Source organism: Tiliqua scincoides, chromosome 1 (assembly GCF_035046505.1).
Source record: "Tiliqua scincoides isolate rTilSci1 chromosome 1, rTilSci1.hap2, whole genome shotgun sequence".
Lineage (NCBI taxonomy): Eukaryota > Metazoa > Chordata > Lepidosauria > Squamata > Scincidae > Tiliqua > Tiliqua scincoides.
In genome coordinates, this window is record NC_089821.1 from 140,318,206 (window position 1) to 140,425,495 (window position 107,290).

Below are 107,290 nucleotides of genomic sequence, written 5' to 3' on the forward strand. Positions count from 1 at the left end.
GCTTCTAAAATCAGGAGGTTGCAAAAACCCATCACCGCTTGTAACCTGTGATGGACTTTTACTCCAGAAATTTGTCCAATCCCCTTTTAAAGCCACCCAGGCCAGATGCCAGCATCAACATAGCCTGTGGAACTCCTTGCCACAGGTTAACTACACACAGGGTAGAGAGATATTTTTTCATCTGTCCTAACTCTCTCAGCACTAAATTTTAGTGGCTGTCCCCTGGTTCTGGTGTGGTATGAAAAGGAAAAGAGCACCCCCCTATCCACTGCCACATCCTGTGACAAGGAGTTTCACAGGCGCTCAATTTTATTGGCTGTCCCGTTTCTAGTGTTGTGCGAGAGGGAAAAGAGCATTCACTCTATCCATTGCCACATCTTGTGGCAGGGAATTCCACAGACACTCAATTTTAGTGGCTGTCCTGTTTCTAGCATTGTGCGAGGGAAAAGAGCATCCCCCTATCTACCGCCACATCCTGGGGCAGGGAGTTCCACAGGCACTCAGTTTTAGTGGCCGTCCCCTGGTTCTGGTGTGGTGTGAGAGGGAAAAGAGCAGCCCCCTACCCACTTTATCCAAACCCTGGCATAACTCTGTGTGTCTCAATCCTGCCCCCCAGCCCCAGGTGCCCTTCTTCTAGACTGAAGAGGAAGGAACCCTTCTCCTGGATGGTGAGAATCCTCTCTCGACGTGCATATTCTGGAGACGAAGATGGAGGCGGGCTCCTCCCTAGGCGCATGATCTTGGCCAATCCACGTGAAACACGGAGCTGCAACGCGGGGATACAGGCCGGGTCCTCCTAGTTCGCGCCCCATAGGCGAAGCAATCATTTCTTGGGGGGGGGCGCGCGCATTCCCTGCTAGCCCTTCATCTGAAGACGCTGGCCGTGCAGGGAAAGCGAGCAGCCGTCTGCTCAGCAGCAAGAATGGAACCCCGCGCCCCCCTCCTCCCCCCCCTGCTGCCGCTGCAGGCTCCCCGCCTCTCTCGGCACGTGACGAGCGGCAGGCAATCCCGGCGCGCGCAGCTGCAGAGAGCGTCCCGGGCTCGGGCCGCCAGTCAGAGCGCGCGTCAGCACTTCCGCTGGGGAGGCTAGCCTGCTACGGCGTCACCTCCCTGGGGGGGTGGGAGGAGAGTGAGGCTCCTCTTGTGAAACACACCGTAAAAGCAGTCTCGCCCCTCCCCCGCCCCCTCAGCCCTCCCCACTGCCTGAGGATATAATAGGTGGGTAATAGCTGCTGGCTTTGCAAAGGCGGGTGAGTGGTGGCTTCTGCAGCACGCGCGCCTCTGTGCTTGCAGCTCTGGAAGCCCAGCGAGGCTTTTGCACGCGTGGTGTGTGTGTGTGGGGAGGGGGTTGCAAAAGCAGGAGGCGGGGGACGTGTTGCAGTAGCACTCTGCCCCGAAGCCCGCCCGCCCCCCTGCCAGTGGCGCTTCATGCTCTTGTGCTGTTATTTTTGCTTGCAGCTCAGCGGTTTTCCCCTGGGTGACCTCCCCGCAGCGTCCCGCCTTCCCCTCCCCCCTCATTGCCGACGCCTGCCTGGAGGAGGTGGAGTTGAAAAAGCAAAAGAAACTCCTGCTCCGGGGAAGGAGGGAGGGCTGGGGCCACATAACCTGGCAGGGAGGTGCAAAGAAAGAGCCACCCAACGCTGGCTTTCCTCCTGCCTGGGCAATCCCCGTTGGTGGGAGCGGGTGCAACGCCTTCTTTTCCTTTCCCCCTTGCTTAACTCTGGGGTAGGGAAAGAAAGACGTCATTCTGTGTTTCCTCACCCAAGCCAGCTGGTGTGTTTGTGTAGCAACTCAATGGAGATCCACACGTTTCCTCCCCACCGCTCTCCCAGGCTCTTTTGTGAGCCCCTCAATGACTGCACCATCCTAGACATGTCTACTCAGAAGTAAGTCCTGTTGTATTCGATGGGGCTTACTCTCAGGAAAGTGTGGAAAGGATTGCAACCCACTCCTAGGCATGTCTACTCCTAGGCATGTCTAACAACCCACTCCTAGGCATGTCTACAGAGAAGCAAGTCCCATTATAATCAATGGGGCTTACTCCCAGGAAAGTGGATAGGATTGGGTTTTAAGTGACCCTAGTGAGTGCCCAATCCTATCCAACAGGGCTGATGCAGCTACAATGCAGTCCCGAGGTGAGGGAACAAACATTCCCTTACCTTGAGGAGACCTCCATGGCTACCCCCCCATTGCAGGATGCAGTGCATCCGCTGTTGGCACAGCTGTGTTGGCACTGGAAAGTTGGATAGGATTGGACCCTGAGCTATTGGACTTCTCACCTCTCTCTCCTCTGGCTGTGGAAGGCTGTGCATTTTCTGTATCCAAGAAAATGGGACCTGCTATTTGACCTGCTGGGAGCTGTTGTGAGGAAAGGAGCATATGAGGACTGTCCAAGACATGCACAGTAGATGCAGGAACTGTGTGGAATAGTCCCCTCTTTCCCCCAGCAACTAGCAAAACCCACCTTTATGTTGCCTTGGTAGAGGAGTCTGGCTTTAAAACTGCAGCACACAAGTAACCCCAATGGGAATCTTGGTCAGCTCTTACTCCAAACCTCCAAACCACCAAAATTTTTTCCTAATCTCTTTGTTGTACCCCCCTCTCCTCCCTTTCTGCCCTATCGTCAGTCTTGGGCGCCTGAGGAGAGGTGCCTAATATAAGGGGAAAATCCTGCTACAGCCCCCCTTTAGTGACAAGGAGACTTGCAAGTAAGCGCGCATAGGATTAGGGGCAGATTGAACCCACCACCACCACCAACTCGTCTGTACTGTATTCTGTTCCACCCAGCCCTTGCAAGGCAAGTTTGCTCAGGAGTGGCTTGCCCATGCCTACTTAGAAGCAAGTCCCATTATAGGCATTGGAGCATACCCCCAGGTAAGTAGGATTGCAACCATACGATTGCAACCGCAGTTTCTGCGGAACCCACTTCCCGGGTGAGTAAGCGTCGAACTGCAGCGCGAATGGCGCAAGAGTAGCTACTACCAGGAAAACAGCAGCCAGCCCCCCCCCCCCGGCACTGAGCTCACTGTTCTGCCTGATTTCCCTTCCCTGAAACGAGGGGTGGGAAGGAGTTCGAAGCATCCACGCCTATGCGCCCTCCTTCCCCCAGCTGGCACATGGGGAAGGGAGCCGAGTCCGTGCAATCCAAGCAGTCTTCTGAGAAGCGAACTGCTTTGGGGAGAGGGGTGGTCGGGAGAGACCGAGAGCACAGTTCCTTGGCTGGCGGAGAGCAGCAGCCCACCCGCCCGCTGGGGGGTTTCCTGGGGAACCTGCCATTGCAACGAGGCTGCAGTGAATGGTCGGGAAGGAAGAGGATTGGGAAAGCGGCGCGAGCCACCCCCGCCTGTGCTGCTGCAACCCGGCACTGGAGGGAGAGGAGGGGACCCAATCTCAGACCCGCCTCTTTCATTGATGGAATACATTCTTGTGGTTTTTATCTCCTGTAACTCCTTTGCCCCAGACATTGATTTCCCAGGGCAGATGCAGAGAGGAGCAGGGAAGCATCGAATCCTGTAGACTTCCTTCTGTTGGCTTTTTTTTTTGGGGGGGGGTAGTCTATTTTTGAGATTTTATATTTTTTAAGGAAACCGTTTGGATTGTTGATACTTTATAAGTTTAACCACAACTAGTGAAACTGCTGATACAAGGAAGCGGGTGGCAAGAAAACGATTTCGTTTTTCCAAGCTTGCGTAATTTTTTGGGGGGGTGGGGGGTGGCTAGAGGGCCTTAAATTTTCTATATTTATAAGCAAGAGTATTTATTTTCATAAAGATACAAAATGTCGTCATTTGCAAAAGGTAACTAATGTTTCATTTCTTAAAATGTCTTTAAAGCTGCATGCCTATATATATGTGTGTGTGTGTGTGTGTTTTAATAGTGTTTTGCTTCCCCAGGCAGTGGTTGCAGATATACAGTGACGATAGAAGGAGGGGGCATTGAAAGGGGGTATCAGTTGAAATATCCTTCCCTAGTTGTTCTGTGGGGTTGCTCAGGTGATAGCCTTTCCAGCTTGCTCCCTCAGCCTGTGTGTGAGGGGGCCTTTTCTTTTCCTTAAATACATAGAAACTGTGAAACCAGACTGAGGCAGTTGTAGCAGCTGGTTCTGAAACCTGCAAATTACAGAACTGTTCTGTATTTTAGTAGAGCGACTGTCCGAATTTGTTACCTGACCTTTCTGTTATTAAATAGGGTAATGGATGGGCTTTCGACCCATTGCCTGGCTGTCTAATGGTTCAGGTAAATTTTGCCATGAGATTCTTCTGGTAGGTTATGGCTGTCTCCTTTCACTGTGTCTGTGTACGTGGTCTGACTTTCAGAATCATCTATTGCGAAACAGAATAGCCTGTAAGAGGTCACTTTCAGAAAGCCTGAGGCTTTGATGCATTACTGTGGCATTTTTTTTTAAGGAAATGATTCTTTCAGCATTGTGTTTATTTTTTACATGGAACTTGATTGTATACTACAGGATGCCAAAGAAGCTTGTTAATAGAAGTACTGTACTGTACAGTACTTATCTAGTTTTATAGATTAGATTTTCAGCACCAGTATATAAATTGTGCTAAACACTTTAACTTTGTATTCTTGATGCTGTTTACAGTTGTGCAGGGTGATTATATGTGCTGCTTGTAGAAACAGTCTAACACCCCCCCCCCCCCCCCCCCCCGCAGGAGAGCTATCAGCAGAGGTGAAGCAATTATCTTGAACTGTGCAGCCTGAAAGTGATCTAGCTAATCAACTCTGCAACAGCAGAGAGATTATAAACACTTCTTTTTAAGTGTACAATATGTTGTAATTTTAAAGCCTAATACCAGAGAAGGCCATTTTGCATAAAAATGGTTTCACTTATGTTTCTCAGACTGTTAGTTTTAATAAGAGAACAAGCAAGTTTGATAACTCTTAGAACTGGGTTGGAATCTAAATATATATTACAATTATAATTGCTTAAGAACTTGGAAACGCCCCTTTCTGTTCTTCCAGAGGGGTAGCTACTTCAGTTTGTTGCAACAAAAACAAGTGTTCTGAAGCTCCTTAAAGATTAGCAAGTTTATTTCAGCATAACCTTTTGTGGGTTACACCATGAGTTGCATCAAAAAGCTTATGCTGAATAAATTGGTTGGTTTTTAAGGTGCTGCAAGACTCTTCGTTGTTATCCCTTCTATTTTGCCAGCTTTGCATAGTGTTTCCCTGTTTACTGATAATTTCCAGGATGATAATGAGGTATGCATACATCACAAACTTACTTTTTGCGAATGTCCAAACTGTTAACTTCAACAAAAAATTGCTTCAGACAGTCTCATGATTAGTCAGATTTTAACTTCCTTAAATGCAGTTTATTATCATAAAAACAAAATAGATCTCTAGCTGAATACATAGTAGCTCACAGGATTCTATAGGCTAAAATGTAGACCATACCCAAAATATAGCTTTATCAACCAAACTTGTGGAGAAGTATATCGAATCTTAATATGTTTGGAACAAAGTATCCTTCTCTCCCAGTAGATTTTAGGCTTTAAAAAATGTACTGCTGTTTAAAGTTCAGTAACTGTAGTGCATTCTTTGAAATCAGTGTTCTTAACAAATAAACAGTGGTTTAATAAGCCACTGTTAACGTGCTAGATAGCCATTATCATTAACAGCACTTATAGCATGGTAGCACATGGCCCATATGTGCACTTTCAGTTCCTTAACAAGCTTAAAATATGCTTAAAACCTATGTGTTTTTCTATGCAGGACTGTATCTTGTATATCTGTAAAAAATTGGTTTAGTTTTTACTTTTTTTCTATGTACTTTTGAGGAAATTTTTGTAACTTCTATAACATTTTTAAAACTTGCACCATGACTCCCTCCTGTGCTGAGCCCTTGTAAATCACATTTTCACATACATATTTTTTTTTATGAGTAAGTTCGAACCAAATTCAAATATATTCAGGGTATTCACCTCTCTGTTTTTTTATAGGTTAATTTTTTTTTCCTAGAATGACAATTTATTTCAGATTTCATATTTATCTATTTCTTTCTGCTAAAGCATTTTAGGATAATTAACTTGATGGAGAGTTAACTAGCATTGGACTTGGATGCATGTATCAGGGTGACTTGGATTTGGTAGTCGGATAGTGCATTGGACAGTGAAGTGGTTTTATTGGGTGAAAAGTATTGGTAGTTTATCCCTTATTTATTGCTTATCTTTATGTGCTAAACCAGTAGCCAGCAAACTGCAGCCTGCAGGCTGGATCCTGTGTGTTGGAAGAGCCCCCCTGGGCACAGAGCTATCTGCTCTGTGCTGCAACCTCCAATCTTTGCAGCTGATCTCAGAAACATAAACTGGGACGCTGCAGCCCATTGCCCCAGCAGGCTCTGCACCCTAATGGATGGATGTGGCTGCCCATCGTGAGTTTCTGAGATTGGCTGGAAAGATAGGAGGCAGTGGCACGGAACAGAAAGCACTGCACCTGGACAGCTTTTCCAGCACACAGCGGTTCACGGTTTGGATATGTCTGTGCTAAACAATAAGAGGACTGTCATGGCTGAATTCAAAAAAATGGCAAAAATCTGTTCAATTCCAGAACTTTTGGCTTTCAGTCCAAAGACATTTGGAATTAGGATTTACCTTGTAACTTACAGTATTAACAAATTTCTGGATATGATTCTTTATAGATTAGTCCCATTCTGTTGGATGGAAACTAATGTGGCCAAAGCAGTAGTAAAGCTGCAGTTGGAAATAATATAAGTAGTATTGGACACTCGTCTCTATTTCAGTGGGACAGAGTTAGACACCTGCTTAATTCTTTTACAAAATCAATACAACATAAAACTGCTTAATTTGGGATAGATAATGCCCAAAGTTCTTTTCAAATTCCTTATTCACAGTCAGATTACATCAATATTTTCTACATGGACAAAATGTCCTCTTGGACAGATAATCAAGTCTGAGATCACACAAGTACGACGTCAAACTGTTTGCCCAACCTAAAGTGTTTACTCAAGCCATGACTAAATGGGTTCCTATGTAAAGGAATATCTGCTAATGTGTCATACTGCTGGAAGAGAGGAATAACCATCTTTCTTCTTTCGCTGAACACTTTTAAAGGCATATGCAAGAAAGAGCACATTCTTGATAGAATGCAATGACAATCAACAACTGGCTGTGCATAGCATTTCATTTGAGAGTAGCAACACTACTACGTTCCCTTATAGTACTCGTGAATACTTCACCTGAGGGAAATAGGTGCTTCTAGTTGGGAAAGATTCCTTTATCTTCTCTGTTATAATGATGGATTTTAAAAGGTGTGATAATGTGGATTATGCAATATGGCAGGGGTCTCTAAACTTTTTGGCCAGAGGGCCACATCAAATATCTGGTGTGGTATGGAAGGCCGGAAAAAAAAATTTAAATTTAAAATTTAAATAAATAAATTAGAAATTGAACTTAGGTGAGTGAATAAATGAATAAATGTGCTCATTCATTCAACCTCTCTGGCCCTCAGAACACCCTCCAGACACAATCAGAGCACAGTTCTGGTCATGTTCAGTTGAGTGGGCCAGAGGCTTTCAGGGGACAAGAGGTTGGCTGCGGGCCAGAAGGAGGCTTGCTACGGGCTGCATTTGGCCCCCGGGCTGGGGTTTGGAGACCCCTGCAATATGGATAGGTGAAGTGAAATTCCAATTTGTATATAGAATTTGGGGATGCTTGTAGATGCAGAAGTTCACATTATTACTAGGTACTTGTTTTATTAAAAAAAAATTATCAAGGTAGACCTGGATGTACTGCTGAAAATAGACACATTGCCTATCTTAATTTTAGATATTGCCACTCTATCATCATGGCAGTAAGACATAACAATATGGAGGAAGGGCATAAATTTCATTTTATACATAGGACAGTGGTTCTCAAACGTTTAGCACTAGGACCCACTTTTGAGAATGACAGTCTGTTCGGGACCCACCGGAAGTGATGTCATTAACCTGGAAGTTATGTCATAGCTGAAAGTGACATCATCAAGCAGGAAGTGCTTTCCTGAAAATGCAACAAGCACTGAAATTGCCTGTGGCAAGCACTGAAATTGTGCCATTTTCCCTAGTTAGGCAGGCTACAAATACATTAAAATGAATAATTAAAGATAATTAAACAAATAATTAAATAAGAGGTTATGGGGAAACCAGCCCTGTTCCACCATGTGAATTCTCTCTGTAGCCTAGCTGCAAACACCTCAACCTCCCCCCCCAAAAAAACCATAAGATTTTTCAGCCCTACCCACTGTCCAGTTAAATTTAATTTCTTATATTTAAGCCAGTTCAGTGCAATTTGGAACAAAATCAATTTTAAATCCAACATGTTTTTTGTTTGGGTTGGATTGAGATTCAAAGCTTTCCTCTAAACAGCATTTAAAACTCAGAATGATGAGGAGAGGAAATGAGACTCCACTGTGTGGGGTGGGGGGCAAATCTGGAAAAGACAACAACCCTTTCCGATCAAGTGGTGGTTTCAAACCTATTAGCACTGGAACCCCCTTTTTAAAATTACACACCATTAGGACCCACCTAACATTACAAGACTAAAAAAGAAAAAAGTCTTACCAGCTCAAGCCTCTTTTTACTGTACTGCAGAGGGGCTGCTTTCTGGAGCACTTGTTGAGCTCCATGTGCATAGGATTGAGACCATTCTGGTAGCCTTGCATTCCCCTTTGCCTGACCTTCTACGTGAGCCAAAGCATGTTTGCTTACTTGTGAGTAAATGTGTGGCTTAGTTTTGCTTTCCATAGGGCTTAATACATTTGTCAGCTTGGAGGGAGAGGCTTCCTTCTCTGGTGTCTTTTGGGGGCTGGTTCATCGAATTGAGACCGTTCTGGTGGCATTGGATTCCTCTTGGCCTGTCCTTTGCAATGGACCGGCACGCTCGTCTATTTGTGAATGTGCAGTATTGCTAAGTTTCACTTTCCATAGGGTTCAATGCATTTTGCTCCTCTGTTATCAGCTTGTCAGTTGCAGCTTCACTACCCACCCACAGTCAGGTTGTGACCCACCAAATGGGTCACGACCCACAGTTTGAGAAACTCTGATGTAGGGAATTGGGAGAGAAAGCTTCCACCTTAATATAGTGCAATATTCTTTGCTCAGTGAAACCTACTTCCAAAAAAGTGTGCATATGGCTGCAACCTTAATGAGTGCGTAATAGAAAGTGTGTATAGGGCTGCAACCTTAATGAGTGCATAATTGAACAACTATAGTCAGGTTTGGAGGCTTACAGGTGGCATGCACACCCTGTGGGTACTGAACCTGCAGATATTGCAGGCCACCTATATTCTGATTTCCAGTCATTTAGTACAGGGGTCTCCAAACCCCAACCTGGGGGCCAGATTGCGGCCCACGGTGAGCCTCTATCAGTCCCGCGGCAAGCCTCTGATCCCCTGAGAGCCTCTGGCCCAGTTGACCAAACGCAACCAGAGTTGTGCTTGTGGGATGGGGAAGTAGGTGTACATTTAAGTGTGTGCTTTATTTCTTGGACTGTGTTCGTGCTTGAAGAAGTCCTGGACATTTCAGCCCATTCATTTATTCATTCATCTAAGTTCCATCTCTAATGTATTTATTTAAATTTTATATTTAATTTTTTTCCCGGCTCTCGACACTGTGCCAGATATTTGATGCGGCCCTTCAGCCGAAAAATTTAGAGACCCCTGATTTAGTGCAAGCAATCATTTACATACTGAATAAGGGCCTAGTTTTACCCAACTTTCCAGTGATACAGTCACAATTCATTCCCAAGGTAAGGAAATAAATGTTCCCTTACCTTGAGGAGGCTTCCATGACTGCCCCCCATCATAGGAAGCAATGCATGCCCCATTGTCACAGGTGCATCAGTGCTGGAAAGTTAGATAGGATTGGGCCCTAATGCACCTTGTAAACAGATTAGAATGACTATCATACACAGTAAATCAGCTTACATTTAATTGGAGAAAGCTAGTGGTGGTGGTTTCTAGTAAGGTTGTTAGATAAAACAATTTGTGTTGGAAGGAACATGTGTTCAGATACATTTCTCCTAAGTTTAAGTTACACACGCATGTAGAAATTCATAGCTGTTTTTTCTGGTATTCACATATAGATGCGATATTGTGTAGGGTCATACATAGTAATATGAATTCATGGTAACAGTGTAATGCAGATACAGTTTTGCTTGAAAATGCTGGCAAAAGAAACAATGCAAATTAAATGAAGGAGTTCAGTAATGAGGAGTAAGACCATGATTCCATGTAACTATTTAGTTAGACACTTTCATCTGAGCAGATGGTGAACGAATTTCGTTATTTTCTGATAAAGGTTGCTTCATATAAATAGTGAAGGTTTCATCACTTCTGTTTTGGGCATCCTTCAGCTGCAGACAAATTCTGTGCCTTCAGGGCATCCTGGTATGGCAAAATTTGTGCAGTATTCTTCAAGCTTTTTATTTTATTATTACAGCTTTCATAAATAGGCTATGAGACTATATTTGAATTTAGAAGGAGTGTCTAACCACAGTTTGGTGCTTGTGTGAATGAGAACCCCTACACACTGCAATTCCCTCCTTTCTTAGTCTGCTTACCTTTGCATCCAAACCAGCAAACTATCATATGTTTGACCCCCCAAACCAAGATTATAAACCAGTTCAAGACAAGAGATTGAGGTGGGCAGGAATTTTGGAGAAAACAATTGTTCATGTTATGCATTGTTTGCCTTTAGCAGTCTAGGGAAATTCAGAATTTCTGTGACTTAACTCAGGGGTGTCCAAACTTTTTGGCAAGAGGGCCACATTATCCCTCTGACACTGTGTCGGGGGACCGGGGGGAAAAAAGAATTAATTTACATTTCAAATTTGAATAAATTTACAAAAATGAATATATAAAAGATGGAACTTATATGACTGAATGAAGGTCTTGCAATAGCTCAGAACCTATAAAAGACCTTGCATAAAGCAAGGCCAGCCTTTTCTTTGCTGCCGCTGCTGTATCAAAGATGTGAAACAGCAAGTAGTGGAGGGAGCCCTCGTCCCACAGCTCACATGAGAGGTTGAACAGTTGGCTCTCATGCTGAGAGCAGTTGCAGCAGACCAGACCAAACTTTTTGGCCAGAGGGCTGCATCAAATATCTGGTGACCTGAAGACAGGGTTGAGCAGTGAAGTGGCTAAGTTTGCAGACGACACCAAACATTTCCGAGGGGTGAAGACCAGAAGTGATTGTGAGGAGCTCCAGAAGGATCTCTCCAGACTGGCAGAATGGGCAGCAAAATGGCAGATGCGCTTCAATGTCTGTAAGTGTAAAGTCATGCACATTGGGGCAAAAAATCAAAACTTCACATATAGGCTGATGGGTTCTGAGCTGTCTGTGACAGATCAGGAGAGAGATCTTGGGGTGGTGGTGGACAGGTCGATGAAAGTGTCGACCCAATGTGCGGCGGCAGTGAAGAAGGCCAATTCTATGCTTGGGATCATTAGGAAGGGTATTGAGAACTAGTATTATAGTATTATAATGCCGTTGTACAAATCTATGGTAAGGCCACACCTGGAGTATTGTGTCCAGTTCTGGTTGCCGCATCTCAAAAAAGACATAGTGGAAATGGAAAAGGTGCAAAAGAGAGCGACTAAGATGATTACGGGGCTAGGGCACCTTCCTTATGAGTTTGGGCCTCTTCAGCCTAGAAAAGAGACGCCTGAGGGGGGACATGATTGGGACATACAAAATGATGCAGGGGATGGACAGAGTGGATAGGGAGATGCTCTTTACACTCTCACATAATACCAGAACCAGGGGACATCCACTAAAATTGAGTGTTGGGCGGGTTAGGACAGACAAAAGAAAATATTTCTTTACTCAGCGTGTGGTCGGTCTGTGGAACTCCTTGCCACAGGATGTGGTGCTGGCGTCTAGCCTAGACGCCTTTAAAAGGGGATTGGACAAGTTTCTGGAGGAAAAATCCATGATGGGGTACAAGCCATGATGTGTATGTGCAACCTCCTGATTTTAGAGATGGGTTATGTCAGAATGCCAGATGCAAGGGAGGGCACCAGGATGAGGTCTCTTGTTACCTGGTGTGCTCCCTGGGGCATTTGGTGGGCCGCTGTGAGATACAGGAAGCTGGACTAGATGGGCCTATGGCCTGATCCAGTGGGGCTGTTCTTATGTTCTTATGGTGTGGTGTGGAGGCTGGAAGAAAAATTTAAATATAAAATTTAAATAAATAAATTAGAGATGGAACTTAGATGAGTGAATAAATAAATGAATAAATGAATGGGCTCATTCATTCAACCTCTCTGGCCCTCAGAACACCTTCCAGGCACAGTTCTGGTCATGTTCAGTTGAGTGGGCCAGAGGCTTTCAGGGAACAAGAGGTTGGCCGCGGGCTGGAAAGAGGCTTGCTGCGGGCCGCATCTGGCCCCCAGGCCAGGGTTTGGAGACCCCTGCTCTAGTTAACTAAGATTGGTCCTTTATTAGGACTAACGAAAATATCAAACAGTAGCTAGAACATCTTCTTTAACCTAGATCAGCGATTTTCAACCAATGTGCTGTGACACACTGCTGTGCCGCAAATGGTCTTCAGGTGTACTGTGGAAATTTGGGGGAGGGTCATTAGGGCCATTGGGGAATGTTAGGCCCCCACTAGCAGAATGGTGTGCCTTTCCAATTATCAAAAAGCTGATGGTGTGCTTTGACAATTTTAGCACCTTGTCAGTGTGCTCTGAGATGAAAAAGCAGCAATTGAAAATTGCTGGCCTAGATAGTAATCAAAAATGGGGAGGTGAAATAGGCAAAGCGGGACATGATGAAAAATTTATGCCCCACTTTGTCTATTTTCCCTCCCCTCTCCTTATTTTGATTAATGCCCAAACTGATGAAAAGTTCTGGAGAACTGGAAATTGTGCGGAAGTTTGTATTCACATTAGAGTGGAAATTACTGGTGTAAGGAGAAACTTCTTCAGTAAGAGTACCACTTTTTAAGGACAGATCTCTCTCTCTCTCTCTCTCTCTCTCTCTCTCTCTCTCTCTCTCTCTCTCTCTCTCTCTCGTGTGTGTGTGTGTGTGTGTGTGTGTGTGTGTGTGTGTGTGTGTGTGTGTGTGTGTGTGTGTGTGTGTGTGTGAAAGGCGGAATGTGGGTGGTTTTCTGTGCTCATGAAATTCTTGCTTCCTTTAAATCTAAGCACTTTAAAGTTTACGAATGTCCTAATAGCTCTTCCCTCCCCTGCTATAATAGGGAACATACATTGCAACACTCCTGGCTACCTACAGGACTGCAGTCAGGAAAATGCTTCAGGCTTCAAAGAGTACTTCAAATGGGAAAATGCTACATGCATTCCGCTATAATGAAAGTCATTTAATAAGTTAAAACTATTTACACATAAAATGAAAATGCTCTGGGCAGTTATTACAAAACTTGAGATGCCCTTTTAAGGAATGAGGAATGTTGTAAAATTGAAAAACAAAGTTCGCATGTTGAAACAGTAAACTTTCCTCACTGGGTAATTTCTTTCTGTTACAAAACGATATTGAATATTTCAAAATATTATGCTTGGCATTTCAGTTTTCTAGCTTTGTCATCCCCAAATAACCATTTTTCCCCTAATATATTCAAGATAATCATCCATTTCTTTACTAATTATCAAAGCAAGCTGGCATTCATGATTCTCACGAAGATATGGTGTTGATCAGCTTTCCCAGGTGTTGAAAATCCAGTATTTAGTTTCTACATATAGGAAATAAATGGCTTTAAAACACCAGAGTTAAATACAGATGAGAGTGATAGAGCAGTTTATTCTTCATGTTGCCTAGTAATGGCTGAATACCTGGGTAGTCTTGAGGGGGAGAGATGAGTGAGACAGATAAATTACTGGAACTCGCTGAGGATAGCATATTAGTCCATGGGCAAGTTCCTCTGTTTGACCTAGTGTAGATAGATGAGTAATACACTTGAGGTTCTGAGCTGTTTGGACTTTGAATTGTAGAACAGTGTGCCTTTTTTTTTTTTTTCCTTTCAAGTTTGTTCTTGAAGCTATATTCCTAGGATTTTTTTGTTCTTCATATTCACAATCAGTTGGGCAAAATTGCTCCATTAAAATGGAGTACATCCACTCGATGAGGGAACATATTGCAAAACAGAAGCATAGCGTAGCTTTGGAAAAAGTGGCAAAAGAAACTTGAAAGGCAAAATAACATCATGGTTTATAATGCATTTTAAAAAGTGTTCTGTAGTTTCTGCATGAAGCGTTTTACTTTCCTCTCTAATATAAAAATTTTCTTTTTTCTTTTGAAAAGATTTTAGCAAAGCCATGTCTCAAGCTGGCACTTCCCCTTTCCAGGAGGCAATTAGACAAGAATTGGAATATTCCATGAAAGTGGAATTGGACAAAATACTTGCAACTGCACCCCAGAATGAGCTAGAGGTAGGAACTGAAGAGAAATGGTGTTCATTTTAGGAATATTTTTATCTAATTCCTTAGAATTTTGAAGCATGTATGCCACGTGGTCTAATTAATTCCTTCATGTTCCAATCTGACCACACAGTGTTGGCTGCAGAACAAATAATGGATGTGTGGTAGAATTTAAAGCTGGGCTCATTTGGGAATGATACCCTAAAACGTTGTACAGCCCATGAGATTGCATGCATTGTAAAGTACAGTTTGAATGGGATGGAAATATCTATTGTGTTCCTTCCCTGTTGGCCATCAGTGACAGTTTAGGGCTGAATTGGATGACATACTTGATCCATTGTGAGGGGGTACAAGAGTGCCCCTTTTTTCCCTGCCCACCTAGCACGCCTCCTCTGATGCCCCAGATACCCTTAGGATATAACAATTCAACAGGATATACAGTATGTACATAAAATCCAGCACATGCATTCCCAAATTGTGCGACTCTTCTTCAGATTTAATCAAGGATATCTATCACTAAGTTCAAGACTATGCATGTTGGAATTTACATGCTGTCAGGGAAAAGAGGGAACGCCCAAGAGAATGCAGACTGACCCAGGGATGTAGCACTTAGTATTTAGTTCTCAGACTTCTGGAAAGGAACTACCACAGATACCATGTGCTGGAGTTTTTACATTTGCTGGAGTGGCACTCTTTGGCTGGAGGCACTCCCTGGCTGGAGGAGTGGAACAAACCAGACTGTGAGTGAGTCATGTGAGTCAATTGGCAGGCACATTCCAATTTTTGGAGGGAATAATCTGAGAAGCGCTGAAATTAACTGGGAAGCCCAGGGGATTTATTACACACCCATGCTCTGTATTCAGCATTATGCATGTGTATGGATGCATGGATGGGTGTTAGAGATGGGATAGGTATACCAGGTGGGCAGAGAGAGAAGGTGTGCTTTTATGCCACAAGGATCAATCACATAAATAGTACACTCTGGCATTTACAAGTGCTACACAGGTATCTGTTCTTTATTTCCAATGTGAAATTGCCTAGCTCAGTTTCCCAGCATTCCCAACACACAGTCAAGTACTCTACCGAATAATTACTGTTTTGTAACTTTCCCATTATTTAATAATGCCTGAAGGATTGGGGTTTTCCAGTGGCCTGTATTGAGGGTGGTGGAAAATTCCTTGAAGCTCTACAAGTATCTGTAATAATTAACTAGATGAGTAATTAAATGGCAACTGAGATTCTGTACAAGTGCAAAAGTGGTGTACTCTAGGAAAAAATTCCTAACTGTGCATATACACTGAAGAACTGTAAGTACCCTGGCTGGAACTACCCTAATAATGTCAATGAAAATGTCAAGTGAAAAAGTAACATCAATGTTAGGAGTTGAAATTAACATGGCAAGTATGATGTCATGCAAATCTGAGAGTCCACCACATTTGGAATATTATGTGCAGTTCAGGTTGCCTCTTCTGAAACAGGATGATGTTGAGCTATAGTTGGAGCGCATGTAAGGAATTCCATCATGTGTCCTCTTGTTGGTTAAACATATAGGCTGCTTTTTCACAAGGGGTTGTTGAAGTTAATGGGAATTGTAGAAGATTTCATTTTCAGTGGGGCTTATGCAGAAGTTACTTGTAATTTGTACCCTTGTACTTTTTAAAAAAATCTACCCTTACCTTTCTTTTTCAGCATACTAAAAAAGACTTGGAAGGGTTTAAAAAACTATTTCACAGATTCCTACAAGAAAAGGGACCCTCTGTGGATTGGGGGAAGATCCAGAGACCTCCCGAAGATTCTGTAAGTTGAAACCTAATGGGAATAAATAACCCTCAAAAAAATAAGATTTCTTTGAAATATTGTCAACAGTATTTGAATATGTACTAGGACAAAGCTTTAAAGAACTATCCTTGCTTAAAGTTTTGATGCCATCTATTTATAAATGTTCTACATGGTTTGTGCCTTTCTAACATCAGATTGCTCAAGTATTATTTAGCTTACATGTGAAAACTGTGTTAGCAGAGTTTGAAGGTTAGCATGGGAATCTCTAGCAATTTTCATTGTCTGCACTTTGTTAGGTGGACATAAAATCACCTATCTCAGTTCTGATATACAGTAAACTGCTACTGTAGAGCAGGAATTCTTCGCTACAGTCTTGCTTTAATCATATAACTGGTTTCAAGTTTAGGAGCATCTTAGTTGTGTTTGATTTTATTACACATTAATTTAGCAATTGGAGAGCCATGTGTGATACTTTAATTACATCTGGGCATGCTGGTAGCTTATCAGTGTTAAAAATCTAGCAGAGCCTCTCATTCCCATGTCACAGGAAAAAGAACTTTTGTCCTAAGCTAAGTGCTGTAGCTTAGAATTGTAGTATCGCCACCTTTAAATGAAGAACTAATAAAGCGAGCATAAGTAAATCTTATGAGCATAAACAATGTTTTTAAAAATATGCATCTGTTTTCCATTTTTGTGCGCAGTCAACAGATTAAAGTAGTACTTTTAGAGAAGAGACATCACAAGTTTGAGCACTCAGAGTGTAGTATTCTATAGTTTGAGAAATGCTTCCCACAGATAGAAAATGATTATAACCTGCATATGCAATAAGCAGCAGTGAGGTCATATATGCAAATTAGGGTTAGATCACACAAGTCAGCAACTGCTTTGTGATTGCTTCAGCGTACACAAATGGTCACAACTGGACTTGAACTAGTTTGCATGAATGAATACCTGTACATGCATGTATGTGTGCACACACTTTTAAATTTCTTGTATACAGGGCAGCTCCTTGGAAGAAACTAGGTTTTGTTCTTTTAAAAAGTGACTTTAAATAATTGCAAGCAATTGAATGCATTGCATGTAATCTCATTGTTGGGGTCTGTCAGTCAGTGTCTGCTCTAAATTGCACTTAGCTCAAATTAGAGCCCTGTGCACCTTCCTCTGCGGTGCTCGGAAGCTTGATGGTGATGTCATTGGTGATGGTGATGGCATGCACTTTTGCAAACGTGCAGTAAAGCATGTTTGTGAGTCCCTAGCACCAGGAGCACTGGTGCTAGCTGGGCTAGCACTGGTGGATCACCGATGTTCCATCGCTCAGTGGTCGTGCAGACCGCTGGGTGGCAGTGGGGTAGGTGGAGGTGGGGGAGGAGGAGGCGTTCTAGGATGGGGGGAGGCAGAGAGAAGTTAGGGAGGAGGCATGCCAGGGGAGAGAGCAGGGCGGGAAGGAGGCAGGACCGGTGGAGCTCTACTCCACCAGATCTTGAGCTTCGCTGTTGGATCTGCCACCCAACTTGGAGGCTCTTGATTCTACGGCGACCCAAGGGTTGCCATAGAAATGAGTAGCCGTATTGCAGGGCTGCTCACCTTATCAGGTGACAAAAGTCCCCTTCTCCCGAGGTGCCACTGGCATTAGTTCTTAGGATGCTGCGGCAGCCATTTTTGGCTCTGTAGCAGCCTCATGCTCCAGGCAGCATAGGATTGGGCTGTCAGTCCCAACACTCTCTTTGGTCGGCACAAGTCCCTTGTGCCTCTGGAAGAGTTGGCAGGGCCAACTCGAAGATGTGTGCTGGCCTGCAGAGGCCACAGCCAACCTCCATGTCACCCAGACCAGGTGAGTTCATGCTGTCGGAAGGTGGCCAGCGTGGGGGGAGGGTATTTTGGGGGCAGCACCCAGACCCAGTCTCATTGTTGAGGTCTGTCAGTGTTCCCTCTAAATTGCACAGGCACACAGCTCAAACTTGAGCCCTGTGCAACTTCCTTTGCAGTGCTCAGAAGCTTGACAGTGAGTTTGCACCAGCTGAGGGCAGCCGGTGTGGGGGAGAGTTGCGGAGGGTGGGGAGAGGCGTTTTGGGGATGTTTTGGCTCTTAGGCTGGATCCTAACCCCCACCCCCCAAGCAGATCTGAGTAGTTTCATTGCAGTGACTGGGACATTACTCAGGGTAAGGTTATATCCCCTTATTCTGTAATTGCGCTCCTTCCACCTCCTGACCTATGCTGAATATGTCATAGGCCAGTTGGCCTGCCTGTTCCAGCGCCAGTTTATAGCAGTGTCCTCCAATTTGCAGGATCCCAAATGTAAGGTTTTAAACTCACTTCTTATGTAAGAACATTGACATCTGTTTTAAGATACATTTCAACTAGCAGTTCCCAGTTTAAAACTTTTTAAATGCTGACTTTGTTTTATTCAAGCTCTTTCAGTAAGCATTTTTGTTCCTGGCTAACTACTGATAGAAGGTAATAGTGGAAGGAAATGCGTAGCACTGTGGTGCTCCTCCTTGGGAAAATTTTCCCTGTTTTATGGCCCAGTAACAAGTTAGATCACAACGATAAACTCAGTTTATGGAAAAAGTCCTAGTAAGTTACTTCCTGCCTGAGTCATGGCATGCAGTAACATTGAATTTAATGTTTGCAGTTAGTCAAGCATCTGATACCTCCACTCTAGAAATTGTTACCTTAATATGCTCCCAAGAAATGGGAATTAAGCAATGTATTGTTGCTGTACTCAACTGGAACTATAGCTTACATGTTCTTGTAAAAAAATTTTCTAGTCATTTCTTTAAATTATTTATTTCTAAATTTATATCCTGCTTTATCTCCCAAATGGCCATTTAAAGCAGCTTACAAAAAATAAAACATAAAATACTGTATTTTATAGGAAAAGCTCAAAGCACATTTTTTCCCATAATTTTAGTCTTCTGTCAAAGTGGGAAGTAACTTTAAGACGCTTCAGCCATTTGTGGAAAAATATGAGTAAATTTTTAAGCTATTGCCTTCCTTTCAGATTCAGCCCTATGAGAAGATAAAAGCGAGAGGACTGCCTGATAACATTGCTTCGGCCTTAAACAAGCTTGTGGTAGTGAAACTCAATGGCGGTTTGGGCACCAGTATGGGATGCAAAGGCCCCAAAAGCCTTATTGGTGTGAGGAATGAGAACACCTTTCTGGATCTGACGGTTCAGCAGATTGAGGTAACTCCCTTTGGTGTTATCTCAGTTAACGAATCTTTATAGAGTGTGTGAATTATCCAGATAAATGTGCAATATTAAAATGGAAAAGCACTTCATTTGTATAGCTCTACTGTTCACTGAAGCTGAAGCCAGCAGAAAAAATAGTGCCATGTGGGCCAAATTCTTCTGTTCATCTTGAAAGACATTGTCAAAGGCCTGTCACTGATGTGTGACTACGCTTTCTGCTTAGAAGAGTCACTAAAAACTTCACCTGAAGCAAAATGGGGGTGGGTGGGTGTCCTTTTCAGGTGATATATCTGAGGAATTTTCAGAGAAGCCAATTCAGTTCTGATAAGGTTTTAGGAATTTGAAATGGTTTTTGCACTTCCTTGTTCATCAAAATGAAAAAAGAAACTGAACACTCACAAAGAGATGCAAATCTGAAGATGCTGCATCTTATGGTGCAAGAAATAGCATATTTATTATACTCAAATCCAAAGTGCACAAGTATTAAACTGCACTTTTCTTCAGGTGTACTTGTATAGATACAACAAAGTATTTGAACTGAAGAACATGGAACTAAATACGGTTATACAGTAATTTGTAATCCTGTTTTGTCTCTCTAAGATATACAAAATGTCATGCTAACATTTTCTGAAATGCATTGCTAATGTTTATATGCATTATGGAAGGAAAATATGTTGGTTAATAGAACACAAAATTAGAGATTTATGCTTCTCTAAATGTTACATCAATTAAATATCCTTCCCTTATGTTAAAGGAAATGCTTTTCCATTTTCCTGGAACAACAGTATTTTGCTTAAAACATATAGCTATTCTCTGTTAAATTAGCATAAGGTTGAAATAAAATTAGTCTTTGTGATGAATAATCCACTCAGTGGCCAGCTGATATATCTGTGATGGGAGATTTTTCCTAATCTGCAGATGATATTTTACATCTCTCTGGACTGAAAATATGAAGCTAAACAATGTATTTTATGGACAGATCGCTTAAGTATGATCTTGGAACAGTAGTTCTGGGTTAGGCATCATAGCCAAACTGTAGTTTGGCCATCAGAGAGTACCTCTGCATTTGTGTGCTCTTTTGTCTCCTTGTGTTCTGGATTTACTACCTCACTTCCTGTTGGGAGCGAGGAAGAAGCATATGGCCAGGGTGTCTGAAATGAAATCCTGATTACTCAGATTGCTTGTCTCCTAGCCTGATTAAGAATCTCTTCAGTACTAGCTCACTTTGCTTTTTGGAAAATGATGGAAAAATCATTTTCAGTTACTAACACAAAATATTAGAAGTGGATGTTTCCTTATCTGAGGAAACATGCCTTTATCAACAAATTATTCTACTTAGAAATTTCTCAAACTTAAACACTCTTTTCTTAAACTTGGCCTTCTTTTCTGTCAGTCATAGAAGTTGTACAGAATAGCTTTTTCTTTTTAATTAAGGATACCTCCCTCTTCAAAATATTCAAAACAGCAAATTATTAGTTTTGATAGAAAAACAAGTTTAGTGAAACTTGCACCAAAACTCTGACTTCACTGAATGAACATGGTAAGCATCTTATGACTATGCGAGCTGCACTTACATGCAGTATCACAGATGTCTTTTTTTTTGGCTGCCTGTGGTCACAGCAGTTAGCCTGAATCATGCAGATTATATCTTTAACAAACAAGCAAGCTTAAGGAAACAGTCTGACGTCGGTAAATAATTTTGTTACCTGCGTATGATGATCAGAAAGAAATTGAGATGTGCTGTCATTTGATCAGGTCATGACCTTTATATTATATATAATATATCCTATTATATGAATAGAACAAGAACTGATATGTTTGAAAACAGCAAGTGGCTTGGTGATAGTTTTATGACAGATGTAGCAACGATTATGTGAACTGTCATGTATGGTTTATTCTAAAATTAATGTTTCAAACGGAAAATATAATGAAGACAGTGAAACTAGTAAGCTCATTTGAAACTAGTAGGCAATACAAGGAAATGCCTGGTGGAATGAAATGATGCAACTTGAAGGAGCGTTGCGAAATACTTTTGACGGCAGTTCTCTATTAAGGAGCATTGTCAGCACTGGAAACAAATACTAAAATCTAAGACTGGAGTTATTAAGCATTTCAGAGATTACTCCAAGCTGTATAAACAATTAAACAAATACAAGGTGGTGAGTACATATAGCTTTATCTGTCCTGTTCCAGTAGTTAAGAACTTTTGTTTAAAGAGTGTGAATGTTTCTGGTATGTGCTTCCTGCCAACCTGAATCTATGACATGACATTCCAAACTCAAAAACTAAATGAAACAAAACACAAAGCTGCCAGTGTGTTTATTGCTTGGAAACTTAACACTGACAACATGTTTCTTCTTGTGCAAGCATCATCTTTGGTTGTGAAAGTGGACTCTGTCAAGGATGTGATGTGTGTGAAATCTAATGATGGAGTGAGATAATTTATTTTCACCTGGCATGCAATTAAAACTTAAGAAATTAAAAATGAGTAAAATACTTATAAGAGTAGTACAAAAGACTTCTGAATGCACTGGCTGGACATCTTCATGAAGGAGAACTCACTATCATTCATGCTTCAGGTGACATTGATATGATAATCAGTGATGAACAAGCTTCCCTAGATTCAAGTTAAGATTAATTTGTACTTTGCCTTTCTTCCTCCCTCCCTACATCAGGGTCTAGTTTTGCTTGAAACAAAGCCATTCAAGATTTTTCTATGCTGTCTCATCCCCAGTTAGAGACACAGGTCTGGTCCTTACTTTACCCAAACAGCACCCAAAGCTGCTCTTTTTCTCCAAACCGCTCCCCTTCCTATCACTGAACATGGCAGTTCTTGCTCTGGTGATGGAGAGTGGGATTGAGGAAAAAAGGGGAGAGAATTTTCTTCTTTCCTGTTTGCTGCTACCACCACTGCCAGATAACCGGGTCGGAGATGAGAGATTTGAAGGGTTCCAAGTAGGCGAGTAAGTTAGACGTCTGTGAAATTCTTTGAGTGCTCTAACATAGTCATTGCAGTAGCTCATCATGTTTTAGGGAAACCATTATGGGAAGACTCATGATCTCTAGAAAGAGAACCAGTTTTCAGAGTGGTGAATAGACTAATGGACCCCTAGTCAAGACCGGTTACTTTTGCTTATTATTAGCAAGCTATGATTATACTTCCAAAGAGGATTTTAAAGAAATTCAGGTGCTGATAAAGTGGTTAGGATACAACTTCCCATATTATAACTATTAAAAAGGATGCAAACTATCATTTTACATAAAATTGATATATTAATATGATGCAAAAGTGAAGAAAAAAACATTTTGGGCCCATTTCAGCCTTGTTGAAATCGTATGCTAAAAGATAAGTTACGAAAAGTATTTATAACTGTACTTAGAATTCTAACACTTTAAATGCTAGTTAAAGTGTTTAATGATGACTTATGAAATCATTTTTTTCCTGTTTTGTTTGTTTGTTTTGTTTTTTCCTGTTTATTTGTATGGCGGCTTTACAAATAATTTTTTCTGACTTATTTAGTAAATGGACCTGGTGAAGAAAAGATTAAAATAGTGGCTGCAGGGTTTGAATGGAGTACTTCCCAGGTGTCTTCTAAAGACATACGTTTGTTTACAGCAGGGCAGTGAGCAGTAGCTATTAAAGACTAAAGCAGTGCAGATGTCACAATTTTCTCAGATTTGGTAATTCATTCTTTCAGGAGGTCGGTTTTTGGCTTATTCTAACACTACAGTTTCATACTGAGAGATGCTTACACATGTACAGCATAAGCTGTTACATGTACAATATGTATTTTATTTTTTAATGCTTTATGTTTGATCTATGTAAATAAAAAAACTAACAGAAGGAGCATTGCATGGATATAAGTTGCATATTAAAAAAGAAAAGATGCGGGGGGAAAAAGACAAATATATGTGTGATCAAAATTAATCTGTATATTAACACACTTCATATGGCTTATGTTATTATATCAAGGAATGGCCTCCAGATATTCTCAGATGTGTCCATGTGCACCTGATGCCAATATACCATTTGTTCAAATATTGATAAACGCAAAATATCAACCATCCATTGGTCGTATGTTGGTGGGCACCTTTCCTTCCAGTTAAATAGTATAAGTTTTTTTGTCATTGTGAGGGCATAGAGAGTCCATTTATGTTGACTGGGTGCTAATCTCCAGATACCAGGTAAATAATTTAGGATTGCATTCTTATCAGAGGTTGCTGTAGCAGGGAGCGGGAGATGGGACTGGGATCCGTCTGTTATGCCAGATCCTAGCCCCCATACCTGAGCAGTGCGGAGCAGCTTCAAGCCGCTCTGGTCTCCTTGGACTTGTGCCACCTGTGCCATCTCAGGAGGTGACGCAAGTCCAAGGAGACCTATAGGGGCTGCATTGGCTTACCTGGGGGTAAGGGAAAAGTTACCTTTGTCCCCTTACCTTCAGCTGAACCACTTTGCAGCCCTGTCTTGTGCTAGATACAGCAGAAACCCTCCTGGCTTGCCTGTTCCAATGCAAGATAGGATTGCGCTGCATGTATGTCAAGAAGTAGAGGAGTTTGTGAAGCAGATAATGCCAAGGGACTGAATTTAGACACTAATAAGTGTCACAATTGTAGGTATTGCCAACCTGCGGTCTTTGGAAGATTATCCTACTCAGTAAGTCTCTCAAATGAGAAAAATTCCTGGTCCTGATCAATAAGTTGACCTAATGTGAAAACTGCCCTGTAGGACCAGGCCTTCTATAAAAAGGTTTCCCTATTGATCTTTAAAATTGGGTTCATCCATAATGTTAGAGTGTGAATAGGTATCAAATTCAAATTTCTGTGCCATCATATTCCAAATATGCCTTTCCGAGTTTAGTACCATGGGCATTTGTCAATGATTAACATGTGTAGAATCCAACGCTATCCATTTACACAATGGGGCTAACACAGACATTTCTATCCTAACCCATGACATCTCATTTTGCCCACCTATTATTAAAAGTTAACAGGTACATACAATGGTACAAACTAAGATTAGGATGTCCAAACTCTTCCTCTTTGTATATCAATTGTATCTGTTTTAAAGATATCCTTAGTGTTGCAGAATTTTTGAAATAAAAATTTCAAAGTGTAAAACTTATTAATTTAACTTTGTGGTATATAAGAAAAGATTGCGCATAATACATATATAATATGCACAATCATTTTCATATTAATTTGTAGTGTATTCACTTTTCCCCATGGTACAAGTTTAGGGACGCCCATTCATTGAGATCAAATGAGATATCATGTATCAACTTATCAAGATTCAATTTAATTATCTGCTTGATATCTCTAGGGATGAGAATTCCCAAATATCTAATAGGATCAGGACACCACCTAAATTTTCATGAATTAAATGTCTTGCAAAATACTGTCCCCATGAGGCAGTACTTCAGATTTACTCCAGTTTAGTATAACCAGAAATATTACAGAAAACGTTATGAGTTTCAGTAGTTCAGATATAGACACAAAGGGGTCTGAAATAAATAACAATATGCAATTGGCATACATAATTTAAGTTCATTAGTTATTACTTTGGACTTACTGAATCATAGAATTTTGCCTAATTGCACAAGCTAAAGGCTTGAAACCAAGATCAAAAATTACAGGAGAAAGTGGACAGCTCTGTCTCGTTCCTTTACCCAAATGTATTATGGAGGACAAACAGCCATTTGTTATTATTTGTGATGTAGGCCCAGAGTATTAAAATCTGAATCAATTGCAAAAATTCCCGATGTATTCCAAATTTTGTAAGGCTAGATAACATAACTTTCAAATGTACCATATCAAAGACCTTCTCAGCATCCAGTAAAATAATAGCAGACTGATGGGTCTTTTTAGATTCCAAAGTGGTCTACTACAGTTCTTAAATTATCAGCCTCTTGCCAGCCATGTATAAATCCAACCTGATCTGGATGTACAAGTGTTTTGAAAACTTGCTACAATCTAATAGCCAGCATCATAGATAGAAATTTAGTGTCTGCATGTTTTATTATGAGGATAGTGCAAAGTATCTCTGTTTTTGCTCATTTTGGACTAAAAAGATGCTTTGCACAATTGTCACATTACAAAACATCACTTTTTTACATGTGTGAATAACTTGTAGTTGAGAAGCAATTCTCAGACTTGACTATCTGTAGTAACTTTGATTTTTCTCATGGACTAGATAGTTTTGCTGACAGTCCCATAGAGCGACTTGGCCTAATATTGATTTGGATGCTGCGTTGTTATGATGTCTGTGTGCAGCTGTTGTATCCGGGGAAAACGTCTAGAGTGAATATACTTCCACAGCAGACTGGCACATAGCCCACTCCTGAGCTGCTGGTTGCACCGGGATTGCTGTGGTACCAAAACAGTTGCTGCAGCATCCTGTGTGCAACAGGGCAGCTGCTGGTGGCTCCCTGGGTAAAAGAAATAGCCCCACAATGGGGCTACTTGATTCTGCAGCATCCCTTTGGCTTGCGCAGAATCAAGAGCCTCGGTGCTGGGTCCACTTCCCTCCTGCCCTGCTTCCTCCCCCTGGCACTCCTCCTCCCCGCCCTCTCCCCACCTCCCCCTGCACCAGAATGCGTCCTCCTGTATCCCCACCCACTTCTCCATTGCTCCATGGTCCATGTGACCGCCGAGTGGTGGAGCCCTGGTGATCCACCAGCAGTAGCCCAGTGCCGGCTGGCATTGAGCTACTTCCAGCGCTTGGGGTGGCATTGAGGCTGCCAACGTGCTTTACGGCACGTTTGTGACACTCACCAACTGCTCAGGATTCAGGGTCTCAATGAATTGTGTCTAGTTTAGTAGGCATTGCATAGGGTTCTGAATTGCCTAATCCTTACATATAATATCTCTGCATACTTGTGTTTTCAAGACTACCTTCAAATTGAATACTACAGTAGCTGTTGAACTGCATGATAATTCGTTTGATAAAACTACAGAAGGGTTCTAACCCTCTCCTGATATCTACTTTTCAAAAATTTCTTTTTCAAGACCCCTAGGGCTCAATTGAACAGTGGACTTTTACTTGCAGCAGGCTCAGTAACTTGAAGATTAACTTGTTTTCCACCTTTTAAAAAACAAAAAACAAAACACATAATAGTGAAATTTCAGTTTGGTCCTTCCAAAAAGTGGTTAGGGGCCAAAAAAAAAAAAATAGGTTTATATAAGAGCTGTTAAGCTCTATGACCTATTCAAGATATCATAGTTTGGATGAAATTTGTAAATTGGTTATTGGTTGGTGTATTGCTTTTTGGTGTATTGGTTATGTTTTGGAATTTGTAAATTCCATTCTGAAGAAAAAAGCATTCTTCCTGGAACATTTGTTCCTTTGCTTTGGGCTTGCAATGTGGCTGCTTCAGGGCTGGAAAGTAGGATAAGATTGGGCCCTAAATCATTGCAATTGAATGTCTATCTGGTTGCTTTACGTGGTGATTCTCCAGCATTTGTTTTGTGAGGGAAATTAAAAGTAAGTGGTTTTAATTTCCTACGTCTTTCTAAAATTGAGATATCCATTATTTTGTTCTACTGACTGACATTCATTATGTCAAAAGATACATTCTCTGATGGTCTTTGAGTTGATGATACTGATGATTTTGATTTTTTTATACATTCACCATTTAAAAAGAGTAGTGCTTATCCAAAATCTGTCTCTTTCAGCATCTAAATAAAAGCTACAATACAGATGTTCCTCTGGTTCTGATGAATTCATTCAACACTGATGAAGACACGAAGAAAATCTTACAAAAATATAGCCACAGTCGTGTAAAAATCTACACTTTCAATCAAAGCAGGTATTGGACAAAACTTTGCTTGAGTAATAAAAGCTACATGACATTGAAGGAACCATTCTGTCTTAAAATGTAAATACTAAAATAGCCTAGATTTATATGTGTAACAGTATGGGTCCTTGTTCATTCAAATCTGGAAAAAAAACAAGAGACTGAATAGAAACAGCCAAGCTAAATAAATATGTAATTGAGATATAGAGTTCAAAACAATACTGCCCTTGACATTTAGGGAATGCAGATAGGTCTTTTGTTTGCTGAAGAGTTGTAAGCAATTTTTTATTAGGGAATGTGATTTGCAGTGTAAATGAGGCAAGCTTAAGGGGGAAGGCATGTACTGTACAGTATAGCCAACCAGTCCTGTTGCTTAATCTTTGTTTGAACAGAAGTTTTGAACAAACATTTGAGTTCCTCTTTCTTCTTCCTATCCTACCCGCATATCTGCGGTGTTGTGGTTGATTAGCTGTATGTCTGTGCAGAGATATTTTTAAACAGTCCTCCCCAATGCATGCTTTTTAAATTGCCTTTTTGGAAAGAAAGGACATCAAACATTTTAAAAAATAGACACTTCCTTTGAGTAAAGAGTTCATTAACCTATGCACAGACCAAGACATGCAGATGTTTTGAAGTTTTATATATCACTTTTCTATTGGTGTACAAGAATGTGCATATGCACACAAATTCCACATTTCAAACGTGTGTCAGAGTGTCTTAAAAGATGCATTCTTTTGCAGATACCCACGAATTAATAAAGAGTCTCTACTACCAATAGCAAAAGACGTGTCTTACTCAGGAGAGAATACAGAGGCTTGGTATCCCCCAGGTCATGGAGACATCTATGCAAGTTTCTTTAATTCTGGATTGCTGGATACTTTCATCAGTCAAGGGAAGGAGTATATTTTTGTGTCCAACATAGATAACCTTGGTGCCACTGTGGATCTCTACATTCTTAACCACCTCACAAATTCGCCAAATGGAAAGCGGTGTGAATTTGTTATGGAGGTCACAAATAAAACTAGAGCAGACGTTAAGGTAAATACAAATGTTTATTTGAACAAATGGTCTTTTTAAGTAAAACGTATTTTATCTTGGCAAGTTAATCAGTTACACATTCTTCAGTCGCACTAGACAGATCCATGCAAATATGTGGATCCATTCAAAACCCAATTCTGTGTTCTGTTGAATCAAATCCCAAGATCTGCAATGTGCTTGGTATTAGGGAAGCAAATAGTATTCTCTTTGGAGAGAAGACTACGCTCTGTTTTATATTCACTGTCAAACTGCTACTTTCTGTCTTCTATGATTGGCGTGACAATACAATGGTGGTTCTGACATTCTGGTTTGCTTCAGAACCATATGTATCTATTGTTATCTGGCTTGTCCCCACAATAGCTGTGGGGACTTCACTGTTAACTGTACTTCCTGCTTCCTGTGGGGAAGTTAACTGTACTTCCTGCTCCCTGTTCAGAGATCTGGTTCCATGGGAGTCCTGTGAACTGTGAACTACAAAAGCCATCGGCACCATAGACACCCACATATAGGTCAATCTCACTGATAAGTTGAGGGCAGATTTTGACCCAAAAATCATGGAATGTTCTGAGACCCTTGGATACATCAGGGGGAGGGACAGTTAAACTTAGGTGGCGTCTGACTATAGTTTTGTCTGATTTCACCCAAGGCCAGATCCTGAAAAATAACCTACCAGTAATTGTTTCCTAAGAACTATACAGTCTCTAATTTATTAAAAATATAGTAAAAGATACATTTTTATTAACTAACTTTTAAAATTCTGTTCACCACCTTTTTGTAAACACTATCAGAGTAAGTGCACTGTAAACATACCAGTAGAACAATGGTGTTACCAAAAAGGCTGCTTTGTTTAGGGGAATTATTTATATTAGCCTTCTGGAAACTTTTGGGACCATAGGCTGGATACAAGACAGCGTAGAGCAAAGAAATCCCTTGTTTAGCTTAATGAGGAGACTGGGAGGAAGGTAACTTTCAATCAAAGGATTATATTTTTATTGCAAAAACACACAAAGGTAACATAATACACATGGAGAATCGATAAGTATATACTTGTCTGGTGTACCTAACTCGTGGTGGATGCATGTGCTATGTATTTGGGTGCATCCAAAAAGGAATCAGAAATGGATAGGGTGTAGGGAGGTATTTTAGGGGTTCCTTAATCTGCTAAACCCAGTTGCTGACTAATGATGGGGGAGAAGGGAGGGATAGGTAGGGAAGAAGGGGGGGAAGTTTAGACGCACGATATATTTACCTGTCGGGGGGGGGCAGTTGGAGGAAGAGTCCCGCAGGACCATTCGCAGGAGAGCAATCAGAGAGAGAGAGAGACCGCATGTGCTCTGAGTTCTCTCTTATAAGCGTTGTCTTTGACCTGGAAGTCGATCCAAACTGACCGGAAGTATCCCAGAGCTGTGGGCATGCTCAGTAACACTTGGAGTATGTAAAGAAAAGGTGGAAGGGTCCAGAACTCAGTTATCAGCAAAGCTTGACTCTGGGGGAGGGGGAGTAGCTTGCTTCCTGTTGCTACTGGATTTGAGTCTGGAGGTGGCTTAATGGTGCTGATTTAGTTAACAATAGACTTTGCTGCCAAAGTCCTCCTCCTTTAATGTGTGTGCATATTCCGTGATTGACTTAAACAATAAAGACATTTCCAGTGTCTCTCCAGAGAATGAGTCTTTCAGACTGGAGGTGGCCAACAACATGAGAAATGAGTGAGCTTACGATTTGACTCCTTTTGTGGCCTGAAAGAGAAGTTCTAGGCCTGCATCTTAGTCCATGACATATATATAAAATCACAACTTGGAAGGGAAAAAAGGGGATTTTCACGTAACAGGATTCCCCGCCTTGGGGCCGAGATCACGTGAGTGGTCTCATGGCCCCACACCAAATCAAACTAAGTAAAACACATGGAGACAAGATTATTGCAAAAAAACAACAACAACAACATCAATAATAAAAATATCTTGTGAACATCAATAATAAAATCTCTTGTACTGAGAAATCATGCATGCTTACAACACAGCTCATTAGTATGGTGCCTTGTGTATGGGGTGGTACAGAGCAGCTTGTCACCAGCATCAGGGTGGCGAAGTTGTGGTCTTCCTCAAAGGGGTGTCGTCTGGCACAGCTGGAACTCAAGAAGGTTGTGGATCCCGTTGCATACCTTGGACCTATTCATCTGGAGCGATCGCCATGGCATGCAGTCACCTAGTGGCCTTGTTGCTAGTCCACAGGCCAAGTGAAAAGTCAGATTGTTCTGACAGCCATGCTGCTTGCAAGAGAGGTACAGTCCAACAGAAAACAGATCCTGCTTGTCTTGCCGTCCACGCCAGAGTTTCCAGGGATGCGAGGTTGTTCAACTTGTGTCCACAGATGGATGCTTGAGGTGTCTTTTTCTTTCTTTCCCCGCCTAGCTACTAAACATCAAGTACACCAGATAATGCTGAGCATTCATGATTTCTGAGGGTACCAAGAGTTAAACACATTTAAAAAAAACTTTAAGAAAAACCATAACTCTGTCTTGCTTGGAGATCTGTTGGTTTTAGCTATAGAGTTCATGGAGAAATGTTTCTTGATGCAAAAACTTCTGCTCACAGCATCTCAGGTTGCCTTCTTTGGAACAGAATACATGAGGTAGACTTGTTGGGATTACATTTACATGAATACAGGTTACATGCATAAGGTGTATAGAGATTGTGAAGAGATAGAGAGAAGAGAGAAAAAAAACTGATTTTGAAATTTATTATCACCCAGTTTGTGCTTCGTACCAATTTCATTGGATTGGATAGCCAATTTCTCTATAAACTGGACTTGACTGAGAATCAGAAGGGCTGATAAACATTCTGAGTCTCGCATTGTCCATCAGTTAAAGTGTCTGTTGTGGGTGACATACAACAGGCAAAGTCAGGTGTTATTTGTAAATAAACGAAATAAATTGTCCTGAGAATACTTGTACTATAAAAGGAAATCACTTCATTAGCATATAGGCTCATTGCTTAGCTCCTGTGAAGGAATTTGAGATTTAAGTAAATTTTGTCCTTTGGAGGACATTTGTCCTTTGGAGGACATGTCCTTGTTCCTTTTAAAAAAAGTTAAAACAAAAGATAGCCTTTGCTAAGTTAGGCAGTAGAGGTTTTGCTTTGTTTGCTTCTTGCATTAAGTTGCTGAAACAAAAAAAAATTAAAAACACAAAAGATTGCTACTAATTTGCACTCTGTGCATGCTCTGAGGCACCAAGTTTAGGAGGGTTCCTCCTGCTTTTCTTTTCATTAGGAACAATGCATTGGCTTCTTGCATTGCTTACATAAGATCTAGAAAGTTTCAAGGAAACAAAGCTATTAGTAAAACTTTTATTGCTGGCACAGTGGCAGGGAGTTCCAACGGCCACTATAATATAAACTTTTAGCATCAAAGAAGAAGAAAAAAAAATAATAGGTTTTAAAATGCATTTTACACACAGATGGTTCAATCCTTTCTCCAACGATAATGTCTTCTTTGGGGTGGAAATCTTCCACTCCCTATGGTTCCTTTTCCCCTAATTCTAGGTTTGAAAGTTATTTCTTCTTGGCTGATGGAAGAGATGACTGAAGACTGCTCTCTTCCTGCTTTAGCAGCCATGTGTCCATATGGACTTCTGCCTACTGGAGCTTTCCTATTATACTTCTGCTTGTTCAAAACATCAGAAAAATCTTGTCCTAAAAGAAATGATGTAGGTGTGTCTGAATGTACAGCCACAACACGTGTACCTTTCCATCCTTTAAATTCTAAATGCACCTTTGCTTTAGGTACAAAAATCTCTGGACTTTCATAAGGCTTTACCTTATATGTTTCTCCAGGTAAAATCTGACATTCTTTCACTAAGTTTCTATGAATTGAGGTCAGTCTGGCTCCAGAATCTATGTGTCCATGTATCTTTTTCCCATTAATAGTAAAAAAAAACTTGATTTTTGCTAGGAGAGGGCTTGGAGGTGCAAGCACTGAAGAACATCATGGGGAAAACTGGTTCTGAGGCAGATGGCTCTACCTGTTGAATTGCTGCTACAGGCTCATTGTTATAGCTCATTGCTACAGGCTCAGGAGTTTTGGGCTTGTATTCTGATGCTAATTCTATTACCTCTTGCAGAGTAGCTCTGTCCCAAAGCTCTTCAGGGACTTCACTCTCTGATAGTATTTCCCTGAGGTAAGCTTTATATCCCTCTATTTCCTTTTCTTCAGGAGAGTTGTCTATTTCTATGCCCTGATTCTGACTGCAAAATGGATTGAAATCCTGGTTCCCATTTCTCTCCCAATTTTGACTATCGTTTTCATATGGGGAGTGAGGGTTATAATTAGAGAAGGCTACTGCCTGGATTGGTTCCTCTTGAATCTCCTCTTGTTCATGTGTTGCAAACCCCATTCCAGTAACTGTGGACATTGACCCTGTGCACATTTTTGTGCTATGGGAGTGAGGTCTACACCAGTTAAATGGGGATAGCGCCTGTGAACTTTGAACATCCAGTCAAGGCAGTTGCTTCTTGATAAAGTGCCTAGTTCTCTGGCAACAGCTTCTAGTTCTGAAGGTTTCCATGGAGCATATACTAGTTCCGTGGTAACGGTATTATTAGCCACTATTTCCCTTGTGGTAACGGGATTAACTGGGCACTGTGTCTCTCCTTCCTATTGAGGTTTAAATGGAGACGCAGGCACTGCATCAGAGGGCAAAGTTTGCTCTGATCCAAGGATTTCTTCGGCTCCATTCCCATAGACTGCTGCTATTGCGGCTCTATGTGAGTTTAGAGCCTCTTTTAATTGCTGTATTTCCTTCTGGCAACTCACGTGGCTTACAGACTGTTTGTTTTGTTGGGCCTGGGTCATGAGTTTTAATATTAAATTTCTGGTTTGTTCAAGATCCTCCTTTAGTTTTCTATTTTCTTGTTCATATTTAAGAACCTGATCATATTCTTCTATTGACTTTTTCCTTTCTAGGGTGTAAATGGCAAGTTCATTTGTGTAATGTTGTAACTGCCTGTTCAGATCAGTTATCCTAGCCTCTTTCTCTGCTATCTTCTCTAACTTGAACCTCTTGATCTCTTTTAAATTCTGCTATCTGGGCATCTTTTATTTCTATGCTTTTCTGGAAGGTCAAAATACCATTCCACAAAGCATGAGCAAAAACTGCATCCTTCTTAGCCCCTCTTGGTCTGTATTTCTTTTTGAATTCTTCACAAAGATCAACCATTTTTCCACAAATATCATTGCTTTCGAAGCAGCCGAATTTCCATGGACTCTGTCCTTTTTTTGCTAACCATTTCTCTAGACAATTAACTCCTGAACTTGTGTACAAGTTCTGGGTTTCTTTAGCTTCTGCTCCATTCATTTTCATGGTTTTGTTTTTCCCTCTCATATATTGTGCTTGCTAATTGCTTCAGTTAAAAGCACACTGGGAAGGAATTTTTATTGAGGCTTGCTGACTCATAAGGAGCAAACAGCTGACTCCTTTTAGCACGATTAAGAGCAAAAAGAGAGTACTGGAGGGTCTGCTTCTTGCAGACTGTAACCAGAGCCACGGGTGTAAAATTTTCCTGGTCTGCATTCAGGTAGTCCACCCAACTCCAAAAATCACAAATCTGTGAGTCTAGCGTTTCTCAAGTCTATGTTCCTACTCCCTATGCTTTTTCCTTTAACATTCAGCAAAGTTTTTCCTAGCAACTCCAAAAGGATCTTTGCAGAACTACTGTCTGATCCTGTGTTAGCTCTGTCACACTGGCATCACCAACACATGCCTGCCCAGCTTTCTCCACCAATAATAATGTTACCAAAAAGGCTGCTTTGTTTAGGGGAATTATTTATATTAGCCTTCTGGAAACTTTTGGGACCATAGGCTGGATACAAGACAGCGTAGAGCAAAGAAATCCCTTGTTTAGCTTAATGAGGAGACTGGGAGGAAGGTAACTTTCAATCAAAGGATTATATTTTTATTGCAAAAACACACAAAGGTAACATAATACACATGGAGAATCGATAAGTATATACTTGTCTGGTGTACCTAACTCGTGGTGGATGCATGTGCTATGTATTTGGGTGCATCCAAAAAGGAATCAGAAATGGATAGGGTGTAGGGAGGTATTTTAGGGGTTCCTTAATCTGCTAAACCCAGTTGCTGACTAAAGATGGGGGAGAAGGGAGGGATAGGTAGGGAAGAAGGGGGGGGAAGTTTAGACACATGATATATTTACCTGTCGGGGGGGCAGTTGGAGGAAGAGTCCCGCAGGACCACTCGCAGGAGAGCAATCAGAGAGAGAGAGAGACCGCATGTGCTCTGAGTTCTCTCTTATAAGCGTTGTCTTTGACCTGGAAGTTGATCCAAACTGACCGGAAGTATCCCAGAGCTGTGGGCATGCTCAGTAACACTTGGAGTATGTAAAGAAAAGGTGGAAGGGTCCAGAACTCAGTTATCAGCAAAGCTTGACTCGGGGGGGAGGGAGAGTAGCTTACTTCCTGTTACTACTGGATTTGAGTCTGGAGGTGGCTTAATGGCTGTGATTTAGTTAACAATAGACTTTGCTGCCAAAGTCCTCCTCCTCTAATGTGTTTGCATATTCCGTGATTGACTTAAACAATAAAGACATTTCCAGTGTCTCTCCAGAGAATGAGTCTTTCAGACTGGAGGTGGCCAACAACATGAGAAATGAGTGAGCTTACGATTTGACTCCTTTTGTGGCCTGAAAGAGAAGTTCTAGGCCTGCATCTTAGTCCATGACATATATATAAAATCACAACTTGGAAGGAAAAAAAGGGGATTTTCACGTAACAATGGTTCATAACCTGGGTTACATGTATCCCCAGGGGCACTCAACAGGATCTTTAGGGATACTTGAAAAAGAATTGGATAATGGCAGAAAAGGCTGGTAGTGTTCCAGAATGCCTTGCAGGGCCAGCAAGGCAGGAAAGAAGGTAGCTAGTTGGCTGTGAAAGCCCCACCTAGTTTTTGGTCATCAATTCATGTATGAATCAGTGATTGAAAACCAGCACAGTCAAAAAGCTGAAACAGAATATGGAAAGTGATCAATCACCAAGAATTTCTCAGGACACTTCTGGTGGAAAACAGTGCAAAGGCAGAGTCTTCAGTTCTTCAAACAGATAGAAAGAGAAAATACTGTGATGAAGTATGGGTTTTCATAAAGATGAGATGATGGCTTATATTATTCATATTAATTACGAACGTTTTGCTAATATGAAGGGTATAATTTATGGAAATGGGCTGCCAAGGGATGTGCAAGTGAAAAAAGGTTGATAACCACTGTAGGAAAACCATAATCAAATCTTCTTTAAGGTGCCTGGTGTGTTATTATATAGTTTATAACACACAACCGGAGTGTGCAATTCAATTCACAGCAGAGACATGCAACAAGGAATGACTGTGAGCAATTGCAGCTGCACATAGTGGCAACCCTATTTACTCAGAAGTAGACCCATTGCTTTCCAAGGGTGTTATTCTTAAGTAATGGTGTACTGAATTGTAGCCTGGAACCTTGTTTCAAATGGAAACAAGGATTACATCCTGATGACCTCTGCAAAATACAAGCAAAATGAAACAAGGCTGCAACAGCATTTGCAAAAGGGAACAGGGCTTGCTTGATTTCAATGGAAACCTTTAGCCCTTTTCTCAGAAGGAGAATAAAAGATTAACTTTGGCTGGTGTTTGCCAAGGAGATTAACCTGGCAACCAGGTAGTAACCTGGTTATTAACAACCAATTAATTAGAGATTAACAATTAATTGGATATTTAATCTCTGCATTGTTTCTCTGGTGCTGAGACTTACCGTAGATACTCACATATAGTACATAAATTTTTGCCAAGTAATCAAGCTCGAATTCTCACTTTGCCTTATCTCCGTGTCAATCAGAGGGCAAAGCCTTTCAACTCTGAACAGTTTTGTTTCTCAACTCGTTTGGCAGGCAGGCAGGCACCAGGCAGGCAGGGCAGAGATCCTTTCTACAGCAACTGGGAAATTCCAGCCAAAGTTAACCTTTTCTTCTCCTTCCTTCTGCTGCAGCTGGTTCTGGTTCTGCTTGGCAAATGCTTGCAAAGCAGGTCTGTTTTTGGAAACACCAGGATGGGGACCCTCCTTCCCAGGCCACAGTTCAGTGCACCATTACTTCAGAATAACACCCATGGAAAGCAGTGGGTCTACTTCTGAGTAAAAAGGGTTGCAAATATCTCATCTCTCTGCTGTGAATTGAATTGCACACTCCCAGTTATGTGTTATATGCTGTATGTAGAGCTTCTAGCTTAACACACCAGACACCTTAAAGGTGGATTTGATTCCTGGCTCTCCTCGTGTCCACCTTTAAAGGTGGATTTGATTCATGGATCTCCTGCAGTGGTTCCCAAACTTTTTCACTTGCCTATCCCTTGGCAGCCCATTTCAATAAATTGTACCCTTCCTATTAGCAAAATGTTTGTAATTAGTAAGACAAGCCCTCATCTCCTCCATATGAAAGCCTAGACTTCATGTATTATCACATATTTTCTCTTTTCATCTGTTTGAAGAACAGAAGACTGTGCCTTTGCACTGTTTTGCACCAGAATTTCTGGTGCAAAATTTTGAGAAATTATGCATGATTGATCACTTTTCATATTGTTTCAGCTTTTTTACTATGCTGGTTTTCAATCACTGGTTCATACATGAATTGATGACCAAAAACTAGCTATTGGTGGGGCTTTCACAGCCAACTAGCTACCTCCCTTCCTGCCTTGCTGGTCCTTGCAAGGCATTCCTGTCTTGCAAGGCATTCTAGAGCATGACCTGCCCTTTTCTACCATTATTCCGTTCTTTTTCAAGTACCCCAAAGGTCCTGTTGAGTGTCCCTGGGAGTACATGAATACCAGGTTGGGAACCACTGTTTTACTGGTATGTAGTTTACAGTGCACTTAAACTGATAGTGTTTACAAAAAGGTGGTGAAGACCAGAATTTAAAAAAGAATAAAAATTTCTTATGATCTTTTACTATGTTTTTAATAAATTAGAGACTACAGTTCTTAGGTAACAATTAGTGGTGGGTTATTTTTCAGGATCTGGCCTCGAGTAAAATTAGACAAAACTATAGTTAGACACCCCCCCTAAGTTTAACCCCAACTTATCCGAGGGTCATAGAAAACTCCATGATTGTTGACTCAAAACCTGTCCTCAACTTATCTGTGGGTCGACTTATAGGCGCGTGTCTCCGGTGCTTGGAAAGCCCTGAACCCCTGAGTGACCTCAGAGGTAAGGCAAGGTGAAGATTTAAGCTTGATTTATTGGCAGAAATTTCTTACCCTGTAGGCAAGCATCTATGGTAATTTGGGCAGGGAATGAATCCACCTGAAAAATACTTTCAGAAAAGTATTCCATATCCCATTTGTTTGTATGTAAAGTTTGAGTTCTCCATTTTCATTTGTTTTTAGAATTGCTTTTCTCTGGGACCTAGCCCAAGGTGATGTGTAAATTCAAAACAATCAAGGTGTCTGCCCATTGTATTGTATTTGAAGTCACAGATTTTTTTTACATCATAGCACCAATGCCTTGAACCAGTGACAACTGGTGACAAAAACTAGTGACAATATTGCAATTAAGTTCTGCCATATTAGATATGAACTTTAAGCCAGTTTCAGTGGGTCATGACTTAAGCTGCTAATGAGTTAATACCATTGATTTCAAGGAAACTTAAGTTGCATTGTTTTCAGTGGGACAACAGTGTCAGCATGACTGGAGTTATTTATAAGAAGTTTGCTTGTGCATTATTGCTTTTCACTTAGAGTTGCACTATTTTTCTAGGGTGGCACACTCACACAATATGAAAACAAACTGAGGCTGGTAGAAATAGCTCAGGTGCCAAAAGCTCACGTTGATGAATTCAAATCGGTTTCAAAATTCAAAATATTCAACACAAACAACCTGTGGATTTCCCTATCTGCAATTAAACGGTTGCAGGAGGCTAATGCTATTGATATGGAGATCATTGTCAATGCAAAGGTAAGAGTCTGGAAAGGGTGGCTTGTAAAGTAACACCCCAGTCTTTTCCTTCTGAGAAGTAGGAGCAATATTAAGCTAATTTATTAGCCATTTGCACCTTCCGTTTTATTTGTGGTGTGTGTATTTGGTATACAAACAAAATGTGCATGTTTAGGAGTTACATTGTGAGTGGAGTATTGGACATGAAAATGTTGGTTAGTGGAAATGAATTGGTGGTTGTTCTGCCTACATTTGCCTTCAAGCTATTGATACCTATTACTTAGATTGTAGAATACTCTTGGGATAGTAGTAATTTTGAAATTGCTGTAAAATTCACTGGGATTGAGTTGAATTAAAATAAACACACACAGGACTCAATTCAGTCTATCATGGACAAAAATAGCCACACAGATAGAGCCTTGTATAGTGTACAGCAGAGCCTGGTTTCCCCTTTCCTGTTGCAGCATGTACAGGCGCCATGCCAGACATCCTATGGAATGGGAGGTTGTGTACTTGTCCCATATCCCCATCTAGCCTTTCTCCCTCCAAACAGAATTTCTGAATATGTATTATTTGAGCGAGGAGGCAGGCTGGAAAGGGATCTAGGAGTCAGGCAGACATTCCATTCTCCCTAGTGGCTTGGTGCATTGAATGTCCATCTGTGCATGCTGTGAGGTCATGGAATTGAATGGTAATGATGTTCTGGAATTCTCCATGTATGGGCATTGTGCATACGGTTGAGTGGATCAATAACATAATGCTTTATTGTTGCTGTACATTTATATCTCAGTGCCATGACTTGGGAATGACAGAAATGGCAAAGTCTTTTTTAAATGCAGCAAATACAAAGAACTTCCAATTCGACTTTGTTTATAAATCCATGAAATGTATTCAATCTGTTCATACTAATATGATGCTTGACTAGTTTTATCTTACTGATTAAACTTTCTCTTCCAGACCTTGGATGGTGGTTTAAATGTTATTCAGTTGGAGACCGCTGTTGGTGCTGCTATTAAAAGTTTTGAGAATTCTCTGGGAATTAATGTACCCCGTAGCCGCTTCCTGCCTGTTAAGACAACATCTGATCTTCTGCTTGTGATGTCTAACCTGTATAGCCTTAATGCAGGATCTTTAACAATGAGTGAAAAAAGGGAATTCCCTACTGTGCCATTAGTCAAACTGGGAAGCTCTTTCACCAAGGTAAGCATGGCTCTCGAGTAAAAAGTGCAGGTGAAATGTTTAGTATAAATGCTGCAGTAATTAATTTAACCAATGGGATTAACCAGATTGTGAATGCTTGCCCTCACTTAGAAAATCCTCATCTCTACTATAAATCCTGGGGAAGCAGATGAAGTGCTTGTTAAATCAAGCAAATCTTGATGTGAAGAGGCTAGTATGCTTTGGTAGTGATTCAATCATAATTGCATCTTTCCTTTTTAAAAAGGTTCAAGACTATCTGAGGAGGTTTGAAAGTATACCAGATATGCTCGAACTAGATCATCTGACTGTTTCAGGCGATGTCACCTTTGGCAAAAATGTTGCATTAAAGGTTGGTTATAATTTGTTGTACACAGATGTTGAAATTTTGACTTTGTGTAGCTTGATAATGCAAATATAGTGTTAGACAAAATCCAGTATTTGTCTGTCAACCTGCCATAAGATTTAAGTGTAGCTCTGCGTTTCACTATGAATGTTGGGATCTGAAAAGGCATATTGTGTAATACATGTGGGGCAGTATCTCTGTGCCACTGGAAGAATGTCACTGAAGCTATCACAAATATTGTTTTCCTCACTTTGTGTGTATTTGAGGCAAGTCATTGCTCCCTTTCAATTTTCTATGTGAACTTTATAGGATATAGGGATGCATATCTGCTGGAAAAAAATATGTGGCATCCAAGTGTTGATGCTTAAGTAACATGTCTACCTCAGTATAGCAAAATGGTTTCTTGTTAGAATACCATAAGCATTTAAACATACAAATTAAAAAATTGGTGCTGTGCAGATATAGTTCTAGGCCTTTGAAATGTTAAGTGAAAAAGCTATAAATTGGTGATGCATCGGTACTAAATTTAAAGTCTTGCATTGCATATTTTTACGAGACTTAAAGTAGTACACATTTAAAGCTTTGTGTAGCAATAAATGCATGTGTCTTTCCTTGTACATAGATGTCACACCTTCCTCTAGGTTGCCATTTCTTTTTTGAACACCACATTTCCCAACCCAAACTCAACATTTTGATCCTTCTCTGAGTGCATATCCAGTTCGGAGGCACAATGTGGTTGTTGAAGACCATAAGTACCTGTTGTAGTTTCTGTGACTTAATAAGAGATAAACTCCTCAAATGTTGCATTCACACCTTTTATCTCCCATGTTGAAGTGATTATTCTTAAATTATGACCATGTCTTAACCTTCGTCCCCACAGCCAAACTTTATACGAATCTTTAGTTGTCATACTTGCTTGGAGACTGTGCAGTCCGTTTCTCTTGCCCAATGGTGCACTTTAATCAAGGAAAAAGAGCAGCAAGCTTTTGTCCTCTGTCGTTCTAAGGTGGAATAATTTTGGAATGGCCATCCAGATACATGTGCTAGTTAGTAACCTGGCATATTCCAAATATTTCACAGCCCCCATAATACCAAACATTCTTAAAATTGGTCCTTGGAATACCATTGAAGTTGGCTGGAAATGCATGCACCACTCTTCTCTAAAACGTGCTATCAGTTATCTCATCTAGTTATCACTTCATTTTAGAGTTCCAAGACTAAGTATACACTTTGTCATTCTGACCATACTGTCAATAAGCTTCAGTGAACATTACAAGTTACAGTATTTATAAAATGGAAGAAAAAAAGTCTGAGTTTTATCCCATGTATAAGCCATTCATAAAAAACAAACATGTCCCTTCTACCCAGTCATTTTTTTCTTAATTAAAAAGCAACACACAGTTCATAAGAAGGTCCACCAAGCCTTTGATTTCAGCTGCAATCCTATGTAGAATTGAATTTAGAATCAAGTTCCATTGAACGAAGCCGAACATTTCTCATTAAGCATCTTTAGGAGCTAGCTGTTAGTTACCTTTCTGTGCCTTTTTGAGATGGAGTAACCACAACTGTACACAATATTGTAGATGTAGCTAATTTAGACAATGGTTAGGTCAGCCATTTTCAACCACTGTGCTGTGGCACATTGGTGTGCTGCGACTGGTCCACAGGTGTGCCACAGGAATTTGGGGGAAGCTCATTTATTAGTAGAGCCAATGGGCGATGTAAACCCCTAACTAGGAGGCCTTGTCAATTGTCAAAAACTTATTGGTATGCCTTGACAATTTTAGTGCCTTGTCAGTGTACTGTGAGATGAAAAAGGTTGAAAATCTCTGGGTTAGGTGTCTGAAAATATTTGCCTTATTCAGAAATAAGCCCATTGTGTTCAGTAAGACTTAGGCTGTAAACCTATCTTACTCACTGGAAACAAACACCTAAACAAGGGTATTTACTTTTGCTGCTATTCACTGCTTGGAGAGGAAAGGCTCTAAAACTGTTGTGTTCCTGTTATGCTACTTAATAGAGAAAATATTTCATGAATGAAATTGTCCAACATATCTGACAACTGTGTGAAGTTTTGAGATCTGTTAATATATGCACACTGCATGTTTGCAGAAATGTTCTCCAGTCAAATGCTTATCGTGCATTTGAAAAATCATTCTGTATAGTGTGGCTAAACTGATTCAAAATCTATTACCAAGGTAAAGAGTTAAACACACACAACCCAAATTTAAGGGTTCAAGTCTCTGGCCAGTTAATTGGACTATTACAGCTTCCCCCCCCCCCCCCAAAATCACATCTGAAACTTGTTTTTATTATCCAGGGAACAGTCATCATTATTGCAAACCATGGAGACAGGATAGATATCCCACCAGGAGCCGTTTTGGAGAACAAAATAGTATCTGGCAATCTTCGGATTCTGGACCACTGAGATCTGCTGTGAATTTATACAACTGTTATTTTATTAGAACAGTTTTTCAGTTGGAAGAACCTGTAGGCATTAGATGTATGCACAGGTGGCCTATATCCTTAGTTATCTAATCACTGTACCCTACAGTGTTATTTCAAAGTAGTTTTCTTGTACTTTTAAATGAAAAATACTTTAAAAGGAGATGCAATTAAGATGGTTCTGTAACTCAGTTAATATCAAGTGCAATATTGTTTGTCTTAAGGAAAGGCAGGCAGCTCTTATGTAAGAAGTTTAACATGCTGATGTTCAATGAGTTTTGAATTGCTTATAACAAAAGCTGTGAAGCAATAGGGTGTTAACTATTGTGTGATTATTTTATGAAGTATAACCCCAGCTATTTTACTACTAAGGGCAGTCAGCTGTATAAGAAATCTAGTACTTAATTGTTAACATTGTTTGCCTTCCCTTAGTTAATACTTCCAAGCTATACTATTCTTCCAGTAAGCCACACTCACCTTTTTACAGATAGTTCAATACCACACTTTTATTGTGCTCTAAAGCTGGAGTTGTTGCTCTCCTGTGTTTACCCAAGAGAAGACACTTGAGAATGAAACATGTGAATTGGTACGTCTGTCACCATCAATCCTCCTCTAGCTTCTCTCTCTCTTCGATGTTACCCTTTAAAAGCTGTGGTCAACTTTTAAATATGGAATAGTTCAGTGTACTCAATGTTCACACAATCAAATCATGTATTTACATAAATGTGGAAACAAATTCCACATCTGTACAGGTACTGAAATAAAGATCAATCCCATCCCTTGGTCTGGCCTAATCATTCTCTTTTTTGTTAAAGCCAAACTTAGTGTTAAATTAAGCTCCTGTCATTAAAGAGGTCTCTTAAACAGCTCTTTGTATAGCTTTATTTTGATTGACAATGACTTCTGCTAATGGTAACAGATAGGCATGCCTGTCCAAGGAAACCATAGGCACACAAACACTATCATTGTACATAATCATCACAAGATTAGGCACTCACTGGATTTAGGTAAAAATGCTGTGAGGTGAAATACACAGGCACTTCATTTACTTAATACAGGCAGGTACCAGCCTGAAAGAGCATTAAAAAAACCTTCATAAGTTAAGTCATACCTCACCTACTACTGCACTTTATAGAAGTGTATAAATAAATGTTTAAAATAGCTTTAAATTGATGGGTCTACTGAGGGACAATTGGAGATAAGGAGTATGTGAAAACTGAGAAATTAGAAGTCCAGTGTTATCATCTATCTCAGAACATTTTGGCAAAATGAACCAACCCAATGGTCTTGACCACTCACCCCTGTAGAACTAGGGGACAGCTGTAGAGCTCTATAGCTTAACTTACAAGTTCAGGTGAGTATTTAAAATCTTGTCTTCTAGAGGCAATATGAAGAACAGCTGCAAGAAACATTCTGGAACATGAATGCACCTTAACAAGTCTGAATCTATGTATGTAATCAAGATTTTATAGAAACATTGTAAAAAAATAATTTAGCAGTATAGTTTCTAGTGAAAGCATTTTCTAGAATTCCACAGTAAGAATTTTCCAACTGTACCATCATTAAATAAAGGTGAGACACCAAAGGTGAATTTCATTGCACTAGAGGAAATGCAAAGCATCTTTTTAATATAAAGATTTACAAAGCACTCTCTAGACAACTACAGCTGTGTTACAGCTATGTATTCTTTTGGATTTGGTCCAAAGAAACCTGAGCCTGGTTCCAGAGAATAAAGAAATTGGACAGAGAACTGATCTTTTTGTGATAAAGGACACTCCTGAAATCATTCCTATAACGATTTCACCAAATTTCAAGAGACATTCCTCTTCTAGGTGCCAAGTGTTCACCTTCCACAAATAAGAAATCATCCCATGCAAGGAGGGAACTCAATGGTCTGCTGAATTATCACCTCTTCTGTTCCCAGATTTCAGTCATGTTTAAGTCTAGGGTTTGAAGCCCTTTCAAAGCTTGGAGGTTTCCAGTGTAAAAAGCTACATCTGCCATAACCAGCCTAGAAACAAGACATAAAGACATTGAGGGATGCATCATAGACAAACCTGTTTATCAAAATGGTAGTATTAAGTCTATATAATAAGTCTTTAAAAATTGTGTGGTCAATTTGTTGTTCCAATCCTGATGTCTTCTGTGTCCATTTTCCAAAACAAAATTAATAGAGAATAATTATTCAGGGAGTGGTTCTCAAACTTTTTAGCACAGGTGCCCACTTTTTAAAATATCAGGCCCCACCTATCTTTTCAAGACTTTAAAAACATGATCCAGAAAGAAATGTTTACAAGTAATATTGTGTTTGCAAAAAACTTGATCCATTTCTTGCAGCCTCAAGGCCTGAGGGGCTTAGATATGTGACGCAGCCTTCACCTGCCCCCATTTCCTGTCATTGTTGGAAGGAGAAAAAACACTCAAACATTTATCTGTCTATATTTACACAAGCTTGCAAACTGTAGGAGCTCAGGTCTTTGCAGGGCAGTTAGCAGCTATCTGATTTTTGAATAACCTCAGGACTTGAGGCAATTAGTTATTGGACTTTCCATCACCTGTGTTTTCACTAGAGGCTCTGCAGGATCCATCAGAAAACAAGTCCCGAACCACTGTTTGAAAAATGCTGTGTTAAGGCATTTTGTTAGCAAGAATGGTTGAATAGCATAGCTCTTCAGGAATAAAATGGGCAAAACAGAATGCTGTATTGGCATCAAACAGGAACCTGCTCAAATATTCAGGAGGAAGAAGGACAGCCCTAACCCTTGTTTATTCACCACTTATTCGTAGCGGGTGCTTAAGTGCATTAATTTTTTTTTAACTTTTAAATGGAGGCTTTGTCCTGAGCCAAATTGAAGTCAGTGCAATACTACCTGACCTCCCTCTGAGTGTGTAGTATTTTCCCATTTTGCTGTACCTAGAAAACTGTCAGGCAAGGTTGAGGAACCACTTTCCTCACCAACTCAGGGCCCAATCCTGTCCAACTTTCCAGCTCTGGTGCAGTCGCAATGAAGCCCTGAGGTAAGGGAACAAATGCTCCCATACATTGAGTCAGCCTATGTGACTATTCCCCCACCACTAGCTGCACCAGTCCTGGAAAATCAGATAGGATTGGGCTCTCAGTCATGTTACACAAACCAGCCTCTATCTAAGATGGGGTTCCAATGTGGATACTGCATACCATATTTCATAAGGTTGAAATAAAAGAAATTTAATTTTATTATGAAGTGTCCTATTTCATAAGAAATAAAAGCCCAGAGGGCTGGATTGGGGGGGGGGTGTGGATTAGTGGCTAGTCTGGTCAGCCAATATGAATCACTCCAAATATTATGGGTGAAACAAAGCAAAGAGCAATACGTTTTGTCCAAACCTCTTGTTCAGCACCTGCTTTAGGGAGGCCTCACATAGGCCTTAGATAATATCAGCTGTTGCACATATTGCAGACACACTTGATTGGCTGTGACTGTATAAAACAAAGGCAATCTATGAACAGAGGATGTAAAATGCAGTTGACATGGACAGATAGTTTCACAATAGTGTTTAGAGTTTTGGGGATCTTCAAACCAACACGATGTTATTAAGAGGGCCTGCCCCCAGGGGTTGATGGATTCTTGACCATGCTGAGGGAGTTTCCAGTTACTACAGTTGGCAGTCCACCGGAAGTCCTGAATGACCTCAGGCATGGGGAAATGAACCAGACAGTTAATACAATCACCCCAGAACACTCCCCCTTTGAGCAGCTTTGGAGGCGGGGAAGGGACAAAAAAGGGAAACATTTTCTGTTTCCCATGCTTCAGAAATTCCCTCTTAGCAACCAGGCTTACAAGTTTATGCCAAGCAGCCAGCTTTGAACACTATGAACATCCTATTAGCCTAGCAGGAAAGAGTTTCAAGAGAATGAGGTATCAAAAACGTGTTATGTTCATGCCTTAAATCAGCTTTGAATAGAAGCACTCTTGTGCGGGGGTCAAAAATATAAATCTCTTCAGCAATTGAAGGAGTTTTGTGAAAGAATTTGTGCTTTTAAACATACATGTTAAAACACAGTTAAGACTCAGATGGTCAGTACTTGTTTTCTTATTCTGGAGGGGACCAACACAGCTACTAAGAAACCACTGTATTAGCAGTTCAGCTAGTCCAAGTTTCCTTTTGGACTGCCTCAAGCCAAGGCCAAAGTTTAAAAGTCTGTCAGTAACCTTGTGGGAAGAAAGAAGCAGAATACTAGTGAAACATTACTGGCTTTATACAACTGAAAGAACTACATGTTTTATTCAGTGGTTCCCAGTATTTTTGCTCATGCATACCCCTTGACAGCCTATTTCCATCAACTGTACCCCTCATATTAGCAAAATGTTTACAATTAATACAGACAAAGTTATTTCAATTTATATGTTTTAAACTACTGATCCATATCTGATAATACATAAATTGATGACCAGAAACTAGTAGTTGCTGAGGCTTTCTCAGCCAGCTAGCTACCTTCCAGCTCTGCAAGGCATTCTAATACAAACTTGCCTCTTTCTGCCATTATTCAATTCTTTTTCAAGTACCCCTAATGGTCTTAGCAAGTACCCCTGGGGATACACTTACCCCAGGTTGGGAACCACCACATTACAACATTTTGTAAAGCCTGTTTCTGCTTGGATTAAATAAACAACAAGCAAAGATGCTTCATAATTGAAGAACAAATCTGGCCTGACTAGATGCACAATGTTTATGTGGCCTGGGCTTGCTGTCCATTACTATACTGAACTCAAAAGAACTGACTTCTGAGTAGGCATTCACAGGATTGCACTTTAGATACTGTTTGACTAATTAGTGAAATGAATTATACAGAGCTTTGCATCTACAATTATAATAATTTTAATGTAGAATTTGTATTGGGGTGAATATAGAACTGCTGCCAATACAGAAAGCACTGTTGCCTTCCTATTGCAGCACAAATGTTTAGCAGAAAAATAAGCATTGAGGATTAAAAAAAATCAGATTTAACATACCCATTCTGAGGTCCTCCATCATTGACTACATTTAACTGGGCCAACTGCCTCTTCAAGTGAAGCTTGTAGCTTGCATTAATTCTTAAAAACAGCATCTAGTGCACAATATAAAATATATTAATAAAGTATTAAAGTTTTTTGTTCCATAAAGAATATTCAGTTTAACTTACATAGCCACCTTCTCATTCATGTACTACTATACACTCTCACTTCAGCACAGAAACTAAAGGACCTTCATAAGTAAAGGTCCGAGACTGCAGAAAACTGCTTTTCCATTGTGACACTTCACAAAGGGCGCATAGCACTTGTAAGACTCCCAATGCATGTGCTAGTCTGGTCACAGGAAGGGTCTATTTGCCAGAGGACAGCAAGAACATACGGCGCTGGCATGGGGGAGACATACAAATATTATGACTCCACTTTGACCAAAGCAAGGAAAAAGTAATTTTCAACAACTGCACATCAGTGTCAGAGTTTGAACTGGCTTCAAGCTTGGATGCAAGGATTTACCTATTATCCTTTTACTGGAAATAAGGGAATTATCTTGCCTTCAGTAATTACTGTTCCTGGTGGAGGATGGGCATTCCATACAGATGGGTTAGCCCCTTGCCGAAGCACGAGGCAGGGCCAGTTGGAACTCATGAATCCAAGCACTGGGTTCCTGATCTCCTAGACTAGGAACCAAGCTGTTGAGAACCCAGCTGCTTTCAACCACTTCTATCACAATTTTGTGAGACTCTTTGTATCCAATATTAGTCTACAGCAATCTCAATTCATTTTAATTGTGGTACTATTTCAACCTTATGGTTCAGGGGCAAGAAACCCTGTCTACGACCCAACCTGTCTACGACCCAACCTGCACCTCACCACCTGGTACAGATATTGCATCTGTTACAAGGCGGGAGGAATGCCCACCCTTCACCAGGAACAGGAATTTCAGAAGATAAATTACCTTTTTTGCGCAAGTGTAGTGACATGTTCAGTTAAGAAACTGTTGGATGTTAGAACTAACATTCCTCCACCCCACTAACTGTCCCTGCTACAACACTCCAACAGCAAGCTGACCTTTATTCTTAATGTTCCAATGCACAGTCCCTTTAGATAAAGTGCCCTCAGTTGTTGATCAGAGGAGATACATTCTGACTACAAGGCAGGACAGGTCTGGGAGATCAGGAACTCAGTGCATGGAGTCAAGAGTTCTAAGTGGGCCTGCCTCATGACTGGACGAGGGGCTAACCCATCTGTAAGGAATGTCCATCCTCCACCAGGGAACTCCGTACCCCTTCCAAAAACAGCATTCAAAGTAGATTAGTGGGGCTAGGAATTACAACATACTTGCCTTAGTAAAAAAACAAAATAACCTTTACTTAGTTTTGTTTTTAAAATTGTTATGTTACATTATGTTACAAATGACTACTTAGATATGGTATCTGAAGCTAATATTTAATAATAAGCAGTACCTGGACAGCGCTTTTAGAGTGGGCAAAGCACTTCCACATAAGCGCTTCCCAAAACCTTACAGGTGTGGAGCTGAGGGTGAGAGGGATAAGCTTGCCTAAAACCACAGATGGGGAGAATTGGATCAGGGGACTCAATTCACTTAGCCAACTGTCTCAAGTCTTAGTCCAAGGGTGCAATCCTATATACACCTGAGAGTAAACTCCTATATACACCTGAGAATAAACTGATTATGATGGGACTTGCTTCTGGATAAACATGTTGAGGGTTATATTGTAAGCCAATATACAGTAAGAGATGTCTTTCTGTGAGGAATCGGAAGTGTCTTCAACAACTGTGCTTGAGAGTTCAACAGCAATAGACAAACTATTCAAACTGGCTCACCTGTGTTTGCTCCTCAGGAAGTAGATCATATATTGCTTCATGCATCTTTGCCATCTGTTTACAAATGTTCCTGAAGCAGGTGGAAGGTACAGGGGCTTTCACTTCATACTGAAAAGGAAATGCAGACAATGAACGTGTCTCCTGAATCTTGGCTGCACCGAATGCTCTTTTTCCTGCTAATGGTTTAAGCTTCTCATTCTCAATTATGATTTGCAATACAGAACCTGCTGAGCTTGTGGATTGTAATTACTAATGCAGTGTCTCCCAAACTTGTTAGCATTTGGACCCACTTTTTAAAATTACACCCTACTGGGACCCACCTAGGTTTACCAGACTTAAAAAAGGAGATCAGAATAATATTTTATTTGTTTATAAGTAATAATAACCTCAAAAATTTTTTCCTTATAGTTATACATGCTTGCAAACTTCAGGAGCTGAGCTCTTTACAGAGTAATTAGCAGCGATCTATCTGATTTTTGAATAACCTCAGACTTGAGGCAATTGGTTAGCTTTCTATCACCCTTTGGGGAGCCACCAAAAATCAGACCATGACCCACTAGTCAGTCCTGACCTACAGTCTGGGAACCACTGCTCTAATGAAATAATATGTATAGCACAAACTCCTGCATAATTTTACTCCTACAGGAACTGGTCCAATAATGGTTTTTGGCCTGTTTATTTGGAGGGGGGCCACTGAGCACCTTGTATTACTATAACAAATTGGCACTATACTGCACCAAAAAACAGTATGTGGTGTCTTATAAGGGCTAGTAGGCTAATTTCTTACAAGGGCTAATTTCTTAAGAACCACATAAAACTAAAACCTGAACAAAATAAAACTAAAAGTAACTTATGTTCCGGCTTAGAATTCTGCAGATCACTAAATGCAGAAGACTAGTTAAGAAGCGTCATTCTATCCATCAATCATTACCTTAGAGAGCAGCTTGTCAAATAAACTATCCATTATGGCTACAAGCTTTGCTGAAATTTCAGCTATGTGGTCATGATAATCCTGAAATGAAAAGAATATTATTTTTGTCAGGATTCTGTTCTACTGAGACAGAAACCTTGCATCACCTACCAAGCCCAAGCATTTACTATGAAGAACTTACCTTTATTCTAATCTAGACAAAGGAAAGGGGTCATAAGAACATATAGCCAATGACCAAAATGGAGATGGGAAAATGAACACCCCTAATGCATTGGAAGGAGGCAATAAATTTGCATTCATTCAAAATCACACCCATAAGCTGAGAGCACCCAAAAAACAGCCCATCCCACTTTAGGAAACCTCTCTTAAACTTTGAACCCTAAAAGCAAACACATTTTTCTAACACTATAATCAAGAAACAGAACAGAGATATTTTGAATAAGAATACCTTGGTAATGTGGTTCAAAATGGTTCAAAAATACCTTGGTAATGTGGTCAAAATGCCTAAGCATGCTGAACTGTTTGGGTTGTAGACGAGCTTCAAAGTGAACTCTGATAACAGGAATGTAGTGTACTATAAGCTGCAGACAGCGTGATGAAAGGGCTATAAAACCAAAAACAAGACAGAAGAGCAATTACTTTGCCGAGATATTTTCCTTTAAAGATACAAAAAAATTTTTAAAGAAAGAAAAATACAAAACTCTGATATATAGCATTCTGCTTTAGAGTTTGCATAATATCACTTCTGTTTTAGAAGATTACATACCACAGATACTCACATATAAGTCAATCTCACAGATAAGTCAAGGGCAGGTTTTGAGCAAAACAAACCATGGAATTTTCTATGACCCTTGGATAAATCAGGGTGAAACTTAGGGGGCTGTTTTGAGCAAAATAAAAAATAAAAAATAAATTATGGTATGTTCTATGGTATGTTCTATGACCCTCAGATAAATTGGGAGGTTAAACTTAGGGGGGTGTCTGACGGTAATTTTGATTTTACCTGAGGTCAAATCCTGAAAAATAACCTACCAGTAATTGTTACCTAAGAACCATACAGCTTCTAATTTATTTAAAAATATAGTAAGAGATCATAACATACATTTTTATTCATTAACTTTTTTAAATTCTGGTCTTCACAACCTTTTTGTAAACACTATCAGAGTAAGTGCACTGTAAACAACATACCAGTAGCATTATCAATCAAATCCTTCTTTACAGTGCCTGGTGTGTTACGCCAGAAACTCTACATATACAACATATAACACATAGCTGGAAGTGTGCAATTCAATTCACAGCAGAGAGACAACACGGACAAACAGCAAGGCAGAAGAAGCTAAAGTGGCTGCCTCTGAATACCACAATTACTGGTAAGTGAAAGAACTCCTTTTTTTCTCCACCCCGTGCCCTGCTTCTCAGCCTAGTTCCACCATTGACCAATGTATAGGTTGACTCAGGCTTTCAGGGTCAATTTGTAGGCATAAATTTTTTGACTTATACATGAGTATATATGGTAGTATTACCCAAGATTTGCTGCACCAGCAAATAAATGATCCATTGGAAAAAAAAAAAATTGTAGTCAGAAAATATAAAATTACCTGTTCTTTTATTTTTTATTAGGAAGTATTATTACATGGAATGTAAAAACAAATTCATATGAAATCCATTCATATTAAATCCTCAAGCCAAGACTCAAAATACAGCCAGCCTGAAAGGCTGCAAGCTAACAAATAATTATTTTGAAAATGTGAAGGAAATTTACATGGCTACAGAAAGTCTGAAAGATAAATCCATACCTAAATTTTTTGTAGTTATTGTTTTCAAGCCAACCACTTGTAATGCACCTGCTCCAAGCACTAGCTGACAACTTCTGGAGTTGAAATACTATATAAGAAAGAAGACTGTAAACAATCATACAATATCCACATACAAAGCAGAGAGCAAATGATTCATCTACTCCAGTGTTCCTCAATACTGTTTCCCCAACTTACCACTTGCTGCTGCGCTCTCCTCAGAGGTACCACCGGAAGTAACTGGTGATGACATCGTCAGTTACTTCTGAGTTCAGAGACTGCAATGGTCAGTAAGAGGCTCAGAGTGCACAGGCGGGCTTTTTCTCATGCTCAAAAACTGAGCCTCCTGTCACCATGCTTTTTCTCACATTCAAAAGCCCACCAGGCTGAGCCTCCTGCCACCACTGGAAACTCTTGTCGCAGACTCACAACCAGGCAATGGTTACCGCGCATACTACCCAACACTGCCTCGTGTACCACCGGTGGAGAACCCCTGATCTACTCAATCACTCTGCCTTAACATAAATGCTGGTGGGTTATAGAGTTGGAAACGCTAGTGTTGAAGCCGCAAAGAACTCTTTTATATTTAATACACATCCATAATCACTATAAGGTAACTATAGTTCTGTTGTACATCTACCGGTTCTCATAATGTATTTGAGACCAATCTACTTGAGGCAGCGGACACAATGCGATATTCCACTGACACAGAACAGCTGTTTCTTACTTTGGGTTTGTGTTTCATGGGCCCTACTGCAGACAATACAAACCACTGATGGGCGACTGTGAGGCTTGGAATTATACCAGCTTCCCCTGCTCCACACAACGGTCAAATGTTAGGGTTTATATTTATATAGGAGCCAACATGTATAGAACTCAATGCACTTAGGCAGTACTTGCATCATCTTTACAGACAGCTTTTACAGGATAAAGATAATGAAGACAGAACTTCTGTACTTAAAGCAATATGCATATAGGCCTTTTTACAGTACGCTAACATCAGATAAGAGCAGGTGCACCAATGAAGAGCAGGGTGAACTGGTGAATCCTGAGCTCCCAATGTGCACTGGATTTGGCCTTCGGAATAGGGTTGTTGAATGTGCTATAAGAACTACAGGCATGCCTCCGTATCCATGAGGTTTCATTCTATCTAGTTTCATTCTGTAGATATAGAAAACCACAGATACGCAGGACCACCTCTGCACCCTGGACTGAGAGCTTCCCCAGCCCTCATAATGCCTTTTAAAGGTATAAAAATGTCACTTCCAGTTTTGCCAAAAAACCAGAAATGACTTTTTTGGCCTAAATGACCATTCTGAGCCTTGCAGACAGACACACACAGTCTCTGTGGGGCTCGGAGGTGAGGGAAGCACAGCTCTCCTCACCTCTGGAAGGTGTGCGGAGGAGTGGGGCCCTCTGCATCAGCAGATAATCGAAACTGTGGATACAGAACTTGCGGATACGGGCTCCCCCTTTACAGGTATGCACCCCTTAACAACCTTTCAACCAGTGACAGGTTGTATATGCAACGTCCACTGCTTGTCAGAAGGTCAGAGTCCCCAAGCCTCCGAAACTGAGGGAAGCCCTGTTTCCCTCAACTCCAGAGGCTCTTGTGAGCTTCCCAGAGAGTGCACATCTGTGAACTGCCTCTGCAAGGCTCAGAATGGCCCAATTGCACAAGTGACATGATTTTCAGATTCCCAGAAGAAACCGGAAGTCACGTCTCTCGCACGATTCCGGCATTCTGAGTCTTGCAGAGGTAGCGCGTGGCCACGTGCTGCCTCTGGGAGACTCAGAAAAGCCTCTGGAGGCAAGAGGGGCAGAGCTTCCCCTCACCTTTGGAGGTTTCACATAGAATCAAGCTCCTCTTAACGACAGAGGTGCCAGTACACATCCCTATTGTTAAGCAGTACATGACTGTATTTTTATTTTGAGAAACTCCATCCTAAATAATGACTATTCTAGTATTAGCTGCTTGCCTGTTAGCTGATAGTGAGACAAACAAGAGTAAGGGTGAAATCCCGACCTTGGGCTGGGGCGGTGCAAGTCTCTTGCACCAGCCCAGAGGTGTCACAAAAGTGCTGTAAAGCATATTCATGCCACCATTCAAGGTCCTCCGGAGGCCAATGGAAGGCCTGAAGCACCAGCGCACCAGTAAGACTGTGCCCACTGAGTCAGGCCAGCATGGGGGCTTGGGAAGAGTGGGGGGAGGGCAGGAAGGAGGTGTTCTGGGACAAGGGGTGGTCAGGCAGCGGGCAGGCCTGTGAGCAGGCCATGGCTGAGTGGAGGGTGGGACCAGGATCTGCCACTTCCAGGTGATCCAGAGCAACTCCGGGCTGCTCAGATTTATGCCACCTCCTGAGGTGGCACAGATCTGAGTAGCCTCATTGGGGATGCTGCAGCATTACCTGGGGTAAGAGGAATGAATTCTCCTTGCTCTGGGAAGACCGCAACCAACACCAACCCCATGTTGGATACAGGGCAGGCTGGCCAGCCTCCCCGTTCCAGCGCGGGTTAGGACTGGACTGCCCAAATGTTGTTAGAAGTGATACAGAAGTTCAATAAAAGTAGTAAATTAACACTTATATTTAAAACATCAAATGCTGATAGTTTATTCTGAGGGGATACTTACATAAATCAGTACGTTAGTATTAGAAATCAAGCAGCTTAAACTGGCATCGAAGTCACTTGTTGTCCTTTCACTTCCCTATTGTATCAGTTTGATTAAGACACCTGGCCCTTCAAGCATAAAGTGGGGCAATTTGTTTAGCTGTAGGTTAAGTTGCCCTTTGTTTTTCTAATTTGTGGGTTCTACCTTTGTGAATAAAGCATGCCTGTGTAGCAGTGAGGAGCAGACTGCTTTATGAACTTTCATTCTGTGCATTCAAAGTCCTATACAAGTCTTTTAGATGTTAATGGCCAAGATATTTCTTTCAATGTTTCTCATGTCTACTTACAATCACTAATAATAATAATAATAATAATAAAACTTTATTTTTATCCCGCCCTTCTCCCTAACGGGACCCACTAAATGCTTATATGAAAGCTACATTTAAAAACACAAGGTATATTCCAGCTTGGTTTCTGGTTTCTGAGTTAATGCAGCAGCCACAACTGCAGGAACGGGTTGTGTGTGTGTGTGTGTGTGTGTGTGTGTTTTGCAATTTATTATTTATTTATTTAGCATAAGGCATATATGTCAGGGTTAGAAAAACAACCCAAGGAATTTGGTCTGGATAAGGTAGAGCCTAAGCAATGTAAAAACGCTGAATCACCAAGCATCAGGTGAACAAGCTCACTAATTGTAACAGGTGCTGAGTCAGCATCAGGAGGAGGAGACACCACTCTTCCAAATTCACACTCAGTGCTTTAAAAAGCCTGCAAGAGCACCCACGTGCAGGACAAGGGGAAGGGGGAACGGCTGGGAAGGCTGGAAAAGCAGGGAAGGCTGATTCATCGTGTGTATGGCGAGCTATGCCGTTTTATGTTTCTTTGCTACACTGCTATTATTTTCTATTATCTTGTAAATACTGACTGAACTAATGAAAGACTTGTATCTAAAAGTACTCTTTGTGTGGGCTGAGTCTTTGAAGCCGCATTCCGCGGAGAGCAGCAGATAAGAAAGCTGCTCCTTCCTCGACAATATAATACATGGACTTATATATATCATCTGCAAGAGGGATCTGAAGGCCTTAGGAGTGGACCTCAACAGGTGGGAAACCCTGGCCTCTGAGCAGCCCGCTTGGAGGCAGGTTGTGCAGCTTGGCCTTTCCTAGTTTGAAGAGACACTTGGCCAACAGACTGAGGCAAAAAGGCAAAGAAGGAAGGCCCATAGCCAGGGAGATAGACCAGGGACAGACTGCACTTGCTCCCAGTGTGGAAGGGATTGTCACTCCCGAATCGGCCTTTTCAGCCACACTAGACGCTGTGCCAGAACCACCATTCAGAGCGCGATACCATAGTCTTTCGAGACTGAAGGTTGCCAACTACTATATATATCAGACTAGATCAAATGTCAATGTCTAGTTCTTCCATCCATTCAAGGACAGAGTTACCTCCACTGAAAAAGTCAGACCATGGGCCAGTATATGCCCTCAGTTTGCAGCCAGACACAAAGTGGTTTATGGTTTGGCGGGAGAACCCACAATCACACTGTGGGGTAGATACTAGCCCCCATTGAAACACTGAGTCCTGACTAACACCATGTAGGGTATGGATCCTGTTCAAAGTTTTCCAGTGCTGGCAAGGTAAGTCGAAACCTGGCACCTTAAGTGTAGGATCGTCTATAAAGCTACCCGTTTCTGGCGTTCGACTGCCCATGTAGCTTTCCATTGGGCATTGATGTTAAAATTGTTGTGCAGATGTTGTGCGAGTGCCAGAGAAGGCTTCCTAGATTTAAGCCTACCAATTGATAAATGAGGAAGATCGGCCTGTACTGGTAAAAGTGGGTTGTTGGTGATTTTTCTGTATTCTTTCACTAAAGCCTCTTGTCTCCATAGGGATGGTGGGTTCTATGTGGCTCAAGATGGGGAGCCAACAGACAGAGTGGGTCTTATACAGCCGCTTATGATCCTCATGGTTTCATTTAATCTGGCATCAGTCTTGGTAGTATGACAGCTGTTGGGCTATACTGGAGTGCAGTATTCTGCTGCAGAGTAGATCAATCCTAATGCTGATGTTTTGAGAGTAGTGGTTGAAGCTCCCCATCTTGTTCCTATTAATTTCTGGAGTATGTTGTTCCTGGTATTGATTTTTGTGGACGTGTTCTCGAGGTGTGACTTATAAGAGAGAGTCCGGTCCAAAGTTACATCCAAAGATACTTTGTATGAGGATTGTAAGGGAGTAGGTTGTTATTTAGATAGACCTTAGGGGTTGCATAAGCTAATTTATTGTTAAGGGGTTGCAATAATCTATTGGGATTCCATCTCCCTTGTCAGGACCCCTGTCCAGCAATTCACTGGTTTTGAGCTTTCTGGAAAAAACCCTCTCTGGACCCACTGGACAACTATCAGCCAGTCTCGAACCTCCCATTTCTCTGCAAAGTGACCAAGCAGATGGTGGCATCTCAGCTCCAGAGGGCCCTGGATGAAACGGATTATCTGGATCCCTTTCAGGTCGGGCTTGGAGATGGATACGGCCTTGGTGGAGTGCATCCTTTGCTAGTCCTTTTGGACCTCTCAGCAGCTTTCAACACAACTGAACATGGTGTCCTTCTGGGACAGTTGGCCAAGTCGGGCATTGGGGGCACTATCTTGCGGTGATTCTGTTCCTTCTTGGTCAACAGATCCCAAATGGTGGGATTCCTGTTCAGCAACTTGGCCCGCGGGATACAGCAGGGTTCTATACTGTCCCCCATGCTATTTAATACCTACATGAAACTGCTAGGAGAGGTCATCTGAAGATTTGGAGTTGGGTAGCATCAGTATGCTGATGACACTCAGCTCCTTTCCACCAGATACCAAGATGGGTGTCTCTGTCCTGGAGCACTGCCTGGAGGTAGTTGGGATATGGATGAGGGTTAACAAGCTGAAATTAAATCCTGACAAGACAGAGGTCCTCTAGGTTCAGAAATCGATGAAATATCAGAAATATCACCCTATTCTGAATGGGGTTGCAGTCCCCCTGAAAGAGTAGGTTCACAGCTTGGAGCTTATCCTGAACTCACAGCTCCTTCTGGATGCCCAGGTGTCTGCTGTGGCCAGAAGTGCCTTTGCCCAGCTTTGACTGGTGTGCCAGCTATGGTCATACCTGTCTCAGTTGGACCTGCCACAGTGATCCATGCCATGATGACAACAAAATTACTGTAATGCATTCTACCGGGGCTGCCACTGAAGATGGTCCAGAAGTTACAGCTAGTAAGCTTGCTGGAGGTTGGCGGTTTGACTCCGGCGGCTGCACTGGTTGCCAGTTCGTTTCTGGGCCCAATTCAGGGTGCTGGTTTTGACCTTTAGAGCCCTAAACAACTTGAGACCAGAGTACTTGAGAGACCACCTTCTCCAGTACGACCTGGTCCATTCTCTGAGGTCATTAGAGGGGGCCCTGTTGATTATACCACCATCAAGAGAAGTCAAGGGGATGGCAGCCAGAAACAGAACCTTCTCAGTGGTAGTGCCTGTGTTATGATCTCCCTCCCCAGACAGGAGATCCTCTTTAATAACCTTTCAGTGAGGCCTAAAGACATTTTTATTTTGGAAAGCTTTTGAGGCCCTATAATGGCTGCTTTTAGGAACTTAATGTTTTTTATTGACATGTTTTATTGCTGAGTGCTTTGTTTTTATATTGCCTGTTTTATATTGTTGCTTTTATAGTTTTTATTTGTATTTTATTACCTTTTGTATTATACATTTTATGTGTTCACTGCCGTTAGCTGCCTTGGATGCCCTTTGGGGAGAAAGGCGGATTACAAATCCAATCAATCAAATTCCCTGCATCAGGCAAGCGAGGTGAGGGACGTGTACCTTCAGTAAGTCAGACAGACGAGTAAGCATGTCTGTAGTGATTGAGGGAATGTTGTCCACACACTGACAGTATTCTAGGATGATCCTAATTAACAGCAACACTGTCCTGCAGGAGGAAAAAGCAAACATATAGTTGGAACACATGATAGACTGGCAAGTCATTAATATGATATCAACATCTCTCAGATATATTTTAGCCATTTCCGTCTCCCCTTTGCTGTTTAATATTCAAAATGACTATTTAAAATGCAAACTAGGTAACCAGACAAGAAAGAGAGAAAACACTACGTCTTACCCAACAACTGCATACTTCTGTCCATCAACAATAAGGAAGTCAGTTGGCTTTCTTTCTTCAGGCACTAGACAATTGAACAAAAAAAGAATTAAAGACAAATGTAAAAAATATCTAAAAATATCACACCCAGGAAAAATTACCGTTTCTAGTTCCTCAAGTTCCCATGTTAAACACTGAGCTTCCACTTGCTTTTAAGCAGTTACACAATCCAGTGTATAACCCCATGGAAGAACTTTTGGATCAGATTACAGAACAGATGTTTCATTCTCCCAAACTTTTTGGGAGATTGGCAGCTGACTTCCTTCACCTCTCCTGAAGGCCACATACTGAGTGGAATCAGCACATACGAGACTGTGGTAGATCAAACCACATGGAGAACCCAATGTTGACCTCACATCATATGCTGATTAACAACCATTTGGAAAGCTAAGGGAAACTTGAAGGGGGAAAGGCCCTTGGAAATAGTAGTTTCTGTGTTGCTGAAAGCTACAGGCAACCAGCTCTTTGTGAGGTTGGAACCATCACAGGGTAATCAGAAATGGTCACGATGCAAGATTGTTTCCAATAACCTACTATAAATCAATTCCTTATATTATGTCACATTAGGAAACAAAACTCATGGTGGTGATTTTGAGACGGGATGAGACTTGATTCTCAAAGTTTAAGGTAAAAGGACTACAAGTTGAGAGAATATCAGATCTACCCCTTGCCCCAGATACAGACAGTCAGAACAGTGAGTGTCATCATATCAACCCTCTGCTTTGTGACTTCAGTACTGCACTTAGAAATGCTGCTAAACTGCACATGGACACAGCACACTCACTAGAGCTTGCAATACACAAACCCTGCCTCCACACACATCCACCATGACAACAACTGACATTTTGTTAGAACTATATGTTATGCTGGAGGCAGAACATTCAACTGAGGAGCACATGCTCCTAGAGATCATGGATAGCCCACAGGTTTGTTGACTTCTTCTGACATTCTGGATTTTTATGGATGATTTGAGTATTCTAAGGTATGCAGCCCTTCTGGTGGTATTCCACACAAAAGCACTTCTTATCCTCTCTATCCATTCAAGTGAATACAATTTGCTTCATTTAAACATCTTGAGATGTTTTCTTCTTCCAGCCCAAGTCAGATCAGCTTGAAGATGTGTGGCTTAAGGATGTCATTAAGACTTGCCAGGTTTTAAAAGGTGAAAAAAGTGAAGTGACTATTCCAGATTAGAAGAAACACGATTAAAACCCTTTACTGCTAATTTACTTCAACATACAGGTAGGGCCTTGGAATCACCAGGGATCCACCAGGGACACAACACCCCTCCGCAGATACCAAAAGCCTTGGATAATGAAATCTGTGGTTTCAGTCCCTTTAAAATCTCTGAAGATGACTGGAGCTGTTCTACCCTTGCCCCTGGAGGGCTTTCTGAAGCCCGCAGAGGCCGCGCGTGTCGGCCCGTAGCCTCTGGGCTTCAGAATGGCTGAAAAAACGCTACTTTTGGTTTCCTGAGAGAAACTGGAACTGATGTTTTTAATGCTTTACAAGGCATTAATATAACACAGGCTGAGACTAATTATTCGCGTGGGTTACATTCCAAGCACTCACGTAGATGGCAAAAAGCTGCACTATAGCAAATCAATTTAAACAACAAAGTTTCTTTGCTCCAGTGATTTAAAAACAGCCTTGCTGACCTTTTGACTCTAAGATAAGAGTCATTAAGAAGACAATCCATCAAACAGTCCTCCTCCAACCGCTTCACTCAGCCCCTCCCTTCACCAAAGCAAACGTGCTCAGGGGGAAGGGAGGGGCCGGTGGAGAGAGAAGGATTGATGGCTGCCCTCTCTCTCTCATTAAGGAGACTATTGTTAAAGGATTGTTCAGTTTTTTAAACTGATTTTAAAGGGGTGCATTTTCCCCTTTTCCAGGGATCAGCACATTCCTTCTCATTTGCAGGGGCCATTCCTGTTGAGACAAATTCGTGTATAAATAGGCTGGACCTATACCTTATAATGCATTAAAAATTTCATTTCTGGTTTTCCTCTGGAAACCGGAAGCAACGTCTTTTCAGTCATTCTAAAGCCCACAGAGATTGCGGGTGACATGCATGACCTCTGCGGGTTCCAGAAAGCCCTGCATAGGCTACCATAGCACAGCTCTGGTCACCTTCAGAGGTTCAGGTTGGGGTAAGTTTGGCTCAACGCAGGTACAAGGAATCAGCATTGAGCAGATCTGAAGATATAAAATCCGCAGATAAATAGGCTGCACCCATGCTAACTCTTTAGCCACTGTGCTTAAAATTGAAATAGCTTCAAAGTAGTCTTCTAACATTCTGTGGTAACATGATAACACTGGAATAACCAGAGATACTGAGACAAAAGACCCACCTCGTACTTTTTTTTCTGGCAAAGCAATTCTGCCATCTGATATAGAATCAACAAGATCCTGAAACTCTGCCGGAACATCAGCTTGCTTCCAGCGCTCATTGTCTAGTAGAAGGCTATTGACAAAAATAAAAGAAAGGAGATTAACAAAACAACACGCATTTCTGAGGTATCTCATGTTTATACTGGTTTGAACTTTATGGGCTAATAAAACATTCAATTGATGCAGAGATTAATTAGTGGTTGGCAGATTCACAAGACAGGTGCAATGGTGAAATCTTCCTGAGACAAATGACAATCTAAACTAATGAAACAGGATGACTATAAAGCCTTAGACCCAATTCACATATCCCGTAACCTATGGGGATGGTCACTTGTAACAAAATCACACCGGAAGTCATTTGTGTGATAAGTGAAATGGCTTACCATACAATTTGGCTAATTTAGCAACATCACTACCATCCTTTCCGAGGGCATCACAACTGTAGCACTAGAACTGGCTAAACTGTCTAGGAAGTCAGCTGCCATATGGCACAATAGCTATGCATTTACATTATAGGTAGGGTTATTGTTATTATATTATATAATATTATATTATATTATTCAGGTTATTATTATTATTATTATTATTATTATTATTATAATATATGCCCATATTATTTACCATCCAAACCAGGACACTTTTAACATAAGAACATAAGAACAGCCCTACTGGATCAGGCCATAGGCCCATCTAATCCAGCTTCCTGTATCTCACAGCAGCCCACCAAATGCCCCAGGGAGCACACCAGATAACAAGAGACCTCATCCTGGTGCCCTCCCTTGCATCTGGCATTCTGACATAACCCATTTCTAAAATCAGGAGGTTGCGCATACACATCATGGCTTGTACCCCATAATGGATTTTTCCTCCAGAAACTTGTCTAATCCCCTTTTAAAGGCGTCTAGGATAGACGCCAGCACCACATCCTGTGAAAGGGAGACCTAAAAAATTTAGGATCAAAACCACATCCTTTTGAGAGTGAAAGGGAGACCTAAAAAATTAATCAAAATTACATATTGTTTTGAAATGCTCATTCACTAACCAAATAAATTGCCTTTATGAATAGGCGGAAAGCAGTGTACCAGATACCAGTGTGACAAGACAAACAAGAGGAGAAATCAACCCAGACTGAAGATACTACAGAAAAAGAGTAATAGAATTAAGAAAAAGGAGGGGAACCTTTATGAAGAGGCAGACAGCAAAATACAAGACAACCATCCAAGAAGGGAGAACAACCAGACACAAAAATACAGAAAGAGAAGGGGGGATGAACTGCAAAAAGGAAAAGCAAACCACAAACTCCTCCTACAAAAAAGAAGAAAACGATTCTGCTTCTGAAAACAGAAAAGAAAACAGAAAAGAAAACAGCCGAAAAGAAGGCAGCAGCAAGGAAGCCCGAAGCCTCGGCTGAAACGGAAAGAACATGCTGGCATCCTCCATGCACCAGAAAAGCTGCCTGAAAGCCATAAGACCAAGGAAGCAATACCGCTCTGGACTGAAATAGGGCTCTGCTTATAACCTTGTAAGCCTGGCACCAATTGGGTGCAATGCTTGGCACCATGGTTTTAATTCCGAGACAAAAGAGAAACCAGAGGGAACACTACAACAACATGCAGTATCTGGGACTATCCCTTTCAAACTGGGACATCTGCTTATCCTAATTACTAGTAACCACCTATATGGATCACATGTATAAACTGGGCCTCAGATGAAAGATGCACAGATGATGAGAACATGGAACACCTGACTCAAAGAATTTAGCGGACCAACTACATAAAACATAATACAATAAAACTGAGACAATTGTCAGGTAACAAACACATTTTTTTAGTTCAACAGATAGGGAAAAACTTTTCCATAGGTCATCTGGGAAACAAAAACATGAGATGCAAGCCAAAGAACAAACAAGCCCCTGTTGTACCCTTTCAAAGGCCAGGATCAACTGACAGCTTAGCCAACCCAGTCCAGAGTATAAAGACAATAGTAGAAGCCTGAAGTCTTCTGCCTGCCAGTTCCTTGGGGACATTAGGCATTGTGTTCAGTAATTGGGCAAATAGTACAAGCAAAAACAAATCAAAAAACCACTCTCCCCATAAGAGTGCCTTTAGCACTAAAACAATTTTTAATAAATTTTACTAAAGACTTTTAAAAAGATACAGCAAACTGTATCACATTAGAACATTTATGCATAAAAGATACCTGAGTTTGGTTTTTCTTTCCTCATGGAATCGGTTTACAAATCGATTAGCTTGACTCTGAAGTGCACCACGCAATGACATACTCTTCCTACCACAGATTTGTTCCGTATCTAAGATAAAAGTTTCCATCTGCCGTGAAAGGGCAACAAATTCTGTAGAATTCAATTTCTCCAGGAATCCATCCTGAAGACAAAAGATGATGAAATAGTATTATGTCAGTTTTTGGCATACCCCACCCTCAGGGCTCAGAAGACTACAAGGAAGGGAAGCCCCATTAAAAAGCCTTCTCCCTAAACATGTTAACTTCACATACTGAGGAGGAAAAATTTTTATCCAGTCAGTATTTTACCTATCACAGAAGCTCAAGATCTTTATAGGGAACTATTCCATTTTATCCCCCCAACAGTCCTTTGAGTCAGGTTAGGCTGAGAAGGTATGTTACCAGGCAGCCGCATGGGGACTTATTTAATAAATGTTTCCCTGGAAAACGACGCAGGTTCCAAGGAAAATGTAGCCTCTCCATGATAAAGCATTTTGAACTGGTTGTACGTTAGTGCTATGCAGAGAGAAGGGATGCTCTCCTTTTAAAAAAGAAACTAGAAGTTTGATACTGAAATTCACTGATAAGGAGGGCCCACTGTACTCCACTTATATAGACGTACTTTCCAGCTGCTCATCCAAGCACACACACCCTTTCCCTACATCCCTCCTCTCATCTTCTGCTGTCACCATTGCAATACATTCACCTCTCCTGCTTGGCATACTGTTCTTTGAAGTTCTCCTTGGATCAGCATGTGCTTGTATTTCAAGATAGAGGGGGGAGAAGAAGTGTGGGTGAGAGGGGAAGGAGACATTCTCCCTTCCGTTCTCCTCTTTCATTGCACAAGTCTGAGAAGCATAGACAGTGATAGCAGCAGATGCGCACTGTCAGACATCTCCAAGGGTCATGTGACTGTGGACTGCTCTGCACACCAATAGCATCCACTCTTCTGTTGGCTTTCTGCCAACCGGTTATTATTTATTTCTGTATGCTTTTAGATACAGAGCATGTTTATTGGAAAATTTACATTTTTAAGGGAGCAAAGTCGTTGTTAAATGGGGAGCATTAACATCATGGCTTCCTTGTCCCCATGATAAACTTGCACAAATGTTTGAAAGCCCAATCCTGGGCTCAGTGCTGCAGCTTTGTGCCGCCGCACACTGTCGCAAACGTGCCATAAGGCACATTTGCGAGCCTCACCACCAGGCTACCACCTGTGCTAGCCCAGTACTGACCAGTGCTGGGCTAGTGCCAGGTTAGTGTCAGGTAGGTGCCCAGCCTCTGTGGCTCGGCAGTCTCATGGACTGCAGAGCTGCGGAATGGTAAGCGGGGCGGGAAGGGGGGCTGGGAGGAGGCATTCCGGGGAGGGGGGCGGCTGGCGGGGGAAAGGTGTGCTCGAGGGCGGGGGTGGGGCAAGCGGGAGGTGTGCCCGGGGAGGGGGGCGGATTCATGGAGCTCTGCTCCACTGGATCTAAGGTATTTGTGTGGGGCTCAGTGCCCTACATGAACACCTTTACCGCCGACCTTTTGGTTGCTGCTTCCCTTACCCAGGAGAAGGGGACAAAAGTCCCCTTCTCCCAAGGTGCCACCTGAGGTAGCCTGGGGCACACAGGATCCGGCGGCAGCCATTCTCGGTGCCGCTGAGGCTGGCCGCCCGGGGCAGCTCAGGATTGGGCTGCCCGTCATCCAATTGCTTCGTCACTAGGGCTGTGATGCTTTGTCACTGGGGCTTCCCCTATATTTGTGGAGCTGGTTCTCTTGCAAACGAGCTCTAAATTTATAACTTTGGCTAACTCCCCACAATCTTCTGTTGTGGTCAATGAGAATAAAGCTGCTAATTTAAGGTAAGAGGACACGATTTCATTACTGGGCTGCATCAGACTCGGGTAAATTAATAGAGATTTGTGTAGTTTCAGCTCCTGAGAATGGTGAGTTTTTCTGGGAGTGGACAATGGTTACTAGTAAAAGTGCAGGGAATTAGGTCAGTTTCAGTTCCCCAGGACAGCAAAGCTCTAACATTTCTAATCTGACATAAATTATCACGTTATCTAAACCAGCCTCTGGCTTTTAACTGTTCAGCTGAACTGAGATCCAAACCAATAACTTCAGCTAAACTGCACTTTAACTGAAAGCTATGCTTTAGTATTAAAATTTACTTTTCCTCTAGCTAAGTCTGCACTTAGTGGACCTGCATATTAATTTTATCTCTTCAAAACTGGGTTTAGATTGTTGTGGCTGAGGTTTACTGCAGACAGTCATGTCATAACTGCTGAAGCTAAAGAGATGCAAATTTCCAGATAATTACCTACCTAGGATTCAGCTTTCGGCACAAAATGCTTTTGTTTCAGCAACAGTAAACAATTAAATAAATGGTATTTGCATGGAACTTACTTTTGCTCTAGCCATGAGGAACTTGACAGACCGATCATGGCAAATGTCAGAGGCACTGTACAGCAGATCCTGGATATTATTTGCTAATCTCCCAAGTTCTAGTTCAGAAAGTTTCATGTCTTCACCAATCCTGAAAACAATTTAAAAAACAGTTTACTTATGAACAACTTTCTGTGGTAGTTAAAAACCAGTATAGAAATACTTCTATAAAACAGATAATTCATTCACTGGTGAATGTACACTCTGAGATAACCCTCTTTTTTGTTGTGTAATGTACATAATGAGCACTAGATGTCTGCATGTCTGTCTTAAGTATGGGGCTACCACTATATTGTGGAGAGCATCTTTTAATTGTTCAAATTATATAGTACTGTCAAAACCAAAGAAAAAATCAAGGTAATGGCACAGAATGCTGTAAAACTAATGTTTGGCAATAGATTTCAGGGTTAGGATCGCTTCTACTCAGACTGCCCAACAAAATGCACCTAAACTTAAAATGTGTTTTGGAAATCATGTTTTTAGTTTCAGAGTTTGGGAGAATATTTTCTTTCAGATCTTCAGATTTGCAAGCAATGAATTTGCACTGTTGCTGGTTAGAATAATTTCAGCTCCAATTTGAACAGAATGGAGATGTGTCAGCTATTGAAGCCAGAATCAGTAATAGTTCTTTACTACGTACATGAAATCAATTCCACCAGGCGTAAGACTGGATGAAGTGTGTTCCTTGCTTGAGGAAGAGTCAGTGGTACATTCAGGCTCAGATACAGAGTCACTGCTGCTAGGTTCACTGTCTGGAGAAAGGTTTCTCTGAGAGAGAGAGTCACTTGCTGCAGGTGGAAGTTCCTCTTCACTGAAGGCATCACTTATAAACATGCCCTCATGAGTCAGGTAAGCCACTTCTGTGTCTATGATACTGTCTTTTGCAGAGCTCTTCTGAACAGAAACATTCTCCACCTCCTTGCTCCTTTGGTTCTTATCTAGAACCAAGAGAACAACCCTTCGGATGACATTCAGTGTTGCCTAGAATAAAATACAGTGCTGGTTAAAAAAAATGCAGGTTATGCTGAATTCCTTGAAATATATATATTTTAGCAAGGTTATTTCTATGTTTTTAACTTGTATCCAAACACGTAACATTTCTGAAATGCATATTCAATTTTACAGGATTTGTCATGCCTCAAAACATTACCTTCTTTTGCTTGCTAATTCATTAAAACTAAATACATCTTAAGTGTATTATTTCACCATATTCCACAGATAGGATAAGTAATAGTGTCTTGGATTCAAAGAACTGTGCGCTCAAGGAGAACATGTTTTAGTGCTGTTCTGTGAACACTCCCACAAGCACTACAGGGAGATTTTTCACCAAAGAGCAACACAATTTTTTGGTGGTTGCATTACAGTACAGGAAGCATGGTGAGTAAGGAACATGTAGGCTGTATCAACTAAACTCTAGAGGACCATAAAGAGTTTTTCAAGAGAATCTGGGGAAATGGAACTTGGGCTTCTCAGGATTTGGAATCACTTTTTTCATGCAATACTCCTCCTACAAATCAGTAATAATGAAACAAAAAACAGCTTATTTATTTTGACAGATTAATGCCATACAACATGTTTCCCCAAGAATCATCTTGAAATGAATCAATTAATGAAATAATGAATTAATGCCTTAGAACAAGCATAGAAAGATAAACAAAGGACTGTAACAAAACCAGAGAAAGTAGAATAATCAGCAAGAAATATTACTGCTGAAACATCCACTGTACTTTCCTACTTGCAAAATAGCCAATCCACATTCATCACAGCATAGCTTGGAGTTTGATTACCTATAATGGTATGTAAATATGTAACTCATTTTGGAGCCTACAGTAAACCAGGGTATATTACCAGAAGCTAATGCTTCTGTTTACAAGTGACTATGTAAAAAGCCTTTATAGAAAATAGTCATCTTACCTTAATTCGCTTCAGAAAGATAATAAAATTAGAAAAAATATTCTTCAGTAGATCAAACCACTGTGGAAAATTCATCATCCTCATTTGATCTGCAAGTCTATAAAGAATACCATGATATAATAATTATTTTATTTAAACTCCAGTTTAGCTCTCAGCTTGTAGGCTGGCCTTCATCAGCCTTTTGTCAGCTCTATTCTCAGCTTCAGTGTATAATCTTTAAAATGGCAACATGATGATGAAGATGGATAAAGATGGATAAATTGCATTTTCCTGGTTTACAGTTTCAGGAATATGACTTTTCCAGGTGTCAGAATCTTGAGGAAGGGGGTTATAAAAAATTTCAAAATCTTGCATTAAGCATCAGAACTGTGAAGGATCTGATTGATTAGAATTTAAAACACATTCCTTTAAGAGTTAACTGTACCAATCTGTTTTAATCACTTTTAAAGGAATTAATTACTGCTCTCAAGCAGAACACACAAAATTGAGGCTTATGGGGATTCCTTATTGGAGTGAGGACAAAGAATTCACTTCTGTAATAAAATACACGTAATTAAATCCATTACCAGGAAAAAGAATACTGAGAAATAACAGACTACAGGTTGAGCCTCATTATTTGTGTGGGTTCCCTTCCAAGCACTCACCTGGATGGCAAAAAACGCACTATAGCAGATCAATTTAAAAAACAAAGTTTCTTTGCTCTGTGATTTAAAAACAGACTTGCTGACCTTTGTGATGTAAGATAAGAGTCATTAAGAAGACAATCCATCAATCAGTCGTCCCCTTCACTCAGCCCCTCCCTTCACCAATGCAAAGTGATCACCTTTCTTTCATGTGCACAGGGAGAAGTGAGGGGTCCGCTGGAGAGAGAAGGATTCATGGATTGTCAGCCAGCTGCCCCCCCCCTCATTAAGGAGGCTATTGTTAAAGGACTGTTCAGTTTTTAAAACTGATTTTAAAGGGGTACATTTTTCCCCTTCTCCAGGGATCAGCACATTCCTTCTCATTTGCAGTAGCCATTCATGTTGAGTCAAATCCGTGTATAAAAAATCCATGTATAAATAGGCTGGACCTGTAATAGACAATTGGTCTTTCAAAAGAATTACAGGTTGGGTATCCCTTACCCGGAGTTTTGAAATACATTGTATTTCAAAAATCATAACTTTTTTTAACACTGACATCACAAGTAGTAAATTCCACCCGATTTCATGTGATGTGTTGCCAAAATTATTAAAAATATTGTATAAAATTACCTTCAGGCTATGTGTATAAGGTGTATACACAAATAAATGAATTTCATGTTTATAATTGGGCCCCATCCCCAAGATCATTAGGTATATGCAAGTATTTCAAAATATGGAAAAATCTGATATCCAAAATGCTTTTGGGCTTAAGTAATTTGGATTAAGCTGCCCAACCTGTATAGCCACAATGCCTCTTTATAAATCCTTTGTGTATCCGAGATGAACACAAATATAATATTTTTTAAGATACAAATAAGTTTCCTAACCAGAAATAAGAAACAACAGGGGCTTCTATTTTTACTTTTCCCAGCAGTTGAGACAAAAGATTTAATCTGATCGACTAGGGGCGCAATCCTGGGGTGCCCTTGCGCTGGACCAGGAGGGTCACAAACGTGCCGTAAAGCAAGTTTGCGCCTCCTCTAGAGTTGGCTGGGCTGGCGCAGACATGCACCAGCCTGTGCAAGGATTAAAGCAGTGAAAAGCAAGCTGACATAATTAGCAAACAATTATTCACAGATAAAGAAGCAAATACATCTATGTAACTTTCTGCAAAAAACAACATAAAGCTGTAGGCTTATACTGTACTTACTTAACAATTACATCTGTGTCTATTTCTTCTATCTGTGATACTGTATCAACCACACACTGCAAAATATAAGAGAAGTATCTTAGATTCTCCCCCAAATATAATTCCTTCAGCATAATTCCCTGTGGGCACAATCCTAACCAGGTCTACTCAGAAGTAAGTCCTATTTTGTTCAATGGGGAAAGTGCGGTTAGGATTGCAGCCTGAATTAGTTAGGCTGGGTAATATCCTGAAAGAGTAGAATAAAAATGTGTGCATGGGAAATCTAGGCCCTGCTTAATATTTGCAAATATTTGCTTATTTAACTTGATTAAACTTGCTTCTACTATTGTAGGAGAATAAGGGCGCAATCCTATCCTGCGCTGGAACAGGCAAGCCAAGAGGCTTGCACTGTATCCAGTGCAGGATTGTGGCCATAAGCAGCTCAGCCAGAGGCAAGGGGAAACATTTCCCCTTACCTCTGGGTAAGGCCCGCTGGCACCTTTGGTTCTCCAAGGACTTGCGCCACTTCTTGAGGTGGCGCAAGTCCAAGGAGAGCGGAGCGGCTTGAAGCCCCTCTGTTCTCCCCAGAAATGGGGGTTGGGATCCAGCATAACTGGGTAATAACTGCTGGATCCCAGCCCCACCTCCCGCTCCCTGTCCACCCATCCCCGGGGCCATCCACTGCCTGCCCTCAGCAGTAGCAAGCCTGCCTGCCTGCCAAGTCACCTGCTGGCTAGCTGCAATACAAAGCATCTGCCTGCAGAAGGATGCTGTTGAGAGAGGTAAAGCATGGCCAGCTGGAGTGTGACACTGAACAGGGTGAGTTCCTCTAGACTTCTCCTGGCTGCCACAACACCCCTGAACTGCCATGACCCCCTGAGCAACTCACAGACAGGATGAGGAGATGGTCTAAGCTGGATATTTGATAAAAAATTTATTGCCTTATAGGTGAGTCTTTATGATATTTTCCAACTTTTTCTACGAACTTTCACATTCACAAACACATTCGCACATGGGGGGGCGATCTTCCAGCCAGTTCTTAAGGTCTTTCACACACACACACCTGCTCACCTGTCTCTTTGCCCTTCCTGCTTCCCTCCCTCCCTCTGGCAGCAAGTGCTGCCTGGTCACCCACCTGCCTGCCTGCCTGCCCACCCAGCCATCCTCCCTCCCTCCCTCCCTTGAGTGGCTTGTGCTGCAGCCTAGCCAGCCACCCGCCTGCCCGCCCAGCTGCCTGCCAACCCTCCCTCCCTACCTCCCCCACTCAGGCAGCTTGTGCTGCAGCCTGGTCACCCACCCACCCTTAGAGTAAAGTAAAGTCTTAGAGTAAAAGGCTTAGACTAAAGTCTAATGAACACCAAAACATGAAATCTTTTTAACAGATTTCTTACCCAGCCACTGTATTCCAGTCTAGATAGAAAGGCTTATGTTGCCTCAAGATGGCTATTCAACAAGCAGACATGTTAAAGACAAGTTGCTTTTATTTGGGGATATATAGAATTGATCATGAAATTTTTAAAAGGCTAATATCTGAAGAACTGAGCAAGTGTGTTTGCTGTCATATCAAGACCTTCCAAAGGACATTATACTTCAAATCTTCAAAATTAGTACTTTTGGGCTGATTCATACTTCTGGGATCACAAAATTCTCATGCAGTAATGTTATCACTTGGGTTTCTCTGGGTAGCATTTGATCAGAATTGTCCACATTTCATAGGCTTTTGAAATCTAGTATTTTTCCAGATATGTGGTAAGTTTCACAATCTTTATAGAGGGGTAATTTTAGGTATATATACATTTGTGATACATGTGACTTATACTGGCTGTTCAACATTACGAGCTTTCATTTCGAAAGTGTAAAACTCTGTTTTGTATTATTTGAAAGGCAGTCAAAGATACATATTTCTTATCTGTCACCATGGCAACAAACTAGCTCTTCCCTTTTTTGCCTGCCTGCTCTATTAACCAAGAATGTTTGAAAGCCCAATCCTATCCAACTTTCCAGCACCAATGCAGCTGTAATACAGCCCCAAGATAAGGGAACAAATGTTCCCTTACCTTGGGGAGGCCTTCGTGATTGTCCCCCACTGCGGGACGTAGTGCACATCCTGTTGAAACAGCTGCATTAGCACTGAAAAATTGGTTAGGATTAGGCTGTAAATTTCTTTATCCAGAGGTTGAATGAGAGGCGATAAGAAACTAATTGGCTCTAATTCTGAACAGTGTCTATTGTTATAGAAGGTTCAGGAGTGTGCTTGGCAAGCCCTGCTGTCAATATGCTCTGTAGCTTCACCCCTCATTCTCCCCAGGGACTAGGATTTGTCTGAAGAGACCAATGCAATTACTAGGGAGAAAATCTCCCCACAACGAAGGAAGCAGGGCACCCAACATTCTAAATTATATGATATTCTAAGTTATATGATATTCTTTCCCCAGGGACAGTACTTCAGACATACTTGTCCTGGGAAGATATGAAGCATGCTGACGAAGTCACTTGCTGGCAGGCTTCTGGACCTGCTCTAACCATGGAAGCCCTCCAGGAAAAAGAATATATAAGCTTATAAAAAGGGTTCTCTGATACAAACTAGGACAGAGTGCCTATACTTTTAACCACTGTATAGAAGAGGGAATTTTGGCAGGTACAGTTCAACATGGAAAGGTTTAAAAAGCTGCACCTGCCAAAATTCCCTCTTCAATACAATAATTAAAGGTATAGGCATTTATATCTGGTAACCCTACTTACAAATCTCCCCAATTTACTTTTCATAAACTTCACCTTTTGCCCACCTTTAAGAGCCCCAAGAATATTGATACTGCAAAACAGGACACAGTAACACTGGAGAGATTTTAAAAGGGGTATGCCTAGGAATCTGAAATATCAGATGAAAAATACAATCTTTACAAAGTGCATGCATATATATAAGATGTAGGATGTTCCCAACATGTTATGTCAAAGAAAAATTACCTGTTTAATTATATTCTTTGCAGTGACAATAATTTCATCTCCATATATTTCAAAAAAATTCAGTTTCCTTTGTTTTAGAAGACCAAACACTAGTGATACAAGCCGTTCCTATTTAGAAAGAAAATAAAAATCCAAAGAACGTATGAAGGAAAGGTAACTGGGATTAAAAAGGCAAACATAATACAAACAAGCTAGCATACTGAATACTAAATAGGACAAGAGGGATAGTAACAGTCATGCTGTGAACTAATATGTAGATTGAAGTTTGATTCTGGACTGGCAGAAGACATTATAGAATCCATAGGCTACTAGACACACTGTGGAATATTATCTACAAATGTGATTATTGTGGAAACATTGAGGAAGAAGGACTGACGAACATTTACATGTGTAAAAACTGAGATGGACTCATCACAAAAGTCTTACTAGAGATTAGGATTCAAAGAGTAGCTTAAGCATGCCCATAGAAACTCTAAATTCTTCCTTTTTAGGGACAAATCCCCATGCTATATCACCATCTGCTGTTGAAACATTCCTCAAAGTTTGAAAAGCAATTTATAATATAACATGAAGATCTACCATTCAGAATGGAAGATGTCAAATATTTCACTAGGCCTGACCAAACAGTAATTTGGATCCAAGCCAGAGAGAGTATTATGGAGGCTGTATTCAGAACTCAGAGTGCTTCAGCCCCAAATTATGCTTTGACCACTAACTGTACTTGCTCAGAAAGGGAAAGAAGTTTTATCTTGGTTCCAGCAACTTATTTAGAAATGGTAAGAAAAAGCTATAACAGCAGCTCATCTAGCATACAAGGACCAGAGGCCAGTTCTATCCAACTTACCCAGTACTTTATGCATTATGCAATTTCCTAATTGACATTATGCTATGCATTTCACTTCCACTAGCAATAATATGAATTGGGGGCAAGGAAACACACAAGGTAACAACTTCAGCACCCATGTCTTTTATTATTGGTCTTTATTATCTGTATCTATAACTCTATTTAGACTTTAGGATCTGGAGCTGTCATGATACATGCTTTAAGAACCAGCATCCAAATATGTGTGTTTAGTCTTGAAACAAAACAAACAGATAGAATAAGTTCTTTAAAGCGCATGGATCTTGAATCTGAAAAATATATAACTTAATTCATTTAGAAAAACATATCAGCGTTAACATTTCCCAGCTGTTTAGCTTCATAGTTTCAACTACAATTATGTTCAATAATTTCAACAGAAGTTGTCAATGTACTATTATTAAACAGGAAATGGTGGTTTTTCCAAAGAAAGTATTTTGAGAATCAACAACCCCAAAACCAATAGACAGAAGCAAGTTCTGCTGAGGAAAATATAGCAGGCATACAGAGTTTAGACTAAGATTCTAATATTTGTGATTTTGAAAAACAACTCATTAGCATAAGGCTGAGGATGTTGTCATAACAGAGCTGAAAAATAATTAAGGTTACAATAGAAAATAATAGACTATACCAGAACAGAGTCAAAATTACGATTTATTAGTTAATAACGATATTAATACTAATACATCACTGTGACAATTAAAGTTGTATTGGTGCAAATTGGCATTTATGACAGTGAGGTTCAGTATTTGCTTAGAAAGAGCAGCTGTCTAGAACTATGCTTATTCAGTGATAAGTACTGTACCTCTTCCAGAACTTGACATTCTTCCTCCAAAGGTCTGTTTAGATCACTGCGAGCATAGGTAGAAAACTCTGCAATCATCATTTTATCTATTAGTTTTTCTAATTCACAAAGCTGCGATCCAAGATGTCTGTTTAAGAAAAACCATGAGAGATGCAAAATAAACAACACAGATTGAGGATCATGAAAGTTGGGCTAACTCTTCTGGTTCAACTATCATAACATGTTGAACAAGGGGCTGCCTCTCAAAACTTTTTGCAAACCACAGTTTTTCTAAGACAATAACTTGATAATCCACTGAACTAATACACAGAAGCAAGTTCCACTGAGGCAAATATAGCAGGTGCATAGGGTGAGACCAGCGTTCCTCAAACTGTGGGTCAGGACCCACTAGGTGAGTTGCAAGCCAATTTCAGGTGGGTCCCCATTCATTTCAATATTTTATTTTTAATATATTAGAATTGATGCTACCATGGTATGTGACTGCATCTGGGGAAATGTTACAGACCTGTACTTTTAACAAACTAGTATGTATATTCTGTTAACAATGATAATAAATGGGACTTACTCCTGGGTGTAAGTGTGGGTAGGATTGCAGCCTAGGACTGTTAAAAATTTTCCTGCTTGATGATGGCACTTCCGGTCATGTCATCACTTCTGGTGAGTCCTGACAGATTATCATTCTAAAAAGTGGGTCCCAGTGCTAAATGTGTGAGAACCACTGGTTTAGACAAAGGTTATAATATTTGCACCTTCGAAAAACTACTCATTAACATGCGGTAGGGAGGTTATATGTATAATAACATGGCTGAGAACTTGGCAGCAACATTCTGGACTAACTGGTAGAATTGTTTGAAAATGGTTTTATTTTTTCACAGATTTCATGAGAAGAAAAAAATGAAAAAGGCAGAAAGCCATGTTATGTGCTTTTATTCCAAGCTCTCGTTTTTATTCATTCTAAACACTTTAAAAGTGTACTGGGTAGGTAATATAGTGTCAACAAATGCAGTTACAATATTATTTCTAAAAGTAATATATTTTAGTTTCAGTAAAATATCTTAAACATATCTGTTTTGTGTTTTTATATGGATATTTTAAACATAAGATGTGATGTTTTTAGTTTTTAAGCAAAAAACCCCCCACCTCTACTACTAGTTACTGATAAGTGGGAACACATTTTGCCAACACTGACAGGGTTGCACTGACTTCCAGACTATTTCCAATCACACTTCAACACTCTACGTGGCTTGGGCCTTGGGTACCTGAAGGGGGGGCCTGCCTGTTCCTGCATCAAACTTGTCCACACACTGAGATAATCTTTGAAGGCCCTCTTCAGGTATCCTTACCCACTGAGGTGAGTTGACAGCAATGGGTAAGGAGGCCTTCTGAGTTGTGACATCTCATCAATGGAGTGCTATCCCCAGGGAGGCCCAGTTTGTGCCTACGCTACTATTCTTTTGGTACCAAACAAAGACCTTCTAATCTGAAATATTTTTATGCTGCCAATTTTATTGTACTGTTTGATTTTATATATTTTTTAATGTGAGCTACCCTGGAAATAGTTAAAGAGTGGTTCAGAAATTTATAAAATATAGAATGGATTACAGCTGCTATGTGGGTAGATCAGATTCAGATTCAGAAGCCTTTTATTGGCATAAAATCAACATAATACATTTAAACCATACCTAAAACAGCCCCATAAATCAAGCCAATACATTGCCCTTACTCACTTATACCACGCCTCCTCTAAATTAAATAAAGAAATTTTGCCACCTGGTTTGTACATTCTTCATCCTTTCCTAATAGCAAATGATGTAGCACAAGGTCCTCCAATCCATGTATGGAGGACAAAAGTGGCTTGAGCAAATGCAAATGCAGAACTATGTGGGTAATTTCTATACAATTAGTAACACAATACAAGATTCATATAAATAAATAAAACAGAGACTGTCTTTCTTTGAGATAGTGGAACAAGCATTGAGCCATTTGCTGGAAGAGATGTTCTGTGCTTTTTAACTTTCTTTGGGACAAAAGTTCATTTGAATTTCAAAGAATACCTCCAAAGCATAATAGAAAGAATTTCAAAAACTCCAAGGTAACTTAAAGATACACGTTTTAAAACTAACTAATCTGCTGCTCGAGCTCATCTGCATCGCTCACTATGAAGGCCTTCCACAACGCCCTCTAAAAATAGATGACTAAGCAGGAAACCATTTGGCTGATCACAATCCTCACCAGAAACTCACAGATGAGAATAACCAGATCAATGACCCAGGATTTCACCTCAGGCTTGAAGGAACTCTGAAGTTGAATTTCAATTGTCTTGCATTTGTGCTCTGTTTCCCACCTGGCAGTGCTGACTTTGATGGGGTTGCAGGTAAACAAGGAATCTGGTTATGGATCTTCTACCACTTATGAAGGAGAAAGGTGGCTCCACTCCCCTCCCCACTGAGATCTGTCTGATCTGGCCAAGCGAATGTCTGTTCAGATGATCTGTGAGGAGCCCACACAAACAAAGGGTGCTTAGTCTCTGTATAGTCACTTCCCAGCTTATAGTTCAGCAGTGCCAAGTCTAGTGGCAATTGCCGACCATCTCCCTCTGTTCCTGGAGTACAAACGCTCCCTTTATCTTATGCCTACCCTATCACAGAGACAGAAATGGGGCTTGTCACAGTGCTTCTGATAACAAGGGTAGGGCTTGGCACAGTGCTTCTAACAACAACAACGACTCACTGAACTATGGGATCTGATCAGTATACGCTATTACTGGACACAGGCAGAGGAGACTGAATTTCTCTCTCATCAGGAATTCCTCTGAGGAATTCCCACTGGGAACAAGACCTCTGGAAGGTCCATGATAGCCTAAATTCACTGGATAACATCTAGACAATCACTGAGAGCAAAGGGAGATGATCTCTGGCTGGCCCACACTACTCCTTGAAGACCATAGAGTCTGAGTTTGTCATATTGTGGCACATGACACACAGCACTGGCAACCAACACAATTTCAATGTCCATGACACAATTCCTGGCCTAGCAGTTATACTCCATAGGGAAAGCCTACTCCCCTACTGGAAACAGGAAAAAAAACTGAAAAGTTGTGAGAGTTTCCAGTTTCCAAGGAAGTCATGGCTTGCCTCTCAAATTCTAAATCATTTTTCATGACATTTGCTGTCTTTTAGACTCAGCATCTCTGGGACCTTCTATTTAAAATTATAGTTACTTTAAATTACAAATTATTCTTTTTCAAGAATATAAATATGACTACACAGCAGGTACAAAGTTAATAATTGTAAAGTCAGAAGGCAGAATTCAAAGTCAATGTTGAATTTGATTACCTCCAGATCAGAACTAGAGATGGAATGAACCACACAATCATTTTGCTATGCATCCTGAAAAGGCAAATTCCATACTATGGGCTATTAGGAAAGACAAAATTACCAGTAGCATAATGTAATTTATAGTGCACCTATGTACAATCCTGGTCACCACATCTCAAAAAATATATCAGAAACCAAACTGATTGAAGGGTTAAAGTATCTTCTCTACAAGAAATGCTAAAGCACTTGGGGCTTTAGAGGACTCAAAAGGAAAGGAGTTCCAAAGTTGAGGTGCTATTAAAGAGACAACCCTACCACTTGCATCCATCAATGAGCCTTTAGAGCAGGGCTGTCAAACTCATTTCATACAGAGGGCCGAAGTTAGCATTCAGGGCACCTGCTGAGGGCCGGAAGTGATGTCATTAACCAGAAAGTGACACCATTAAGCAGCTGATAGCCAGAAATGAGCACTTTGTTCTCATTAACTGCAAATGACAGAAGAGAAAATATGCAAATCTTGATCATATTTCAAGATATGGGAGAGCCCAATTTTTATGTGGGCTGCTGTTTCAGCAGTAACACCTCAGCCCTGCTCAGCAGCTAAGGGTCAAATAAAAAGCTTCTGGGGGCTGCATCTGGCCTTATGTTTAACACCCCCGCTTTAGAGCATCTGAAGAATTCAGAAGTGTGGCTTTTTTTCTTCCAAATCAGAACCCCCTCCAGGGGCAAAAGATCAGAATTTCCACATTTTCTAAATATTTACCTCTGTCACATAGGGCAAATTGCTGATTACACAATGTTAACCAGTTAGTTTTTTTCCCATTAAAATTCTTTCATTTCTTCTGAATTATCTGAAGCCTGAATTTAATCTGTGTGTTTATATGCTATAAAACTCTAGCATTGTAAGAATTTAGTATATATCAAGGTTAAGCCTTCTTTATTAAGAAACTTTTACCTCACTATGCTCGTTCCAGTCACTGCTATTTTTCCTAATGAAAAATGGAACTAGTAGACATTACTCAGAAATAAACATCTATAAGAACAGTAACAATTTACATGTGGACAAATACAACATCACAGCTCACTGAAATGATTCATAGTAACTTTACATATTAATTTCTAAATATCACATACCGGAAACTGAGAATGCCCTGGAGTTCCTGCTGTAGCACCTCTTGCGTTGTTGCTATTAAGTCCAAAGCGCCAACAAATTCAGAAGTGGACAACAATAGCTGTACAGTAGGTTGTGTTTGGTGCACAGTTGCCATTAACTTCAGTTTATTAAATGCTTTTATACAGTTATTTCTAGTTAGTGATAGCCTTAAAACTTTAAGAGATCCTTCACACATTACTTTATCAAAATGGCCTATTTTATCTCGAAGCATTTTTACAGCTTGGGAGGTTTTCCTGAGGTAGTCTTGAAGTTCATGCTGGGAGGTCATTGCATGAAAAAACGCTTCTGAGCGGAGGGAGATTTGATGAGCAATGTTTACTTCCACAATATCCAGGTAGTGGCTCAGCTTAAGAAGGTAAAAAAGAAAAGAAAAGCATCACACAGTAATATTTGTCTACTAAAAATGGTGTCACAACTGTAGACACTCCACAGCCTAACTAAGGTATAAACTATCCCAAATCTACTGAACACTGATAGTTTTAGGAAAATTAACATCTGGATAAAAACAATTGAGAGTCTCCAACATGAATCTGGGGGTGCACTTCAATTTTGTTGAACATATTGCAACTCTCTTGAAAGTCATCATACTTCATCAATGCCAACAAACATTTCAAAAGTAGCCTCCAAAGTATGAATCTGCAGAGGTGGAATTTACTTGCATGCTTGACAGTATTACACTCAGACAGTATCACTTGATAGTATCACACTAGTGGCTAGCTGTCTCCAGAGAGTAGTTGGGTGAACATATAACCAGAGACAAGATGTACACTATTCAACTTGCTTTAGCCAGCTGGGAGTAGGTCATAGCCACTCTAGTTCTGTTACTCTTTTGACTAGATCTTTTCTGCATTGTCATTTTACATTATTTTCTCTTCCACTGCTGGGCCTTCTGGCTTCTTCTTATTGTAATAAACAACATTCACACCCTTCCCTTATCACCTGCCCTTCTTTGATTTGTACCCATTCATATGCCTGGGCTGAAACATACATCTCTCTCTCCAGGAGCACATTTTTCTGCTGAGGCTTCTTTCCACCTTTGGTGACAAACATACCTGCTTAAATTCCAGCATGGACTTTTGTGCTGTATACTCCCCACCCATGTATTACATATTTTTGAGTTTTGTTTTGATCCATTTTTTTTCAGGTGCCTGATAGATTACTGTAATATTTATTCACCACTACTTTTTTAAGACATTCCTTTTAGGATTTTTTAAAAGGCTCTTTTAAAACTTCTTTGTGTGGGAAGAGTGGCTTTGCAAATGTCACAATGATCAGCATTCTGAATACAGCTTCTCTTTGAAACAAGGACCACACTGTATTTATTCAATTCACTTTGAACCATTCTACATCTCTTCCAGAAGAGGAGACTGTGCACAGCAGACTCATCTCTCCAGGTATGCCTGTCTCAGTGTTACACTTGTCAGCATTTCACACATGTGATGAGATGAGCTCTGATCATGAATTATGTTCCAATAAATATGTTGGTCTTCAAGGTACCACAGGACTCTGTTTTTTTCAGCAACAGGCTACCACTCTAATGGAGTTTCTGGACAGCTTTCTCGAAGAGCTGAATCAGAATTATATAAGCCAGGTAAATTTGTACTGAGCAAAGAATTTTGTTTATGTATATCTGATACAGAACACAAGCAACTTTGTTGACATCATATCCACCTCATGACCTGTACTACATCTGTAACATTATATTTACAGTTGTCAAAAACTAAGGCTAACAGAAATAACTAAACGCAGTGCCTGGAGCTCACCCCTTAATTATTCTTCAGTACGACTTCAAAGTAAGGTCCATTCTTCTCACTAAATAAATACTGATTATACAAATGGTTTACCTTCTCCTGAAGCAACTTTGAGGAAGCTGCATCACGATTTCCTTTCCCTCCAGCAGTATTAAAATGAGACCACGGTAATACTGCATTAAATGTTGAGGAATCTTCCAAGGCAAAATCTGGTTTCATAAAAATCTGAAACAATCAATCACATATTTTACTGCTCCACACCACTATCATTCTCCCCTCCCCAAAATTACATGTATAAACAGGCTTGTCCAATATATTTGCAAATAATGACTAGTGGCAAATATCATGTACAACTAGCTGCATAAAATGATCAAAATTATTTCAAAGAAACTCAAATCAGAACACAAAACATGGGAAACCGTAGACTTCAAAGGCTTAGCGCTGCGGTTTTCAAATTCGCCAGGAGTTTGAAAAGCGCAGTAAGTACTTGCAGGGGAGGGGAGGGGAGGGAGGCAGTGGGGGCGGGAGGAAGGCAGCGACGTGATTCCCAGGACAGCGTCGTTCAGGGGGCTGCAAGGACTGGGATGTACTCACCAGTCCCTGCAGCAGCCTTCCCGGGGTGCAGGGAGTCCTGCGCAAGCACATGCAGGACTACCCAGCCTGCAGAAAGCGAAAGTGGAGCAATCGCGCTACCACTGGCTTAGTGAAAATGAAATGTTTTTGATAAATGATGAAACAAAAACAAAGAAGGAACCAAGTTAATCTCTTGGGATAAGGAATTCCACATTAGAAAAGGCCCTCTCTTGTTCTCACAAACTGCACCTCTGATGATGTTGAGATAAGGGAAGGCCTCTTTAGCTGACCTCAGAGGATAGGCTACAAGGGGGAGGCAGTACTTTAAAGGTAACAGCAATCAGTGCAGTTGGTACAGAAATATCACATGATCACAATGCCTAGTGTCAGTTAAGCAAGCAGTAGCGTCCTGTACTAAGTGAAGTTTCTGGGTGTTTTTTTAGAGCAGCCCCATATTTACCTGGGAGTAAGCTCCTTTAAACACTGCAGGGCTTGCTTCTGACTACAAGTGCACAAGATAGCACTGAAGAGAAGAGCAGGACTATAGCAACCACTAATTTGGAACTGGCTAGCAAAGTCAGCCAATATTTGTGGAACACTGCCACAACCTAGTTTCAAATTTGGCTCCCTTTTAAAACTCTTTTAAACTGTGTACAGACTGGGGCAGGGGGCGGGGAGGGAGACTGAGATTATTTGACTATCATATGCCTCCTCATTATTGGCTGTGAAATACTTCCATCATACCTTAGGTACTTGCTCCAGATCTGTCCTGGATTTATCTAAAAATGAAATAAAAATAAAACGCCATGACAAAACATGAGATTTCACTGCATACCACTACAATACATTCTATTCAGTCACTGATTTTTAACGTTCACAGCAGACCTTCTTAACCTATAGGATGCTTCTGGATTCGATTACAGATTGAATACACAACAGAAAAGATCCTGAATTCAGCTTCTTTTTTTTAAAGAGAAGAAAGTTCCCAATTACAGCAAACCTTATCACTTGTATATTGAAGAGGGGAAAAAACTATCATAAAGAGTAGGCAGTGAGAAAGGCAGTGATTCACTCTACAGACTAGAGGACAAAACCAATTCTCCCCCAGACATGTTCTGATATTACCCTTATGGCATGGTAAGTGCTGCAGCACAGCTCCTTCCTGAACATGGATAACAGCAGACGCTCCAGGTCTCAAGGCAGGACACATGCAACTTCTCCGATCAATGTTGGCCATCCTGAATCTGGGCACTTGGTATAAGTTTACCAAGGACTCTTACAACATGTTCTAAGTCTTTTGGAAAATTCTTCACCAAACCAGGAAGGAGATGTACTGCAGTAATTTTCACATCATTAATTTCATGCCAGGGTATGTCCTAAAGGGAGAAAATTATATGAGGCATACAAAAACTGAGTCACTTGGTGTATTGTATTGGTGACTAATATGTATTGTATATGTATGTATATGTATATGCACTGGTGACTAATACAATATAGTTCGATATGAAAAACTGAATATTTGGAGGCAAGGCAGCAAGTACCTGAGGAGTAAGGAAGAATGTGCTTGTTTGGGGGACTTGGAGATAGCCCTGAGACTGAGATGGTGCAAAAGTCATCTCAAGACTCTTGGTTAATGGCTGTTTATAGGAGGATTTGGGGGCATGCCAAGGAGAATTGGTAAACAGGGTACTAGACTTCCTTAGTAGGTTGGTAAAAATTGTCACACTTTTTCATACTGATGCATATTCATTTTGAATGCTCTTCTGAAGTAGACAGCAAGCAAAATGAAGCATTGACTACCTCTTTGTCTCATCTAGCACACCTGATTAAGAGCACTGAAGGTTACAAAATCCATGACCACCACCTCATTTCTAAGTTTTGACTGTAGCAAATGCCACAAGGGAGGAGAAAGGAAGTGGATGGAAGGAAGTGAGACAATCTTGAGACACAGCACTAGCTTATTCTAAAATAAAAGGCAATTAAAAATAGAACATTTGAACGATGAAAGACGATAGACAGAATTTACCAATATTATTAACAGTATTTATATAGCGCTTTTCAACAAAAAGTTCACAAAGCAGTTTATAGAAAAAAATCAAATAAATAATGGCTCCCTATCCCAAAAGGGCTCACAATCTAAAAAGATGCAACACCAGCAGATAGCCATGAGAAAAGGCACTGCTGGGGTGAGGTGGGCCAGTTACTCTCCCCCTGCTAGCAATATTATTTATTTATTTATTTATTTATTTATTTATTAGTAGAATTTCTATCCCGCCTTTCCACTCCAGAAAGGAGCACTCAATATTATGACTTCTTCACTGACTGTATATACGTAGTAGTCCCAAGCAATAGCTATTAAATTCAGTGAAGCTACTTCAGAAAAATTGATGTGAAAATTTTGAAATGTCTAGATTTTCCAGTGTTTGGAGTCATTAAGCTACTGGCAGTGCTTTTGGCAGGACTAAGTATATATGCCTCATTAAATGGAACGGCTAAGAAACCAAAGAAAAATGCAATCTTACCATGAATATGTAACAGTGCCCTGTCAAAAGTATCTTTTGGAGGACAAATGGTTCTGCATTTCTCATGAATCTTCTCTCTCTACAAAACATGACAGGTAATAAAGAAATAAAGAAATGGTTTGGAAACCTAATTAGGTATATTTTTTTACAATGCTCCTTTAAGTTTCCTATGCAAGATGATACATTTTGCAAAATTATTTGGATAGAGTGAAATACAGAAAGCGGTTGTAGTATCAATAACTCACAATTGCTATCCTATTCATAATAAATTAAATTAGAAATAATGTACTAACCACCACACTTACCAAGACTTTGAAACTTTCTAAACATTCCTTGCAAGTTTAGTACAGAATTCCAAGATAAACTAGCTTCTCACATTGCCAGGATGTGCAACTCAGAAAAAATTCAAATATTTTAGATAGCTAGATATGTGCTATTAGATCCCCATATTTCTATACACAAGACCAGATAAAACGTGAAAAACCCATGTAGAAATGGGCATTTACCAAGGAATAACTGCACATTCAGAAGCTACTCCCCACATGGTTTTCCTTATCCATAAGTCTTTTGCTATGGAATATTCAAATACCATTTTCACTTTTCATTCTGTGAGTTCTGAATCTTCCACATGGGTTCTGAATGAATGCTAGGATGCATTCAGCAATGATATCTGTGGTTTTCAATATCTGTGAGTTTTGGGTTCTCAGAGGAGATGGCAAGCTAGACTGGTTCCCAGTGGAGTCGGCCTTTGTTGTTCTCCCCTTGTTCTCAGCCTTGTCTGCTTTAAAGGGAAGCCATCTCTCTGCCCCTTGCTTGTTTGTGGCAAACAGGAGACAGCAGTGAGAACGGTTTGTGCTTGATCTTTTGCATTGTGGATCTGGTTGGAATCTGAGGGGGAAAGGAGAGGGAGGAGAAAGGCCCCCTTCAGGACAGGACTGCAGACCAAGTTGCAGGGAAAGAAGCTCATAATTTGTTTGCAAACTACCACTTCTCCACTTGTATTGGTCTTCTTGCTGAAAAAGTCAGCATTAAATACAGAGCTTGCTTCCATTAGTTCAAGTTCAAGAACCATGTTCTTTCAAAACATGGTTAAAGACACAAGAAGACAGGGAAAGACAGGGAAAGCCATGGATGAGGCTGCCTAACTTCCAGAGCTCTTTGAAACACCACTGACTTGAGGTGTGTATGTTGCTCCCTGCTCTTGCCTAGCATTTTATTTTTAGCCTTTGCTGTGCGTGCACAGTGTTAAAGCTTCACGGAACAAACAGCTCCATCTGATCCTCAGTCAGAAAAAGCAGCTTTCAGCTCCTAAAAGTCATTTTCAGCTCCTTCCTCTAACATAAAAAGGGGACAAAAAGAGAGAGGTAGAAGAGGGGAAGAGGCAGGGAAAGTGGGCAATGTGGCACTCTGTCACTTCTTGCCTCAAGGACCCCTTAAAGATAAACAAGGTGGTGAAAGAAGCAAACTGAGAGCCAGCACAGCTCCACATGCTGCTGTCATTGAGTTTGGTGGGGTTTGCTCCCAGAAAAGTGTGTATAGGATGGCAGCCCACACACAGAGAGACCATGGTGGACACCCTTTTACCCCAGGCAGGCAGATGTGCTTTTCCATGTGATAAACTCAAGAACATCGTCCTATGTATACCTGCTTAGAAGTAAGTCCCACTGTGTTCAATAGGGCTTACTTCCAGGAAAGTGTGTATAGGTGCAGCTCAATGTGAAGGGAGTTGCCACTGCCCTAATCTGATCCCCTTTTTGCTTGCCTCTTAGCTGTTCAAAAGATTTAGAAAGAAACATTTTATTTATTGAAGTAATAATAATCAGAAAAAATTCCCTCAAACATTTATCTCCCTATATTTACACATGCTTACAAACTGCAGGAGTTGAGCTCTTTGCAGGGTAATTAGCAGTTACAGCATCTGATTTTGGAATAGCTTCAGGGCTTGACGCAATTAGTTATCTGATCTTTCCATCCCCCACTGGCGACCCAAAAATCAGATCGCAACCCAACAGTGGGTCCAGACCCGCAGTTTTAGAACAACTGATCTAGGAGGAATATTGATCTACTGTAATGCACATTGCAGAGTGAAAACTTCTTTTAAAATTTTGTTTATTCATGAGAATATCTGTGTAAGAGCATGTATGAATGATCTATGCATAAATTTGTAAAGCAAAAAAAATCCATAAAATTTTGTTAGGAGCACTCTGTAATAAAACACAATTAAATGAACCAACTTTTTTGGAGCTAAGCAATTTGCTAATAGCAGTAGAAATCATATGGGCTTTGATAAGTAAAGTATTGTATTTGTGGTAGAGCTTCAGAACAATACGCATGGGCGGTTTCTTTTTACCTGGACAATTTCCTGTTGGTATGTTACAAAATGTTCCTTGCTGATCTGTGGGAGGTAGAGTGAAGGCACGACTTCAATGTCCACAAAATCCTGTCCCCATGTTTTAGTGAAGAAATCAAATTCCCTTTTTGCTAACCGAGGATCATTTAGTGCTGCTGGAAGATTTACTTTGGAATGATAAATAGTCCACTTATTTTGATCAGAAACTAAAGATGGACTGTCACATAAACTGTTAGGATCACCTGAGAGACAAAATAATGAATATAGGTAAACTGAAAAAAAATACATTTCTTTAAGTAAGAATAACATGTCAGATTTGAACTATACCAATACCTAACAATGCAATTCTAGGCATATCTGCTCAGGAGTAGGCCTCACTGAGTTCAATAGTAGTCCCAAATAAGAGTGCATAGCAGCAGCAGTTTTCAAACTGTGGGTCGGGACCCACAAGGTGGGTCACGAACCAATTTCAGGTGGGTCCCCATTCATTTCAATATTTTATTTTTAATATATTAGACTTGATGCTACCAAGATATGTGACTGCATTTGGGGAAATGTTACAGATCTGTTCTTTGAACAAGCTACCATGTATATGCTTCTAACAATGATAGCCAATGAGGCTTACTCCTGGGTAAGTGTGGGTAGGATTGTAGCCTAGGATTGTTAAAACTTCCCGCTTGATGATGTCACGTCCAGTCATGACATCACTTCCGGTGGATCCTGACAGATTCTCATTCTAAAAAGTGGTGCTAAAAGCTTGAGAACCAGGACTGCAGCCTATGTTACATACATAGTAATATATTTCACTGTTGTCATGTTCCTTTTGATATTTAGATCATCCAAATCATTTCTGAAACATGCATAATTGGACATGATGGTCTTGCTCTCAGTGGGTGCTTACATAACTATTAGTGCTCAGTGAAGAACAGAATACTTTAAACACTCTCACACTGGGAGTGAGATAGACGGATAAAAATCCCTGTGCAGTGGGTCAATTCCGATGTCATAGAAGCCTGGCATGTAAACAATCTTTCTTTACCTTTTTAACAGAAAGTTCAGAATTAAGTGCCTAGAGGGCTAAAGGAAAGTTTGTTTCAGGCAATAACTACTACGATCTGAGTTTTTCTGATTGTTTTTGAATTTTGTGGCAAACATCTGAAAGTGTGAGTCATGGGAGATTGACTTGATCCTAGCGTCTCCCATGAGGGAAATCTTTCTTGACGATACAAAAGAGTATTGAGGAACTACCACCACTACTACTAAATTATGGTCATATGTGATAATATACAAGTAATATAGAGTATTAGTGTATACTTGTGAAATAAAAATACTGTTTTTGTTGTTTGTAAGAACACTCAGCACATCTTACAATCCACAATAATTCTTAATCAGAAATAAAAGCAGTTTGGTCAGACCAAACCCAAATTCCAGTTCAGAGATGTTTTTTCTTCAGTGAACCAGAATTGAACACAAACCCAAACAAAAGCAGTAAACTGTATATACGTTTTTTGGAAATGTAAAGTAATTAAGAACCAGTGGTCAATAGTTCTATATTAATACTGAGCAATACCAGGAAGGATTTTCCGAGTCCAATAACAGCAAGAGTATCAGCAGTGATAGGACCTTTAGGTACACAGGGGCCTCAATATAGCCTAAGGGTGCTACAGGCGGACGCTGACCCTTAGTAAAGGGGAACGAGGTCATTAAAAAGCAGCATTAATTTCAGTTATTTTCTCATTGATTTAAATCTATTACGGATTTGATATTATTGCATATGAAGTGTATCCAGATCAGTTTAAAGTGTCTGAACTGGTTACAAAACCACTTTTTAAAGTTGCAATGAAGAGCTAAAAATACTAATGAGTCTATACCAAAACTGAACCCACGTTTTTAGTGGTCCATTTCCTTACAACATATACAGCAGTGATTTTCAACCTTTTACATCTCACAGCACACTGACAAGGCACTAGAATCGTCAAGTGACATCATCAGTTTTTTTATATCTTTTTTTTACATCATCAGTTTTTTGACAATTGACAAAGCACATCACACTTCCAGTGGGGAGGGGGGCTCACATCCCCCAACGAACCTACTAATATATGACCATCCCCAAACTCCTGTGGCACACTTGTGGACCAATGTGCCACCATACACCAGTTGCAAATAGCTGATATACAGGAAGCAAAATACAACTTACACTCTAAAAACAAAACTAATTTTATTAATGCAGTTACCTGTGGGTTCCTTGGGACAAACATCTGGCAGTGACTGCACTGGTCGAAATTGTTTGGCAACATCAAATTCCTTTTTAAAGAAAGCATCACTGCTGGTTGACTGAGGCACTGGTGAAGACCTGTGGCTTGAGGCCATTGCATAAAGTCACCACTGGATAAGTACTGGAGTAAGAAAAAATAAAATGTATTCATGCAAATTTTATGACAGAATGACAACATTTATGTTAACAACCCAGCCACATAAAGTGAAAACGTGTTTATTCATTGCTATCCCACCTTCGCTAGCTATCCCAAGATGGCTAACATGAGTACAGAAGCATACAAACAGATTTACAAAAATAAAAAAGTAAGAGTTCAAAAAATATTCAAAGACTGACCAAAACACAACATTCTGGCAGCATCAGCTCAGCTTGCCAAACCAAGTTGTGAAATATGTCTATCTTGAGGGTTTTTTTTTAAAAAGCAAAACCTTCCTAAAAGGAAGGACTACAGCTGGTGCACCACCCCACACAGGTGAAAGTACTGCAGCTGCCACTGGACTAGCTCTCCATTTCTGGGCCTTTTTTCCACTGATCAACACCACCTCTGTTCTGTCTGGATGAAATCTGAAATGTTTACTCCACATCCAGCTTATCACCACCTCCAAATACTGGTTTCAGAACATCCACTGACTCCTTGTGATCACAGAAAAATGATCATTCAAGTACATTCAAGTTATAACTTTGTGCAATTTCACTTGCAGCTGTTTCAGCTTTCTGTCAGCTACAATGACTTACTGGTGAAGGGGGCAATGTAATGCTTTATGAGTGAATTGACTTGATCTAAACAAAAGAAGAATGGAGAGAGGGAGCAAGGGTTGTGCGAAGTTCCATCATCAGGAAGTGAGGTTTAATGTTTTGAAGGAGAGATGGAAACAAAGTCACATGAAGTCGTGATGTCACTTCCTTGGGCACTGGGGATTCTAGTTACACCTCTGCTGAAAATGTATTTATGGAATTGTTCATCCACTGGAAATCACTACTGACTTGAAATGTGATTCTTCACTTAAGACAGGGGTGCCCAAACCCCGGCCCTGGGGCCACTTGCGGCCCTCAAGGCCTCTTAATGCGGCCCTCAGGGAGCTCCCAGTCTCCAATGAGCCTCTGGCCCTCCGGTGATTTGTTGGAGCCCACACTGGCCCGATGCAACTGCTCTCAGCGTGAGGACCTCTTGCGTGAGCTGTGGGATGAGGGCTCCCTCCACTGCTTGCTGTTTGGAGTGCCTTTTCCTGATAATGTGGGATGCTGCAATGCTGCATGGTGGGACACTAACTATAGCTTGTGGGGTAGAATTACAATTTCTGGCTCTCTGGCTAGATCTTTTATATGACTTTCTTCCCCAAAGGCTAGTATGTAGCCCTTCATTATCTCAAGGCTTGTCTCAGCCTCCTATTGTCAGTTTAGTTAGGATTCTTTTTTCTTCCCTTCAAAAGATAGCCTCCACAGTAGAAGAAATGGGAGATGTGGAGCCACCAGCTCCTCCAGGGAGAAACCTCCCTCCTCCAGGAGAACAAAGTCACATGAAGTCGTGATGTCACTTCCCTGGGCACTGGGGATTCTAGTTACACCTCTGCTGAAAATGTATTTATGGAATTGTTCATCCACTGGAAATCACTACTGACTTGAAATGTGATTCTTCATTTAAGACAGGGGTGCCCAAACCCCGGCCCTGGGGCCACTTGCGGCCCTCAAGGCCTCTTAATGCGGCCCTCAGGGAGCTCCCAGTCTCCAATGAGCCTCTGGCCCTCCGGTGATTTGTTGGAGCCCACACTGGCCCGATGCAACTGCTCTCAGCGTGAGGACCTCTTGCGTGAGCTGTGGGATGAGGGCTCCCTCCACTGCTTGCTGTTTCACGTCTGTGATGCAGTAGCGGCAGAAAAGGAAAGGCCAGCCTTGCTTTGTGCAAGGCCTTTTATAGGCTTTGAGCAATTGCAAGACCTTCATTCACTTATATAAGTTCATCTTTAATATATTCATTTATGTAAACTTACGTAAATTTATTCAAATTTGAAATGTAAATTAATTCTTTTTTTTCCCCGGCCCCCGACACAGTGTCAGAGAGACGATGTGGCCCTCCTGCCAAAAACTTTGGACACTCCTGACTTAAGACAAGCAAATCAAGATTGGATTATAAACTGCATCATTACTGAATATGGTGCGACAACTGCAATTAACACACATATTAGAAAACTGAGAACTAGATCTGGTGTTAGCAAACCAAGTATACTAGATAACTAGTACTTCATTTTTCAGATGTAATAAAAGCCACCCAATAAAAGAACTTTGGTTATTAAAAATTGCATTAATAGTCTTTTACCTAGGAAATGTCTTAAGCACACAATGAACTCTTAGCACATGTGTGAATCACTGATATGTCACTGTACTGACAGTTTATTCTCTTCAAACTAAACCTGTATCTTCCTGAGCAGTCAAAGGGATAAAAGTTTCCAACATTATTATATATTCACACTTTTTTTCTTTCTGCAGTTTTGATCTAGTTTGTTGTAAAAAGCCAAGTTCTATCTTCCTGTAGTACTTTCTAACACACAAATTGTAATTATTCATACATAATCTGCTCCTGCATATAATGAGAAAACCAACATGCTGGGGCTTAGGCAAGTAGAACAGACAGATCGCATCAGATATTCTGATTCATAAGCCTAATGCATTCAACCTAATGCATTACAACCTCTTTCTTCTCTCCCCTCAACCCCCACTCCTACAGATAACCTTATTCCCTACTGAAGGTGCACAAAATTAAATACCAAGTGTCCTTATTCCTACAACAACAAAAAAGCATGACAGAGCAGTACATTTTCAGTCTCAAACTGTGTGCACCATCAAGCTGGCTTCAACAAGAAACACAGTCAGAAGCCTCCTAAAATGAACTGCAATATGATGCTGTACTAAATTATTCATTGCTAACAGCAATTTGAGTATAGCCATAATTTAGAACCTTATGGATAATTAACCTCAATGAGCCAAAGTGTTTGCAATGGCAATAGTCTATTTGCACAGTAAAAGAAACTACTTTACACCAAAGGGCATCATGCATACTATTTATATCAGTTAAATGAAGATAAAGGTATATATAAAAAAACCAAACTGTGCTTCTGAATTTCAAAGGGATTAGTAAGTAAGTGGTAAAAATCCTTCCTGGTTGAGAATGGTTGAAAATAACCAAAATGATTAAATACAAACACATACACACAATCTGATTACATTAAGCAAGTGCCTTGATAGTATATAAGGATTTTTTTTAAAGTAGTTTGTCAGTCCAGGTTATCAGAATGAAATTATGTTTAGCATATTAATAACAGTTATTAACAATAACAATAATGGAGAGATGCAGAATGAGAAGAATGTTTTTGTGGTGACACATTAGTCTGTATATTAGTCTATTTACAAAAGAACGTAGAGATGGGATAACAAATACATGAGAGAATGAACAAATGTAAAGTGTGTGCAAGCTTGCATGCAAAACATAATACAGATTTCATACTCTTGAGTGCCTTTGGGGAATCCTCAGCATCTACATACTAGAACATAATGCAGCACCAGTTCATAGCCCACATCTGATTCATGTTTTACACATTCTTGGGTCTTTTAGACATTTCATTTTAAACCACAATTATTTAAAAAAGAGACTATTATTCAGTGCTTTTTTGTTAAAAAAAAAATGCAGGAACTCACAACTTGTTAATCTTTTATTTATTTATTTATTTTTAAACAATTTTTTTATTGCAGAAATAAAATATTTTTTATGTGCTTCCCCCCTAAAAATGAACTTACTTCTGAGTAGACATGCATAGGATTGGGCTGTCAATCTCCACATCCCCTTCCCCCTAGCTACTTTTTCTACACATGGGGAAAAATACTGTACAGGTGCACTTGTAGCGTGTAGTATGTAGTGTGGCACTACTTCGAGGAGAGGAAGCAGTGAATGGATTCCGAAAAATGGCTTACATGAGTTCCATGTAGTAAAATTACTCTAAGCAACTGTGGGAGTAAGAACAAAAAAGGAATTCTTACACGAGAGGGGTCCTTAGGTGCACATAGAAACAGCTACGTTTGCAAACAAGCCATTAAATATGGTTTAATTCAGGTATCAGAATACTCTGTGTCTTTGGGAAGGCGCTTGGCATGCAATTGTATGTTCTCTGCTGACCTGAGCAGCTGCTGTGCATTGCTGGAGAGGAGCTGCAAACGCTGGCTGGCGGAGGGCATGCTTGTGGGGGAAGGACGAGAAGGATCTCTGGCAAGGCTGGACAGCATGTTGTACACACGTAGAATCCCTTTTCACCTGCCCTTAGCATGTGAAAACGGGTGCAGATATATATCTCTGCCAGGATTAAGAGCCCAATCCTAGGTATGTCTACTCTGAAGTAAGTCTCGTTCTAGTCAATGGAGCTTACTCCCAGGAAAGTGCCTAGGATTGCAGCCTAAGAGCCCAATCCTATGCATGTCTACTCTGCCTCTGTTTTGCCCCCCCCCGAATGCCTCTGAAGGGGAGGGGCCCCTGCAAAAAGGTGCTGGAACTCCGTCCCCCACGTTCCATTAGAAAAAAAGCCCTGATTATTATCATTAAAAGGTAAGATTTTTAATTCATTTATCTGTATCCATCCTTGTATGTGGCGGTTGTTAACAAGATTTGGCAAGTAACATATACATATAACTTATTTCTAGTAACCCCCTCAGTTATAATTCAGTTTAAAATGGTATGGGATACTGGAGGCTATAGGTATCCAGGAACTGCAAAAATAGTGTGAACCCAGCCCAAGGCTACATTAATATGTACAGACAGTTTACGGCACTTAACTATTACATGTGATGGTTGTTCAGGATGTGGTCATCTCTACATTAACAAGCAATTTCCCTTGACGACAAAAGCAGAGTAAAAGTCACATTGCATAGTTATTTAAACTTCACACAGTTCCCTTTTTGGATTTTCCCCTAACATCAACAAGTAGCAAAAAGATGCATAATGTACAATTGCAACTACTCGACAAATGCTGAACTATAACAATGTCAAACCACTAAGTTTTCATACCTTAATGACAGCACTCCAAGAATGTCCCAGTAAGGCAGACCTCATATCTCTTCCAGTTCCATTAGTTAAACAAGATTCTTGAGACTATAACATGCATGACCATTTTCAAGTTCTAAACAAAAGACATAATCATTAAAGACATTTTAACAAAAATAAAAGAAACATGCATAGCTGTGATAAGCCTATTAATTTCAGATTTAAAATGTTGATTAACCAGCACTATAGTGATAGCAGTATGATACTATACCATGCCAACTCTTTACCACACAGTAATAGAATTGCTTCACAATGTGAACACAGCCCAACTCAGAATTCGTTTTCAGTTTTCATTGTGAGGAGCCAGGATAATCACTCCAAAGTCTACATGCATGAACATGCACTGTACATACATGTATCTCACATTAAGAGATGCAATGGCCAGAGGGCTGTATATGCCACACTACATGCACAGACATTCTGAACCTACATTTTCATAGGTTTTATGCAACTGTGAAGAAAGAGCTCTCAGTTCAGAACAGGCAATGGGAAAGTGTAAGGGTAGCATTTTTTTTTTCAAGGTCAGTGATCAATTTATCACAAAAGGGAAGATGTAGGGATCAGCAAAGGTAAAATATAAGTCCTTCAAAATAAAAAAAAAACATATTGAAGCCATTCCTTAAACACATTTCCCTTTTCTCTCTGTCCCCATTTTCAAATGTCACAAACAAGAGACTAAAACATTGAATAAATGAAATTAGTCTAAGGATAACACCCATTATTTCAGAATAGCCTCCCTCTGCTCTAAGGGAGGCTATTTTTCATGGATAGCTGAAATATGGTATCTTGTTAGGAGTAATAATCTAGATCTAAAATCTGAAGAAATTAGAATGCTTGAGCATAATGTGCATTTATGTCTGCTCTCTTGCATTATTAAACAACTGTTTTTCCTTTAATTTAAAGGGTATCTCTCATCATCGAGACAGAAAAAGTTAACTTCCTGCTCGCATCAATCAAGTCTCTTCAAACCTTCAGAATGCCAGCAGACTGCCTGCACATTGCTATAAGCTTGAATGCTTATAGCAAGACCTGAAAAGCAAGAACATTTTTGTCCTGGTAAGGATCTAAATGTTAATGGGTGGGAGGGGGCAAGGAGACAGGATTCCCCCACATCCACAGTTTCTGTGGGGGGTCTTTGAAATGAATCCCTGTGGATAAGGGGGCCTGCTTATACTAGACAATTGACTAGACCAGGGTTTCGACTGGCAGGTCGCAACCTGGGTCCTTCCAGTCGCCCTTGCTCTGGTATGGCTCCAAATTGGAGCCATTCTGGAAGCTGAGTGACTTACTGGATGGGTGGGGAAGGCTTCTCTGGGTTGTGCCACGCCATTCTATGGGCCTCAGAATGGCCCACAGAAGCTTCAGCAAGCCACTTATTTGGTAAGTGGAAGCTTTTTGAGGCTTCTGCAGCCCATTCGGAGCCTGCAGAGGCCAGTAGCATAGATTGCCGGTCCAGTGCAACCCAAAGGCCTCCCTACATTCCCACTAAGTCACTCCCACATCACAGCCCACTCTGAAGGACAAGGTGGTTGGCAGCACCAAGAAGATTGGGAATCACTGGACTAGACCACTAGAGCAGAAAAGATAAAAGCAGTATTAATAGCACAAGAACAATACTGAAATGCTTAAAAAAATGTACTTAACAGGGAAGTTATCCTAAGGAAAAAAGGCTGGGAACTCCCACTGCCATCACATAAAACTATGAAGTGCCCCTTCCTACCTCGAAAATAAAGAGTGCTGTGGTACTTGAGTCAAGCAGCACAAAGGAAACATTTGACAAGGATTCTTTCTGTTGTCCAAAAATTAGGGGCCAAAAAACAGAAGTGTCTTCTGTCATTTGCAGCTAATGAGTGAGAACAAAGTGAGAACAAAGTGCTTATTTCTGGATGCTAGCTTTGGTCTGCTATAATAAAGAAATTTGACACCCCTGCTCTAGAAAATGGCCATATTCTTTGCAGCCTAAGAATCCTGCGGTACCTTTAAGAGTAACAAATGTATTGAAGCATAAGCTTACATGGACTTCTGCTCACTTTATTAGATGCAAGAAGTGTTAACTACTGGGATCTAGTGATAGAATTGACTATAGCTCTTCTTGTTGAATGGGCTGTGACATTTCCAATGAAAGAAAAATCATCTATTTCCTCAGAACCAAAAAAAGGATCCCTATTGCCAAGTCCAAATGTCAGTGTATTTTAGCATCTATGTATTTTATGTCAGTGTATTTTAGCATCTATAAATTGTTAGCACTAGAAGTGAACTAAATGGATTTTTTTATGTTCACGAGCATTTAACCTACCTATAACAACCACCTCCCTTAAACAAATAATTTCTTCTACAATATCTCTTTAAAAACCCTGATGTGCTCACAACCACAATAGCTAAAAGATAATTTTCACAATGATTTAATCATCACAATAAAAGGGATGAAAAATCCACTCTGAGACAAGGAGAATCTTAAATGGGCAAAAATAGGCAAGTTGGGGGATGGAGTCTGAAATGCCACCACTTTTGGCAGACACCAGCACCCAAAATTAAAATATATATAACAAAAGTTGTCATACCCCACATTTAAAAGCCTGTTAACTGTCATGTGAAGAAAATGAACTGCAATCTACAAGTCCAGTATCAGGGATAAATGAACTCCGAAGTAAGTTACAAAAACAACAACTTGGACAGGTTGCCTTGAGCATGACACCAGCTGCAAAGGAAAAAAAAATATCAATTTTCATTCATAATTTTGCTTTGACAGTATAGAAGTAAAATGGCAGCAAAAATAATAAAGTCAACAGTAGCTAGTTTCATTTTCAAAATTAAAAACAGCATGTGAATTCCACTTTTCCTTTCAATACAATCATAATTTCACAAAAATTTACAACAGGGTCAGTGCATGAAATAGCAGAGGGCACCTAACTTCCTTAAGGTTGATGAATACAAGCAGTATGGAATTGTAGGAATGAACTCAAGATTTATTTTGTTTCCGCTTCTTTGGGTCAATGTGACCCCATTATTCAAGCGAGCCTTAAAAAGTTCACAGACCTGGAAGATCACAGTCATAAGTAGGCCAATACTTCTTTGGTCCTCCCCCATCCTGTCACAAACCTGTCAAGTGCAAGACTAATTTTTGTGCGTGTGTGAGCATGTATATACATACACACACACACTCCATGTCTGCTAAAAAAAAAAAAAAAAAAGAGTTGTGCAGGCAGCTTGTTGGAGAGTATATAAGGGTCAGAGCATATGTACAAAGAGATCAGCAATTAGTTGCACTAGCAATCAGGTGGGTGGGGAGGCAGGTGAGGCAGAGCATCCCCACCAGAGTCCTCTGAAAAGCAGTGCTACAACTCTGTGAGATGCTTTGGCAGCAGGGATGTGCAGCTGTGTGAGGTGCTGTGAGATGCTTTGGCAGCAGGGAGGTGGGGTGGGTGGGGAGGCAGAGCCTCCCCACCGGAGTCCTTTGAAAAGCGCCACTGTCAGGTGAGGCACCCAAGCACCCACAACTCATACGTGGAGCGAGGGGGAGCCCGTGGGTTGTGGGTGCTTGGGTACCTCACACGGTGGTGGCGCTTTGCGAAGGACTCCCCACAGCAGTGTAGGGGGTGAGCTTGCCTTGGGGCAAGCTGAGCCTTCCCTTCATGGAAAGGGGAGCGGAGGAGGCTCGCCCCTGAGGGGGGGCCACGATGCAGGCGGCCTGCCCCCTCCCCACCACGGGAGACGGGCAGGAGGAGAGCGACGGGAAGCACCCCCAGCGCCCGGAGGAGCGAGGCAGCCGGCCTAGCCGAGGCAGCCTGGGCTGCTCCGAGCCGCCTCTGCAGCCCTGCACTTGCGGAGCGCTCAAGCCCGGCTCGGAACAAGTGCCGAGCGCCCCCGCCCGCCGCCCCGGGGCAGGCTGAGCTGGCAGGACGGCCGCCCCCTCCCTCGCCCCACCCCGCCCCCAGTACCTGCGAGGGCTCCCCGGTGGCGGCGCGGCCTAGCGAAAGCCCGTCCCCGGCGCCTCCAGAGCGACACGTCGCCGCCACACACGGCTCCCTCTCCCGGCTCGGCCGACGGCGGCGCAGCGAAGCCGGCCGCCACAAGCGCCGCCTCTCGCCGCAGCCCCGGCTGGGAGGAGGCGGAGCTGCTGCCGTGAAGTGGAGGAGCAGAGGCCGCGGTGGCGCCTCCGCCTGCCAGGGGCTCGCAGGCAGCGGGCGCGTGTAGAGGCCTGGCGCTGGGGCAGCCGAGCTGTGGAGGCCGCAGCTCACCGCCTCCTACGCCCCACTTCTGGGGGCCTAGGCCCAACTCCCGCACTTAGGGGCAGTCAAGGAGGCCTCCTCAAGACAAGGGTGTGTTTGTTCCCACACCTCGCAGCTGCACTGTCCTTACCTCAGTGTTGTCAAGTGGGTTAGCATTGTGCCCTTAGGCTGCCCTCCCAGCCCCACTTTCCTGGGAGGAAGCCCCACTGATTGTAACGGGGCTTACTACTGAGTAGACATGCATAGCATTAGGCTCCCAGGCTGCAATCCCATCTACACTTTCCTGGGAGGAAGCCCCACTGACTGTAATGGAGCTTGCTTTTGGGTAGACATGCATAGGATTTGGGCTCTAAATTCCATGAAATGATTTTGAGGTTGTGAAAGATTCTTTATGAAGACATAGAAATCCAGATAGATAAGAATGGCAAAGCAGGCATTCTTGTTGGCATCCTTCAGTCTTGGAAGACTATGGTATCGCGCTCTGAATAGTGTTCTGGAACAGAGTGTCCTCTCCAGTGCGCGAAGCCTGGGTAAAGTAGATATGGGAGATAGACTGTTACCCATGCAGCAAATCCCCCCTCTCCACGTCGCTGAAATGGTCTAATGGAGAGGCAGAAGCCAATACGGTTGGTTCTAGCGACGTTGCAGGAGTTGCCAGAACGTGACTGTGTTCAGCCATGAACTGCCTCAGGGACTCCGGCTCCGGATTTTGCCTTGAGGTTGACTCCTGAAGCCTTTTCCATAACTGGATGTAGCCACAAGGCAGTGGAGGTTTGGGATCAGAGTTTTCCTTCTCGAAGATGAGCTGCCTTCCCAGGCTAAGTAGTCCCATCTACCCGGTGGTAGATGGGCAGCCAGGATATGATCTGTTACCCTGCACATGCCTGATCTTGGAAGCTAAGCAGAGTCAGGCCTGGTTAGTACTTGGATGGGAGACCGCCTGGGAATACCAGGTGCTGTAGGCTTATACCATAGTCTTTCGAGACTGAAGGTTGCCAACCAAAGTAGGCATAGTAAGTAAAGAAATAGAAACAAATTAGAGACTGATACATTTGAATGCTTCAGTCCTGGGTCATCACATTTGTCATCTAGTCTTGCAAGCTTGGCTCCACCCTCTACCAGTTTTGAAATATTGGTTAGTGTTATGAATTGCAACTGAACGTGCTTAGGCTGCTTACACTGCTATGTTCTCACCATCTGGCATGCCACAAACAACTTCTTGATTAAGCAGATGGCAGCAAATGCACTTATTAAAGGCCAATCAGTAAGAACTTGATTTAAGTATAGCAGCATAGGAGTCAGAATATTGGCTTGCATAACTGGGTGGTTGGTAGCTACACATCCTTCCCCCATCTGAACTCTGAATCAGATCTCTTTGTTATTATAAAGGTCTGTCAGCACCATAATCACAAAACTACCAGAGCTAGAAATACTGTGCACAAAATTTTTAGTTAATCAATGCTACCACCCCCTTAAAACTACATGAGAAAATAAGTTGCAGTGAAGTCAAACTTACTTCTAAGTAAATGTGCTTAAGTGTATATGAGTTTGAAGGAAAAGAATTCTGAAAGATTATGACCAATGAAAATATTTTATTGCCAGGAATTTCCTCAAAGTTTTTCTTATGATGCTAATTTGAACTCAAGATCCTCCATATGTTAGTCAGATGACTTAGGAACAACAGCATGAAAGTCCTAGCCAATGAGGCTGCAATCCTATGCACACTTTCCTGGGAGTATGCCCCATTGAACTCAATGGATCTTAACTTCTGAGTAGCCATACATAGGATTGGGCTGCAAGACAACTAAAATCCTTTTAATTTTCAACATAACTTTTTGAAAAGTTAAGTCACTAGACTTGGTGGAGTGCATGTTTATCACTTGCATTGAAATATTCAGAAAAAGCCAAGTTTGTACCATGGTTGAAGTCCCCACTCTTAGTCTTTTTATATGATGTGCATTCCTTCCCCCTCCGCTTCCAACTCTACATCAGGGCTTACTTTGTACCAGGGCTCAACCAAGTGCTTATTTTCAGTGCCAGCAGGGCTATCTTGAAAATATGCATATGAAAGTGCCCCAGAACACATTTCCCTTAACAGAAGGTTTCCAGGAATTAAGGATTGGAAGAAAGAGAGTGTGACAGACAATATTAAGCCTGCAAATCTCTTTTCTAAGGCCTCTTTGTAGACATGAAGCACAAGTAGCATGTCCTGTTGCTCAGCACAGCACTGCTCTCCAGCTGCAGTGACACACACCTTGATATTTCACTACTAATTCCATCTAAATAAAACAGAGTATGGTGCACTTAGCTATGGGGCCTCTAGCTATGGCCCATTGATTGTTCAGTCCAGAAACCTCTGTGTATTATTGCTGCTTAATAGCATCATCAGCCTACGCTGGTACCTAGGAGTTTCTATGTAGACACAGATCTGCCCCTCAAGCCCTTCTTTAAAATCACTAGTTATTTGACCCTCTGCTAGTCCCCACCAGCAGAAATTCATTGCTAGGGTCCAGTTTTGTAATTGCCTCTTCCCTATTGAATTGGTCAACAGATTTTTTCCAAATTCGTAGTCTGGACATACCAACCTTTGACCTGATGCATGCTTGCACTCTATTAAGATCAGATGTATACATTCAGCAGGTATCTATTGCTGTACATTGTAATCAGAATCCTGTACCTCTGTCATAGGACTGAATAACTTCTGTGTACCCTGAAGTTGCCCCTACTGCCTCTCTCCACCACCACCAATCATGCATGTTTGTTCCTCCTTGACTTTGATGTAGCTGTTATTGATGGTTTTAGGATATGTGCTACTCAGTTATTTGCACCAACAAATATTAGCTCAATTTTAAAAATTTGCATTGATATAAATATTAGGAATAATACATAAAATTCCTATACCTGTTTTCCTTGCCTGTTTAATGGTATAATAATTTAATACAGGAGCCTGATGTTGAGTCAGCCCGATGATGATCTCTGCTACTTAAACAGTGACTGTTTCAGAGTGAGTTGGTTTTACACAACACTAGGCGGCTGAGTTCATCTGAATTCACTTGGGGCAGGTCTAGACCTTCAAGATGATGATACCAAAGGTTCCTAGAAAGGCTGATAATGTCCAGTTAGCAGGTTCAGCATATTCCAGGGGTGTTCAAACTTTCAACTTTAGGGATGCTGGACCTTTAACAAGTGTATAGAAGAGAGAATTGCAGCAGGTGCAACTTGTCATCCCACAGATGACAAGCTACACCTGCTGAAATTCTCTCTTCTATACACTTGTTAAAGGTCCAGCATCCCTAAAGTTGAAAGTTTGAGCACCCCTGGCATATTCAAACAGTCCCACCTGTTTTACTGTTAAATGAAAACATCAGCCTTAACAGTGAAGTCTAAATCTCTACAAAAAGAAGAGAGATGTCTAGCCATTGAAACCAGGACCTAGGAGAGGAGGGTAAAGGCAATAATTTGTATCTGAGCCCAGGAGTTAAAGGGATCCTAGTCTTAGCCCAGAAATTTCCTGGGATCTTAAGTCTACATTTCCTTCTATATCTGCTTTTCTAGATATTAGCCTTCCCTATATCAGAAGCTTTGCAACCCATGTAACCTTAATGTATTCATCTTTCCAGAATATAAGCCTCTTTGAGCTGTTTAGGCACTGGAATTCTAGTTTCCCTTTCTGCTACAATCCTTGTGTTTGCACCATGTGTTTCCATTTTTGCTTCTATCCATATGCTTATATCTCAGTCTTTAGTGAGTTGTTCTACATGACTGTCTGCACAGCTGATTATGTTGCCATTCCACAAACGCACAAGGCCTGCCATTTGCTTTAAACACAACCTGGCTAAAATCGGTTCCTGGATCTGACTGCCTCAAATGTTTCTAATATTTTGCCTGCTGTTCACTCTTCCTAACCTGAAAGGCCTCCATGTGGTGTAGCTAAGGAAGCAGGGGAGTACATTGCCCTGGGTACCATGCTTTGAAGGAGTGCCAACCCGCACTCTGGGCAGCAGACCTCAGGTGAAAAAAATGGCCTTCTGAGACTCTGGATCTCAGAAGGCCTACTGGAGGCCTAAGAAAGGCACTTCTGGTTTTTGTAAAAGCTAGATCTTTATACCTAGGAAGGCATTCTTGAAGATTCTGGCCAATCAAAACCTAAAGCCCCCCCCCCCAATTCATAAGGATGATGCAATCTGTCCAAGAGTAGCCTTACCCCCTCTCATCAGGTAAATCACAGCTGATGTCATTTTTTAATTAAGTCCTACCAGCTCAGCCTTGAAGGCATTGGTCAGCCTAGATAACACTCCTGCGAACACCTCCAATTAACAGTAGTTCTCATGATACTGGGGACACAGGCTCCCCACCCCGAGTTCCGAGTGTTTCAATATGAGGTCTCAGCTTCAAAACAGAGTCTGTCAAGTTCTTCACAGGGAGAGAGTAACTGTCCTACTATCACACACTCTGTACATGCCCGAAGATAATGAGATGATGACCTGTCCTGAAGAATGAGATAAACATTTTAATACATTAAGTTCTGTTAAAAATACTTTAAGGGGTAGCTACGTTAATTTGTAGCAGCTAAGCTTTTATGTATGTGATTCATACATGAGCCACAGTTCATGTATGAAGTATAGTGTAGTATACATACATCAATATACATATAGTTTTCTGGTCAATATTACCTTTATGCACTGATAAAGTGAACTGTCATCCAAAAATATTTTGCACTATACAGGGTGGGCAAACATTTTGGCAGGAGGGCCACATCTTCTCTCTGACACTGTGTCAAGGGCTGGGAAAAAAGAATTTACATTTCAAATGTGAATAAATTTACATAAATGAATAAATTAGAGAATGAACTTATATGAATGAATGAATTTTACTGAACTTAGTTATAATACACATGAGAACTACAGTACAGGCATGTAAACTCATGTGGTTCTCATGTGAACTATGAACTGTTTGCCACACACCTCTTGAACAGTGAAAACATACAGACCAAGCCAGAAACGCATGAAGACGTAAGTTGTTCAGAGGCAATGGGGAGGGGGTGTTCCTCATTGGAGTGCAGGCTCCAACAGAGGCTCATTGGAGACTGGGGGCTCCCTGTGGGCCAAACTGGTGATCCCCGAGAGCCGCAAATGGTCTGCAGGCCAGGGTTTGTCCACCCCTGCACTATAATAAACTTGTTAGACTTCAAGGTGCCATAGGGCTCTTTGTTGTTCTTTGTTTTAAGTACCTACGAACAAGGACTGACCACTGCAATTTCAAACAGTTTTAGGAAGCCCCAATGCAACAATATAACTTTTTTATTGTCTATTTCCTGGATGTCATTTTATCAGGTCATTAGAACTATTATGTCTACAATGCTAAGTTGTGTGAATGCATGCACATGCAATCCTTCTGTTTCTGATAGTGTTCTTGTTTTAAAGCATCTGTGTTGTTTTTGAGATATTAGGAAATAGCAAGGCTAAAAGGAATTATCCTCAGCAATCTCCATGCATCACAGCAGATGGCAGTCCAGCACCATACACCAACATGTCCATGACACCTTTCCATTACTGGTTACCTCATTTCCACAGACAGTGGTTTAAGAAAGCCTCCGGGCAAGAGCCATTAGATGGTATCTTTGTCTGCAAACTAGAACCAAAATAACCAACTAGCTGGATTTAAACACAAGATAGTTTGCAATAGGAAAAGCAGGAAATCAATTTTTGAATCTGAAAACTACTTACTATTCTTGTTCATTTAAACACAACTTTCTCCTATTATCCACCTGCACTTCGAACTACTGTAACCTGCTAGGTTGTTTCAGATGCACTGGTTTCCAATACATTTCCAGGCTCAGTTTAAAGCACTGTTTTATTAACTGAGCAATTTGGGTCCATAGTATCCAAAAGATCTCCTTCCCCATAGGAGTCTCCTTAATCTCCAGGGTTAGCAGTAGTCCTCTGGCATGTCCCATCTTTAATAGAAGAATATTTGGTGGGAACCCAGAAGAGAGACTTCACCATAGAATTCCTTACCCTTGGAGATCTGTCTAGCTAACACTTAATCTGTGTTATGTCTTCAGAAAGGTAGTGGAAACACATCTGCTTTGGCAGATGCTTAATCTTGGCTAGCAGGTTATGTCGTATAGACTATTTTCTGGTAAATATCACTATATGCTGTAAAATAGATTTTTGTTGTGCTTGTGGGAGTCAAAGAAGAAGGAAATATCTTTATAGCCATACAAGCAGTGAAATAGTTAATTTGGTGAGAATGTTACACCTATTCTGTTCCAGCTGCATTGGCTATCAATGTATTCCTGGGCTCAATGCTGGTTGTACACAGTTGGGAGCAAAGTTAAGGACTAGCTTCTTTATACATGAACCTGACCAGACCCTAAGAACAGCTAACCCTGCTCTCTGGCCCACCATTAACAGAAATTCTTTTGATGGGTACCAGAAACCTTCTTCCTAGGGATGACATCATAGTTTTGGACTTTCCTATCCCCTTTCCTTAGGCAGAGGGTGAAGACATTCTTGTTGCAGGATGCTTTTCACTCAGTTATTTTTAATTTTTGTTATTTGGTAAGCTGCTAGATTATCATTGATTAAAATATAGTTTGGAAGATGATGGAAAATGATGCTTCTGATGAATGTTTATATACAGTATTAAGAACATTGTTTGAAACTGATTGGGAAATTTGGATATAATCTCTTCACTAAACCATTTATTGTACTTCATTTGGGTGCGTGGTTTAGCACCCTTCTTTGGTTTCTCTGCTTAAAACCTGTGTGAGATACAGCAATAAGGGCTGGTGGTGTCTTCAGGCACTGCTGCTGCCACCCAGAATTCTAAGCCAACAATTGTGATAGACAGATTTTTTTTTTCACCCTCAGGGATGTCAAGAGGCTTGAAGAACTAGGATCTTTAAATTTCTTCTATTTAGTGTCATCCAAGTACTATACACACTTTGAGTTAATGAGCTAGCTAGTTAATGACTAGCTTGGGTTGCAGTCATCATGACTACCATGTATGTAATAAACCCATTTCTGCCCAGCCTACATGTGTACACATTTTATCCCTGTTGCATATATGCAACATTGGGCAGAAAGGACTTCTTAATGAACCAAAGCAGTGTGGACAAAGGATGCAGAAACACATTATTTCTTTAGCAATGTATTTAGCAATGTAAGAAGCTGGAACAGAGTCTGAAAAGTACGTTAGGGTATATGAGCAGTGTGTTTAATACTGTTATTGTACCGACCAATCATATAAAGATGAAACCTCGCAGTAATTTACAGGGAGCTGTTCATGCAATACAATTCATCATAGCACAAAGTGACATGCTTCGGTGGTGCTCTACAGTTTCATTTTGCCTGAAGAGGAGCTATGTGTGACATAACTAGAGATTGCTTAAAAATAAATTTCATTTGTTCTGCATCTCTGGGACAAGACAGTCACTTAACTACCTCCATCTTTGTTTGATTATGCATAGGTGATCTCTTTGAGGCTACAATCTAGGTATCAGCTCATAGGGATTAAGTCCAATTGAACTCAATGGAACTTACCTTTGAGTAGATGTGCATAAAGGTAAAGGTCAATGTCCGTCCGTCCCCCCACATTAAGCCTAGTCGTGTCAGACTCTAGGGGCATTGCTCATCTCCGTTTCTAAGCCGAAGAGCCAGCATTTGTCCATAGATAGTTTCCTGTCTATAAGTGCATGGAACACCGTTACCTTCTCACCGAGGTGGTACCTATTTATCTACTTGCATTTACTTGCTTTCAAACTGCTAGTTTGGCAGGAGCTGGGACTAGCAACAGGAGCTCACCCTGTTGCACGGATTTGAACTGCCAACCTTGTGGTCAACAGACTCGTTGGCTCAGTGGTTTAACCTACCACACCACCACATTCCCCAGACGTTGTGCATAGGATTGCACTATAAGTTAATCTCACCTCTTAGAATATTTATATAGCACAATCCATGTATATGGCACTTTTATAGTCTATATTTATTTTATTATTTAAGTGATTTATACTCCACTTTTATACCTTTTCACCCCACTTAAAGGCCCTCAAGGCTACTCACAATAATATTTAATCATTTTCTGCATATGCAGTTTTATCCCATTGACCCCAATAATGTTATCTCGTTTCATCTATCACTTGTTCACTTTCTGTATTTTAATTGTCAGTGTGTTCAAATCAAAATTTTCTTGGCATGTGTGTTCTTAGATACCTTGCAGATACCTTAGATACCTGTCAGAATACCTGGCAGATACCTCTCTTATTAGAATGCAGTGAGAAAGTTAAGATTTAATACACTTTATTACATTGGCTACTTTTGGTCACCAGTAATGTCACCCATACTATTGTATTTAAGTACTGCACAGTTTAAACATTGGGGGAAAGTCTATTGCTTCCAGAATGCACTCTTCATCCATTTTTACTCTTTAAAAGGTTATTTTCCCCTCTGCCAGAAGCTTAGCAACCTCTGTTGAATACTTTTAAAAAACCATTCCAAATTGTGATTGGGTTTTCCCTTTTTACCTAATCAAAGTTATAATTCTTAAAAACTGTTCTAAAATGAATATCATTGACTTCTATAAAATCAACTCATGGAAGAAATTCTTAATTCAATTCTACAGTTTGATGAGCATTTGAAAAATGAATACAAAATCAAAATCCTTCCACATATAAGAGGCTTCAGAAGAAAGGGCACATCACCTTCTTTCCAAAAGGACCATTCGATATGCAATTTTTGTTATAACTTTGCTAAGTATTCATGTTTTAGTTATAGGGAAATAAATGATTATTTCATAAGATATTTATCCAGTTACAGTGTCATTGACATTACCATGAAGTTTCAGAGTAGATTCAAGTTTAACGCAATCTTTTGAAAAACTTTTGTGCCAATTTTGCACTTGAAATGAGCATCTTAAGCTTTAACCTATCATAGGTCTGCTGTAAAAACTATCCATAAAAGAACATTAGGTAATGACTCTGTTCTAAAGTTTCCATGCATTTGAAAAACAAAAGGAGCGGGGTTTCTCCTCATTTTCTAGTGGAAACCCATGAAAACCCATTATCAAATTGGGGAACACTTACCAGGTATTTCAGACCAGCCAGTTTAGATTTCACACATTACAACAGCTGAAATTCCTCTTAGCATTATAAGAGGAACATGATTCTCAAGTGGTTCACAGTTCCATGGCTTCATTCAAACAGTACACGCTGCTCCTTAGCCTGCAGCCCCAAGCCATTTATTATTTATTTAAAAGATTTTTATCCTGCCTTTCCTATGCTGGAGCAAATGCCCAGGGTGGCTTACAGTTCAGTTTAAAATATACAAATATATAAAAACAATAAAATTGTAACGCCACAACCAATGGGAGGACGACAACTATTTATAACCAAAAGATCTGCAGCAGAGGGAGCAGATAAACTACACATCACACAAATGCAAAATGGAACAAAAATGTTTTGAGCCCTCACTGAAAGTGTAGCTACTACACTGAAGGTTCACCCCTGTGCTGCCATCTCTCTACCTTAGGATGAAGGCAGCACTTGAAGGAGAACTCCCTCAGAAGACCTAAGCAAGTGGTCCAGAATGTATGGAAGAAGGCAGTCCCTCAGATAATCTGGACTCAAACTGTGAAGGACTTTCTTGAATTGGGCCCAGAAATGAATGGGTAACCAGTGCAGTCGCTGAAGCAGTGGTCCAACACCAGTGTAATTTACTGCAAAGAATGCCCACCACAGTTTTTTATGAGTGCTAAACAAATGGATTAAGTTTCTAAACTCATAGTATAAAACCCTGATTTCTTAGTTCATGACAGAAACTCCTTTTGTGCAACAGGGGACAGATGATTCCTACCCCCTTCTCTCTGCACCCCTGAAAATGTGGTCCTGCAGGATGAGGGACTTTCAGAAGCAGATATGCAGGAGGCTTCCCAGCAGGAAGTACAGTGAAAAATAACATCCTTCTCATACATATGAAGCATCTTCTGCAGAACAGAAGCAGCATTTTAGGCTACAACCCATAGTCCAGTATAAATCAGATGCTGATTTTTACAACTGAAAGATGAAAAACTCTGATGCAAGTTCAAGGGCTATTAATGCA

General features: G+C 40.9%; 2 protein-coding genes across 3 annotated transcripts; one reads left to right on the plus strand and one right to left on the minus strand.

The window, feature by feature from the left end:
- The first annotated feature begins 1,050 nt into the window (after positions 1-1,050).
- Positions 1,051-42,934, plus strand: UGP2 (UDP-glucose pyrophosphorylase 2). Of its 2 annotated transcripts, none has more exons than XM_066639104.1 (10): positions 1,051-1,218; positions 14,276-14,403; positions 16,081-16,188; positions 19,173-19,358; positions 27,036-27,169; positions 27,898-28,195; positions 37,987-38,184; positions 39,121-39,363; positions 39,608-39,712; positions 42,027-42,934. In XM_066639104.1, exons 2-10 carry the CDS (start codon positions 14,290-14,292, stop codon positions 42,132-42,134), a joined length of 1,494 nt encoding a protein of 497 aa, XP_066495201.1. In that variant the 5' UTR covers positions 1,051-1,218; positions 14,276-14,289; the 3' UTR covers positions 42,135-42,934. The 2 variants fall into 2 exon arrangements, with proteins under 2 accessions (XP_066495201.1, XP_066495152.1); XM_066639055.1 differs by lacking the exon at positions 1,051-1,218 and adding an exon at positions 3,136-3,797.
- Positions 42,935-43,019: 85 nt separating this feature from the next.
- Positions 43,020-97,003, minus strand: VPS54 (VPS54 subunit of GARP complex). The gene is made up of 25 exons (XM_066638930.1): positions 96,900-97,003; positions 95,523-95,659; positions 92,926-93,037; positions 87,838-87,999; positions 85,604-85,845; positions 83,254-83,332; positions 81,476-81,510; positions 80,252-80,383; positions 78,368-78,753; positions 73,917-74,043; positions 72,253-72,360; positions 69,310-69,365; positions 67,477-67,573; positions 66,203-66,543; positions 65,524-65,653; positions 63,094-63,275; positions 60,855-60,967; positions 58,465-58,528; positions 58,170-58,275; positions 51,715-51,802; positions 50,401-50,522; positions 49,919-49,999; positions 48,988-49,095; positions 47,146-47,240; positions 43,020-44,162 (listed from the first exon to the last, which is right to left on the minus strand). The coding sequence occupies exons 4-25, from the start codon at positions 87,971-87,973 to the stop codon at positions 44,057-44,059; spliced, it is 2,934 nt and encodes a 977-aa protein (XP_066495027.1). The 5' UTR covers positions 87,974-87,999; positions 92,926-93,037; positions 95,523-95,659; positions 96,900-97,003; the 3' UTR covers positions 43,020-44,056.
- Positions 97,004-107,290: the final 10,287 nt, after the last annotated feature.

What these genes read in the sequence shown, in the direction of transcription:
- UGP2 (XM_066639055.1), top strand. An exon ending in AGAGACCTCCCGAAGATTCT is followed by an intron (nt 16,189 to 19,172) that starts GTAAGTTGAAAC and finishes CCTTCCTTTCAG; the next exon opens with ATTCAGCCCTATGAGAAGAT. An exon ending in AGATCATTGTCAATGCAAAG is followed by an intron (nt 38,185 to 39,120) that starts GTAAGAGTCTGG and finishes TTTCTCTTCCAG; the next exon opens with ACCTTGGATGGTGGTTTAAA.
- VPS54 (XM_066638930.1), bottom strand. Translation starts at nt 87,973, where the DNA reads ATGGCCTCAAGCCACAGGTCTTCACCAGTGCCTCAGTCAACCAGCAGT. An exon ending in CCTGGTGGAATTGATTTCAT is followed by an intron (nt 65,654 to 66,202) that starts GTACGTAGTAAA and finishes AATTGTTTTCAG; the next exon opens with GATTGGTGAAGACATGAAAC. An exon ending in ATTTTGACCACATTACCAAG is followed by an intron (nt 50,000 to 50,400) that starts GTATTTTTGAAC and finishes TTTTCATTTCAG; the next exon opens with GATTATCATGACCACATAGC.